This window comes from Bufo gargarizans, chromosome 8 (assembly GCF_014858855.1).
Source record: "Bufo gargarizans isolate SCDJY-AF-19 chromosome 8, ASM1485885v1, whole genome shotgun sequence".
Classification (NCBI taxonomy): domain Eukaryota; kingdom Metazoa; phylum Chordata; class Amphibia; order Anura; family Bufonidae; genus Bufo; species Bufo gargarizans.
The window spans coordinates 67,403,088-67,547,266 of NC_058087.1; the positions used below are offsets into that span (position 1 = coordinate 67,403,088).

A 144,179-nucleotide genomic window follows, 5' to 3' on the forward strand; every position below is an offset into this window, starting at 1 on the left:
AGCACATAATGCTTGCAGAGTAGACGCTAGAGAATCAGAGTGAGGGACTGACAAATTATTTCCCAGTAACAATACAATGTAGAAGTGTCCCCGGAGAGGTAGAACATACACAACCAGCAACCACATAAAATCCAAACCGTAACCGCTCAATGTTTCGCGTTATGCAAAGAACTGGACTGTGTCGGAGTGTTTTTTTAGGCCAGCCCTCTGGGGTGTAGATCTAGATAGAGCTCATCGTCATGACAGCTGGCTACAGAGAGAGATGATGGGCGCTCGGGGAAGTTAGTTCATTTCTATCGCACTGTGAGGCGACAACGACAAGTGTTAAACGTGTTCTTCAGGGAGTCGTTGCCTCCTACAGTATGCCAACAAATTCATTTCAGCAAAATCGGGTCAATGGTGGATGAGCACTTCCCATTTCCACAACATTGCTGACTTCAGAGAGTTTATTTTACCTTCTACGTACAGGGAAATTTCACTGCGAGAACGTGTGCATAGAGGCGAATACATATACCAGTCTTAATTAGAAGTGTGCTGGGGTAAGAGCCTCCAAATTTATTTAGAGTAAGCGTACCTCCAAATAGGGTAAGGGGCCCGGAAACATAACCATTGTACCATTCTTGGGAAAATATAGTCCTCTAATCCAGAAAAATGCTTATGCAAGTAAAGTTTTCGGTGCAGTGTGGGCATGGTCCCTCTGTTTGGTGCACCTGCGTCACTGCTATCAGCTCTGAGATCTAAGGGAATCGTGAATGGAGGTGCTGGGGGTCTTACTGGCAGAGTAATGGTGCACCAAATGGAGCGGCTCTTCCCGTGGTGCATTGAAAAACGTATTTGCATAAGAATAAAAAAAAAAATCTCAGGATTAGAGGACCAGATATACACAAAGGTATGGTTATGCTTCTGGGCACCTTCCCTACATGGCAGTATACTTACGATTTTGGTAGTGATAGATCCCCCCCCAATAGTAATAAAATAGAGCAATTGCTGTAATTAGATGAAATTCTAGATGATTGAACTATTATTAAATCAATATGAAATTCAAAAGAGGAAAGAGATAATGAGGGACTGCAACCTCCACCAAGATGGAACAAAGTCAAACCTGACAGTACGCTCCCGAAATGCGTAGTCTTTGACTAAAGTCTTTTACTTATCCTTGGTGAAGGCCTTTGTTCCATCTTGTTTGCAGTTCCTCATTATCTCTTTTCTCTATTGGATTTAATTTATTTGGGAGGAAGATGCAGTGGGCACTTGGGGAGGATGGGAACACATGAGGATTGGGAAGTGTGGAGAAGCTCAGATAGAGCAATCCAATAAGGTTTTACACTTGGGTCTGTCACTGAGTCCTTCAGCGGACGTGTCTTTCCATTTACTGGAGTAAAACAAATTTTATGTCCCAACTACTGACTACTGTTTGAAGGAGTTTCCATTTAAATTGAAGATCTTAGTGTACAGTCGTGGCCAAAAGTTTTGAGAATTACATAAATATTGGAAATTGGAAAAGTTGCTGCTTAAGTTTTTATAACAGCAATTTGCATATACTCCAGAATGTTATGAAGAGTGATCAGATGAATTGCATAGTCCTTCTTTGCCATGAAAATTAACTTAATCCCCCCAAAAACTTTCCACTGCATTTCATTGCTGTCATTAAAGGACCTGCTGAGATCATTTCAGTAACCGTCTTGTTAACGAGCACAAGGCTGGAGATCATTATGTCAGGCTGATTGGGCTAAAATGGCAGACTTGACCTGTTAAAAGGAGGGTGATGCTTGAAATCATTGTTCTTCCATTGTTAACCATGGTGACCTGCAAATCATAAAATGGCTTCACAGGTAAGGATATTGTGGCTACTAAGATTGCACCTCAATCAACAATTTATAGGATCATCAAGAACTTCAAGGAAAGAGGTTCAATTCTTGTTAAGAAGGCTTCAGGGCGTCCAAGAAAGTCCAGCAAGCGCCAGGATCGTCTCCTAAAGAGGTTTCAGCTGCAGGATCGGAGTGCCACCAGTGCAGAGCTTGCTCAGGAATGGCAGCAGGCAGGTGTGAGCGCATCTGCACGCACAGTAAGGCGAAGACTTTTGGAAGATGGCCTGGTGTCAAGAAGGGCAGCAAAGAAGCCACTTCTCTCCAAAAAAAACATCAGGGACAGATTGATCTTCTGCCGAAAATATGGTGAATGGACTGCTGAGGACTGGGGCAAAGTCATATTCTCCGATAAAGCCTCTTTCTGATTGTTTGGGGCATCAGAAAAAAGGCTTGTCCGGAGAAGAAAAGGTGAGCGCTACCATCAGTCCTGTGTCATGCCAACAGTAAAGCATCCTGAGACCATTCATGTGTGGGGTTGCTTGGCCTGGAAACTCCCCAGATCTTAATCCCATTGAGAACTTGTGGTCAATCCTCAAGAGGCGGGTGGACAAACAAAAACCAACTAATTCTGACAAACTCCAAGAAGTGATTATGAAAGAATGGGTTGCTATCAGTCAGGAATTGGCCCAGAAGTTGATTGAGAGCATGCCCAGTCGAATTGCAGAGGTCCTGAAAAAGAAGGGCCAACACTGCAAATACTGACGCTTTGCATAAATGTCATGTACTTGTCGATAAAAGCCTTTGAAACGTATGAAGTGCGTGTAATTATATTTCACTACATCACAGAAACAAAGATCTAAAAGCAGTTTAGCAGCAAACTTTGTGAAAACTAATATTTGTGTCATTCTCAAAACTTTTGGCCACGACTGTAGGCTTTAGATGGAAAACAGCTTAAGGGGGTATTTCCGTCTGGGTCATCTTAGCGATATGCCATCAATGGCCCACGTGGCCACCCCCTTTGATATGGCTGCTGGTCTCCATATTGAGACTACAATATGGGTTCTGGTATTTCAGTTTTTGAAGGTTTTTAATGTTTTAATTCTTATCCGTGATTTTCCTTTTATTTCTCATGTTATGTTCTTTTTAACGTAGACAAAAATTGGTTTTACTCTCCATCTCAAGGTCTGCTGTGGCTAATATGTAGCTTGCACATATAATTACGAGATGTGTCACCTATATATAGTTTTTTTTATTTATAAAAACAGACCGTAAAACATATTCCTTTTTTCTAATTGGTTTCTATTTTCTGATTGTAGGTTTTTAAAATTATATTCCGTTATTAACATTTAGAGATTATTTACAGCAGCCACATGGCCTATAGGAGATGTTCATTGACTTCTATGAGTCCTCTTGGACATGCTCTGTTACCTATGCAGAGGTCACTGTACAAGGAAGAATTAGTTGAGCTGTGAACACCATCTATTATGAACGGTGGATTCTATGGTATCTACACAATGGTTTTATCTTTCATTGTAATTCTACCTGTTGTGGTGATGAGATGACTGCTGAAAAGTGATCTCTATAGAACACTCAGTGGCCAGTGTGAAAACTGCAGGATTGTGGGATATGTTTAAAAAAAAATAAAGACAGGAGTATAGAAACTGAAAAAGGTCATTACCAAAAATGTATTAAAAAACTACATTTAAAGGGGTTTTCCAACATTTACATATTGATGATCAGCAGGAGTCTGACTGCCTAGATCATGGATGTCAAACTCATGGCCCTCCAGATGTTGCAAAACTACAACTCCCAGCATTCCCTGATAGCTGCAGTATGCCCAGGCATGATGGGAGTTGTAGTTTTGCAACAGCTGGAGGGCCACGAGTTTGACATCCCTGGCCTAGATCCTGCCCATCAGCTTTATGTAGAGGCCACAGCTCTCCGTGAGCATTTAGGACTCTTTCTACCCATGAGACATCCTTTTTATCAGTCACATGGCCTAGGAGAACCTCAGCCCCATGCAAGTGAAAGGAGTTCAGTTGCGATACCAAGCACGGCCGCTATACATTGTTCAGTAGCTGTGCTTGGTAAGCTGTAAGGGGGCAGCAGAGCTCAAGGGGGCACCGCGGCCTCCTCATACAGCTGATTGCCTGGTAGTTTTATTGGAAAAGTTCAGTATAACTTAGAATGTATTCATTAACATTTCTGCTGTATGTGCGGTCTTATCAGTGACTAACAGCTATCTATGTAGACACACTTGCACAGGCAATGCTGCCAATCACTAATAAGACCGCTCACTTGTCTAATGAACTCAAAGAGAGCACAGATTTTAATGAATGAGTAATTTGTCTGCAGGGGTTATCTTTCCAACAAAAATAATGGATACATAATGGGATGGGGCTTTCCATATTTTTACATCACAGTCAATGTATGACTAATAGAAATGGATGATCTTCCACGTCTATCCACCATTCAATTTGTTTCATGGAATAGTTTTTTGTTTCTGTTCCTCTGATGAAACAGAAAAATGGAAAAGTCAACGCAGATGTGAACAAGCTCTTAGGGGCTCATTTATTATACTGAAATACACCTAAATTAGGCGTATTTCAGGAGCAGATGGTGGCGCAGAGGCAATTGTGGGCGTGGTAGGGGCGGGAAGGGGACTCGTTCATTCATTTTCTACACCTGTTTTAGGCATAGAAAATGGTCTAAATGTAAGAAAGCTCGGAAGCGGTCTTACATTTAGAACTGGCACTGGATGCGCTGAAGTTATAGAGAGACCGGTGCCTCTTCATCACATCAGCGGATCCACCGCCAGCTTTGGGGCTTCATTAAGACCGGCGTCTAAAACCCCCTAGTCTTAACAGTAACACCCATAAAGACTTTGAATGATGTGAGAGATTTCATATTTTAATACCATTTGGTATGAAACATAGCTCCACGTTATGAACATTTCAAGCTAGGGAGGGGCTGACTGCTATGTGCTTTAGCAGGATTATTAGACACCTCTTCACTTTGGATAGAAATACTTGACTTCACCAAATAATGTTATGTCAAATAGCAGCAGCTCCTGATTAATTCTGGAAATGTTTACTCTGGTATTCATAAACACTGTTACCATGTACTTTAGGTTTAATGGTCCATTAAATGTGCATTATTATAATTAAACACAGATGTAACAGCTATTTATTTAATATATTGAAAATTACATTATGACATTGAGAATTCGTCTCTTTGCTTTGAAAGTTAAACATGAATATGACCAGGTTCTGATGACGTACGTCTGTCCAAACTCCATCAGCTACCTTGCAGTTGACCATCATAAAGAGGACCTCTCACTTCCTCCAACAACATCAGCTGCCTTTACCTGACTGTAGTCGGCCACAGATTCTGCTGCTGTTTTTGTCTACACCTCAATGTTTCCAATCAATCAATCACCCAAACAATTTATGCCATTAGTTTTAGATATGGTATTGAAGCCGTGGACTGCCCAATGGGCAGTCACCAGTGTTGATACTGAACATGGAGTGAACCACAGCACTCTGATACTGCCCCCCGCCCATAAGTAACCTTCATAGCATATTGGGAACTGTAACTAATTGCGCCGCTGATTGCTAGGAATGAGGGAGACTTAGTGGAATGGTAACTAGAGCCAGGTAAAGATGGCTGCCATTGTTGGAAGATGTGACAGGTCCTCTTTACCCATTTTTAAAGGGAAATATAAAAAAAAAATGCCTATGACTTTGCATGAACAAATAGAATTGCCATTTTCCACTCCTTTTTGATATATCTTTATTGTGGTCACAGCTCCAACTTTCCTGCATATATGATAAAATGTTTGCAGCTTGTGGTCACCAGTAGGGGGAGCTTAGAAGCATATGTCTTACATGTTTATTAGTGAATTTAACGACAGCCTGTCAGTAGTTGTGACCATGAACACTGTTGTCAGCACTAAGGAGAGCAGTTTTTATTATCAGGAGTAATGATAGCTGTAGGGAAATCTTGGTTGGATGATACAGCTATCATACAGAGCAGATGCAAGCACATTTGCAGTGAAGCACCATTATCTGGACACTTGCAGGAGCAGAATCTAGCAGAATAAACGTTTATTTTCACACTACTCCCGATAAAAAAAAAACTCTGCAAAAGGTATGTTTGTCCTGTTCTACCTGGCCCCTACCTGGTGACCAAAACTGCTGTCTCCCTTTAGTATTTACAATATATGTAGTAAGCTCTTAAACAGTGTGGCTACAACATTGTGTAATTGGAACTGTGTATGAGAACAATGTATTACAGACCCCCTATACAGATATAGTAAGAATTTTAGATTACATAACATGGAGAGGACATTTATTTTATAGAGGACCTTTCACCGCTCCTGACATTTCTGTTTTAATAGCTTCATGCATTCCCCATGTAATAACAAGTCTGGAGCATCTATTCTTATGTCTGTATTTTGTGCCATTCCATTATTATTTCTACTAGAAGTTATGAATACATTGCTATTAGCCTTCAGTAAGGGTACAGGGGGAGGTACAATTTGGGGGCGTGTACCTGCAGAGTCACTCTATCCAATCAGTGCTGCCATTTTCAGACTTTGCGGTGTCAGGCCCCCAACTTGTTACCTCCCCTCTGTACCCTTACTGAAGGCTAATAGTAATTCATTCATAACTTCTAGTAGAAATAATAAAGGAATGGCACAACATAGAGCCATAGGAATAGATGTTCCAGAGATGTTACTACATGGGGAATGCATGAAGCTATTAAAACAGGCATGTCAGGAGAGGTCACAGGTCCTCTTTAGGCAAATAAATGGCAAAAATATGATACTATTATTTGCCAGATGTATAGTTAGCCATCATTTAATCATAAATCGTATCATTTGTAATGCTGTATATTGAGTATTCTTGCCCAACCACCACTTACAAGCTTGTCAGCTCCAGTACAAAAAAATCTTCAAGGTTTTTGTCTCAGTAGCTGTGTATAAAATCGTGTCCCGTGATCATTTGTATCTCTGCATCTGAAAATGGGCATTCAAATTTTATGAATGCAAGAAAACAGATCTATTTTATAACATGTCATTAAAATGTTCCTTCTTGAAATACTGGATGGCATAAAAACAACATTTCTTTGTAGGCATCCCGACCACAAAGACTTTTCTCTGAGGGGCAATCCAAACACAAGGTAGAAGAGCATATGCCTATGAAATGTAAAGGCTTCCAGGATACATGAATCTTATTATATATTATTAACCACCTAATCTGCAGCACCGTGACAGATGTGACTTCCAGTGACTTTATTCATGACTAGAGACTTGTAATTACTAATGTGTTGTAATGTATCCGGTCTTAGTCATACCTGTGTTACTTTCTTTTACTTTCTATAGTTTGATAAAAGCCAAGAGTGGCCGAAATGTCATGTGATCTGTACAGCCGCATTTCTGAATAAACACCAAGGGCCAGATTTATTATGACTCTGACGGCTCACTCCACTTTAACATATGGCTAAAGTCAGTTTTAGCAAAGTCAGATTTTTGATCGGCCCTTTAAGACTGTAATAAATGTGGTTTGATGGTAGCAGTTTATTCGTCAGTAAGCAGCTTTACAAAAGTCGCACATCTTTATGAAAAAGTCGCATGTTCTATTAAAAAGTCTCATAAGATAAGCATGGTCCTCACTGGAGTGAAATTGCGACTTTTTTGCGACTTTTTAAAAAATCCCAATAATAAATCTGTCGAGAGATTCATTTACATAAGAAAACACGCCCACTTTCAGAAAACTGGCGAGCAGAAAAAAGTCGCAAATTTGTGCGCAGTTTTAGCGTTTGGGACTTTTTCACTCCATTATTTTGACCTGAGCTAATGATAAATCTGGCCCCAAGAATTTTGCAACTACATTGCTGGAGCATTTTTCTTATATTATTAAGCACTTCAGGAGCGGGACAATTTTGGTCTTGAGAACCAGATATGTGTGTGTGTGTATATATATATATATATATATATATTTATATACACATATTTATACATATATAGCTCACCTGAAATGGCAAATCATACAGTGTTTCGAGCTGGTATAATTACAGCTCCTCCGTCCCATTCACTTGAATGGAAATATTTTCTGGATTTCCTTTTATATATTAAATTCGAGCCAAGACTGATATATCACATGGCCCCCTTGCTATTGGAAAAACCTGAGCTGAATTCAATATGGCAGCCGAAAAAAATTTTCCTCCACCAAATAATGCAGCCTCCCTCTCAATTAATACTTTCACGCATTGGAAGTCAATTTTCTACAAATTGCACCAGTTAAAAGGGTGTGTTCAGACTTTTGTCTCACTCTGTATATGCTGCACCCGTTCGGTCCCTGATTTGGCACCAGTGTTCGCTACAGGTCTGTAGTCCCTACATGGAAACAAGCCCAAGCTATCCACAAGGCAGTGGTGCCCAACACCCCATAGCTATAATTGAATTGTTGCCACATATACAATGCCAACTTTTTATTTTTGCTCATGTAACTGAAGGTTAATTTTTGTCTTCCAATCTCAGCTGTCTCATTTTCTGTTCCTATGACAAGAAGATACTTCCTGCCAGCCATACATCATGGGGCCATTATCTCACACATAATTAACTTTACACCGTAGCTGTAGGTATATAGCTGAAGACTGTCTTGCATAACAATGCTACAATATTTGTATGTAAAACCCACTCTATGAAGCAGCAGGCATGTGGAGCAACAGTGCACTTACAGGGCCCTATGGATCTCTGTGGGTGCCCCATACAAAACAGAGCTGTAATAGAGCCATGTGCAGAATACTGAAAGGAAGTGCTCATTAAAAGTGTTGCCTGGACTCCTGCCACCGATTGCTAGGATAAAAATACATGTGCAAGAAGAATCCATTCCTTGCATTTGTATAGACAAGCACTGTGGCTGGGATTAGGCATATGTCTTTATTCAGTACACAGTATGCACTCTGTGCACTTCAAAGGAAATGTGTCACCAAAAATGTTTTTGCCAGTTAAAACCAGACAGTGATACATATCTTTTTTTCTAATGTTTTTATTTTCTGATTGCAGATTTTTTTTTTATTCTATTTCCTGGAAATGATTAAGGGTGCTGCCATCTTGCCTCAGCTATTCTTAAAGCGAAGCTGAGTTTTCAAAAAAACGTTTGCGTAATAGCTGTGCTTCTTTGTACAATCATAGCTGTGAAAGAACAGTTAAGTTTGGGCTTTCCTAAAGTCTCTTTCAGCCATATTATCCCCTATTTCAGCTGCACAACTAGATGCATTTCTCTCAGAAGCAGGGGGTGTATGCTTTCTATGGAAGGCTGCCAGCACTGTATGCAGTTGCCTAATTTCCCCTACTTCATACAATATTTGTTTTCTTCTAGTGAGCTCAGAAAGCTGATAAGGAGCATAAATCAAACTTACTGAGAAGCAGGTGGCTCCTGTAATGTTCAGATGCAGTGTAGAAGCAGTTGTTTTATCAGGCTCACAATTAGCACTGACACGCCCCTCAGTTGTTCTATCGGGCTTAGCTAGCTCTGACACATCTCCACTTCCTCTCAGCCTCTGTTACCAGGGGTGGATCTTGCCTGATAATTGGCAGTGGACTGCAAGTTAGGTGGAAGTTAGGTGGAAGTGAGATTCAGGTGAATACAGGCATATTTTTATTAAAGGAAGTTATTTAGAAATGTGCTAGTTTCACAAAATGTAATTTAATAAGGAATGGTGTAAGTACAGTGACTCATTAACAGCATTTAGAGAATTGCTTTACATCTGCCACCATGGCCCATAGACACAATGGACAGGAGGGGACCTCATTGACTACTATGAGAGAGTTTTAATATAGATAGTGGCATGGAAAATTAAAAATAACATCACCAATATTCTTTTAAAATATGTTTAACATAAAATCATGATTTTTCATTACACATTCCCTTTAAGTGCCTGACATTATGTAGACCAGATCTTCCTAACTCAATAACGCTTATGCATGTCTGGAAGATGGCATCTGGGGGAAAGGAGAAGATATTTTCCTTCCTGCAGAAACAGTATGTTCTGGTATGTTCTGATCTCTTCATTGCTTGGGATTAATGGTAGGCACAGTACAGACGCTGGTGAATTAAATTCCTTTGTACTCTATAATGTACTCACATTCTCCTATGCTCAATGCAGTATTTCCATTTAGATTAAACTTTGTAGTTGACTAAATTTTAGCTGGTAAACATTTTTTGCCTTTTCTTTGGAAACCCCCTCTCTCGTATTCAGTGAATGAATCTATTTGATTTTAAAAAGTGGGAAAAACTTTACAGAAAAGTGATGACACACTTAAAGTCCTTTGCAAAAGGAAACATTTGCCATATAAAGGGTTAAATCGTCCGCCAGCGACAAAACTTGAATTCAAAGAGCGTCAGCAAACAGAATGAAAATGATTTTTTGTCACAGAAAAATCAGCCTTCTTGCCCAACAGTTTTTTTTCCTGTGGGTCTCAAATGTGCTGCACAGACAGGTAATCCTGAAGAGATTATTTTTCTGTCTGCTTCATGCAGCCCAGGTGCTGAGAGCTGATATGACAGCGTCACTGTTTCTCATATGCCAAGTGCAGAGCTGCACATGGATAGAACAGATAAGAATTAATAGCGTGTCCAAACGCACAACACTTCACAGACTGAGCTTCAAAACCGCAATGTTCTCCCAGAAATGTTTCTGCCGTCACCTGCAAACTTAACCCCAGTGTTCCATATACTTTGCTGCATCTTGTGATTCGATGACGTACATGTATTTATAGATAGATGCAAGGTCGAACATTGACTTCTAGGAAAGCTACCTTACATATGGTGGCACTAGAGGCACAGCTTTCGTTTCTTTTTGGAAAGAGAGCTAATTTGCATACCATTTCCCTAGAAGAGCACTGCGTGGCCTATAAGACTCCTACCAGGCGTTCTCCACCCACCCCATATTTATAGAGACATGGATCACACATTAAATATGTATTGATGATAGCCTTTTCCTGAAGCAGCCATTTTCCCTTTTTTTCCGTTTCCGTTTTTTATTTTTTTATTCTCTGCTTCCAGGAGCCATAGCGTTGATTATTTTTTTTCTCAGCCATATCAGGGCTTGTTTTTTATAAGACAAGTTGTACTTTGTAATGGCATCATTTAATTTTGCATATGATGTAGTGGCAAACTGTAAAAAAAAAATCTAAATAAGGTGGAATTGGAAAAAAAAAAACATGCAATAATGCCATTTTTATGGTTTTTGGGATGCGGCTAAGCAAAAACCTTTTTTTATTTTTGTCTCTAAAATAGTTTTCATTGAGCAAAAGTAGCAAAATGTAAAAAATATATATATATATGTAGTTATCCCTATAATTATACTGACCCAGAAAGTAAAGTATTTATGCTGAAAAATGAATGCCACAAAATGTATAACTTAAAAACTGAACTGCAATATTGCTGTTTCCTGCCCCCCCCCCCAAAGAGCTCATAAAAGTTAATCAGTAAGTTATGTGTACCCCAAAATAGTGCCATTAAAACAACTTGTCCTGCATAAAACAAGCCCTTGTACTGCTACATCAATGAAAAAATAAAAAATTATAGCTCTTGGAAGATGACAATGAAAACATTTTTTGATGATGTTCCCTTTAAATCCCTTTTCTGGAAGTAACAAATGCAGGTATTTTGACCAATATGATCATCCTAGAAGATAATAAAATGGCAAACAGTTAAAGGGATTCTGTCACCCATTTACCCTATAGAGATGCGGACATGCACGGCTAGATTGCCGCTCATGAAATCAGATCGCCGTAATCTCTCTGCGTGAGCTCGCGCATGTGCAGTACCTTCCCTGAGGCTGATACCAGCACAGGGAAGGAACACTATGCCAGCACTGCGCATGCGCGAGCTTGCGCGTCGCGAGATTACGGCGATCTGACTTTGTGAGCAAGGAGGAGATTGCTGGTTACAGGCGGTGCTGGATGGGCTCCAGAACGGTTAGTGCTGCCCCTTGGGCTCCTTACCAGGCTGATTTACAAATATATAAAATAATTTTTTCCCCTAAATAAAACCACACAGAGATATGGGACAGGTATATTGCGGACATGCTATCCGGGATCTAGCCGTGCATGTCCGCATCTCTATAGGGTAAAAAGAGGTGACAGAATCCCTTTAAAGTAGTTTTAATCATATCTTTTCTATGCATGCTGTACATACTAATGTTGTAGTATAGCGCACAATCTGTCAGTAATCTCCTAAATTGGTACAAGAAGTCCTAATGTAGTTGTTCAAGAGGTGGCTAAATTGCTTAGAAAATATAGCAAAATCTGAAACAATACAAAGTAAGAAATAAAAAAAATTAAAATTCATATCGAAAAACAAGAAAATATATATTCATGAAAACAACACTTGATTTGGTAACCATTTTAAAACATATTTGATCAACCATAAATACATTTTCAGAATAAAAAAATGACAAATACATTATTTTGGTGCACAACTAAGATCTAATGTATTGACTTTTGTTACAAGTGCCTCTGATATGATCCTGACCCAGAAGAATAATGCCATGAGCATGGTTTTTAGGGCTCTTTCACATGAGCGAATGCCGTGCGAGTAATCCGATGCGTGAAAGAGAGCCAAGCCCCGGACAGCAGAGACACAGAGCATTAACATGATTGATAATGCTCCGTGCCTCTCTGTGACCTTTTTACTACAACATCACAGTGACAACTTTTATCTCACTGTGATTTTGTAGTAAAAAGATCACAGAGAGGCACAGAGCATTATAAATCATGTTAATGCTCCTTGTCTCTGCTGTCCGGAATGGGGCTTGGCTCTCTTTCATGCAGCGGATTACCCGCACGGGATCCGCTCATGTGAAAGAGCCCTTAGTCTTCTGTCAACATCTAGTGATCTGCCTCAGACTTTGGTACTGTCAGCGATTCTTTGACATCCCTGGTGCTCCAATTAATGCCCATCTCTCAGAGTGAATATTCAATGTCTTCACTTCAGTGCAAAATCTAAAAGCCCTATCAAATTGTCACGGTCCCTCAGGTGACTGATGTCAGGAAATCAAGGAGATTGGCTGAGCGTGGAGGAATCTAACATCCTCCTTGATTTATCTTGATTCAGTGTTGATAGGGTTAATGACCACTTCCCTTTTCTCAGCTGTTGCTCAGTGGTCATCACTTCTACCTTTTATAGTCTCACCCCACCCTTCTGACTATGTGGTTGATAGCTTCATTTGGGTTTGGCTGAGCTAGTGCGAGATCCTCTCTGGTGTTCCTGTTCTTCCATCTCTACAAAAGTTAAGTGTTGCATTTGTTTGTATTTGTTATATTCCCTGTTGTTGTATCTGGGCCTGAGACAGAGACTTCCATTCGTCCATCTGGGAAGGAATGGGCTGTCTCTGGTCCTATACTTATTCCAGAGTCATTATAGGGAAATCAGGGCCTAGGTGTACTGCTTATGAATATTCCTACATTCAAAGTCTATTCATATTAATAGGTAGTCAAGGCCCGGATTAGGGTTGTCTAGGAGGTGACACGTTTCTTCACTAGTTTTTAGGCCCAGTTATTGTTCCCCTTCCCTCCTGTGTTCAGTGTGGAGATTCGAAACCCTATATGCACCGTCTTAGTCTTGTATATAAGGCTTCTCTTGTGCTTCATGACTTTCAGGGCCAGTTAAAATTAGGTAAAATGCCTAATACTAGGTTCACATCTCCATTTTGTAACTCCAATAGCCTGCTCTGGAAGAGGAACAGACTACTGGAGTTACCGCATGTGGCATTGTTAATGGGGCGATCCACCATGAATACCTGCTTTCTGCCATAAATAGCACAGCATGGAACAGTATTTATCTGGCAGAAAGCCTGCATTTATACTGGAAACCCTTTTGAGCAGATTACAGTGAATGGTGATCCAGCGGTGCCGTTATGCCACCTATGGTAACTCCAGTAGTCTGTTCCTCTGCCAGAACAGACTACTAGAATTATAAAAAGGAGATATGACCCTAGCCTAGCAACCCTATGGTGTCAACAAGTAGTTATAATGCCCCCTTATAGTGCTCCAGTATTAGTATTGTCCACATTTAGTACCTTCAGTAGTTATAATGCTCCCTGCAGTGCCGCCTCTAGTTCTAGTGCCCCCATGTAGTGCCTCCTGTATTATAATGTCCCCAGTAGCGTTGACATATACTGTATAAAAAAATAAAAAATACAAATGTGCAAAAAGAGTCAATGTCATTCATCTACAGGTCTGAAGTTTGTTATCTATTCAGTATGCATAAAGAGTTCGAAGAACTAGTATCTGTTTTTATACCAGACTGGCAGTTAAGCCGCTTAGCTATAAAATATCAGCAAATGTCAATACTGAGAGAAGGTCGTCATGAAAACAATGTACGTAACTCTTTCAAGACCTGACAGCGCTAAAGAGTATCTCACATACTGACTGTGGACCAACTATTGGTGACAAGTTACTGTAGCTTTTTATTCGTGGTATACTATATGTTATTATGGAAATCACCTAAACGGCATGAGGAATCTTATAGGCCAAGCACGGCTCCTCTAAAGTTCTGGGAGGATGTTATGCAAATGAGCTCTTAGCAAGCTCTGCCTCTAATGCCACCAGATGGAAGGTAGCTATCCTATAAGTCAATGTTTGACCTTTTAAACGGGCTTTAATTAAGCCAGCATCTCATCTGGAGACAGCTGTTTCTGGGGCATTAGAGGCAGAGCTTGGTAATAGCTCTTTCTCTTAAGGAGATATAGTATCTCCTGAATCTGGACCTAGGCCTCTCATCCAGTTAAGTCAGTAACTGCTGCTCTGCACTGATGAGGGGCAATCACCCTGGAACAGCTCTCTGCAGATGAGATGCTGGCTTAATCATTTTCCAAATCATTTTAAAAGGTCGAACATTGACTTATAGCAGGCACCCTCAAACTGCGGCCCTCCAGCTGTTGCAAAACTACAACTCCCAGCATGCCCGAACACGCTACAGCAGGGCATTGTGGGAGTTGTAGTTTTACAACAGCTGGAGGGCCGCAGTTTGAGGATGCCTGACATAGGATAGCTACCTTACATCTGGTGGCATTAGAGGAACAGCTTGCTAACAGCTCATTTGCATTTCCTTTTTGTAGCTTTTTCTGTATTGCAATTCGGTTGAACTTAAAGAGGACCTTTCATTATTCTAGCTCTAGTCTAATTATTATCCTACCTTATAGGGCTGCCCCCACTGATGGCATGGCACTTTTTTTTTTTTTCTACAGAACCCCCCATTGATCCACTGTTGGCCCCGTATATTTTGGCACCTTATATTATAATGAGGCGACACGGTTATACTAGGCAGAGACTTGCATTTTCCCTGGGAGTGGTTATCTTCTCCCTGGCTATGAGCGCATCCAATCAGAGCGCCCCGCTCTTAGCCAGGGAGAATGAGCTCAAGGATGTCTACACGCTCAAGTTCTCGCGAGAACTTGAGCTCATTCTCCCTGGCTAAGAGCGGGGCGTTCCGATTGGATGCGCTTACAGCCAGGGAGAACATAACCACTCCCAGGGAAAATACAAGTCTCAACCTAGTATAACCGAGTTGCCTTATTATAATATAAGGCGCCAAAATATACAGGGCCAACAGTAGACAAACGAAGGGTTCTGTAGAAAAAATAAAAAAGTGGGGGCCACCCTATAAGGTAGGAAAATAATTAGACTAGAGCTAGCCTGATGAAAGGTTCTCTTTAAGATACTCTTTACTTACCTGCAACTTTTCTGCAATCGAGTTGTGCCTTTACAGCCAAATCACAGCTCTAAAGTTCTCACGCCACAGCAAGTCAAGTTGCACAAATGTTGTTTTTTTTTTGTCGGAAGACTTTTTTTTTGCAATTTGCTATTGTGTGATATGTACAGTATCTCTAGCGCTAATTGTAGTCAGATTGGACAAAAGAGAACATACAATGCACATTGGTCTCTTTAAAGATGTTAGATTGGACAAAGGGCCTGGGAGTTGGATTGTCCAAATATACAATTAGCTGATCAATGCGTGTCTTGAACCGTCTGCCCCCTGCCTGATGTAACCCTGGATTAAATAAAGCTGCATATCTTTTTGACTACACACCGGTGAGTGCCGCTACTTTCTTCCGTTCTATATTACCTTCTACTTGCATCGCATCTGCATAGCTGAGCACCGCCGTCTGTGTGTGTCCTCCTTAGCCACGTACAGCACTGGATTCTAGTGCGCTGAGCCGCTGCGAGTGGTGCCGCCCCCTACCTCACCTTGCCACTATACAATTAGAAGGGTGGGGGAATATTTTTTTTACTAATCTAGGTTCACTATCCCACAATTTCAACCATGTTATAGTGCAGTTTAGTATCTGTCACAGATTATATGTTACCCCCTATATGGTTAAACAAATGTGGGCTAAGAGATACATCTAAGTGCCCTAGCTGTGATACCTTAGGGGCGGATTACCTCCATATGATCTGGACTTGTCCAGAACTTAGAGAATATTGGAATAGCATTAATAACTTTCTTATTTACAAACTAAAAATACGAATCCCCTTTGAGCCACAATTGTTCTTGCTGAATGATCTCTCCACAATTAGCAGCCATAAATACCAAAAGATTCTCCTAGGGAGGATATTGTTGTTAGCTAGAATCTTGATCAGCCGAAGCTGGTTTGCTCGTCATACTCCAGAGCTAAACACCTGGATAAACTTAGTCAATAAGGTAAAAAATTATGAACAGATTCTTTATAGGCAGAGAGATGTAGACGAGAAGTGGATTAAGATATAGGATGGATGGAAGATCTGATCAACTGTAATGTTTTATATTAAATATATATATATTTTTTTTCCCCCTCTCTCTTCTTGTCGTCCTGTCTCCTGCCCCTTTCTTCTCTGTTGAAGGGGGTCGGGAGGGTGGACGCATCACAGGGCTGGGGTGGGGGGAGCGGGGTTGGTTTGGGGGAAAAGGAAAAAAAAAAAAAAGGTATTAACTATATTGAGTGTTTACTCAAATTCTTTTCTTGTGTATTCTTTTTAGATACTAATAAAGATATTTAAATAAAAAAAATTTGTTAGATTAGGTTCAAGTAAACTCTCAGCAGTCTCTCTGTCCTAGCTATTGAATAATACCCCCACAGCATGATGCTGCCGCCACCATGCTTCAATGTAGGGATGGTAATGGGCAGGTAATAAGCAGTGCTCATTTTCCTCCAATATATTTAGAACGGAGATCAAAAAGTAAGTTCAACCTTGGTTTCATCAAACCAGATAATCTTTCTCACAGTTTGAGAGTCCTTGGTGTACTTTTCTTTCTTTTTGTGTGCAAAACTCATCTGGGTTTTCATGTGTCTTTACTGAGGAGAGGCTTCTTTTTGGCCACTCTCCTATAAAGCCCAGATTGATGAAATACTGTTAGTTGACCATCTGGACGTTTTTCCCATATACATGCAGGGCCTTTAGCGCTCAGGGTTCTTGGTCACCTCTCTTATCATGGCCCTTCTCCCCTGATTACTTAGTTTGGTGGGGTGGCCAGCTCTAGGAAAAGTCCTGGTTGTTCCAAACATCTTCCATTTAAGAATTATGGAAGCCACTGTGTTCCTGGGAATTTTCAGCCAGAATTTTTTTTGTGCCCTTCTCCAGATGGTTGCCTTCACATAATCCTGTCTCGGAGCTCTACAAGGCGCCGTTTCCTCCTCATGGCTTGGTTTTTGCTCTGATATGCATTGTCACCTGTGAGACCTTATGTAGACAGGGCTATGTCTTTCCAAATCATGTCCAATGAACTGAATTTACCACAGGTGGACTCCAATTAAGGTGCAGAAATATCTCCAAGATAATTAAGAGAAATAAGATTTGCAAACATTTCTAAAATTCTGTTTTCACTTTCTCATCAAGGGGTATTGACTACAGAATTATAAGGGATACTTTTACTTTAGCACAAGGCTGCAACATAACAAAATGTGAAAAGTGTCAAAGGGATGTAAAGACTTTCTGACTGCACTGTATGCCACCAGCAGTAATGTCAGGCAACTTGCTATTAGAAGATCAGAATTGAATCCTTTAGTAAGTCTAATATTCTCAAAAGTTCTGCTTGGTACAGCAAACACACACAAAGTGGCTTTGAGCAAATTTGGCAAATGTTTTGAGTTATTTGAGGACCACTAATCACTTCTCTACCTCTTACTGATGGTGTCAGAGATAACTCAGTGATTCATGCTCACACTATGACTCCTTTTAATACAGTTAGTTTTCCTACATCAGATTATTGTATAGTGATCTGATCTAAAGACTGCACTTATGAATGGACTATAATACAGCTTATAAGTGAAGAATAGTACAAGATAAGTAAAAGCAATATGGGCCAGATTGATCATAGAATGGCGGCGTACTGGACACTGCACCTAATTTATGATGAGGTATACGCCTCAACATAAATTAGGCATAGCATATGGCAGTCCGTGCGCCTATACCTGTGATGGCTAACCTCCAGCACGCCAACTATGGTAAAACTACGACTCCCAAGATGTACACTTAGGGTCTATTCACACGTCCGTTGTTTCTTTCCTGATCTGTTCCGTTTTTTGCTGAACAGATCTGGACCCATTCATTTTCAATGGGTCCTGAAAAAAAATCTGACATTGTGCTGTCCGTTTTTTTTCAGGACCCATTGAAAATGAATGGGTCCAGATCTGTTCAGCAAAAAACGGAACAGATCAGGAAACAAACAACGGACGTGTGAATAGACCCTTACTTGGCTGTAGCATACTGGGAGTCGTCTTTTAAAAATAGCTGGAGTGCCAGGTTATTCATCACTGGCCTATACTGATATCTAGTCCAGCCCCCGCCTGGCGTAAATTTCTGTCTTCTTTTACTCAAGAAAACTGACGTAAAAGATGATAAATGTGGCGGAGCTCCTGTCCCTGTCCACGTCCCCTCCCTCGACACGCTTTTTTTGAAAAGTAAAGATGCCAGAGGAGAAATGCCTCTTGCGCAAAAAGCGGTGTTTAAAAAGTCACAAACATGCAGTTTGCTCCCTCTTCATGCCACAAAAGTGGGGGTAAATTAAATGATAAGGGGCACTATATGTAGAGTTTCTCAACTGTTTATGTAGATTAAGACATGAATATTGTCCCAGTGTTTTACCAGGGAGGCTTCCCTCTCACCCATTTGCAGTTTAGAAAGGAAGAGACTATGCATGCATTTAACGCTCTCAATGCTCCTCCACATGTTTCAGCAGAATGAGGTTCTCCTGAACTATATATGACATTATAGAAAATAGAGGAGGGGGCTATGCATGCATGTGGTCTCATAGTAGTTTGAGTTCCTATCCCTGTAAACTACAATGAACACATGTTTATATGGCCACCTCATCTACTTCTTTCTAGTGTCACACAGGGGGCAGGAGACTCATTCTTCCAACATATAGAGATTCCTGAAATGGTCACATAGTTACCACTAAAGGGGTTTTCTGAGACTTTTCTATTGATGACCTATCGTCCAGATAGGTCATCAATATCTGATCAGATGGGGTCCGACATCCTGGACCCCCAGCAGGCGGTTCCGGGAAGGAATCAGCAACTTCCAGCACTCCAGCTGTTCTGAAACTACAACTCCCAGAGTCCTTCTTTCACTTCTATGGGAGTTACAAGAACAGCTGAGCAAGTGTGCATGCTGGGAGTTGTAGTTTCACAGCAGCTAGAGTGCTGAAGGTTGCTGATCCCTGCAATAGAGGAACAGCCTGCTAGAGTTCACTGTATCCAGCCTAGCCGGATACTGCCATGCACCACCAGACCCAGAAAGAAAGAACTTTAGCTGAAATAACGACAGACAAGAAGTGGAGCCAGGTTATTTTATACACACACAATCCCTGCTTTATTGCATTAAACCCTCAATGTTTATGCGGTTATGTTCCATAGACAGTGCAATAGATGAGCACACAAACCAGCAAACATCCTAAACTAACAGCATGGACTGACCTGCAAATTCTATTTTCTACACCTGCAGTCACAAAATGAGAGGATTGCATTGTGATGTGCCAAGGTAAAGTAGGAGTGGAGAGGAATCGGACTCTGCCTACGTGGATTGTGCGGTTATATACAGACTTCTATTGCTGAAACACAACCAACAGGGTTGTTAAAGTGATTTATTTTTCTAAATGACTCAAAGTATGGTATGTTGTATGAATCCATGAGCAGTGGAAAACCGGTACTCACAGAGGTTCATCAGTATATGATTTAATGGAGCACAGTGGAGTAGTCACTATTGTTGTAGAACTAACTTATTAAATATGCCCATTGGGTGGCTACAGTATTAGAGATGAGCGCATTTCCGGTTAGGAAATTAGTTTGTGATTAATTTACTGGTTTTTAACAGTTCTCTGTGACTGTATTATTATACTTATTATATGGAATTCAATAAATATTATATTTATTTACATTTTTGTAGTGTGGCTTTTGGGGTGTTTTCTGTTTAGATGGCCACACACATGGTTTAGAATCAATGGTGTTTTGTGGGAGTACTGGTAAAAGGTGAATTGCATTATGGATTCCGTTACCACGGACCATAACGCAATTCTAGGATGGAATGCCTTTAGAGGCATTCCGTCATAATAGAAGTCTATGGGCTGCATAGCAGATCCGTCCCATTTCCGTTATGCAGGAGAGGACTCCCCTTCATAACTGAAACGGGAAGGACCCGTTTTGCAGCCTATACACTTCTATTATGACGAAACAAACAAAATGCCTCTAAACGCATTCCGTTATAGAATTGCGTTATGGTCCGTGGTTACCGGAATCCATAATGCAATTCACCTTTTACCAGTAAACAAAGCGCGAACGAATTTCAAAATATGAAATTCACTTATCTCTAGTGGCTATCATGTACCTGCTGTGCCGTTTAGGGCAAGATAGTTTCATACAATACATTGCTCCTGTACACCAACTGCTCTGTCCAATAACAGGGAACAGAAAGTAGACATTGGTCTGTTCCAGGATGATTGTGGTATCTTTCCCATCTCCCGAAGATGCTGGGTGTATATTTCTGGAGAGGTAGCCTCATAAGGCTTGTTCAGAAGAAAAAAAAAATAGACCACAAACATACCTGCGTGAACAAGTTGTGTGTATACCTAGCCATGCCTGACAACCATCCAGAACCCAGTGAGTATTCTGAATGGGTGCTATGCTGACTCGTGGTTCCCATGTACAATACTCACTGGGTGTCGGACAGTTACCTCCACAACCTGAATGCCCAGCTGCATCTCTTCACACCTGATGGCAGGTGGGATAGTATGCCCGGACAATCCTTTTAAACATAGTCGAGGAAAGAAACGGCATTATCACTTGACTAATCTACCAAGGCCTTGGTTCAGGTCACAAAATACAACAAAAGAAAACAGGTCTTGAATAAGCGATTCCCTTTTGTTATTTAAGAATAGGGGTTATAAAGAGTTCTCACTTTGAAGGACCCACTAAGTTCTTGCATTATACAGACTTCGGGTTGGGCGATATACCGGTGTTCAGTGGCTGCGCTGCTTCCCCCATACTGTAATGTCTTTTTGTGGCTGCGCTGCTGCCCCCATACTGTAATGTTGCCTTGTGGCTGCTGCCCCTGATACTGTAATGTCTCCTTGTGGCTGCTGCCCCGGCGAACACTGCAATACAGTGTGACAATTAATGTCTCCAAGTTGTGGCTGCCAAGCCAATGTCTCCTTGTGGCTCCTATTATCCACATAAAGTATAATGTCTCCTTGTGGCTGCCCTCATATGTCACCTTGTGGCCACCCATACAGTATAACGTCTCCTGCTGGCTGCCCCTATACAGTATAACGTCCCCTTGTGGCTGCTCCCATACAGTAGAACGTCCCCTTGCGGCTGCCCCATACAGTATAACGTCCCCTTGAGTTTTTTTATTTTCTTTTAAAACTGTCATTTATCGCGATAAATTTCTTATTATCGTCTGAATATTTTTGATATCGCCCAACCCTATACAGACTGCCCATTTATTTTACCAGAAGCTGGTTAACACTTTTCACATGGTAAGGATACAAGGTGGTTAAACACTTGCTGCAAAATTCCCTCGCATACTACTGTGGGGATCCTTATAGGACTCACTGCGGATAGCTTATAGGTGTCGTCTTTCTATTTTTTATTTGACAGCTTGTTTTCAGTGTAAACTGCGACAGGTCAATGCAGTGATCACTGTCTCCCAAAGAAAGCACAGAAAATAATTAAAGGGAACCTGGCACCATGAAAATGAAATCTAGCGCAGGAAGAGCGGAGCAGACTGATATATAATTTTATGGGAAAAGATTCATTATAACTTGTATTCTATATAGGGTTGTCACGATACCAAAATTTTGATTCAACACCACATTTTTACAGAACATGTGGCCCATAATAGAATGGTCTTATCTTTCGATCCCTTGTCCTATTCACCCTAATAGAGATCTATTAGAAAGAATTGGATTTTTACACTGTCCCTGTTGCCCTGCTTTGTGCACACAGCAGTAGGGAGCTTACCATGGCAGCCATGGATGGCTTCAGTAGCGTCCTGGCTGTCATGGTAACCGATCAGAGCCCTGCAATTTCACTGCTGGGGCTCCGATCGGATCTTGCCACTGCTACCAGTGAAATTTCTGAGGGAGGGGGGAGACCCTGTGGCCACCGCCACCAATGATTATAATACTGCCCACAGTCGCCGCTTACATTAGTATTAATAGGTTAATTATATTCATTGGTGGTACAGTAGCCACAGTCACTCCCTTCTCCTCAGTATTGGTGGCCAGCGGTAGCCGGGTCACAGAAAGGAGGGAGGGATTCACTCCTTTACTTTGCTGGCTAATAAGAACATGGTGCGCGCCGGGAGCAACGTGCAGCATGTTCTCTAAAAGATACTAGGCTGTGCAGTAGCGCAGCCTAGTATAGAAAAATAGCAAATGCCAGTACTGGATCGATCTGGGTATAAAAGTATCGATTGGGTATCGAAAGTTCGATACCCGCTGCAACCCTAATTCCATACATTTAAATTCCTGCTCTTTCTGGACCTTGAATTCAAGGGCATGGTCCTATCAGTGATCGACAGCATTCCTTCTATGACCGTACATACATACATGGCTGTCAATCACTGATGGACCACCTCCCTGGCTTCAAAGCCTGGATTGGAATGGGCTAGAATTTAATTGTATAAAATACAGGTTCTACTGAACTGTAGCTCAAACACCATGTTCAACGAGACCGGGTCCCTTTAAGCAATTCTCTATATTTCAAATGGTGTTAACCTTGTTTTACCCATTAAGACAGGGTGTAAAAAAAAATTTCATTGAGGATCACATCAGGTTTACAGTTGCCTTCAAAGGGATGGCTTCCAGAACTCAGGCATCAGACTCTGCAGTGCAGTCCTATGTAACACCACAGATAACAGTGATAACAGAGTACATATTTGATGTTAGGTGCAGACCTATGGAGCCAAAACTGTTCATATTATTGGGGGGCAGACTAGTGTACCTGTACTGATCTAGACAACGTCGACAGAATTATACAGGTCAGAGGACGCAAGGATGTCAACTAATCAGACGGAGGGCAGGCAGGCAGCTCCTGCACTTCACTCCCATCTTCCCTCTCAGGCCTCTGCTGACTGATGTTTTAAAAGGACAGCTGTTTGAAGGAGTCACACACTTGTGCAAGTCCTGCTTCCTCTTCAAAGTTTACCATCAGAAACTGGATAAAGAAATGAATAAAGCCAGTTGCGCACATGCCCAACCAGCTAATCTGTTCTTTTCAAGGGGCTCCAAGGGGTACAGGCTCCCCATCGTGTGGCTAGGAGATAACTTCCATAACTGGAATACCCATTTAAGAGGTTCCCTCATAAAGACCATGATTGGCTATATGAAAAATCAAAGAGGGAAGGTTAATTCACTAACCCTGTAGGATACAGAATGGAGAGTTGCTCTAGCAAACCAGGCCATTAATCGTAATGGACAATATGTGATGGCATTTGGTTACAGGAGCCAGCTTTTATTTATTTTTTAAAGAGATTGTCTTCATGAGAAAGGGAATGTGTCATCAGAAAATGATCCATTGTTTAAATCACATTTTTGTTTAACATACTTTTAAATAATTTTTTAATTTTCTACGCCAATATCGATATTTGAACTGAATTCCTGCAGTTTTTGCCCTGCCACTAAGTCTAATAATAGGCACCACTCCTTGGTATGTACAGATCACTTTACTGCAGTTATCTGCTTGTGTGTTATTCTAATCCTGCCTATAATGATATCATCTTTGTGTATAGATAAGACAGGGTCCACCATTCACATGAAAGGTCCAGAAGAGATACAGCTATATATTTAGCATACACTATCAGCCTGTCATTTTTGTATGAAACACCAGCTATTGAATGAAATGCTAGCTATTCTAATTAAAAAAATAAACTGGTCCCTACATGAGACTCCTTTGTTAAAGGATGTTGGTAAATGGTCTTTAATCAAATCTGTTTAGAACTCTAGATTTGTGGGTGGAAAATCCACAGTGAAATATACAACTACAGCAAAGAGGATTAACAAATCTCTGCCACGAGCGCATAAATTGACCTGCATTCATATATCTGCAGCACGTCAATTCTGCACCCTTTTGCGATATATAATGTGAGATCCATGATAAATATGCAGATTAGCATCAGAACTGTGGCGAAATCTGCCATCACCCATCATGCATGGACGTAACTTTGGAATTTGTCTATATGCATAGAAAAGTAATTTAAAACCTCTTATTAAATGCCAAGCAACGTATTTCTGCAAAACAATTGTGTGGTTTTATGTATATACTGTATTTTCAGCAAACAATTTAATTCTTTATAGGTCTCGGTTCACAATTACAGCCTAAAAGCAAGAAAGATACAAATGAGTTTCAATCCAGTTACCAACAGTACAATTCTGAATTCACAACATGGGTAAATGAGACACAAGTACAGAATAAAAGCTGCATAATAAAATCTTAGCCATACATACACAGATACCAATGACACGCATGTGTAGCAGCTGGTACTGAACCCTTTTAGTATAGAAGGGGTGCCGGTTCTTGATTTTTCAATCGGCAATATGTAAGCAAAGACAGGTTAATAAAAAAAAAATATATATATATAAAATTTCCAACATATTGCTGGTCACATTAGTGTCAACAGCAGGCAAAATTTCACAAAACGAAGCTCATGAAATACGCCACCTAAAAATACAGTGTAAAACCATGAACAAGAACATATCTGCAGTGAAATAAGAATCGCTTTCCACGTTCAAGTCAGCTGCCCATTGTATCGCACACTGGTGCTGTTGTAGGTATCTACAATTTACAGAGGTGAGAGATCCATCTACAGAAAATACATTTTACGTAAAATAAAAACTGAGGCAGGCGCTTACAAAAGATTGATTGCCTTTGGTCACTAAGGAATAAATAAAAACACAATTATTTCCAGATCCTATAAAACAATGTGTGGTTTGAGGATGATTGGCACGTCAGAGAATGGAGAAATTATGATGAGGTTTAGTGTCATATGCTCCTGCCTGACAAAGGAAAAACTAAAATCAATTGATTCGTTCAAGACTTTAAGCAGTGAGGGGAAACTGGTCTTGCTCTATAGGTTTTTTAACCCAGGCACCAAGTCCTGCCTTTTGAAAGGCTTTAAAGACGCATTCCTTCGCCGCCTGGTATTCTGTGGCAGATTGCTTTGTATCGTAGTATAGATTGGGCTTCCCAATTTTACATCTCAGGCTGGAGGAGAGCTGTCCAAAGAAAAACAAGCAGGGATTAGTAGGGATTGCACACAGCACTGAGTCTATGGTGACATTACGTCTTGTGATTTTAGACAGTTACAGTTCATTTAGAGCCATTTATATACTATAGGAAATAAATGTACATTATAGGAAATGTACATTATAGGAAATAAATGTACATTAAATACTTTAAAGCATAGTACACGGAGAATGAATAATAAAATCCCAATGGCAGCCACATTAAACTCTGTCAGCATGAAATGAGCCCAACAGCATTCCCTGAAGCAGTAGGATCTGTGCATTCAAGACAACACTGGAACGCCTGGAAACTCACCTTTGCATGAATACGCATCCATCGACTGTAGAGCACATGTTTACAGAGACGTGACGCACGACCCAATTCATCCTTGCCAGTTGTAGCATTGATCACTTCAAGGCTTGCGTCTCCTATTGTCCAGTTGATACTGAAACTAGGAGCCTTGCCCGGTTGGCGAGCTTCTGCATTACTAATTCCTGGCAAAAAGAGGCAAAGATTGGATGGTGCAGTATGGGCTAAGACAGTCACTTCAGACACCCTGTATTCACCAACATGCCTCTTCCAATACATGAAAGTACATCACTCCAAGCAGAGTCTTTCCTCTTGGTTGGAATTTTAGTTTGTTTTGTAGGTAAGGGTACTTTCACACTTGAGTTTTTATTTTCTGGCATGGAGTTCCGTCCTAGGGGCTCAATACTGGAAAATAACTGATCCGTTTTATCCTAATGCATTCTGAATGGAGAGCAATCTGTTCAGTATGCATTAGGTCTTAAAGAGGACCTTTCACTACAATAAAAAAAATCTAAACTAAGCATACATACATGTAGAGCGGCGCCCAGGGATTTCCCTGCACTTACTACTATCCCTGAGCGCCGCTCCGTTTTCCCGGTATAGGCTCCGTTATCTTCATATTTTCGGCTCAACTGGGTGGAGCCTGCCGGCGTCTTCTCCCAGGCTGGAGCGCTGGCCAATCGCAGCGCTCAGCTCATAGCTCATATGAAGAAACCGGAGCCTATACCGGGAGAACGGAGCGGCGCCCAGGGATAATAGTAAGTGCAGGGATCCCTGGGCGCCGCTCTACATGTCTGTATGCTTAGTTTAGATTTTTTATTGTAGTGAAAGGTCCTCTTTAAGTTCAGTCTTTTCGACTTTTCAGGACGGAGATAATACCGCAGCATGCTCTGGTTTTATCTCCGGCCCAAAAAACTGAATACATGCAGGAATGCCGGATCCGGCTTTTTGTTTCCATAGGAATGTATTAGTGCCGGAAAAAAATGTGAAAAAATAAATAAATAAATAAAATGCCGGATCTGTTTTTCCGGAAAAACTGATGCGGCATTTCAGTGCATTTGTAAGACGTATCAGGAGCCTGATCAGTCTTAAAATGCCATCAAGTTGGCATACGTTTTGCCGGGTTCCTCTGCCACAAGTGTGAAAGTACCCCAAGTAAAACCCTCGCAGGCAGGGTTCTCTCTCCTTCACCACGCACTGGCTTCAATAGTTGCCCAGGATCAGAATATTGATGCATAAATATACCCCAGCAGATCAGCTGCTTGAAAAGCGTATGTTCTTAAGGTTCAACCATCAACCATACTAATTATATCTAAACAAAGTAAGGCAGCATAGCAAAAATCATTATGGTGCTGTGTATACAGCTGAGCTGAACATGAGACCAACCACCATGAATAAACCATCATAAATAAAAAGACACTACTACTGAACATTTTGGGTGTGCTGCAGAATGAGATATAGATCTATATATATAATAATGCCGGATATATATATATATATATATATATATATATATATATATATATATATATATATATATAGAGATATATATATATATATATATATATATATATATATATATATATATATATATATACACACACACACTGCATATTATATCATATGCAGAGTATTGCAACCTTATCCTATTCACTTGAATAGGGCAAACCTGCACCGTTGCTACTAAGCAGATGCTATAGAGGTCGACAGATCGGTATAAAGCCACCTGGCCCCCCTCAAACAACTGATAGGTGGGGGTACCAATAGTCATAACTCAATCAGTTATGGCCTATCCAAAGGATAGGCTTATCAATATTCTGTTCCCAGAAGACCCCTTTTACAATGTTGATAATACCATCATATGAAACTAAAGCCTGAAACCTTTCCATTTTGCTAAAGCACACCTAAATATTAGTATCTATTGAATTTGAATGAAGTTCTTATTTTTTTTAAAGTACTTTAAATGTCCATATTCAAGAAGTCATACACAACATATTAAAGAACAGTAGTACATAGGACCTACCACTGAGTAAAGGCTTGTTTAGTGAATACAGTGGGGGAAAATCTTCTATATCAGATATTCTCTGGTACACGGCCCTGGAGAGATGATCGCCATGATAGAGGCTGCCCAAGATAATACTGGAGAAATAGATTGGCTCAACGAAGAGACTGAAGAGCGATCCCTGGATTCCCACAACGTTCCACCTGGATTGGAAGTTTGAAAAAAAGATGTGGTTATCTCACCACCGAACGAGAAATGTCACGCAAATATACAAGCAAAAGCAGTACAATTTAATATAAATATATATATATATATATATATTATTTTGACTGATATTGATCTGAAGATGACAGAAATTTCTGTATGTTGACATCATGGCTTCTGTTCAGAACTGAGCCATAATATCCGTGCTGGATCCATTCAGAAGTGACCCAGATAAATTTCAGAATAAAGGTGTGCAAAATAATTCAGTTAGAAGCTTTTAATCTGCACCCTCATCAACTTACCTGGCAATCTTATCGCTGCAAGACATGGTGAGCAATCTCTCTCCTTGCAAAACCCCATCCCATGTTTGGATAGTACTGCTTGACCGGACAGGAATAGTACCCTCTCCAGACTCTATCTTCGTACGAAGTTGTCCACGCGCCTTTCGGTTAGGATGGCGATCACCCTGATCTGTAAAGATACATACAAGACATGAAAGACAAAGAGGACACAACAGATAAATGGCTTTCCGTGACAGATGCACGTTTTCGTTAAATACCATAAAAGTGATTCAGTTTTATTCAATAATTCCAATAGAAGTCCTACTATACGTCTCAATGCTATAGAAGGCCTACAAAGAACTGGGTCAGCTGCGTAACAGCTGAGAAAAAGGATGAAGTCACTTAACATATTTACATTGTGCAATAGACAGAGCTGTACAATTACCAGTCATAGCAATAAAACTGGGATGAGAAATGCTCCCAAACCGATTATTTATTCAGCATCCCCATATATTAGAAGCCTTTAAAAGGGGTTGTGTCATCTCAGACAATGGGGGCATATCTCTAGGACAGTGGTCAGCAAGCTTCGGCTCTCCAGCTGTTGTGAAACTACAATTCCCAACATGCTCCATTCATTTCTATGGAAGTTATGAGAAGAGCAGAGCAAGTGTGCATGCTTTAAGCTATAGTTTCACAACACAGAGTGGTGAAGGTTGTCTACCCCCTGTGCTAGGATATGCCCCCATTGTGTGATGGGGGTCCAACTACTGGCACCCCTTCCGATCAGCTGTTTGAAGAGACCACGGCACTGTTGTGAGCGCCACAGCCTCCTCACAGCTTACCAAGCACAGTGACATCCTTTGGACAGCCACCGTGCTTGGTATTGCAGCCGAGACTGACCTGCACACTGTGTGCCCGATGAACGTGATGTCACTGCTCCAGGGAGAGGCAGCAGCACAGAGAGTGCCTTCTCAAACAGCTGATCAGTGGGGAAATTCTGTGCCCCCCCCCACAATCAGTTAATGATTGACTTATGTCTTAGAAGGATGTTCATTACAGCTCCGTATCAGCGGTCTAGAAAGACCTTAAGCCAAATGGGGACTATTTTAGTGCACTCTTTGACAACGATCGTAGTACCTTCTTGTCCAGCTTCATGCGGTGAGAAAATACGAGCATCTCCACATGGTGATGTACTGATGTACAGGTGGAACTGAACATTATCCTTCAGTCGAAAACCACCACGCTCACACTTCATAAATATGGATGTTTGCTGATCTTCTTTTGAGCTGAGTGAAGAGGAAGACATGGAAATGATAGCAGAATCTTTACTAGATCAAACACTCCATATACAGTGCTGTGAAATTTTTTCCTGTTAATATTTGCTACACTGAATACATATAGATGGTCACATACCATAGATATCCCTTTCTACACCTCCCCCCCCTCCCATACACAGGCATGCTTAGCCTAGTGTGATAATATTCTCAATAGGAGGTGGGGAATAAGCTGTTGCACATAAGATGGTTGGCCAGTTCTGCAAAATCGATGGGTTATCCTGCCGTTTATCTGATGTGCATGGCCTCCTTTAGGCTCTACTCACATTAAGGCTTCTGGCTTTAGAGAGGACACATCTATATTATGACCAGTTCTGATCAGAAGTAGGGATGAATAAACTTCAAGTTTTGAAGTTCGAGTTCAGGTATGTGCTCAATTGCGCTATGGATTCCGTTACCACGGACCATAACGCAATTCAATGACAGAATGCATAATGGACAGCCCTTAGAGGCATTCCGTCATAATAGGGCCAGCATAACAGATCCGTCCAGAGTCCTCTGCTGCATAACAGAAACGGGACAGATCCATTATGCAGGCCATAGACTTCTATTATGACGGAATGCCTCTAAAAGGCATTCCGTCATTGAATCTCGTTATGGCCTGTGGTAACTGAATCCATATAGCAATTCAGCATATACCCGAACTTCAAAACTTTAAGTTCGCGCATCCCTAATCAGAAGCAGATGCTGATTAATGTAAGAACTACAATGAATGTGCTGAACACTCATGTGAGACTTCAGGGCCAGGCGCGATTATGTTTTCACTGCCTGGCCCGTCTGTAACAGGTGGGGATGTGGCATAGCAGACAGGTAGTGAAGCCTCTGGGTGCAATGGCACCACCCTTGATGCACCTAGGATCTTTTCTACAGATTGCCAGCACATGTAGAAATACCAGAGATACCATCAGATTCAGAAGACAAGCACCGATCTACAGTGGCCGACCATTTCACCTTCTGGTAAGTAATAACAGATGCCCAGTAGGTACCCTGATACTAAAGACTACCTACAGAACTACTTTAGTCAAAAGGTCTACTTGACAACTTGTCACAGCCATCCTGCAATCCTACTAGGATCGGACTGGAAGTGCTAGAGACAAGTACCAATATGAGCTAGCAGCTCATGCAGTGAATGTGGGTGAGAAATTCTGTACTTGCTTTCCCCTTTATAAAAAAAAATAAAAAATACCCCAAAGTTTAGGCCCCAGTAACACATTTTATGTGCATTCAGAGAAACAAAATATGGTGCAAATTGGGTAAACTGCATATGCAGGATACCAGGATTACAATGAGAATGCTGCATTTTTTCTGCTCACCTTAGAAATAATTCAAGCTGTGTGTAGAGAAATCTAAGCAGTGACCTGCGAGCTACAATTTCAGCATGACAGTCATTTAGCGCCAAACCACGATCACTCATATACTCCCCATTGATGCATTTGGTTCCAGTGGAAACGCTGATAACCTGGGCGTCTTTCACATCTATTCCTAAGTATGAAAATTATCAGTATTGAGCAGATTCATTTCAAAAGACCATCAAAACTGGAAAAAACAGATAATATTTAAAAAGTACCTGTCGTCATGACAACTCCGGCTAGCACTTTTCTCCTTGCATGTGGGGAGGTAAAATTATCTGTTAGCTCGCTGAACTTCTCTATGACCAAACGTGCAACAGCATCAGCCAGCACCTGCAAAGATAGAAAGGAAAACGTTCTCACACCTGGCCCTGTCGACCTGAAAATGGCACGGCAGTTGCAGAGACTAAGTGTAACAGTAATGCCTACAGTGGTTGTCAGTCTGCAGGGCTTGTAGAAATCTTACATTCATATTTTCCAGATCCATTTTATTTATTGGCACATCTTTAAAAATATCTAGAGATGTTACTCCCGTTTTTACTGCAGCCCCTTACTGGAAATTATAAAAAATGCTGCGACTTTAAAAAAAAGGTATTTCTTAAATCTGACGTAAACCTACTCATCTAACAAACCAGGTCCACTTTCCCACCCTATTTTTTCAATAGCAGCGAGTGCTGCGTAAAATCACCAACAGCTGTAGATTGTTGTACATTATTTGTACATTTGTCTCCTCTGATTTCTGAAACGGAGACAAAAATCGTGCATTAAGAACTTTTGTCTCCGCTTCAAAAATCTTCCTCTGAGTGGAAACCTAAAGGACCCCACTATAGTCTATGGGGCCAGTGGGCTCTGTTCGGCTCAGCTATGTGCCAAATCCGTCCTTCCCGTTCTCCTGCTCCTATAACTGAGAAGGAGAATGGAAAGGCTGAACGCTGATGTGAACTCAGCCCAAGTAAAAAATGCCAGGATTAGAATATGCAAAATGCTTTACTATAGACTGTATACAAATATACAACGGAGCAGGAGAACAAAGTCTGAACGCCAATGTGAACTCAGCCATACGGAATGTCATCCGTTTTTTTTGCGGAACCGCAAAACACACACGGTCGTGTGCATGTAGCCTTAGGCATTTTTGGTGAAGTAGCAAAACACCTGCTTAAAGTACACAATAAAATAGCTGTGTAAGCAGGGGTCCTCTGGGAATGGTATAATCATGTTCTCAAGCAAGCCGTCCAAGAATGTGGAGATTTCAGGCTGCACAGCCTGACAGCATCTCATGTACAATCGCTCCATTACTAGCTATTGCGGAACAGGAACTCTACTATAGATGGTAATGATACAATCCTCTACATGATATTGTGTCGGGTTGAGCAGTCTGACAAGAACGGGAAGCAGGATAGCATCCTCCCCATTCCGGTCAGGCTCCACTGCCATGAATAAATCACAGCAAAAGGTGCACCACAATGATATGCAACTGACAATACTTTATTTCAGTGATTTTCTTTATATGGAATGTGCCATTGTGCAATGCTGGTGACATTCTAGTGCAGCTGGTATCCTGTGTCACATGGCCTGTTATAGGTGGGGCTCGCAGCCCTATTCCTTCTCCCAATGCATGATTGATCTCACTATGGAGGTATGTGGGAGCTTGGCTGCGAGTTAGATTTATCACCCTTCAGACAGTGTTCACACACCATAGGTGGTCTAGTGGTAGGACCCATGCCACACTGAGATATCCTTGACGGTGGTGCAAAATAGCTCTGTTGTGTTCCTGACAGGAATACATTGGCTAAAGTTTTTAACATCAGCATGAGGGATTAGCCAGTGTAGTCAGTTGCACATCATTGTGGTGCACCTTTTGCAATGATTTATGTATTTGTATATTTGCATCCACACACTACTTCATCTTGTGTAGGATGCCTTTGTGGTGCATGTGGTCCGCTGCCGACATCCTCCATTGTATGCATTTTTTGCTGGGGATTGCCGCTAGCAACGGATCACATGCAGAGGAATTGCTCCCCCGGTTATAAAACACACTACAGTGTTTGGGGGTTTTGAGCATTTCCTCCCTTTTAGGCCACTTTATATTAGTGATTTTTTTCCACTGCCATGAAGGCATATCGCACACAGGATCACATCATTACCATCTACTGTCAAAAGATAGTAGAGGAGTGATCGTACATGAGATCTGCCGCCCGGCTGTGCAGCCTGACAGCAAATCTCTGCCGTGTGAAGTGAATGCAGTGTAGACAGGATCCACACCCCATAAACAGCTGTACCAGTGGAGGCAAGCCGTCCTAGTCACATTCTAGGATGGGATGCTAGAGGCCATGTTTATAACAAAGAGCACAGCCTCTGCTATTAACTTGATGTGTGAAGAAAGCCTCAGGGACACACACAGTTGAAGTCATTATAGATTTGTCACAATTTTCATTACAGTATGACAGGATAGGCCTTAAAATTAAAAAGGTTGTTGAGAGAGAAACTGCCATTTTTTTTGTTCTCAGTATAGGTCTTTTTTATCATACATTTATGTAAATTATTAAACGGGGTCTTTCACCTGGATTTAGCCATACATGAGTAGTACTGCAGATAAGATGTCCAATTTGCTCATTTTTATTCTCATACTGTAAGCTCGACCACCTTCCACCCCATTCCCTTGCACCTTTGGAGCCCATTCACACAGCACAACTTTCTGTCGGAATTGTATCACAGACACGTAGTGTTTGCCTCCCACTGTTTTTAAGATGAGGCAGGGTTGCACTTCTCCGGCTGGTGGTTTAAAGCCAAAATCATGCCAAAAAAAGGTCATGACCCTTCAAGCAACAACGGTGGTCCCCTCATTCCCCTCCCCTCCCCCCCCCCCCCATTCCACAGAGCCAGTCCATAAGAGGCTTCATGGCATCCACTTTATGCGGTGTATTTTAACCGCGTCAAAATCTGCCCTACTGGATTGCATTAACAGGACAAAGAAGCTCGCTCTCCGGAGGTCTCCTCTGTTGAGAGAAGAAATATTAGCAATCTTATGTGCAGTACTACTCATCAAGTACTACAGATAGGGATACTAAATGGGTAAATCCGGCTGACAAGACTCATTTTAGGATAATACCTAGCTAACAAATCACAAAATTTAAAAATGAATAATGTCATCTGCTTGAGCCCCTTACCTGAGGTAAGTGCAACTGTAGGCCCTCACTGGGAACAGGCTGTTGTGAAGGAGTCTGGTCCAGCTGCATGTTAAACAGTGATGCCAAAGCTGCCTGAGCTGCTCGGGCCTTAGCAAGCTTCTTGTTTCTACCAGACCCCTCAAATGTCTGGTTGTCCACGGTGACCGACATGACAAAATTCTTAGCGTGGCTTTCTCCACTCTCTGACACAAAGTCATACTTCAGCCCTGGTCGCAGCTCATTTAAGATCATTACGGGGTTTTTCCCACTTGAAGGTGGAAAAAATGAAGGGGTTGGAAGTGGGGACTGGATTAGATTGCAAGATGCAGCCAATGCCATGCTATAGTCACTCGCCAAATTAAAGGGTTCATTCCCATTGGAGCCTAAGAAAAATGCATGATCGGCCTGCTCAGGTTTTTCAAATCCATTGAAAAGTGTGTCTGGGAAGTCGGCTTGGTCAGAAGTAAAGTCAGTGTTCATAGACTGGGTTCTCCCCATAGCCATGTGAGCTTCTGATGCATTGGGGAACTGCACAAAGGACCGCAATGCTTTTTCAGCTGCGTGAAGCTTGGCCTTCTTCTTTGTTGGCCCTGAGCCTTCAAAAGCTTGCCCATTAACCTCGACGGTCATAATAAAGACTGGTGCATGAACTGGTCCAGACTGGGAAACAAGTTTATATTGCAATCCTGGCTTTATTTCATTCAGCTGCATGAGAGCGTTCTTTGGCAAGACGGGCCCGGGTGTTTTCTTCCTCTTCTTTGGACGAAACTTGGAATGGCCATTATTACCTTCCTCCAATGGTCGTTTCCTGCTGCTCCCCTCACCCCCATTGGATAGCTGAGCCCCCTCCCCGGTACTCTGGCCATTCCCATCCTTTCTTGACACTCCGTCCATGTTACGATTTTCTTTAACGTCAGTGCTGCTTGAACCTGTGGTGCCCAGAAAGAGTAACTTACAACGCCTTCGTTGCAGGATCTTGTAAATGCAAAATTTATAGATTCCTTTATCTATCTTTGTCACTGGTTCAGTGATGTGTGGTCACGGAATATAGGTTTTACGTTGTATTGTAATGGCAAAAGGCTACTTGCCATTTATATGACATCATCGACCTAAATTGTAATACATACTAAATCATAACATAAATCATTGTTTGGTCAATTCATCTCGGCTATGTAAAATTTAATACACTTAATAAATGCAAAGTAAGCATAAAACTTAAAATATAACTGCACCCTCTTAATGAATGCTGGCAATTTCCATAGAAGCATGGGTGCCAGGCGAAAGTAAGAGCCAAAAAGAAATTAAGGTTTATCTAGAAAAAGAATGAAAACGGATTTAAGACTTAAATTTTAATGTCAAAAACCAATCCAAATGTTAAGTGCAAATGTTTTGGTATTTGACGCGATTGTTTATTCTCAATCTTTGAGTCAAGCTAACATTATTTCTATCTAACGTTCTCCTTATGGATTGGAAACATCTCACTTTTGATAACATAGTCCCAGGTGGTACTGAATCTTGGAACGTGAACGCTAAGCAAACACACACCACTTTACCCAGCTAACAAAGGATGGAATGGTTGCTAAATTTTCATTTATAACATCCTCCAGCAAAAGCTCGATAGGTTACTCCTTTCGGCGCTCAACAGACCAAGAGGGAAAGAACAATTTGAAAAGAATAAAAAGTAAGCATTGTTCATAGGATCATATTTTCACAAGTGACCATATTTACTATAATAAAAGATGTTAAAATGTGAGACAGAAGAGAAAGACACGAGTAATATACTACTAAGGCTATGTTCGGAAAGTGGGTTTTGACATTGCCAAAATCCACCTCTGTTTCTGGCACAATTTCGATGCTGCAGACCTGTTGTGGAGCTCAAGTAAGAACAGACACCACCATGGCTTCCAGAGGAGTCTGTCCGGACACAGTGGATTTTGACAGGTCCTTTCTTGTCGTGATCGTGTCTTTAAACTGCCGGCAGCATTAATGGCAGTACTGCCCCCCCCCCCCCCCTCACAAGTGGATATCCACACAGATGTTACTGTCCCTTTAGTGTAGAATCCATACCAAAAGGCACTGTGTGAAAAGGGCCTAAGGCTGGTAATATATATCATATTAAAATCAGTTCAGCTTATCGTTTTAATGTGTATGGAGACCACACAAGTCTCCAACACCAGGTGTCGGGAATGCTGCATTTCAACATTATTATTTTGTTCTCTCCAAAGAGAAGCTGCCACTAGAAGTGTCGGTCAGTTGCTTACTGCCCCATCTCCACTGAAAGCACATGCACGATTTGCCGAGTGTGCATGTGTATGGGATAGGAGGTCGAGAAGAATGGATTTTAGCCAAACGAGCATTTGGTGGAAAGCTATAGGAAGTGCATAGTCAGCTTTAGGCTCCATTCACACGTCCGTGATGTGCAAGCTGCGGACAAGAAAAAACACACTGTGCTGTCCACATCCATTCTGTACCCATAGAGAATGAATGGGTCCGCACCGTTCCGCAAAATTGCGGAACGGATGCGGACCCATGAATGGAGCCTTAGGGTATGTTCATCCTTAGTACCCATTCACACATCCGCAATTTCGCTCCGCATTTTGCGAAATGGAATTGCGGACCCATTCATTTCTATGGGGTCGTACGATGTGCGGCCTGGCTCCGGAAATGCGGACCCGCACTTCCGGGTGAGCATATCTATTCACGAAAAAAATAGAATATGTCCTATTCTTGTCCGCAATTGCGGACAAGAATAAGCATATTCCATTAGGGCCGGCGATGTGCGGTCCACAAAACGCGGAACGGACATTGCCGTGTCCGTGTTTTGCGGCTCCATGGATCCGCAAAACACACTACGGACGTGTGAATGGAACCTTAGAGTGTCCCTAAGATGACAGGCTGAAACCTAAGACTATACTGGTGTAAATGTAAACAGGGGTACATCAAAGAAGGTGGAGGAACTAACAAAATCTCCCTTCATGGAAATTAAATAAGGAGAAGCCTTAAATGCACGCCGTTAGGAGACCATTTAAGGCTTCATTTACCAAAATGAAGCTGTTCTCTAAAACCCATTATCTACTACATCTTACTCATATTTTCTTCTTCATCCACATCCATTGTGAAATACTTTCGTTGCCTCCTGGACTGGTGAAAACCACTTTGCTCTGCAATGGAAATTAAAAAGTAATTGTAAAGTTAATTTTAATATATATATATATTGAAAAAAATGTATATCCAAAACCATATTGCAATACTGTTCACTATAATGTATACATGCTATAAAGCAACCAAAGGTGCTTTTCATAGGAATTTTATACCTTTAAATACTAAACTAATGTCTACTGCAACCAAGTGCTGTACATGTATGCCACGTGGTGCTCTGTTTTAATTTGGAGCGCTGTACGTGTACATCATGTGGTGCTGGGTTTTAATCCAGAGCGCTGTACATCTAACGCCACTTGGTGCTAAGCTTTAATCTGGAAAGACATAACAGGAGCAGGTCTGGTCCCCCACAGTGACAGCTGGGTACCTAGAAGACAAAACTTTTGACAACGCTTCTGCCTTCTCTCTTCTGTACATAATGCTCCATGAAATGAGCGCTATGCAGTAAATAGAAGAAGCGGCTTTGCTGGACCCAGTCATTGCGCGATTGCCATATGCCTCAGGTAGAGTAGTGCTGCAGGGTCTTAACAGACCCTGATCACTTCTGCCTTTGTATAAATCCCCCAAAAGGGAGTGTTGTCCTCTGAAGAACAAAAAGAAAAAATGAAGAAAAAAAAAGGGTCATTGTCCCTCAAAAGGTCTTATGACCTCTTGGGGGTTATATGTGATATATTTTATATATACACACACATACTGATAATACAAAAATTGTGTGTCAGTTTGCATATTTAAAGGGTTTCTACCATCCGATTTTGTGATATGTAGCTGACTGACACTAGTGATGTGCTAGTGTCAGCAGTACATAAGTGGATTTTTTTTTACTTCTGTTCAGCTAAAAAACATACTTTTATCAATATGCTAATGAGCCTCTAGGTGGGTGTCGATTCAGCACCTAGAGGCTCCGTCTACTGACCATTTATGCCGCCCATGTTGACCGTTAACGCACCCCGCTTCTCTTGACTGAAGTCCGATTTCCCTGCATCTCAGTCTAGTGTCAGTCAGCTACATATCACAAAATCTGATGGTAGAAACCCTTTAAAAGGGACACTGACAGGCCCAATAAGCATAATTATCTATATCTATGCATGCACAGGTCTTTTATTGTGTATTAAAAACATATAAGTCTAACCCCTGTCCACCTTATGAACACTGCAAACTGATGTTTTATAACCTGATGTAATTGGTCTTCTTTCTGCCCAAGGGGTGGCGTTTCAGCTTCACTTCTGCCCAGCCAGCCGCACCCCAACTGCCGTATTGAAGCGCCGCCCAGCTGATCAATATTCACTTCGCTGGGCGGCTTCTGTTATCCCCGGCATTCCGAGATCCTGTGCATGCGCCCGGCACCCTCACTCGCCGGGATTACATCACGCCTGTGTCCCCTATTGAGGCCGATGACAGTAACTTCGTTTCGGCATGCGCGGGATCTCCGAATTTCAGGGACAGGAAAATACCGCCCAGCGAAATGAATTCTAAGGAGATGGGCGTGGCTAAGGATCCAGCAGTTGGGGCACAGCTGGGCACAAATGCTGCGCAAAAAGAATGCCCCTTGGGCATAAAGGACAGTTGATTGACAGGCAATTATAAAGATTATTTTTCACCGTTTACAATGCGCACAGGGATAATACTTATATGAATTGGAAACTTATTACAAGACCTAGGAGGGCATATAAAGATCTAAATTATACTCAGAAGGCCTGACAGTGTCCCTTTAAGGGGAACCTGTCATCAACTTTATGCTCACCTCACTGAGGGCAGCATACATTTGTGACAGAAATGCTGATTTCAGCGGTGTGTCACTTATGAGCTAAAAATAAGTGGTTGCTGAGAACCATCATCATAACCAATGCAGAACATGTCTGGAAAAAGAGTCAAATCTACCTGAGAAGAGTCCTGGTTATTCCTAATCTCCTGCTCTCACCCATCTGCTGATGATTGGCAGTTCTCTCCTAGAGAGAAAGGGAGAAAACTAGGTAGAAGACTGTCAGTCATCAGCAGGAGGGCAGGAGAGCAGGAATTTATGAATAACCAGGACTCTTCTCAGGTGGCATGACTTTTCCAGGCCCAGTCTGTAATGATTGTGATGTTGGTTCTCCGCAATCACTTAATTTTAACTTGTGACAGACCGCTGAAATCAACTCGCCTGTCTCTACTTTATTTTGCCGTTAGTATGGGCAGCACAAAGGTTCCCTTTAAAACAAACAGCTAGAGACTGAAAACAAAATGACTGTTTTAAATTGAGCAGTTTTCCGTAAATAAAACAAAAATTATTTAAAGAGCATCTTAATACAAAGCCATAGAAGTCACATAAACATCACTTATTTTTTCAACAGTCCAACAAATAAAGTTAGGTGAACTTGAACAAACGTGCAAATATTTTTTTTATGTTAGTAATTCATCCTAAAAACCTTTTTGAAATCCTTGCCACTAGGGGTCTCCCTTCTAGCTATTTTGCAGTTGACTCACTGAATTGTGCATTCACACATCAGTGTTTAGCATGGAAGCATGCTCTATTTTGTCTGTTTACAGCTCCATCCCTCCCCTTATAATTTATGGGTCTGTGAAAAACACAGATGCCATCAGTGTTTCAAGAGTTGCTCTGAAAATTTACTTTCAGCTGTGCATCGTCCGTGGAACACGGATGACACAGAGCAAAAAAAACGGACACACAGATTCTTCGTGGAAATCTTCACGGGTGAACCACTGTCCATCTTATTACCGGTTTCATCATGGACACAGACATGTAAACAGGAAGCATATCCTTAGCAGCAAGACAGAATGAAGTGTGTGTGTGAGGGGGGGGGGGGGGGCTTTCTTCATAGGCTCGCTCCTGAGCACAGATTCTGCTTATGTGCAGGGCCCCTCCCCCATCAAGAGCTTAGTGCTTGAAAGCTGCCAACCCCTAAGCATCTCAGACTGCTGATTTGCAAGGACTTCCCCATGTGCCCTCTACGAATCAATGAAAGTCCACTTCTTATCCCTGTGATAATGGAATTCTTTCATAAGCTGAGCCTGTTAAATCAGTGGTTTTAGTTTCTTTGAGTGACATTGCTCTTGGCATAGACTTTGTAGGGGCATATTTGTTTAATGATTGCATGGATACTCATTTTGGGCTAAAAATAAATGTTTTCAATTGGTCTTTATTAAAAACTTTTAGCAGTTTTTGTCATAAGGTGTTAACTCTTATGCCTCTTTCACACAGACGCTGCGGGAAAATGTGCGGGTGCGTTGCAGGAACACGCATTGTAATACGTTTTGCACGCGCGTGAGAAAAATCGCGCATGTTTGGTACCCAAACTTCTTCACAGAAGTTCGGGCTTGGGATCGGTGTTCTGTAGATTGTATTATGGTTATTTTCACGCACGGTTGCTAGGAGACGATCAGGATGGAGACCCGATCATTATTTTCCCTTATAACATGGTTATAAGGGAAAATAATAGCATTCTGAATACAGAATGCATAGTACCATAGTGCTGGAGGGGTTAAAAAATAAAATAAAAAATAATTTAACTCACCTTAGTCCACTTGAAGCCGGCATCTCCTGTCTTCATCTTAGCTGTGTGGAGGAACAGGACCTGTGGTGACGTCACTCCGGTCATCACATGATCTTTTACCATGGTGATGGATCATGTGATGACAGGAGTGATGTCACCACAGGTCCTGTTCCTCCACACAGCACAGAAGACAGACAGAAGAGATGCCGGCTGCGCGATCAAGTGGATTAAGGAGAGTTAAATTATTATTATTTTTTAACCCCTCCAGCCCTATTGTACTATGCATTCTGTATTCAGAATGCTATTTTCCCTTATAACCATGTTATAAGGGAAAATAATAATGATCGGGTCTCCATCCCGATCGTCTCCTAGCAACCATGTGTGAAAATCGCACTGCATCCGCACTTGCTTGCAATTTTCACGCAACCCCATTTCTATGGGGCCTGCGTTACGTGAAAAACGCACAAAATAGAGCATGCTGCGATTTTCACGCAACGCAAAAGTGATGCGTGAAAATCGCTGCTCATGTGAACAGCCCCATAGAAATAAATGGGTTGGTATTCGGTGCGGGTGCAATGCGTTCAACTCACGCATCGCATCAGCGCGGAATACTCGCCCGTGTGAAAGGGGCCTTAGAAAATGAGCTTCTCACAGCTAGGCTATCTTCAGGCTATGTATAACCCTCATCTTTGAACTAACCGCTCATGAACACTTAGGGCTCTTTCACACGAGCGGGTGCTGTGCGTGGAATCCGCTGTGTGAATGACAGCCACGCGCCGTTCCGGACAGCAGAGACACTGAGAATTAACATGATTGATAATGCGCTGTGCCTCTGATCTTTTTACTACAAAATCACAGTGACAACTTTGTCTCACTGTGATTTTGTAGTAAAAAGATCACAGAGAGGCATGGAGCATTATAAATCATGTTAATGCTCCGTGTCTCTGCTGTCCGGAACAGGACTTGGCTCTCTTTCACGCAGTGGATTCCACGCACGGGACCCGCTCGTGTGAAAGAGCCATTAGGCTACATTCACATCTCCATTTAGGAGATCCAGACGCACGCAACAGTTTTTGTGTGGCCGAAATCTGGCATTTATGCTGGAAAATCGGCTTGATCACCACCGGGTCCCATTGCACTGGTGGAACAAAGATGTGAACGAGGCCTTATTTAACCCATATAACTTAACAGTAAATAAGAATAGAGGTATCATGAAATCGTATGATCAGAGAGGAGGGGCCCTCAGCTACCTGACGAGAAACTGTATAAGCAGAGCCTGGTACTGGAGAATATCAACACTGTACAGGGGCTGAGGATAGGTCATCAATATTAAAAGCCTGGACAACCCCTTTAAGGCCTAGGCATTACAAGGTTAAAAATGCTAAATTAAACCTCCAAACCAAAATCTCTCATAAACCTTACTCAATCTCAAAATGTGGGTTTGTACATTTACTGTTATTTATCTAACAAACTGGATGATTGAAATCAGTGTGGGCAGTCCTGTGCTTTACAGATAAGGCATTAGTTACCATTTCAATAGTTAACGCCAAATCACAAAAGACATTTCAACTTATTGAGCATAGAAGCTTGCTTAAGAATTCATTTAGCAAGTAACAAGCTTGGATGAAAGACATGAACCGGCTGCCATTATATCCAGTTAGAAGAAATTCCCGCCTTATAAACAAGAAATACAATTTTGCTCTGTATCAGCACCAGGCAAGTATTTTTATGCATCTTTAAATTAGAAAAATAAACTAATTTCAAATTAAAATTACATTTTTGAGAACTGTTGTAAAATACAGTGGTTAATACAGTAACAATATTAAAGGGGCTTTCCGAGATTTTGATTCTGATCTATCCTCAGGATAGGTCATCAGTATCTGATCGGTGGGGGTCTGACACACAGGACCTCCGCTGATCAGCTATTTGAGAGGGCGCCGATGCTCTTGTGAGCGCCACGGCCTTCTCGCAGCTTAACAAGCACAGTGCAGTACATTGTATAGAGGCTGTACTTTGTATCGGGCTCAGCCCCATTGAAGTGAATAGGGCTGAGCGCGACGCCATACAATGAACGGCACTGTGCTTGGTGAGCTGCGAGAAGCCCCCACAATGGTTTCACCATACAATGGTCATCATGCAACCAATTAATACTGTAACTTGAGGGACCAATGTATATTAGAAATCTGTCTTAGGGATCAGAAATCGCTAGCAAAGCTGGTGAATTCTGAACCAAAAAAAATAAGAAATTAATAGAAATCAAGTTCCCTCTTAGGGTACTTTCACACTTGCGGCAGAGGATTCCGGCAGGCAGTCCGGATGCAAACTGATGCATTCAAATGCATTGAAATACCGGATCCGTCTGTCCGGTGTCATCAGGAATTTTTATTTTTTCACAGATTTAAAAGGTCTGCGCATGCGCGGACCGGAAGAACAGATCTGTCAATGCGGCAATTTTAATGCCGTATCTGGCACTAATACATTTCAATGGAAATTAATGCCGGATCCGGCTTTCCGGCAAGTGTTCCGGCCAAAAAAAAACATAAGGACTAAACTGATGCATCCTGAACAGAATGCTCTCCATTCAGAATGCATTAGGACAGGGATGCTCAACCTGCAGCCCTCCAGCTGTTGTAAAACTACAACTCCCACGATTCTCTTCTCTAGGATGATAGCTGTAGGCCGTCAGGGAATGATGGGAGTTGTAGTTTTCCAACAGCTGGAGGGCCGCAGGTTGAGCATGCCTGCATTAGGATAAAACTGATAATTTTTTTTCCGGTATTGAGCCCCTGTGACGAAACAACATCGGAAAAGAAAAACGCTAGCGTGAAAGTACCCTTACCCAAGTGCCCTAATCGCTGGTGTTTTATTTGCAAGGTACAGTCATTTGGTTTGGACATTGCAACATTCTATACAATTAATTCACTGAAGATCCATCATCACTTGAGTAATATTAGAGATAGTGTGCGATATAAAAGAAAACGCAGTCTACGCAGTGCTGACACACAACCAATTTTCGCCACATTCGTATTGTGATTAGGGTTGTTGCGGGTATCGAAATTTCGATACCCAATCGATACTTTTGTCCCGGTATCGATACGATACCGGGATTTCCGTTTTTTCGATACTGGGCTGCGCTTCTGCGCAGCCTAGTATCTCTGAACATGAGCGCGCTGCTATCGGCGCGCTCATGTTCTCTCAGCAGCACGGGGAGAAGGAAGCTGTCCTCCCTCCCCCCTGTGCTGCTGCCACCAATGAGAAGAGAGGGGGGGGGAGGGGCGAGTGCACTGCGCCACCAATGAGGATAGAGGGGCGGAGGAGGGGCGGGCGCTCTGCGCTACCAAATAGGACTATTCCCATTTCCCACAGAGCGGCGCCCAGCGATGCCCCAGCACTCACCATTAGTCCTGGGCGCCGCTCCGTTCGCCCGCAGTGCCCCATTATTGTCTCCTCTCCTGCTCCTCATTACTATCGGAGCGATGGGAGGAGACATCAGCTTCACTAGTGGGCGTTCCTTCTCCCTGCGCTGCGATTGGACAGCGCTACAGCCAGGAAGAAGGAACGCCCACTATTGAAGCTGATGTCTCCTCCCATCGCTCCGATAGTAATCAGCAGCATGTGGAGCAGGAGAGGAGACAGTAATGGAGCACTGCAGGCGAACGGAGCGGCGCCCAGGACTAATGGTGAGTGCTGGGACATCGCTGGGCGCCGCTCTGTATGGCCTGATAGTGAAAGTCAGTCTAACACAGTACAGGAGGCGGGTGCCGGCAGCAGAATCGCATTGCCGGCACCCTGCCCCTGACAGGGAGCTGCGATCAGAGGCAGTTAACCCCTCAGGTGCGGCACCTAAGGGGTTAACTGCTGATCTGCCAGTACCCGCCTCCTGTATAAAGGGGTAATTTATCATTGGTGGTTCAGTGTGCCCCTCAACCCCCCATCCCATTAAAATCATTGGTGGCACAGTGCGCCGGCCCCTCTCAACCCCCCCCAGTATTAAAATCATTGGTGGCAGTGGCCACAGGGACCTCTCCCCTCCCCCTCATTGGTGGTGCAGTGGCAGCTTCTGATCGGAGCCCCAGCTGTGTAAGCCTGGGGCTCCGATCAGTTACCATGGCAGCCAGGACGCTACAGAAGCCCTGGTTGCCATGGTAACATCCCTGATGCTGTGTGCACAAGGCACAGAGCAGCAGGGACAGTGTGAAGTCCTATTCACCCTGATAGAGCTGAATAGGACAAGGGATGAAAGATCCCAGGTTCTAGCCCCTAAGGCTACTTTCACACTTGCGTTCAGAATGGATCCGTCTGAGACGGATCTGCTCATATAATGCAGACGGTGGATCCGTTCAGAACGGATCCGTCTGCATTATATTGTAAAAAAAATTCTAACTGTGAAAGTAGCCTGAACGGATCCGTCCAGACTTTTACATTGAAAGTTAATGGGGGACGGATCCGTTTGAAGATTGAGCCATATTGTGTCATCTTCAAACGGATCCGTCCCCATTGACTTCCATTGTAAACATTGTAAGTCTGGACGGATCAGCTTGCCTCCGCACGGCCAGGCGGACACCCGAAAGCTGCAAAGAGCGTTCAGGTGTCCGCCTGCTGAGCGGAGCGGAGCGTGAACACTGCCAGACTGATACATTCTGAGCGGATCCGCGTCCACTCAGAATGCATTAGGGCTGGACGGATGCGTTCGGGGCCGCTTGTGAGCCCCTTCAAACGGAGCTCACAAGCGGACACCCGAACGCTAGTGTGAAAGTAGCCTAAGGGGGGAAATAGTTATTAAATAAAAAGTGTAAAAAAAAAAAAGTAAAAAAAACCCCCACCAAAATATGAAGTATAAATGACCCCCTTTTCCCAATTTCACATATATAAAATATACAAATAAACATATTACATATCGCCACGTCAGAAAAGTCCAAACTATTAAAATATAAAAAAAAAAATGTAGGTGAACGCCGGAACAGAAAAAAATTAATAAAAACTGCGCGATTCGCCATTTTTAAACATACGGAATGCACGTGGCTTTTTTGGTTTATTTTTTTTCCGCGTGGTATCGAATGGTATCGAGTATCGCAATACTTTTTCATGGTATCGAAACCGAATCAAAAATTTGGTATCGCAACAACTCTAATTGTGATATGAAATTTCTTCGGTTTTATGCTTACCAATTCTCAAGAAAAGATGAGCAAAGTGGGTGGAGTTTCATGTGGGTGGGCGTGGCCTCACAGACCAAACAGATTTACCATAACTTATGCCAGAAATTGAAATAAATTATGGCTCAAGCATCCACTTTGTCGCTATGGTAAAAGATGCTAAGTTTATGGACAGAAAATCAGCATAACCGTCCCATGGTGGAGCAGCAGTGAAGCTGATTTTACAGCAATTTCCAGTTAATTGATAACCTAATCTTGGCCGTGATTAAACCTAGAGGCAGTTTACATGTTACACACAGGGTACAAACACACGTACCATTTAAAAAATAAATAAAACAAATGACATTTGCAGCTTTTTTAGGGTTTTATTTTCTATATCTGCACACAAGGCAATGCCTGGCTCACGCTGCTGACCTCAGATACATAAGGGCAGAGATTATTACAGCCAAAGCATAAAAGACTAAAGTATATATAAAAAAAAAAAGGTTAAAAGCTTCAATGCTACATGGATTAGCATATCATTTCAGTACGCCCATATCCTCGTCCTTGACTACATGAATCTATTGCCACTGGAATTCTGCTTCCATCTGCTCACGACATGAGAAGTACCAGCCGATCAGTATTTCTCACTTTAGTTAATCACTGAACTGTCAGCCATCCAATCTGGAACTTGAAAATAATAGGCGATTTGGACGTGGGTCAGAGGCTTAATGTCGAGCAGAAAATCTCCCACAGCGATCATGATCTGGGCTCCAGAGAGAAGTGATCACGGGTAATACGAAGAGACATTTCGGGTCAAGTTCCCCTGGATTATTTTATTTCACTATATTTCTTAACATTTGACAATATGGAATTTTTTTATAGTTTTTTACTTCATTAAGAAATGTAGTGAAATTGGTGATTAAATACTTAGGGCGGACATAATCTTTACCTGATCTGACATTTCTATCCACTTTGTATTTTTTTTATTATTGACTGAACGTCCTTGTATCAGAGTGTAGATTCAACCTATTTTTTTTATATTAGGGAGTTACATTTACAGAATTTCCCTAATACATATAATCTCGTACCAGGAGTGACAAAGCAGCGCAGAGGTGGTGACATTTAACTCACTGTTGGGCTGGTTCACACCTAACAAAACATGCCTTCTAACTAAATTTAGAAGCATGGTGTGAACCTAGCTCAGGACTTTCAAACACTCAGCCGGCATGTGGCCCCTAAAGCAAATATCTGCAGTCCACGACTAGACTCCCCTTTAAGCTGGTACTGTTGTGGACAGATGGGGAACTCCTGCCAGCAATAACGATTCTTGGCTATATGTCCCAAGCCAGGAATCACTATTTCTTATGGTGGTCCCTTTAACCATCAGTCCGGCCTCTGCGCCGGTGAAGCACATGACGCCACGTCATCACTGATGTGTTATATGTACAGAGCTGCAGGTGTGTGCCGTTCTATAACTTCTACAGCCCCCTGTTTTTTTTTTTCAGACGTTTTCACATCTTCTCTAGAGGCCCCTTTCAGACCAGCGAGTTCCACACTCCTGTCCTGCACTTCTACCACCAACAGGGTTTAATAGCATTATATTGATTTATGATGATATGTAACTAGTGTTGAGCAAACTTATGTTTTAAGTTCGTCGTCTAACGTGCGGGTTATTGAAGAATCGCGATATGGATTCCGCTACCACGGACCATAACGGAATTTAGAATCCATAACGAGATTCTTTGATAACCCGAACTTTAGACGCCGAACTTAAAACACAAGTTCCCTCAACACTATATGTAACCCTTATATGTCTGGATTATGTATTGGATAACACTTACATCATCATGTCAGTGTTATCAACTACATTCCACAACTGTATAGCATCATAAATCAATATAATGCCAATCGATTCCGTCAGTGCTGGGAGGTCAGGACGGGAGCTGCTGCATACTGATGCTGCAAGTTCGGGGTGTGGAACAAAATTGGCAGCGTGTGAAGGCGCCCTTCGAGAAGCTGTGTGGTGGTGAATGTGAACGAGTGCCAGATTCCTATCCCTACTGCTGCTGAGCTCTGGGGAAGCCCTGACCAGGCTCGAGGAAGCCCAGGGCTGCAGGAAACCCTGCCTCACATACCGCAATAAACAATCCTGGCAGTTTATGTATTCACGGATATCGTGCTCCTCCTTGTATGTCTTGGATTTTTCCTCTTCACTGACAAGTAGGACCTGCTTACACTTCCTCTGACATTGTCCTTCCTGACAGGGGATTAAGCTCAGGAATCTAAAATTACGAGCTTAAATCGGTCCTTTGGAGGAATATGATTTAAAGAGCTCTCCCATGTTACATAAAAGCTGAACGATTTCTTCTTTTGGCGATTTGTCTCCATGGTCTGAAGGCTATGTAGGAACATTTTTGGACAGCTGCAGCTCCAAATTTATAGCAACATTTCAGCTTTTTTCTGCATGGTTTTTATCATCTGAAAACCCCAGTTCATTCCTGTAATATCTGCCTGGATTTATTCACCCATTGTTGCCCATAAATGACCTTGCAGATGCTTCTTAACGTCCCACTTTTGACGACAACCTAGTTTAGGCATCGGTTCCGTTTTTAGCAATTGTTTCGTCCAAACCTCATTTACTCCTACAAATAACCAGGCAAGGCCCACAAGGGGTCCTTCCGTACATCATTCCTTCAGGCACGGTTGTAAATGGCTTGTTGCGCCTCCTCATCTTCCGTTCTGACTAGTGAGGCTGAGAAAATGATGCCATGCGTCTTCATAACTGCTGAGGCACGAGTTCCTTTATTCATTATCTCAGCGATTTTTCAACAGGTTGATAGATGCAGACTTTATGCAGCTAGTGCGGTGGCAGAAGAGGATCCTTCATTCGATATTTGGCAAACAGACTGAATGTGTTATTTGCTGGGCAGACAATGCAAATAAGCCCGGCATCTACGCGTGTGGCAAAATGGACTCAAAGCAAGAAAAATACATCTCGATGCATTGCTAGCACTGAGGTACACAGAACAGACTAATTCAGGCATTCACCACCTCAAGGGTACTTTCACACTTGCAGCAGGACGGATCCGGCAGGCTGGTCTCCCTGTTGGATCCGTCCTTCCGCTGTTTCGCCGCTCAGTCCCCATTGACTATAATGGGGATGGGGGCTGAGCTCTGGCACAGCACGGCGAAAGCCGTCGGACTAAAAAAGTCCTGCATGTCCAACTTTTTAGTCCAGCGGCTTTTGCCGTGCACCGCCGTGCTGCGCCGGAGCTTAGCCCCCGTCCCCATTATAGTCAATGGGGACGGAGCGGCGGTCTGGCGAAAGAGCGGAAGGACGGATCCGACAGGGAGACCAGCCTGCCGGATGCGTCCTGCCGCAAGTGTGAAAGTACGCTAACCCTTTCGTTTCAAGCTTTTAGGCACCTCTGGTCACCACAAAAGGGTTACCCTGGAATTAATATTGATAACCTCAATAGGAGATCAGTGGGGATCCAACACCTGAAACCCCCGCCAATCAGCTGTTGGAAAAGGCTAGGCGTTTCATGAGCCCCGCAGTCTTTTCTGAGGCCATATGACATCACCGTACATCAGTCACGTGGCCCAGTTGCAGCTCAGCTCCATTCAGGGCAATGGGGCTGAGCTGCAGTTCCAAGTACAACCACTATATGATGTACAGGGCTGTGCTTGGTGAGCGTCCGCAGCTTCCTGAAACAGCTGATGGGCAGGGCTGCAGGATAGGTCATCAGTATTATTTCCAGGGTACTTTCACACTTGCGTTTTTCTTTTTCGGCATAGAGTTCCGTCACAGGGGCTCTATACCGGAAAAGAACTGATCAGTTTTATCTAGGGGTGCACCGAAATGAAAATTCTGGTCCGAAACCGAAAATTCAGGATGCCCTTGACCGAAACCGAAACTGCCTTTTTGCCCAAATACTTTTAAAATACCTTTTTTAAGTAAAAAAAAAAGGAAAGTGAATTAAAATATAAAGTTAAACAGATACATAGATATTATACACACACAATGCCACCCAAAGTGGTTATTTTAAAAAAAAAAGTCACTCTTCCCCCCCCCCCTCCCTCCCTTGTCACTCTCATTCTACCCCCCCCCCTCCCTTGTCACTCTCATTTTACACCCCCCCCGTCACTCATTTTACACCCCCCCCCGTCACTCATTTTACACCCCCCCCCCTTGTCACTCTCATTTTACACCCCCCCTTGTCACTCTCATTTTACACCCCCCCCCCTTGTCACTCTCATTTTACACCCCCCCCCCCTTGTCACTCTCATTTTACACGCCCCCCCTTGTCACTCTCATTTTACACGCCCCCCCCTTGTCACTCTCATTTTACACCCCCCCCCCTTGTCACTCTCATTTTACACCCCCCCCCCTTGTCACTCTCATTTTACACCCCCCCCCCCTTGTCACTCTCATTTTACACCCCCCCCCTTGTCACTCTCATTTTACACCCCCCCCCCTTGTCACTCTCATTTTACACCCCCCCCCTTGTCACTCTCATTTTACACCCCCCCCCCCCTTGTCACTCTCATTTTACACCCCCCCCCCCTTGTCACTCTCATTTAACACCCCCCCCCCCCTCCCCCTCCCTTGTCACCTCTAGTGTAGCCTGTGTAGCGTGGCCGAGCTCCGTTCGGTCCGCGGTACAGGAGCATTTGTTTCTTGTACCCGGCCGGACAGAAAGGAAGTGCACACTTCCTGTCAGTCCGGCCGGGTACGGGAAACAAAAGCTCATGTACCGCGGAACGAACAGAGCTCGGCCACGCTACACTAACAGCAGCAGTAGCACAGAGCAGACACAGCAGGCTGCGCAGCACTGAGCCGGAGATTCTTTAGAGCGGCAAGCGTTTAGGAGGCACAGCATGAGGGGCGCCGCCGGCCGGCCGCACGTATATAACCAACCATATTTTCTGCCGATATGTACCAATAATCGTCCGAAATGGATTAGGCCCATTTTCGGCCGCCGAAATTTCGGTGCACCCCTAGTTTTATCCCCATGCATTCTGAATGGAGAGTAATCCGTTCAGTTTGCATCAGGATGTCTTCAGTTCAGTCATTTTGACTGATCAGGCAAAAGAGAAAACCGCAGCATGCTACGGTTTTATCTCCGGCGAAAAAAAAAAAAACTGAAGACTTGCCCGAATGCACGATACGTCCTTCCGGTCTGCGCATGCGCAGACTGAAAAAAATAAATAAATGCCGGATCCGTTTTGCCGGATGACACCGGAAAGACTGATCCGGCATTTCAATGCGTCCTGGCAGCCATGGTAACCAACCATTCAGAAAAAGCTAAACGTCGGATCCGGCAATGCGCTAAAACGACGTTTAGCTTAAGGCCGGATCCGGATTAATTCCTTTCAATGGGCATTAATTCCGGATCCGGCCTTGCGGCAAGTGTTCAGGATTTTTGGCCGGAGCAAAAAGCGCAGCATGCTGCGGTATTTTCTCCGGCCAAAAAACGTTCCGGTCCTGAACTGAAGACATCCTGATGCATCCTGAATGGATTTCTCTCCATTCAGAATGCATGGGGATAATCCATGACCAGGATTCTTCCGGCATAGAGCCCCGACGACGGAACGCTATGCCAGAAAAGAACAACGAAAGTGTGAAAGAGCCCTAAGGCCATCAGTTAGCATACATTTCCGGTGACTGAACTGCTTGCCAGATCGCTCTGCCGCAAGTGTGAAAGTACCCTTAGTCACACCCATATCCATAAAATGTATGTAAGAGACCTGGCACATGCTACTTAGCCCTCTATAAACTTTTACCATTGAAGAAATACGCATCAGAGTAAGGCCTCATGCACACGACCATTTTTTTTTTTTGGGCAGTCCGCAAAAACAGGTTCCGTAGTTCCGTGATCCGTGTCGGTTTCTTCTTCTGTGGGCCTTCTTGGATTTTTGGAGGATCCACGGACATGAAGAAAAAAAGTCGCTTTGGTTTCCGCCTGGCCGTGCGGAGCCAAACGGATCCGTCCTGACTTACAATGCAAGTCAATAGGGACGGATCCGTTTGACGTTAACACAATATGGTGCAATTGCAAACTGATCCGTCCCCTATTGACTTTCAATGTAAAGTCAGGAGTCCCTATTATACAATTGGATCAGAGTTTTCTCCAATCCGATGGTATATTTTAACTTGAAGCGTCCCCATCACCATGGGAACGCCTCTATGTTAGAATATACCATTGGATTTGAGTTAGATCGTGGAAACTCAGATCCGACATTATATTCTAACACAGAGGCGTTCCCATAGTGATGGGGACGCTTCAAGTTAGAATATACTAAGAACTGTGTACATGACTGCCCCCTGCTGCCTGGCAGCCCCTGATCTCTTACAGGGGGTTGTGTTCCGCACAATTAACCCCTCAAGTGCCGCACCTGAGGGGTTAATTGTGCGTATCATAGCCCCCTGTAAGAGATCAGGGGATGCCAGGCAGGAGGGGGCAGATCCCCCTCTCTCCCCTGTATTTAACCCATTGGTGCCCCCCCCCTCCATTGTATTAATTTCATTGGTGGCCAGTGCGGCCCCCCTCCCTCTATTGTATTAATTTCATTCGGAACTCTCCGCTGCCACGAAGTGAAAACTCAGCTCTGAAAAATCTTTTATGCAGACGGATCTTCGGATCCGTCTGTATGAAAGTAGCCTGCGGACACGGATCACGGACGACAATCTTGTGTGCATCCGTGTTTTTTCACTAACCCATAGACTTGAATGGGTCCGTGAACCGTTGTCTATCAACTTACACACCTCGAAAAGTGCACCCCTAAACCCTAAGTTTTTCCAGACAGCAGATAACTGTACAATTATAGTGAACAGCCTCAACACTGCTTCTATACCTCTTTGTCCTGGCTTTTAGAGGGGGGGTTGCCTTATAGGGGACCCCCATCTATGATGTCTGTATACTCTAATACAGCACACGGAAATGAGCTGTCTCTATGAGGCAATGGGGGAGATGTATCAAAACTAGTGTAAAGCAAAACTGGCTTAGTTGCCCATAGCAACCAATCAGATTCCTTTTTTCATTTTTCACAGCTCCTTTGGGAAATGAAAGGTGGAATCTGATTGGTTGCTACTGGAAAACTAAGGCTACTTTCACACCTGCGTTAGGTGCGGATCTGTCTTGTATCTGCATAGATATAATGCAAACGCTTGTATCTGTTCAGAACGGATCCGTTTGCATTTCCATGAACAAAATGTAAAATTAGTAGTGTGAAAAAAACGGTAGTGTGAAAGAGGCCTAATGCAAACGGATCAGTTTTCAATTGCACCATATTGTGTCAGTAAAAACGGATCTGTCCCTATTGACTTACATTATAAGTCAGGACGGATCAGTTTGGCTCCGCATCGTCAGACGGACATCAAAACGCTGCAAGCAGCATTTTGGTGTCCGCCTCCAGTGCAGAATGGAAGCTGAACGGAGGCAAACTGATGCATTCTGAACGGATCGTTATCCATTCAGAATGCATTGGGGCTAAACTGATCCGTTTTAGGCCGCTTGTGAGAGCCTTGAAACTGATCTCACAGGCGGACCCAGAAACGCCAGTGAGAAAGTAGCCTAAGGCAGTTTTCCTTTAAATCAGTTATGATAAATCTCCCTCAATGTCTTTGTAACCCAGTGTGAAAAAAAGTTAACTAGAGGTGAGCAGATCAATCTAACAAACAGTAGTCTCATCAGCGGGGTGGGGGGTGGGGTGTCACTGCCCTAACAGATGAGGTACATTGGTACAAATCTGCTGACAGATGCCTTAAAAACTGAAATTAGTGACAAAAAGGGTACTGTGAAATGTTATGTCAATTATATTGCGATGTTACTATTGCAGTCCATTAAAAAGCCAGATATACATACCTTCAGTCATTGCTTTTGTGACGATGCCTAGAGAAAAAAAAATAAAAAAAATCAGTGATCACACATCAGACAATGTACACATCCCACTAATCCTTAGAATAAAGGAGTGAAGCTGTAGCCAAATTCTGTGACCCCCCACTCATGGGATCATAAAGTTACGTATATTCCGTTGGGTCACCGGAATTAACATCTTACACATGCTAACAAAGCCATCTCTGAGTAACATTTTATATATAAATCTGAGTGTGCGCTAGGAGTGTGTGCGCTAAAGGAATCCGCACTGTTGCATTTACAATCACGAAATTTGGCACACAGGTACATCAGGTGTCCGGGAAGGTTTTAGACCAGGTCTCAGCTGTCTACATATTCCGAAAAAAAATGCATTAGCCAATAGAAGCTTGGTCACATGACCATTATTAGCCAATAGAAGCTTGCAGGTCCTCCACATACATACTTATTTACAGACTTAAAACCTCGCCCCCAGGTCCCACTCAGCCACGCAACTTATCTGGTTAGGCCACACCCCCTACCACTCCTGAGCAGATGGGGATTGAAAAAAAATGAAGGAAAAAAAATAAATAAAATCAACTTCTGTCAACGGCAGGGTGTTTTTCTCCCGGCAGCTTACACTCAGATAGCACAGTGCTGCTGTCTTCGAGTGAGCTGTTCAAAAGGACAAGCCCCCCGATCCAGTAAAGACCACTGTTAAGGGGGTGGGCCCCTGTGAAGGTCGCTGTCAAAGGGGGTGGTATGCTGTGGAAGTCACTGTTAAAGGGGAAGGCTGCTGTAAAGGTCAAGGTTAAGGGGGTGCGCTGCTCTGGAGGTCCAATTTTAAGGGACGGGGCACTGTGGGGAGGTCACTGTTTTGGGGGCGGTGTGCTGTAGATGTCGCTGTTATAGTGAATAGTGTTAATATCTTTTAAAGGGAACCTGTCACCAGTTTTATGGTGTCCTAACTAAGGGCGACATAAATAAGTGACTGATTCTCTTAGCAAAATGCTGGGTTGCTTTCTTTAATTGACCCAGTCAATCTACCAACATCTTGTATTGAACAGTTCCAGCTCATAATGACGAGTAGGATTTTTACACTCGCCATTCTGAGCTATGCCCTGTGCAAAGCTCAGTATGGAGAAAGCCATGATAGGCATGGATCGCTTCAGCAGCGGCCATGGCAACCTATTGGAGCACTGCAATTTCACTTACAGGTGCTGCGATCAGCGTTTATTGCGGCACCTGAGTGCGATTGCCGCCCTGTCAGTGCGGCACCGGTACTGTCATTGCAGAGGCCCGCTCCATACATCCCCTGCACCATGGTGACCTACTGGTACGTCACAGTGGCTTATGGGGGGTTAAGGAAGCAAATGACTAATAAACACTACCAAATCTGCATGTGTTACTTGAGGATTTTGTTGTGGATTTAGTATGGTTTTGCCGCAGATCTCACCCTTCTATTGAAAAGAGAAAGCTACTACAAACAATGCACAAAGAATAAAAATGTTGAATTGCAAAAAAAAAAAATATATCAACTTAGGGTACTTTCACACTAGGGCTAGAAGAATCCAGAAGGCAGTCCCGTTGCCAAAACCGGAAACCCGTATGCAAACGGTTATCATTTGTATCCGGATCAGTCTGACAAATGCATTGAAATACTGGATCTCTCTCCAGTGTCATCCGGAATAATAGATCCAGTAAAAAAAAAATTCACATTTTTAAAAGGTCTACGCATGCGCAGACCAGAAAACCGTATCCGTCAATGCAGCAATTTCCTGAATACTTGGTACCGGATCCAGCATTAAAACATTTCAATGGAAAATAATGCCGAATCAGGCAAGTGTTGCAGAATTTAGGCCGGAGGAAAAAAGAAAAAAAAAAAAAAAAACGCAGCATGCTGCAGTATTTTCTCAGGCCAAAAACCGTAAAAAAGGACGGAACGGAAGACATCCTGATGCATACTGAATATATTGGTTTTCATTTAGAATGCATTAGGACAAAACTGATGTTTTTTTTTCCAGTATTGAGCTCCTATGACTGAACTCGATACCAGAAAACTTTAACGCTAGTGTGAAAGTAGCCTTAGCAGGATAAAGTTTTTTCAGCAGATGATTGCTAATGAGCATTTGTAGCAATGTTACTGATCTTGCAGATTAATACTGCCAATGATTGCTTGATCATCAGGCAATCCAAATGTTTTGACCTGTCAAAAAAATTAATTATCGTTTGCACATGTCAGATCGCGCGGTCTAATCATGATCTGCCGCTGGCAAACCACTATACAGCATGGGAAGGAGTGATGGCATAGTGATCGCTCCTCCCCATGCTGAGGAGGAGATTGCTGCATATATGCTGGGCCCCCCTATGATGAATATACTTAACTTGGTCCCCGCACCGCCGCTGTTGCTTCTCCCTATTCCTGGATGAAAACATCCGGTGTTTGAATGGGGGTGGGGGGAGACGACGACAACAACCAATGGCAGGTGGGGACAGGGCCTCCCTAGCATCGCGGGTGACGTCTGCCACATATAGCTTTAACAGGCTGCACTGGAAGGCTATTTTCAGCCTCACAAACTCACACACTCGCAGTCTCAGCGTGGACAGCGCAATATACATCACACAGGGAGTGAGGCGCGGTCCCAGTTATGGCTGCTGTAGAAATGAATGCCACACCACTAGTGTGAAGGGGGTCTTCCTCATCTCTCTGCTTCTGTAAGCCTGCCCACTTAGGGACAACAAAATGGGACCATGCACAGTGAAACTAACCTCTGCCATTAGGACATGCAAGACCAAGGAAGTTAACCAGTATGAAGTCAATATCGGCAAAAATGGATGGTTAATGCAATGTGTAACAAAGGTACGACGGTGCGGTCGCGTGGCACTTAATTATTATGGAATAATTAAGATATACAGGCAGCAGAGGAGAACGGTATGAACACAATGGAGTGGTGACAATCACTTGGGAACAACCTCAAGCATATTCTGTAACGTGACAGGCCTGATTACCAGCCAGTGCCATCGTGTTAAAATGCAGATGAGAATAATAGCAGCGCTCGGTATCACGCCTGGCTAAACTTTGCTGTAATGAATACATTTTTCATGACTTCTATTCCAATGTGGAATAAAAAGGCATCATCTTCAAGGCTACCTTTCCCAGCAAAATGTGAATGATTCATTGTACGAATCTTGAAAGATCTATGGCCAGAACGGTGTTTCAGGGACAGGCTGAACGTTTTATGGGCTCACAGGGTCATGGAAATGTAAAAAGGAGAAAGAAAACTGATTAGTGGGAAAATGCAGACTATCAGCCTCCACAGGTAAAGACGGCAGGCTGCTGTTCATAACACTGTTTTCATTCCAGTAGTGGGTGACAGGCGATAAAATCTTTTTAATTTAGCACAGTGTATCAAAGTTTACCTAGCATTTAAAAAAACTCTACACATACATATACATACACAGTACAGACCAAAAGTTTGGATAGACCTTCTCATTCAAAGAGTTTTCTTTATTTTCACGACTATGAAAATTATAGATTCACACTGAAGGCATCAAAACTATGAATTAACACATGTGGAATTATATACATAACAAAAAAGTGTGAAACAACTGAAAATATGTCATTCTAGGTTCTTCAAAGTAGCCACCTTTTGCTTTGATTACTGCTTTGCACACTCTTGGCATTCTCTTGATGAGCTTCAAGAGGTAGTCACCTGAAATGGTTTTCACTTTTAATAAGTGGGATTTCTTGCCTTTATAAATGGGGTTGGGACCATCAGTTGCATTGTGGAGAAGTCAGGTGGATACACAGCTGATATTCTAACAGTCTATTCAGTAGGACTTTGTATTATGGCATGAAAAAAGCAGCTAAGTAAAGAAAAACGAGTGGCCATCATTACTTTAAGAAATGAAGGTCAGTCAGTCCGAAAAATTGGGAAAACTTTGAAAGTGTCCCCAAGTGCAGTCACAAAAACCATCAAGCGCTACAAAGAAACTGGCTCACATGCGGACCGCCCCAGGAAAGGAAGACCAAGAGTCACCTCTGCTGCGGAGGATAAGTTCATCCGAGTCACCAGCCTCAGAAATCGCAGGTTAACAGCAGCTCAGATTAGAGACCAGGTCAATGCCACACAGAGTTCTAGCAGCAGACACATCTCTAGAACAACTGTTAAGAGGAGACTGTGTGAATCAGGCCTTCATCGTAGAATATCTGCTAGGAAACCACTGCTAAGGACAGGCAACAAGCAGAAGAGACTTGTTTGGGCTAAAGAACACAAGGAATGGACATTAGACCAGTGGAAATCTGTGCTTTGGTCTGAGGAGTTCAAATTTGAGATCTTTGGTTCCAACCACCGTGTCTTTGTGCGACACAGAAAAGGTGAACGGATGGACTCTACATGCCTGGTTCCCACCGTGAAGCATGGAGGAGGAGGTGTGATGGTGCTTTGCTGGTGACACTGTTGGGGATTTATTCAAAATTGAAGGCATACTGAACCAGCATGGCTACCACAGCATCTTGCAGCAGCATGCTATTCCATCCGGTTTGCGTTTAGTTGGACCATCATTTATTTTTCAACAGGACAATGACCCCAAACACACCTCCAGGCTGTGTAAGGGCTATTTGACCATGAAGGAGAGTGATGGGGTGCTGCGCCAGATGACCTGGCCTCCACAGTCACTGGACCTGAACCCAATCGAGATGGTTTGGGGTGAGCTGGACCGCAGAGTGAAGGCAAAAGGGCCAACAAGTGCTAAGCATCTCTGGGAACTCCTTCAAGACTGTTGGAAGACCATTTCAGGTGACTACCTCTTGAAGCTCATCAAGAGAATGCCAAGAGTATGCAAAGCAGTAATCAAAGCAAAGGGTGGCTACTTTGAAGAACCTAAAATATGACATTTTCAGTTGTTTCACACTTTTTTGTTATGTATATGAATTAACACGTGGAATTATAGTTTTGATGCCTTCAGTGTGAATCTACAATTCACTTTCAATCACTTTCACAGGGTCCTACTACTGGGATGCCACCGATCACGAGAACAGGGTACCGAAACCCCATGGAGCTTCCCTGAAATGGATGGAACGGATGGTCAGGATACCCCACCACTCCACTTACTCTGTATGGGAGTGCTGGAGATAGCCAAGTACAACACTCCACCATCTCCAATGCGCTCATAGAAATTAATGGCTCTGCGGGGCATTCCAACCAGCCGTTCATCCATTTCAGGGGCAGCTCCACTGTTTTTGGGGTCCCTGTTCTTGTGATGTGTAGGATACCAACCAATCTTATAGTTATCCCCTATCCTGCGGAACCGGAATACCTCTTTAAACAGAAGTGGAGTAACCCTCAGTAGTGTGCTGAGCCCCTTTGTTTCAGCTCTCCTCACAGAGTGCCTAACGGGTCCATGAAAAGTCTATGGACTTCCTATGAAAATGTACACCTCCTGAAGTGGCACAGCTTCTGATACAGCACTCTGGCATGTCAGAATTTTGAACAACATGATACAGGCCCCCTTTTTCATGAAGGGCTGATCCCTACAGAGTAATGAGCTCTGGTGACTATAGCAAACATCAGGAGCACTGCCGTTTTATGCTGTTGAAGGGCAAACCTTAAGACTGTGCAGGACCCTGCTGGCAAGTTCCCATAGGGAATGAGAAGGGAAAAAGACAGGGGCAGGAAAAAGAGGGAAAAGAGAAGCATAAAACATTACAATAATCTTCTAAGGAAAGGATAGTCCATGTGCGATCTCGAAATCATTGGCGAACATATTCAAGGACATTTAATGTGCGCTCCAGCCTCGTTCTCCACGGCTGCGGTAAATGTTTGTGACAGTTCTAATTTGTGCCATGGTCCCCAAGTGTCTTTCTAACTATGAACCACATTATTTCAATTTCACTCCCTAACTGGGGACAGAAATGGAGCTCGGTTAAAAGGGAAACTATTGCCCAACCTGATCGCTTTTGACAAGACAGCAAATAAGTCCTTTAGCCAATTTTCCTCTGCAGTGAATGTTCACACTTCAGCACAAATACAGGTAAAAGGGGTCAAACTAAAAATGCTACAACAGTGAGGCCAAAAACAAAGTAGATTAAAGGGGTTGGCCACTTTTTTTTTTTTTTTTTTTAAAACCTCCCTGCTAGTCACACTTGCTTGGATCAGCCGTTGTCAACATCCGTTTTGATGCAGCTGTAACCAATCATTAACTGCAGTGGTGACTTGCTGCCCTTGGCTGAAGTGACTTCAAAAGCAGATGTCAATAGCGGGGGGCCCAAGCAAGGGAGTCGAGGACAAGGAGCGAAGATGCTGGGACTCAGCAGAAGGGGGGGGAAATCGGGTAATTAAGTTTTGCAGGTCTGGCCAAGGAGGGTGGCTGCTCCACGGTTGGTGCCCATGCAATTTGTGGTCTGCAGCACAGGCACAGAGCTCTTACGTTCATGGGCATGAGCCCTTACTTTGATTCCTACCAAAAAAAAAAATCCTGAAATCTGTCATAAAAGGAAATATGAATGCAGAACTGCTTGGTTTGTAAGAACTTCAGCTCATGCTTCATCTAGTACATTTTGTGTAGAATGGACAATCAATCATAGAGTGTGGTAACCAGGCATGAGGTACAAGAACTAAACGCACAGCTCAGCATAAATTCTCCCTTTAGATTAGTGATGTGTACAGCTTTCTCCAACATTTAACAAGTCCGCTACATAGTGTTGCTAAAGTACTGATATCTGAGCTTGGAAAATAGGTTTTACTGAGATGCAAGGAACTACAATGTTCACCAAGAAATGGGAAGATAAAAGAAACATTAAATGGGTTCTCCAGGAATGATTTAAAATGGCCACAAGCAACCTGTCCTAGAATGGGAGTAAGACTGGTTGCCTCAACTTGCAGAGCTCCTAGGTGGGTGAGGGGGCCTCACTACACTGCTCTACAACAGACGATAATGCGATCCTGCCTACGATATGCCATCATGGCTGAGCAGCCTGAAAGGAAAACTCACCAACCAATATGTAGTATATTTAAGTATAGAATAGTGTGTAGCAAGCCACCCCAACCACCCAGGGCAGCTCTGCCATACCAGAGACTGTCAATGTTCCCTCCACGAAAAGTAGATGGGAACAAGCAAGGCAGCCAACAGTGCCACACACCATGACACCTGGTGTTGGTCCTGTGCGTCTCTGTACTATGCATAATGGCAGCAGACACAAATTCCAGCAAACTCTGATCGGACATCATTAGTACCAAGACAAGACCAGCTTTCATCACTGAACACTATATGACATCGATGGCAGAGTTGGAAGGAGGACTAAAGAGAGTCTACTGCCAGCATAGTACAGAGACACAAAAGACCGACACCAGGTGTTATGGTGTGGCGCACCGTTAGCTATCATGGCCATTCTCGTCTGGTGTTCGTGGAGGAAACATTGACCAGCCTTTGGTATGTCAAGGACATTGTGGAACCTGTCCAACTGCCTTTTGACTCATTTATGAGAAGTGGTATTCCAATAAAATAATGGACATGCTATACAATGTGCACTTAGGCGTATCAAGCAGCCGGCCAGCTCGATCACCAGATCTCTCTGCCATTGTGGGAATGGCTGGAGCAGTGGACTTACCATCTTCCCATGTACAACAACCAAGGGTTAATTGTGCTGATCACAGCCCCCTGTAAGAGATTGGGTGCTGCCAGGCAGCAGGGGCAGTCATGTACACAGTTCTTAGTATATTCTAACTTGAAGCGTCCCCATCACTATGGGAACGCCTCTGTTAGAATATACTGACGGATCTGAGTTTTGACGATCTAACTCAAATCCGATGGTATATTCTAACATAGAGGTGTTCCCATGGTGACGGGGACGCTTCAAGTTAAAATATACCATTGGATTGGAGAAAACTCTGATTCCATGGTATATTAATAGGGACTCCTGACTTTACATTGAAAGTCAATGGGGGACAGGATCCGTTTGCAATTGCACCATATTGTGTCAACGTCAAACGGATCCGTCCCCATTGACTTGCATTGTAAGTCAGGACGGATCCGTTTGGCTCCGCACGGCCAGGCGGACACCAAAACGACTTTTCTTCATGTCCGTGGATCCTCCAAAAATTAAGGAAGACCCACGGAAGAAAAAACGGACACGGATCACGGAACTACAGAACCCGTTTTTTTGCGAGGCCTAAAACTGGTGACAGATTCCAATATTCCAGACAAGCCCCATTTACTATGAGGGAGAAAAATAAGAGCAAAAAAAAAAAAAAAAAAAAAGCAGTAATCTGGGCATTGTTGAATAGATGCAGTGTCCTGATTGTTAGCCACCCATTCTGCAATGATGAATGGTCCACTTGGCATGCAGTAGCTCTACAAAGAGTGACCTCACCCATAGCAAAGTGGTACGCTAAGGGCTCATACACACGACCGTGACGTTTTTTGTGGTCCGCAAATTGCTGATCCGCAAAAAATGAATGCCGCCCACGTGCCTTCCGCAATTTGCGGAACAGAACAGGAGGCCCATTTTAGAAATGCCCATTCTTGTCCGCAAAATGGACAAAAATAGGACAGAACTCATAATTTTTGCGGGGCCACGGAACGGTGCAACGGATATGGACAGCACACAGTGCTGTCCGCATCTTTTGCGGACCCATTGAAATGATTGGTTCCCTATATGGAATCAAAATACGGTCCGTATACGGAACGCAAAAAACATTTGTGTGCATGAACTCTGACAGTGAGGAAACTTACTCGCCACTCCAGCACCACTCAGATGACTACAGCAGAGTCTTGTGTGTGGAGTTTTATAATTCCTTTGTCCTCCACATAGTAAATCTAACACTATGAACATGGGCATGATTAGGGCATTAACCAGCACTACAGCATCAGGCTAGTGGTTTAATCACTTCTCTTTAATCCTAAAATTTGAACTCTAGGTGTAAGGCCTCCTGCAAACGACAGTTTGCATTTTGCGATCCGCAAAAAAATACGGATGACGTTCATGTGCATTCCGTATTTTGTGGCACTGAACAGCTGGCCCCTAATAGAACAGTACTATCCTTGTCTGTAACGCGGACAATAATAGGACATGTTTATTTCTTTGCGGAACGGAAACGGAATGCACACGGAGTAACTTCAGTTTTTTTTTTGCGGACCCATTGAAATGAATGGTTCCGTATAAGGTCCACAAAAAAAAAAAAAAAACACGGAAAGGGACACAGAAAGAATATACGCTTGTGTGCATGAGCTCTAAATCTGTAGCTCAGACCATCACCCCAACAATGAATTACAGAGACTTCAAAGCAGACTGAAGACAAAATTAGGTCATCTAAGGGCTCATTCACATCAGCACAATTATTTTCCATTCTTCTGCTCAGTTATAGGAGCAGAAAAACGTAAATAACAGAAGTTCTGGAGGGAAAAAAAAATAAAAAATTATATATAATATATATATATATATATATAATAAAGCAGAGCTGGAGTCTCCAATGCAAATGTGAACATATCCCAAGTCTCAAGTACGTTTAATGATTCAGGAAATCAATCATTTGACAGACTCATCTCATCGACTTCCCCATAAATAGAGCAGGAAGGTCATTCTTTGGATGCAAAGTAAAAAATAAAACATAAAAATAAAATAAAAAAAATTGCTGACTAACTTGTCAGATCCTGTTTCCTACCCCACACATGACACACAGACTATAGCCATTATTGTGTGAAGACATGAGTGTGTCACTGGATCCAGTAATAATTACCTGAATTTAAAGTCCAGATCATTTAGGAAGCTCATACATAAATGTGTATGAGATCTACCCGGTGTAACAGTCACTTGACCATTTTAAACACAAAACTAATACATTTGGCATGGAGAGGCAAGAAGGATTCCTATAATATCAAGTTGTCTATAACTTGGATGAAACCAACGTGAAGAATTTTATGAGCAGTCATATCAGATCTGGGATTCTAACAACTTGCAAACTGTGGGCACTTATACCAATGCTGAGAGATATATATATATTTTTTTTTTTCTTAAAACAAGTGCAATAATAATGTGAACCAATGATAGGACTGTGGTGAGAAGAGCGGCCAGTCACCAGACACACTGGATTTCAGACAAGGTGTCAAATGACTGATAAAGAGAAGCCGGGGAAAGTCTATTTTCTGGAGTTCTCTCATCATCCTGCCAATAAATGACACACTTTGGTCTATCACACAGAATCCATCATGGAAATGGAGCTTCCAACACCTTGGATTTTCAAATGAACTTGTTCACAGAGAGTGAAGATTATTCCTAGTTCTTTATTAACCTTAACGTCATTACGGCGACTGAAATGTAATAGAAAATGTGCCTATTATTTAAAAGGCTCTAAGAAAAGGGTATGAAGCCTCGATCCAAAGTCCTCTGGGCAGGATGGATTCACGAGGACAAGGACCGATCACTGACTAATCGGACACCTCATCCCTAGCAGTCAACACGCAAAGTTAGGGCTCATGCCTACGAACGTAAGGGCTCTGTACCCGTGCTATGGAACACAAATTGCGGTCCGCAATACACGGGCACAGACCGCAGGGCAGCCGCATGTGGACCCATTCACTTGAATGGGGTCCGCGATCCGCATCGCAAAAAAGTAGTGCATGCGTGCCTCTGTTCCACATCTCCGTGACGCGGAATGCACACGGCCAGTGCCCGTGTATTGCGGACCTGCTGGACGCAATATGGCCACGGGGGGCACACGGTCGTGTGCTTGAGCCCTTAGATGTAGGACCCTGTGGAGTAGAGAAATATCCGAATATATGGATTGGCTAAGGCAAAGAGAACCATTTCGCTACTACAGGTGAAACTCGAAAAATTTGAATATTGTGCAAAGTTCATTTATTTCAGTAATGCAAATTAAAAGGTGAAACTAATACACGAGATAGACTCGTTACATGCAAAGCGAGATATTCAGGCCTTTATTTGTTATAATTTGGATGATTATGTCTTACAGCTTATGAAACTCGAAAGTCACAGTCTCAGGTCCCCTTTGCTCAGGGGGTATGGATTAATTACTGACTAGAGTGCGACACTTTGAGCCTAGAATATTGAACCTTTTCACAAAATTCAAATTTTAAGTTGCATTACTGAAAAAAAAAATTTTTTTTACTTTTGCATGATATTCTAATTTTTCCAGTTTCACCTGTATATTAATTAACCATGGCGAACCCAGAACAGACTAAACCTTACAGATCCTAAACTGTACAGAAATATACACGTAGATCTCAGGATACCGAACGCTTAGCAAGGAACTCAAAACAGGTCTTCAAGATTTCATTTTGCTAAACAAACATATATAATCCAGCTGTCAACGCCAACATGCTTAGTCAATAATAGAGATTAAAACAAACTATATTGTAGTTTATGTAAATTCAAGCATTGCAGAACGATGCTACTCAAGCAGCTAAAATCAAGACTAAAAAGGAAGCACACTGATTAAAAAAAACAGTATAAACCTGCCCCCGCCGCCTCGCTCTGTAATAGTTGTGAATTGCTGCCTACATGGTCTAACAGGAGACAGACGCGGAGCCCTTACCTTTTCTCTCGGATCTCTTCTTTCGTCTTCTCTTGAAACGACGCCTGACGAGGCTAAAAAGGTTCCCCACGTTACAGGTGCTAACCAAAAGCGATGCCATAGTAAGCGGAAGGTCAGAGCACTAAACCTGACAGCCTGGATAACAGGGTACCAGAGTCTCTTTATAGCAAGTAGCAGAGCGGAGCAAGTGGTTAACCCTCTATTAGCATGCCGAGCCGCATACATGCCCGCCTCTGCATGAGGTCTCACTCTTCCTATCCCAGGCGTGTAGATGCAAGACGTTCATTTCCATCAGCAGCGAGAGGCCCATGTGACTGGTCGCCCTCCTGGGCCATCAGTCAAATCCTAAGCAGCCCCAGAAGGAGGACCTGCCGAGTGCTCAGCATCACATACAGCAAATGCCGGAGAACATGGGAGAGGCTTCACATTTCTTTCCAATCCATTAATCCAGTGTTGTGTGTGTATGTATACATATATGCTTTATATATTTTCTTTAAACACAGGAATAGGTCCCTATCACAACCTGCTATGTCATTATACCTGTGAATTTACAGATATATCCGAATTATATGAAAGTATTCTACTATAATACATATAGAGCAAGATATTGGCCATAAACACCCCAACAAAATACTTTGACATTACACCAATAACTGAAGTCACTGACCTGTGTTAGGCCTCTTGCACATGACCGTACCCGTTTTGAGGTCTGCAAATCACAGATCCGCAAAATATAGATGTGGTCTGTGTGCACCCAGCAACTTTTAAGCCACAGTTCTATAAAAATAAAAAATAAGCTATTTTTGGACAACAATAGATTCTATCATTTCCGGACCAGCCACACGGATGCGGACAGCAATAACATCCATGTGCGGTCTGTTTTTTTTCCTTTGTGGACTGTGGCTAGAATTGAACAGGTCTTTATGTGCGTTCCGCAAAAAATGCAGATCTGATATGGACCAAAAATACGGTCATGTACATGAGGCCTTAGGGAAAGGGGACAAGAAACAAAGCCAGAAAATAATAATAGTGGATGGTATGAATAAACCAAGCAGATGTGGTTGGAAAATCTGGGATGAACCTATACGGATCAGTTTACATCCAGTTGCCCCTTCTAATGAGAATGGATTGTCCTATGTAATAGTCCTCTGGGAGTATAATCAATGACAGTGGTTCTACTCCTTACAGAATAGTACTTGTCCTCTCCCTATAAATCACACAGCACTGGAGACTACAGACATAAGAGGGTTATAAGGACACTTAGAGAACCCGAGATGTGATATGGAATAGGAGGGAAGAAAAATGAGACACTAGCGCCATCTAATGCTGAAGCATCGAAATATCCATTCATCAGTATAACGGCATAAATACAGTAGTTAATATAAGATTATTACAGTAAAAGAACCAAAATTAGTGGTCAAATGCTATCTGCTAAACAGAACACAGTTTAATACCACAATCTACTTCCCTTTTCTCCAAGTTCTATACCTTTCAATGTAGTGAATGGGAGCAGTACAAGTTATGTGCTGAAAGGGCACCTGTCAGCAGATTTGTACCCATGATACTGGCTGACCTGTTACATGTGCACTTGTGCCCAAGTGCCCAAATTGCTGTGAAAAATGATGTTTTAAAATATGCAAATGAGGCTATAGGAGCAACAGGGGCGTTACCATTACACCTAGAGGCTCTGCTCTCTGCAACCGCCACGCCCTTTCCACTTTGAAAGGGCCAGACGTGATGATGATTTCACTGCCTAGCCTTATCAAAGTGCAGCAGTTGCACAGAGGGCAGAGCCTCTAGGTGTAATGGTAACACCCCCGTTGCTCCTAGAGGCTCATTGGCATACATTAAAACGTAATTTTTCTCAGCAATGCAGACACATATGAACATGGGACCAACACAGATGCCTTCAGCTGCCAAGTGCACATGGAATCGGTCAGCCAGTGTCATAGGTACAAATCTGCTGACAGAGTCCGGGATCTATGGAAGCCGTTTGCATAGCTCCAATGATGGGAGTTACAGACACAGTGGAGCACCGGACTCCTCGGCTGTTTCTGTAAACCAGGCCACCTGAGGTTGGTGCTTAGTCCCATTTCCCACAGAAACAGCAAAGATGTTACAACCCCTTTAACAATTACTGCCAAAGACATTTCACCCCTTGTCATACTTCTATGTGACCAATAATGTGAATAAATAAATAGCATTTCCCTTCCAAGAGCCGCTACAGGGGATGTTTCTGACCAGACTTGGCTTCCCATCATCCCAAGCTGTTTGCCAGGGTTATTGGAGCCAAACTTGTAGCCTCCATTTGAAAAAGTTTCTCCTATGTGACAACCCCTCTAAGGAATTCACATCACTGTTTTGTTTTCTGTTCTTTTGAGTCCTCACAAGAACAGAAAAAGGAAAACGGATCCTTTACGTTGAGCATTCATTTGTGTCAGTTCCATCAGAGAGCGGTCATTTTCTGATGAGAGAAAAAAAAAGAAAAAAAAAAAAAAAAAAATTTTGGACTTTTTCTCCCGTAAAAAATAACGGATCTCTGACGGAACTGACAAATAGATGCAAAATGAGCACAATGGACACCAAGTTTTTTTTGAAACACAAAATGGTGATGTGAACACGCCCTAATACTTCTCAGATTGCACACTTTATATTATCCAACATGACCTGTGCAGACTGTTTATAAAGGGTTAATAACTTGTGGCCAGGGATGTGTTCACTGTTGTGGAATCTGAAATGGGCAAGAGTTGTCCAAAACGGACAGATGCTCATTTACTTGCGGTTACCATAAGGGCTCATGCACACAAACTTATTTTTGGTCCGCATCCAATCCGGATGTGCACCTATTTACTTCAGCGGGGCCACAAAAGATGCAGACAGCACACCATCTGCTGTCCGGATCCGTATGAGCGTTCCGCGGCCCCACAAAAAATATAGAATGTGTACTGCTCTTGTCCATTTTACGGACAAGGATAGGACTGTTCTAGTAGGGGCCGGGCCATCCGTTACGCAGAATGCAAATGGCTGGTATCCGTGTTCTGCGGATCCGCAATTTGCAGACCGCAAAACATCCAACGATCCTATGCATCAGTCCTAGGGGTACATACACATGGGACAGAAAACCAATGAGAAAAACCTGCTGTGGATAACGCCACTATCGGTGATGGGATCCAGGTGCACCAATTGCTGATTTCACTCTGCTGACTGAAAGGGGCGAGATCCTGCAGAATAAGGCCTTGTTCACATTTCTGTGTCCGTTTGGCATCCGTGGAAAATCCATCTTTGTTTCATCTGTTAAGAGGTCCATGAAGCAGCCATTTGTCTGTTTTTTTGCCCTCCGTGTGGCATCCATATTCCACGGACAATGCTCAGCTGAAAATTAATTTCCAGGGCATCTACCAGTGGTCAGTGAAAAGCGGACCAAACACGGATGCCAAGCCATGTCAGTGGCATTTCACGGATCCATAGACTTCAATGGATGTGTCTGGTTATGGACCAAAGTAGCACATGCTCCACATGCACATGCACCACTGGAGTGTGAGCAGACAATAAGTGAACGAGGCCTCAACGCTGTGCATTTAGAGGAGCGCTGCAGGTCAACATCCTAGCGAACTAGGCGGAGGAGACAGGACTAATCTAAGGTGCATTTACATATATGACGGGAACATTCATTTTTAGGTTTTTCTCTGAACTAATAGTTCCTTCAGAATTGATTTTAATATTACCATTACGTATTAAATAGAAAATGTATAATGTACTTTATAGAAAAGTGAGAGTGGATAAATAGGCTTAGAAAGTGACAGGTTTCCTTTAAAAGATGAATTACAACAATGTTTTTCTTGCAGCATAAAGTACATTAGGAACCAAAATTTGTAGAATAATCTACTGGTGACAGCTTTAAAAAAAAAAAAAAAAAAAAAAAAAAAAAACAGTATGTATTCATCACAATTATTTTTTTTCCCTAACGTACTGGAGTGTGAAGCTTTCTGTTATGACATTCGGAATAATTTTATTTTTTTATCTTGCCAAAACACTCCATTCACACGTTCGTTATAACACTCCGTTTCCGTTCCGTTTTAAATCGGAACGTTTTTTCGGATCCATTAATTTTAATTGCCTCAGCAAAAATGCGGACACCAATCATAGTGCTTTCCGAATCACTGAATCTGTTCCGCTTTCCTATTTTCAAGTATGCAGATCCTGAAAAAAAAATTTATGAAGCTTGTCCTACTTTCTGTCCGTTTTTCTGGTCCGTTGTCCACTCAAGTCAATGGATCCACATAAAAACTGATGACATGCACAAAACCATCCGAATGTCATCAGTTTAACTGATCAGTTGACAAGAAACAAAAAAAATAAAAAAATTAAGTCCAGCCCTCAGTGCCTGTGGTGAGAGAAGTTCAGGTCATTTTCTGCTCTCCTGCAAAATGGCATATGAAGTGGACCGATTGATCACTATGATCCAGGAACGGCACTCTCTCTATGGGATACCAGACAAGAGGCCTGCCAAAATAGGTCGCTAAAGGACGGTGTTGAGAGGCAAACTTTTGCCATCCTCCTGGGACTTAGCCAAGAGGGAAAAAATAAGTGAGTAAATATAATATGTGTAATTTTACTTTTCCATCTGTCCTAGAGCAGTATACTGTACGTGCTTGTAATTTTTTTGGGCCAATTAGAAAATTGCAGCTTCCAGACATGTGCATTCACTGCATTTATCAGAGATTTAAAACCTGTATTCCTGCAATTGTAATACAGCTACAACTCCCATCAAGCACTTTTTGTTTTTACCACTTTTTTTTGGGTACCCTAGCAACATCTATTCCTATTCCTCTTCCTCTTTTTTCCTTTTGGGAACCCCCCCACCCCCAAAAAAAACTGAATAACGGAAACATGGAATGCATTCGGAAGCACTTTAGTAAAAAAACATAAGGTTGTACTGAAAAGCGGATCTGCAAAAAAAAAAAAAAAAAAGGAACGTTTATCTGGAAAGGTAAAAATACTGATGTGTGAATGGACCCCAACGGAAAGTTTGCTGCATTAAAACATGTCACCAGATGGTGGCACTATTTATTTAGAAATGGCCAGAAACAGAAGTCTGCAGCATATGGAAGGAGACTGCAGAGGAACCCCAAGTCTAACCTCTATTAAGGGTAATTGTTTAAAATTGGGTTACTGACACTAGTGGGGTACCACAGGGGTCAGTACTGGGCCCTATTTTCTTCAATATATTTCTTAGTTATCTTGTAGAAGGCATGCACAGTAAAATATCAATTTTTGCAGATGACACTAAACCGTGTAATGAACACTGAAGAGGATAGTGTACTGCTACAGAGGGATCTGGATAGATTGGAGTCTTGAGCAGAGAAGTGGTAGATAATTAAGGGGTTTTCGCAACAGGCTATTTCATACTTATGGTCCCGGCGCACCGTCCACTTCCTGGTTTCGGCACTCGGCGGGCTCCATCTTCATTGAGGTCTTCTCCCGGCCGGGCGCTGTACTGAAAGCGCACGCCGAGTCCGCGCATGCGCCCTGGTGACTTCTTCCTGGCCAGTATAGTATACTTGCCAGAAAGACATCACCAGGGCGCATGCGCGGACTCGGCGTGCACGTTCAGTACAGCGCGCGGCCGGGAAAAGAAAAGTAGTCTGCGCACGCGCGGCCACCGCGATTCCCTGAGAAGAGCGGTGGCCGTAACCAGGGGAGACGGAAGACAACAGTCAGGTAAGTATAGGTTTATTTTTTTCTAAGAGGTGGGGATTTGTTAATAAAATATATTTAGAAAAATGATCACTGTTAAATCATTAACGGATTTAACAGTGATCATTAAGAAGATAATACCCCTCTAACACTGACAAATGTGAGGGTATGCACATGGGAAGGAATAATGCAAGTCACCCGTACATACTAAATGGTAAAACACAGGGTAACACCGACATGGAAAAGGACTTCTATATTCGTGTGCATGAGGCCTATGTATGTAGCAGTCCACAAAATATGGATAACATCCATGATGCATCCACTTTTTTTTTTTTTTTTTTTCCTTTTTACAGACAACTTCAATGTGTCTGCATTTTGAGGCCAAGAGGAGGACATGTTCCAGCTTTTGCGAAACTGATATATGAATGTGGAATGTACATGGATCATCCGTGTGCTTTCGACATCCGTATGTCCTGTACTACATGCATAACCTTACACTTATCAGTGATAAACGGTACAATCACTCCACAAGGTCATTAATAAATAACCCAAATTCAATACAAATCAGTTGACTAATCTCTACTTGGGTATTGAGCAGAATTTTATAATCACATATTAAATGTGTTTAAACCCACATTACTCATATCTTGCCTTTGGAAGAAGGATTCCAAGTCATTAACCAGCTCAAAGTTTCTTGGATGCGCTACTTGGGAACCCAGTCACATGAAGCTTCTCTTCTGAAAATCCTGCTTCCATTGACATCACATCCTTTACCAGATTGGTGTTCTGGTTGATAGATGGGGGGACATCATGTCCACAACCCAGGATGGGGGAAATGCTGTGTATTCCTCTCCCAAGATCATTTGTACATATGCCAGACAGGGGAATACTACTTGGCCCATCCACAGCATCTGCCACATCCTGGGTTGTGGACATGATGTCCCCGCCCATTGACAAGACCACAAACCTGGCAAATGACAACATAGGAAGAAGCTGGATCCCCATCAGATGAGTGTCACATGACCAGGCTGAGTAGCTGAACTTCAAGACAGCAAGTATATTACAATCATTGTCCCAGAAAAGCCTTCAACAATCTATACATAATTATTCAATAGATTCTTTTGTTTTAAAAATAAAATAAACAGGTGGATGGTTTTCCAGATACAATTTTTTGAAGTCACTACACATTCTACTTTCTGTCCTGGCTCTTTAACTTCCTCCTTGTTTGGACTTTTAGCATGGCAAACAGTCTCGCTTAACTTTCTCAGTCAGACCATCACTATGACCAGACAGCACTCCTCAATTAGAGCATCACTTGACACATGCCGTGCTTTTCTGTGGACATCTTTATCTAGTCCTCATCAATAGAACAATATAGCCGTCACTGTTACCTTAATTCTACACTACTGTAACAATGATGCTTACCATGCAGATTAACATCTTCCCATCAGAGCAGCAGTAAACTGCTACCTATATAGGGGGTCTTTTTTGTGTTGACTGCTACAGAAGGACTTTGTTAAATTTTAAATGGTACTGCCGAAATTAAGGAAAAAACTGCCTAAAACTCAGATGAATGCATGCAGCAGTATTTTGTCTGACAGCTTCATTAGTACAGGAGGACCAGGAAGCAGTGAAGGATCTGTACTCACCGCTTCCTGGTCCTCGGCTCAGGTATCGGCTGTGCAGGGCTGCGCACAGCGTGAGGGCGCACTGTGACCTCACACTGTGCGCCGCGATACACAGCCAACAGCAGTATGAAGAGGATCGCGATGGTGAGAAGCGGTGGCGTTCAGGAGCAGGAGAGGAAAGTGTTTTTTTTTTATTTGCGCTGACGGCTGGCTGACATGGGGGGTTTGATCTGAGGTCGGATTGCATGTCTGACCTGAGGTGTAATGGAAAATATTTTTCTCTTATTGTTCTCCTCTAAAACCTAGGTGCTTCTTATAGGGCGATAAATACGGTACAGTGCAGCAGAGACCCTAGTCAGTTTATAAAGTCATTATAGAGTTATATATTTTAATATGCACCTTGTGTTCTGTTATGGGCGTGAATCAGCCAGCGCTGACTAGCACCCTCTAAGCCCTGCCCCAGAACCACACAGGCACATGCTGACATTTAGATTATAGCTCATCTATAATGTCTCGTTTTCCCGTGTATAGACTCCAGTGGAACTTGGCTAAAGAAAGATAACTGCCTACAGACACTTCAGTGTGCCTTGATTACATCACAAGCAAAAATACATTTATATACCATATTTTTCGCTTTATAAAGACACACTTGTCAGTGCATCTTATAAAAGCCAATACTAGGGAGCGCTTCCATTATAAAAACGCTCACTAGTATACAGGAGGCATGGGTAGTGATGACTGTAGCACTCCCTCTTCTCCAGGCACAGCATACAGTGTCAGGACGCGGAACACTGTCCAGAGCATCTCACAGCTTCTGCCATCTTCCCATAGAGCCTCCCTTTGATCAGATCAGTTATCCTCCTTCCATCGCTCCATGATCCATTTCTGACGCTCATTGTAGACATTTTGGCAGTGGACAGAGGTCGGTCGGTATGGCCACCCTGACCGGTCTGCTGCTAGACGGCAAGCTTTCCATCACTCTGCACAGCGGCTCTCATGTGGGATCTAATCAACTGTCTAACAATACTTGGCCGGGTCTGTGTCAGACATTTATGCTTTCCCATTTTTTATGCTTCCAGTACATCAAGTGTTCACTGGCAGTCCACCATCTCCCACAACATCCCAGGAGAAAATCACCGGCCTGTGGTTTGGACGTTATGGCTGACGGGTGCATCTATTCAGTGCTGTGTCTTTACGAGATGCATGCTCTACAGCCTATACTTTATTCCACCTTACTATTATACCATCTGCCGTCACGGCATAAATGAGAAGATGGCAAAGAGTGAGAACAGAATGGAAGAGAACATTGGGGGTTCGGCACAATCGATTTCTATTTTGGGAAATAGTTCCAGATTTAATTTAACGCAGCTGCTGAAAGCATGTCTCGCTAATACAGGCACCGAAAAAATAAAGGACTACGGCGAGAAATAGACAAACCATGGGCTGCGCTAGAGCTAGACTTCCTATTATAAATCATCACTTTGGTGGGTGACACTATGTGAAGCCACACAGGACAGCTGATCGGTCAACGTTAAAAAAAAGAGTTAATAGCGCTGCCATTTACCAGCTATTGTAAAAGTGTTGCCTTATACACGTTTCTTCTGCCTTTAAAAACCCTGCAAGACTATGTTCACAGTTGTGTTTCTAAGGCTACTTTCACACTAGCGCTTGATCGGATCCATTCTGAACGGATCCGATCATATTAATGCAGACGGAGGCTCCGTTCAGTACTGATCCGTCTGCATTAATAACTTAGAAAATTTTCTAAGTGCGCAAGATGCCTGAGCGGATCCGTTCAGACTTTCAATGTAAAGTCAATGGGGGACGGATCCGCTTGAAGATTGAGCCATATGGTGACCTCTTCAAGCGGATCCGTTCCCATTGACTTACATTGTAAGTCTGAACGGATACGCTCTCCTCCGCACGGCCAGGCGGACAGCTGAACGCTGCAAGCAGCGTTCAGCTGTCCGCCTGGCCGTGCGGAGGCTGAACGCCGCCAGACTGATGCAGTCTGAGCGGATCCGCTCCATTCAGACTGCATCAGGGCTGGACGGAGGCGTTCGGGTCCGCTCGTGAGCTCCTTCAAACGGAGCTCACTAGCGGACCGACGAACGCTAGTGTGAAACTAGCCTAAATCCAGCAGGTTCTTCTGGTAGCCTGTACTGGCCGGACAACAACAACTGCAGCCACATGCAGGTGTGACAGGTGTACATACAGGTCTTCGTAGCGCAGAAATGCACGCAACGATATTTCTCCATCCAAAACCAGCTATTTATGCTGGAAAGCAGCCAGATCAATGCCGGATCCCATTATAGTCAATTTTGAGCATCAGTTATGATCCGTTTGCGTCGGTTCTGTCAGAGGTCAGGAGAAAAAGTCCTATATGCCGGACTTTTTCTCCTGTCAAAAAGTAACTGATGCTCAAAATAATGGTTCCTTATATTTTTTTTTCTCCTGACTAAATGCAGGCGTGAAAGTGCAATTCCAGAGATCTAAATGACTGCCTGGTTCTGGCATGCAATACTGCCGAAATGAACCCCTTCATTCCCTGTGTTGAGTGCTATCAATGTGTGCTCTACTAGATGTTGGAACAGAAGATGGAAGACGTCCAGGAAGACGTAACAGAGTGATACACACGGCCATCTTGCCTGCAGGACCAAGGTCACGGACATTCCGTTACATTAAAGGCTCTGTCACTACGCTGAGCATTTTAGAACATTTGCCCCCATTAAAATAGTACCTCCCTTTTTTCAGGATCTCTACGCGAGACAGACACAAGTACTTTATAAAGTTAGGCAAATTAGCTGTCACAAGTGCCCAGCGGCGGAGTTACGGCCGCAAGTGCCCAGGCCCCTCAGCTATGTGCCCAGATAACTGCACCCTTTAGAGGGAATGCATAGCCTACAATTCTTTCTGAGAGTAAGGCCTCCTGAACACGAACGTGTGCGCCCCGTGGCCGTGCTGTGGGGCCACAATGCACGAACACAGTCCGCGGGGCAGCCGCAGCGGATCGCAGACCCATTTACTTTAATGGGTCCGCAATGTGCCGTTCTGCAAAAAGATAAGACACGTTAGATCTTTTTGCGGAACGGAAGTACGGGACGAAACCCCATGGAAGCACTCTGTAGTGCTTCCGTAGGACATCTCCGGAATTGCGGACCCATGTATTGCAGATCCGCAAAGTCGGTCCGCAAAACAGCAATGGGACACATCCGGTCGTGGAAGCGCTCATTAGTAGCGGAGGAGCAGGAAGCTGTGAAGGCTCTGTACTCACTGCTTCCTGGTCCTCGGCTGTCAGCTGTGAAGGCTGCGCACAGCGTGAGGACGCTCTGTGACCTGAGGGTGAATTATGGCTGGGGGCTGCATCTGAAGTTTTATTGGGGGTCAGCTTTATATTTGGCTCTGATCTGAGGTCGGATTGGGGGGGTCATTCACATTGGGGTCTGATCCGAGAGCTTATTAACATTGGGGATTGTATTGGGGCCGTGAGCTGGGGTCCGATTGCTGATTTGAGATCTAATGAAAATTTTTTTTTTCTTATTGTCCTCCTCTAAATCCTATGTGCGTCTTATGGGCCGGTGCGTCTTATAGGGAGAAAAATACGGTAGGCGTTTATAAAAACTTCATTGAAACAATTGGTCATTTTCAGATGACATTCCTCCTTGTAAGTCTTCCAGTGACATTAGAGAATCGCCAAGAGCTTGTTAATTCTAATTCATGCTTAATTACCAATTATTTATTCCCTTTTACATTAGAAGCAGAAAAGGTCAGAAAGCACCACACTCAAAAAGGAATTATTTATTCTAGTGTTCCAGGTGGCACATTCATTGCAGGATGTCTCATCGGTGTTTTGAAGTCCCCCCCCCCCCCCCAATCTACTTCCTTTAAAAGGTTATTCCAGGATTAATTAATTGACAATACAAAACACTTCTTAATTATGTATATACACAAAGGCTGAAAACAAAAACTAAGGGCTGAAATTTCTCCTGCCAGAATGCAGATAAATGTATATTAGCACAAAAGAAGGTTAATATTTCCCTCTACTATGTGACTGGGAAATTAATATTAAAAAAGGAACTTGCTTGCAGGATTAAAAAGAAGAATTCATCAAAACAGACTGACGTACAATAATATGCTGCTAAATGTGTACAAAAACATCACACGTGAACTATAATACAGATCGTGACAGTCATTCAGATTCATTCACCCCGGTGTACTGGGCAATTTACTATTGCACAAAAAGATCCACAAGAAAATCATTTACTTTTGTTCAAATTGGGGGGAATAAAAAATAAATAAAAATCAGGCACTAGTAACTTTTTTTCAAATCTCCCACATCAGATTTGTGGTCTGTAAATTGCAGATCTGCAAAATACGGATGAGGTCTGTGTTGCATCAGCATTTTTTGCAGACCCATTGACTTCTATGGGTCCGCAGTCTGCATTTCACCAACAGGTTTAGGACATGTTCTATCTTTTTGCAAAAAGTAAAAGAAAAACAAACCCTTATTCACCTTTAGGGCCTGTTCACACAGTGGAATTTGCAAAGCTTGAGTGGTGTCTATCTCCTGTCCTTTTCAATAGGAGGCAGCACTGCAGCAATTCGCAGGTTTAAAGCTGCAACTCCACCAAGAAGGAACATGTGTGGTGTGCAAACAGTGGTGGCGCTGTAGCAGGTGTCTGCCGGTGATTTATCTTCATTTAAAGGGGGTTTCTGGAATTCATACTGATGACCTATCCTAAGGATAGGTCACCAGTAGCTGATTTGTGGGTGTTCGACACCCGGGCCCCCCTACCAATTAGCTATCTGAGAAGGCACCAGTGCACCTGTGAGCACTGCGGCCTTCTTCGTGATTATCAAGCACAATGCCGCACACTGTATAGTGAATGGGGCTGAGCACAATACCAAGCACAGCCACTATACAATGTACGGTGCTGCGTTCACATAAGCGCTGATGTCTTCTCAAACAGCTGATCGGTGAGGGGTCCCGAGAGTCTGACTTCTTCCGATCAGATACTGATGACCTATTCTGAGGATAGGTTAACAGTATCAAAATTCCAGAAAACCCCTTTAATTGAGCTAAGCTGCAAGCGGTTAATCGGCATCCAAAGTGATTAACTGTGGTTTTCAAAATCTGCCAAGTGAATGGTCCTTAAAATCTTCTGCCCTACTGCCCTCCGCTCAGATTTCAGGTGGAAATCACTGAAGTCAGGTCTTTGACCACCACAGCCAATCACTGGCCTCAGTGGTCATGAATCAATCACTTAGGTACGTCAATGCCAAGGCCAGCAATCAGAAGCAACTTTATCTATTCTGCCTAAGATAAAATTGTTTTACCATGTCAGTATTTCACTTTCGAAGAAAGAAAAGGATTTCTGCAGCCTTTAATGCTTCTTCTAAGCCAAGCAATGCAAGCCCTGCATAATGAGACATACCTTCAAAGGATTCAGGTAGATACTGGCTTTTTATGGGCTTCTGAAACTTGGGATGACCGGGAGGATCCTGTTGTATGCAGCCTGGAAAATAATGAAGAAATCTTTTTTTAGAACTTGAGGACAGATGGCTCTAGAAAATCCTCTTCAATACGACAGAAGAGTTGGCTGCGTCTCTGCCGTTTTAGATACGTAATGAATAATCCGATGCCAGCGAGTCAGCCTTGGCCATGCTGAACACCAGTGACTGTACAAACACTGCATGTTGTTTCATGTAAGCGACTATAACAACAGTAAACAATGGGTGAAACGGATTACCAACTACACCAGTCATCCGGAAACTGATCTGCCCACAAACTAAGCAGGGAAAAAGCCATCAGAAGTGAGGGAGTGCTGGCCTACTACAACAAACGGTGGTGCTCAAGTAAAGGGCCCTTTACACGGGCCAAGAATCGAACAGAATCGCTAACAAGTGTTCGCAGGAACGTTCATTAGCAATTATAACATCAGGTCATAGTGCACGTGAATGCACCATGTCCTGACAATGTGTGTGTATGTCAGTATTCAGTGCAGCGCTGTTCGGGCAGGCGGGTGACCACCGAGCGTGAGTAATAGCAAGCTCTTCGCTCCATGGTCACATGGCACAAACAAATCATCGATGCAAAAAATTTCCAAAGGATTTTTTTTGTGTTGAGTTAATTGATTAATTCGAGTAATCATTTTAGCCCTACACGAGGGTATTTTCTTTCCGTGTCCGTTCCTTTCATATGTGGAACAAATCATTTCAAATAGATCCACACAAAAAAATAAACTGATAATGCAAACTTTTGTGCGGTCTTCTAAATCCATGTTTGCCAGCAGCAGATCGTGCTGCCGGGATTCTTTATGGGACGATCAATGGCATTAGTGATCACTCCGCCCCATACTGTGGAGATTGCTGCACATAAATGCAGCAGTGTCCTTCACCGACGAGCAGACTTGTCGGAAAGGAAAGCTTTCTTCCCGACAATCATCTTGCTTAACCACTTCAGCTCCCCTAGCTTAAACCCCCTTAATGACCAGACCACTTTTTACACTTCTGCACTACACTACTTTCACGGTTTATTGCTCGGTCATACAACTTACCACCCAAATTAATTTTACCTAATTTTCTTTTTCATTTGGTGGTATTTCATTGCTGCTGACATTTTGCCTTTTTTATATTAATCAAAATTGACTAATTTTATTTTTTTTGCAAAAATTTCGTTTTTCAATTTCTGTTGTAAAATTTTTCAATTAAAACTACATTTCTATATACATTTTTCTCTAAATTTATTGTTCTACATGTCTTTGATAAAAAAAATTATAATAATGCAATAAGTGCATAGTTATTGGTTTGGGTAAAAGTTATAGCGTTTACAAACTATGGTGCAAAAAAAATTAATTTACGCACTTTGACTTTCTGAGCACCTGTCATGTTTCCTGAGGTTCTACAATGCCCAGACAGTAGAAACACCCCACAAATTACCCCATTTCGGAAAGTAGACACCCTAAGGTTTTCGCTGATGGGCATAGTGAGTTCATGGAAGTTTTTATTTTTTGTCACAAGTTAGCGGAAATTTTTATTTTTTTCTTACAAAGTCTCATATTCCACTAACTTGTGACAAAAAAATAAAATTTTACATGAACTCACCATACCCCTCACGGAAAACTTTGGGGTGTCTTCTTTCTAAAATGGGGTCACTTGTGGGGTATTTATACTGCCCTTGCATTTTAGGGGCCCTAAAGCCTGAGAAGTAGTTTGGAATCCAAATGTGTAAAAATGCCCTGTGAAATCCTAAAAGTACTCATTGGAATTTGGGCCCCTTTGCGCACCTAGGCTGCAAAAAAGTGTCACACATGTGGCATCGCTGTACTCAGAAGAAGTAGGGCAATGTGTTTTGGGGTGTATTTTTACATATACCCATACTGTGTGAGATAAATATCTCCCAGGCTGTGAGCTCTGCGCTGCGATTGGCCAGCGCTAGAGCAGAACAAGGGCAGACTCCGCCTACCATACTTAGTGACCGAAATCTCTGCCTACCTTAACTTAGTGACCAAAGATACCGGAGGGCATAGCGGGAGAACGGAGCGGCGCCCAGGGATAATAGTAAGTGCAGTGAGATCCCCGGGCACTGCTCTCCATGTCTGTATACTTAGTTCACAATGTCAGGATCGGTGAAAGGTCCTCTTTAATCTATCAGTGTAAAGGGACATTTAGGCTATGTCCACACTAGTGCTGACAATTCCAGTATTCTGTCCTGGCGAACGAACATAATACCGGAATAACTGGATCCAGCATATGCCAGACAGAACCGAGCCCATCAAATCCCTTTCACTGTAATGGGAATCTGACGGTTTTTCAGAATGAATGATAATATACTGGAATTGTCAGCACAAGTCTGGATGCAGCCTTAAGGCCCCAGATTATCACCGAGCGTTTGTACGAAAATACTCGTTCATCGGGTAAGGCTACTTTCACACCTGCGTTAAGTGCGGATCCGTCTGGTATCTGCACAGACGGATCCGCACCTATAATGCAAACAATTGTATCCGTTCAGAACGGATCCATTTGCATTATGAAGGACAAAGTCAAAACGGAACTGTCCTGACTTATAGTGAAAGTCAATGGGGGACGGATCCTTTTAAATTGCACCATATTGTGTCAGTGAAAACAGATCCACCCCTATTAACTTACATTGTAAGTCAGGACAGATCCGTTTGGCTCCGCATCGCGAGGCAGACACCAAAAACGGTCCAAGCTGCCTTTTGGTGTCCGCATCCAGAGCGGAATGGAGCCAAACTGATGCATTCTGAACGGATCCTTATCCATTCAGAATGCATTGGGGCTGAACTGATCCGTTTTGAACAGATTGTGAGATCCCTGAAATGGATTTCACAAACGGAATTCAAAACGCCAGTGTGAAAGTAGCCTTATAAGATTGTTTGCGCAGTCACCTAAATAATCATTTGCCGGTAGCAGATGGTGCTGTGATTTTGTATGGGAATGAGATATAGCATTAGCGATCACTCCTCCCTATTCTGTAGAGGGGATCAAGTAAATGCATTGGTCTCCTCCACTGAAGAGTAAGGGCTGTTTCACACGAGCGGATCCCTTGAGTGTCATCCGCAGCGTGAATGACAGTCAAGCCCTGTTCTGGACAGCACAGACACAGAGCATTAACATGGTTGATAACGCTCCGTGCCCCTCTGATCTTTTTACTACAAAATCAGTGAGATAAAGTTGTCACTGTGATTTTGTAGCAAAAAACACACAGAGGCACGGAGCATTATTAATCATGTTAATGCTCCGTGTCTGTGCTGTCCAGAGCATGGCTTGGCCGTCACTCACGCTGCGGCCCTAAGAGATCATCAGGATGAAATGTTTCCTTCCTGACAATCGTCCGTTCCATCAGCATGGCTGCGGGAAATTAGGCTTGATGTGGGCTCAGCCTTGCAGTCCTGGGGTCACTGGAAGGCTTTATGAGAGGTAGCAAGCTGGGTGTGAACAAAGAGTATTTTTGACTGATCTTAAGAGCTTGCTCTAGCTACAACGTTCTAGTATGGGCAGTCGCTTAGTCATGACCGACATGCCCAGCAGTTACATGGTTTAACGTTAGCTGAATAATGAAAGGTTACTGCATTCTTTGATTCAACTCTATGAATTCATGTTGTTTTCAGACAAGTAAAGATTGTTATCCACTGGGAGTAAAAGACATTTCCTATTAAATGACAAACAGATCTTGGGGCTGAGCTGCTTCTAGGCCAGGTGATCAATGAACCTGTCGTCACTCTGCCTAGGAAGAGCTGGAGAAGGCTGTGGTGCTCATAGGCGCGCTCTGCCCTCTTAAATGGCTGATTAGGGCCCCCACTGATCAGAGGATCCCAGGAAACCCCTTTAAATGAAGCTAAACCAAAGGCAAGCACTGCTGTCTGCATAACCAAACAAAAAACAAAGCAAAACAGTAAACCACTTTAATAAGGGTGCCAGCACATGGTGTGAATTATGCAGTTTGTGTGGATTTCATGCAAAAAAAAAACAAAAAAAACGCAGCATAACACGTACCAGCAAAGTGAATGACACTTTGTGCAAATTTGTGAAAATTTTAAAATCTGCAGCATGGCAATTGTTTGTGCGATTCTGCGCCTTCTGTAGAGCGGTTTTCCCAATAAACTTCGATTGGGTTCTTTACATAAACAGAAAATCTGCACCAAACCGCAATAAATATTGCAGACTTAGGCTACTTTCACACTAGCGTTTTGGGTGGATCCGTCATGGTTCTGCAAAAACTGATCAGTTACAATAATACAACCGCAGGCATCTGTCATGAACGGATCCGTTTGTATTATATGTAACAAAGACAAGATTGATGCATCATGAACGTCACTGAAAGTCAATGGGAGACGGATCAGTTTTCTATTGTGCCAGAGAAAACAGATCAGTCCCCATTGACTTACATTGTGCGTCAGGACGGATCCATTTGGCTCAGTTCAGTCAAGCAGAGGTGTCCGCCTCGAGAGTGGAATGGTGACTGATTGGAGGCAAACTGATGCATTCTGAGTGAATCCTTTTCCATTCAGAATGCATTAGGGCAAAACTGATCCGTTTTGGACCGCTTGTGAGAGCCCTGAACAGAAAGCAAAAACGCCAGTGTGAAAGTAGCCTTATGTGCAGGTTTCCTGCACACAAATATGCACTGTGTGCAGGTACCCTAACTGGCCTGAAAGAAAATGACTAAGGCTACTTTCACACTTGCGTTTGATCGGATCCGTTCTGAATGGATCCGATCATATTAATGCAGACGGAGGCTCCGTTCAGTACGGATCCATCTGCATTAATGACTTAGAAAAATTTCTAAGTGCGAAAGTAGCCTGAGCTAGACGGAAGCGTTCTGCTCCGCTTGTGAGCTCCTTCAAACGGAGCTCACGAGCGGACAGCAGAACGCTAGTGTGAAAGTAGCCTAAGTCCATCTGCACACATCATACCCCATCTATATACTCCATCTATACCCCAAAGGAAAATTACCGGAAGAGATTACACCAATTGAGGGATGCCAGAGTCTTAGATTGCACGATAAACAGGACAATGGGAACAAGGAATGATAATTGTCTGGTATAAATGAGCAATGGATCAGCTCGTTTATCAGGATAAAAATACCCGATCAGCAGTACAACTTCCTGCGTAATCAGGCCAGTACTAATGGGCGTCTATGGGTGTGCTATCATCCATCGGCGCTTGCACTGCCAGAATAGTGCAAGGCCCCTTTCACACGGGCGAGATATCCACGTGGGTGCAATGCGTGAGGAACGCATTGCACCCGCACTGAATACGGACCCATTAATTTCTATGGGGCTGTGCACATGAGCAGTGATTTTCACGCATCACTTGTGCGTTGCGTAAAAATTGCAGCATGCTCCTCTTTGTGCGTTTATCACGTAACGCAGGCCCCATAGAAATGAATGGTGTTGCGTGAAAATCGCAAGCATCCGCAAGGAAGTGTGGATGCAGTGCGATTTTCACGCACTGTTGCTAGGTGACGATCGGGATGGGGACCCGATCTTTATTATTTTCCCTTATAACTTGGTTATAAGGGAAAATAGCATTCTGAATACAGAATGCATAGTACAATAGAGCTGGAGGGGTTAAAAAAATATAATTTAACTCGCCTTAATCCACTTGTTCACGCAGCCGGCATCTCTTCTGTCTTCTTTTGTGAGGAATAGGACCTTTGATGAAGTCACTACGTTCATCAAATAGTTCGTCACATGATCATCACCATAGTGATGGATCATGTGACAGACCATGTGAGGAGCGTAGTGACGTGTGGATTAAGGCGAGTTAAGTTATTATTATTTTTTTTTAAACCCCTCCAGCCCTATTGTACTCAGAATGCTATTATTTTCCCTTATAATCATGTTATAAGGGGAAAGAATACAAGCTACACTACAACTAACCCAAACCTGAACTTCTGTGAAGAAGTTCGGGTCTGGGTACCACAGTTAGTTTTTTATCACGCGCAATGCAAAACACATTGCACCCGCGCGATTAAAACTGAACATCGGAACACAATCGCAGTCAAAACTGACTGCAATTGCGTACCTACTTGCGCGGGTTTGCTGCAATGCACCGGGATGCATCCGGACACGTTCGTCTGCAAAGGGCCTAATACCACCCTTAGGGCTGAAATACATATTATATGGTCAGGCAAACTTACCAAAAACAACAAGTTTGGCTGACAGTCTAATGTGTGTGTGTGGAGCGCCCAACTCTCCCCAAAGTGAATATTGTCACTTAATCAACCATCAGGTGTCTTGACGCTTTCCCCACTCTCCTAATTGAATACCATACACATTCGGCTGAACTGAACATGTACGGCGCAGTCAAGGGAGGTAGCCATCAGCTGAACAGCTATTGAATGTGTATGGCCACCTTCAGTGATCCCAAGAATAAGGTTTACATCCCAAACATATGCAGACATTAACCACCTCCCGTCCGCACGTTGACTAAAAACGCCCGGGAGGCGGTTCTGTATCTCTGAATGGACGTTCCAGAACATCCAGAGATCGCAGCTGCAGATCGGGTTGCCCGCTGTCAGTGACAGCAGGGTAACCCTTAGAGAAGGCACGGACAGTTCCCAGGCTTATACAGTGTACAAAGTGCTGGAAGCGCTATGCGCTTCCTGTTCCGGCCCGGCGGTCATGTGACTGCCGGGGCCGGAGAGTGCAGGAGCTGTCGGGTCTTTCACAGATCTCGATCTGCCCTGCACTGAGGCTGTATTTACCCTGTAACTGGGGCTACTATGAGCCCCAGTTACAGGAGAAATCAATAGTTGGGAAAAAAAAATAACGAAGTCAAATGTCGCCCAGAGTTCTTGTATGACCTAATAGGGGGCGAAAAGTGTAAATATATATTTAAAAAAAAAAATAATTAAAAAATTAAAAATAAAAACTATTTTTTTTTAAATAAAATAGACATATTTGGTATTGCCGCGTCCAAGACGGTCGGTTCTATAAATATATCACATGATCCACCCAGTCCGATAAATAATAAAAAAAACTGTGTAAAAAACACAACCATTAAAACATCTTTTTTGCCACGTCCGTAATGATCTGCTCTATAAAAATGTCACATGACCTAACCCCTCAGGTGAACACTAAAAATAAATAACTAAATAAAAACTGTACTAAAACAACCAATGTTTTGGTCACCTTGCCCCATAAAGTGTTATAATTAGCGATATAAAAAAAATAAAAAATAAAATCATATGTACCCAGAAATAGTACCAATAAAACTGCCACCTTATCCCCTAGTTTTCAAAATGCAGTCACTTTTTGGGAGTTTCTACTGTAAGGGTGCATCAGGGGGCTTCAAATGGGACATGGCTCTAAAAACCAGTTCAGCAAAATCTGCCTTCCAAAAACCATGTGGCGCTCCTTTTCTTCTGCGCCCTGCCGTGTGCCCATACAGCAGTTTATGACCACATGTAGGGCGTTTCTGTAAACCGCAGAATCTGTTTAATAAAATATTGAGTTTTGTTTGGCTGTTAACCCTCGATGTGTTAAAGATTTTTTTTTTATTAAAATGGAAAACTGCCAAAAAAGTGAAATTTTAAAATTTGATCTCCATTTTTCCTTTAATTCTAAAGGGTTAACAAAGTTTGTAAAATCAGTTTTAAGTAACTTGAGGGGTGTAGTTTCTACAATGGGGTCATTTATGGGGGTAGCCACTATGTAGGCCCCACAAAGTGACTTCAGACCTGAATTGGTCCTTAAAAAGTGGGTTTTGTCAATTGTCTTTAAAATTTTAAGAATTGCTTCCAAAATTCTAAGCCTTCTAACGTCCTATAAAATAAAACATTTACAAAATGATGCCAACATAAAGTAGACATATGTGGAATGTTAAGTAATAAATATTTGATGAGGTATCACTTTCTGTTTTAAAAGCAGAGAAATTGAAATTTTGAAAATTTTCACATTTTTTGGTAAATTTGGGATTTTTTCATAAAGAAAAAGGTAAAATATATTGACTCTAATTTTTGACCATCATGAAGTACAATGTGTCACGAGAAAACAATCTCTGAATGGCTTGGATAAGTAAAAGTGTTCCACAGTTATTACCACAAAGTAAGGTATGTCAGATGGTGCTATGCAATGAATGGCGCTTTAATAATAAATAATATTTAAAGGCCATGTACCCCTTTGGACATTTTTTTTTTATTATTGCACTGTACTTTTGAGCCCAAAATTTTTTTGGGTCTTTATTATAAATATGGAATCCTATTTTGTGTATAGAGCTGACAAGCTCTATTAGCTGCCTGTGGATCTTTGTCTTTTCCGTCTTCTGGGGAGAAGATGGACTCCTTATCTCTGATCTTATAAACACTCAATATAGCTCAGTTCTTATCTTACTGATAAGAATGTGGCTTAAATAAGTGTTTATGACCTCTTAGTAATTTAGAGATAATTTATTAGATCAGTGATGCCCAACTTACGGCCCGTGCAGTGACCGAAGGCGGAGCTTGTGCACAGTTGCAGAAGAGACGCTGCAGCGACTGACGACCCCATTCTCCCCACACCCACCCATACAGAGCCCCCTCTGGACTAGGGCTGCAGTAAACGATTATTTTAGTAATTAAGTATTATATCGATTATTTGTACCTTCCTAAAATAACGTATTGCTTAATAAAACAATATTTTTTTATTTATTACAGTGGTATAGCAAATAATTGCACACAAGGATTCTTTCACAGCTGCAATATACAGTACATTGTCAGAGAAAGACAGCCAGAATGTACCGTACTGGGTATAGCTGGATACTGCCAGCTGCTGCAGCGATTGACTGTAATGGGGTGCGGCCTTGTTACAGCATTCAAGCTGGGTTTTGGCTGGACCCAAAAAAAAAAAAAAAAAAAAGCTTTGGACGATACCCAGCATGTATGCCGGAACGTGGCCAGATGGCCCTTGACCACAACATAGTCAATGAGAGTATATAGCTGGTTGTATCCGGCTATACCCAATACTGTATACTCCAGCAGGCTGTTCTTCTGCCAGAATGTGTATCTAAGGCTATGTTGTGAACTCTGTCAGTCTGTTCCGGTGAAGGATGCACTGGCTGCATCAGTCATAGCTGGATGCCCATTGACTATAATGGGGATCTGGACAAAAAAAAAAAAAAAAAAAAAAAAAAGCTGCACAGTAACGTATTATGTTATGTCCCTCACTCCCCCACAGTGCCATCAGATATCATCAGCCCCTGGTCTAAGGAGGATGTGACTGGCGAGGTGCGGTAGTGGTGGAAGTGAATGGACCGCAGCCTATTTCTTAATATGTGAATATGTCTGATGCCCGCGTGAGACAACTCATAATATTGCACCACAAGGCATTTCTAGAGTTTCCTGCATTCCACTCATACATTCTTGCTATGCCCAGACGCGCCCCCGTTAAAGGGGCAATGCCCAGATATTTGCCTCTTCACAGTAGCAATGCTCACACTTGTCCCCTCACAGGGTTTGCATTTCTATCTGGCAAAGCTACCTGGTTCTGGCCCACGAAATTTATACCATGTCTAGTGCGGCCCTCAGAAAATGGTTGGGCAACACTGTATTAATGAAACACAGTGAAAGTACCAGTCTCACAGTTAGAAAAAAAACTGTTAACCTTTTGTGACAGAATGGATCAATATTTCTTAATAAAGGCTAATTGAAAATATGATTTTTAGCCAAAAATTTGTAAAATGCAAACAAAAATTGCCTCCAAAGGTGGGACATAGCCTTTAAGTAATACAATCGAAGGGCACTATGTTCTGAGGCAAACACACTGGGAGGGAAGCAGTTAGGCTGCCTTCACTTCAGCCGTGTTTTATGCACTTTTGTATTTTTAGTGATGTTTTTAGCACCTGCACTTTGTGGTGCATTTTCTGAAGTAAAAACACTAGCTCCAGACGTTAGCTGAAAGTTTATGGGAAGTATGAAGCAAAGTGCTTTTTTCTGGATTTTTAAAAAAATGCAGCATGCTGTAGCGCTTGCCTTTTTCCATGTCTCCTTCTCTATAGAGAAAACATGCCATAAGGAAAATGCTAGTGAAATGAAACAGAAAAAATTGGCTGAAAAATTGCAGGTGTTAAAAAAAAAAAAAAAAAAAGTTATTTTGGAGTTTGTTTTTGCTGGCAGAAAATAAATGGCAGTGCAAAATTCATGTCTGTAAGGAAAATCAATCTAGGAGTTATAAAATAAAAAAAAATTAAAAAAAATTGCAATACAATAAAAAAAAAAGTAAAAATACAGTTTAACAAACATGCTAGGCATTTAACTGCAATCCCCTAAACGTCATTCTTTCAATGCTTACCCATATAAGGCTTTATCTAAAATATTCATCAAGACATAAAACCGTACATATCAGAAATGTCTAAATAGTTTCAACATGAGAAATCTGTTGAAAGAGGGTTTTGCATGAAGATATTCTTTTGTTTGAAGGAATGTAGGTTTCAAACAATGCTAAATATTTCACTATGAAACTAAGCACTTTCACCAAACATATGTAAACATGCAGCAATAAAAACACCAGAATGGATCCACAAATAGAATCTGTGGTAGGTATTCACTAAACGTAATATGAATAGTTCAAAGTATGGGGAAATTTACATATTGTGTAGTGTGGGTCATTATAGATGCGGTGATACCCAATGTGGAGATTTTATTTTTGACATTTTTTTTCCCCATTGAAAAGCGTTTAGTGCATTGCATTTTAAAGGGGTTTTCTGAGATTTTGATACTAATGACCTATCCTCAGGATAGGTCATCAGTATTTGATCAGTGAGGGTCCGACACCAGGGTCCTGCCGATCAGCCTTGTTGCAGCTTACCAAGCACAGCGCTGTACATTGTAAGTCGCTCAGCTCCATTCAATGCCTTCTTATACATCTTATCGCGGTAGGGCCCGAGTGTCGGACCCCCGCCGATCAGATGCTGATGATCTAGCCAGAGGAACCCCTTTAACATGAGAACATGAATGCAGCGCTCTAGATAGAAAACCAGCCTGAGCTGCTCGCATGACTAACAGGCGCAGGAACTGGGTTATTACTGAAACGCCCAGTTTTAGGATAAGCTGCAAATAAACTGATGTAAAAATCAAACATGGAGCCTGCGCAAAAGTTGCAACTGACAGCAAAGTTGTGTACTTTATAATAATAATAAAAAAGAAAAAAAGACAGTATGTAGATCAAGTAGCATTGCAAGTACAGACAGCAGTTAGGGTCCATTCACACGTCCGCAAAATGGATGCGGAACGGGTACGGACCCATTTATTTTCAATGGGGCCGGAATGTGCTGTCCGCATCCACATTTGCGGATCCGCACTTCCACATCCGTGCTTCCGTTTCCACAAAAAAAATAGAACATGTCCTATTCTTGTCCGCAATTGCGGACAAGAACAGGCATATTCTATTAGTGCCGGCAATGTGCGGTCCGCAAAATGCGGAACACACATTGCCGCTTTCCGTGTTTTGCGGATCCTTTGCTCCGTGTATCCGCAAAACACATTGCGGACGTGTGAATGGAGCCTTAAAGGGGTTATCCCATCATAGACAATGGGGGCCTATCGCTAGGATATGTCCCTATTGTCTGATAGGTGCGGGTCCCTACAAGCAGAACGGAGCGGAGAAACTTGAGGAGGGCGCACTGCGCATGCGCAGCCGCCCTCCATTCATTTCTATGGAGCCGCCGAAAATAGCCGAGCGCTGTCTGCCATTTACGTCGGCCCCATAGAAATGAATGGGAGCGTTGGGCGCGCATGCGCTGTGCACTCCCATTCACTTCAATGGGAGAGGTGGGGAGCTGCACCTGGTGGTGGACGGACCCCGGGAAACCCGGGGTCCTCCAGCCAAAAAACTCTCCCCGGCTCCGTTCTCCTTGTAGGTGCGGGTCCCAGCGCTGGGACCCGCACCCATCAGACAATGGGGGCATATCCTAGCGATAGGCCCCCATTGTCTATGATGGGATAACCCCTTTAAAGAGGTTCTCTGGGAATAATTTAAAATATCCACAAGCAACCTAGAATGTGAGCGGGACTGGTTGTCCCCACTTGCAGAGCTGCCAGAGGGAGGGCTCACTGCACTCTGGCACTTACATATACTACACAATAGGGCTCATGCACACAAACGCATTTTCTTTCCGTGTCTGTTCCGGTAATAACCCTTTTATAGAGCTTAGATGTTGAAAAAGCAACCCTCTCTCTTCCTATGCCATTTCAGGACCTTTCCTGAATGCCATAAAAAAAATAAAAAAAAGGATAAATATATATATATATATATATATATATTAATTATTAAATAAATCTCCCCCATTGGAACATGGCGTTCCCCATGTCATTTCCACATCTCGATCAATCTCATACTGGTACCCACTAGAGTTGCGCGGGCCCCCCACCCCCCATAAAAGCGGCATCCACAGAACCCCTCCATAACAGCCCCGACACCGCTGCTCACAGCAGACTATTCTGGCAGTAACTTTTACTCAGCACATCTTTATTATCTTACAATGGAAGCTGCAGTAACAGGCAGAGCGGGTGGCGGCGTAACGTCACTCACTCACGTGACGCGCCTGCTACGCCCACTTTATGAATTAAGCAGGCGGAGCAGGCGCGTCACGTGAGTAAGTGACGCAACGCCGCCGCCCGCTCTGCCTGTTACCGGAGCTTCACTGTAAGTTAATAAAGATGGGCTGATTTAATGTTAAAGTAAAAGTTACTGCCAATGAATGACCCTGACTACGAATTCAATTATCGAATATCATCGATAACTTTGATTAATCGTAGCAGCCATAATTCATATAGTGCTCTCTCTGGTTATAAAATGAATACGAGACATAGGCCTCTTCAATTAACCTTCCATAGAATAAAAAAAAATATAAATCCCTGAAATTCACTTTGGATAAGATTCTAACAAAATCGATCGGTATATTTGACTAGGTTACAAATAAAAATTCTACCCAAATCAAAAGTGCTCATTGTCCAAAGTGTCATGTATGACAATCTGGGGTCTCCTAAGACTGCATCCAACCCCTTTCAAGCTCTTTATCGGCAGGACAGTATTAGTGATATGAAAGTGACAGAGACATATATAGCTATGGGTAAATGAATGGCAGCCGGTGGTAAAACTGTTAAAAAGTAATGGTAACAGTGCGGTTTATTTTTAATTTTATAAAAAATCTGTTAAAAAAATTAACCTCTTTTGGTGGCAGATGCCTTCTTCATCTTCTGACTAGTTACGGTAAATGGTGGCCAACGTTTTGAGAGATTTGGCCAAAACGAATCGTAAAAGATTCAGATTCAGCTGGAATCCAAATTTTTGGGAAATTCAACATAAATGTGATTAGTATACAATTGATTCATCTTTAATCTTCTATTATCTTTTCTGCAGTTTCTTCAGTGGAATTATCAGTATTTCTGAAGGTCAGGCGCCCTTAATCTAGGTGGCAAAATTACCTCTACATACACCCAACTACATCAACACAATGTCCCTCCACTTCTTAGAGAGCCCCGATCTCTAGTACGTAAATGGTCCTCCCTTCTGATGTCCACTGCCAAAATCTATTGTTCATGCTCTCCACCTGTGTAAAACACTCCCTATCCTACTGTCCACGTCCCCAGATGTAACGCGATACCATTAACACACTTAACATCTAATCCTATAATAAATGGCAATAGAGATGGACAGAGATGCCTTATGAATGGAATTCCACACTGATATCCCCCACATCTCTACTGCACCCCAAACTTCACTCTACAAATATTCGCCTTCCACTCTCAGCCCATCTTTAAATTGAATGCTTTGCATCGCAAACTTCCCCATCTCACTTTTCCTTCCCCGATACTATGTGAAAGTTCATCGGGCACCCCCATTTGTGCTCAGTTTTGGGGGGTTTTTGGTGTAAAAAATAAATGTATTGTTAAATAGAAATCAATTTTAGGTAGTGTTCGTGTAGATTTTTTGCACGCACATAATATCTGAGTGCATGCGTCCTGCACCTGCTGAGCGCTGATCAGAAACATCCATTTTTCTGACTGGTCCGCTCAGTTTACTGTGTAGATTTTATTTTATTTTTTAAATAAAGGTTTACACATTTCACACGTCACATCCCAATAAAATAAAAATGGCCCATCGGTCCTAACGAGACTCAGTCTGCCAGTGATGAGGGACCCTCTAGAAGGCGCCCCAGAACAGCTGAGGCAGCCCCCCCAGAGTGAGTCCATATGGACCCCACCCCCCCAAAGCCAAACATTAGACAATATTGGAGTTCGGACATTTTCTACAAGGGTCCAATTTATAGTAACACCATGACCCGGTAGTGTTTGGAGTCAATTCAGAGGTTTCGAAGGTTTGATTAATCTCCCCTATGACTAAATTAAATTGGAATTTGCTGTAAAAACATGACCATAATTGGTATCGGGACATCCCTAGTAGACATATGGGGAAAGAAAAGTAATAACTATTTTTGGAGGTATTACTATCTATTTTAAAAGTAGAGAAATAGAAATTTGCTAATTCTTCCCAATTATTTGTAAATTCTGTATTTTTTTTATAAATAAAAATGAAATATTTTTAATCAAATTTACCACTGTCATGAAGTACAATAGGTGATGAGAAAAATCTGGCCTGGATAAGTAAAAGAGTTTTAAAGTTATCACCACATAAGGGTCCATTCACACGTACGCAATTTGTTTCCGGATCCGTTCTGGATTTTTCAGACCCGTTTATGTTCAATAGGGCCGGAACGGATGCTATGTGCTGTCCACATCAGCACTTCCGGATCTGCAATTCCGTTCCCGTCCACAACTGTGGACAAGAAAAGGCATTTTCTATTATAGCGATGTGCGGTCCGCGAAATGTGGAACGCACATTGCCGGTAACTTCGTTTTGCGGATCCGCAATTCGCGTACTGCAAAACACCTCCGGACGTGTAAATGGACCCTTAACCACCTCCGGACCACCTAACGCACATGTGCGTTCCGGAGGTGGCAGGCTGGCGCACAGTCACGCATATACGCGTCATCTCGCGAGACGACGCGAGTATGCGCCCGCGCGTGCGCAGTTCGCGCCGGCATTTCGTTCAGGACCATTTCGTCAGCAACCTGCCAGCCAATGATCGTGGCTGGCAGGTTGCTGATTTTTAAAAAATCCAATCAAAGTGCCAGATAGCAGATCATATTTGTAAATATGATCTGTTATATGGCTGCCTGCTCCTCTGCTGGTTCTTTTCGTCGGTTGGATCCAGCAGAGGAGCAGGCTTCACAGTGAGTACACCAAACACTACACTATAGCCCCTGATCACCCCCCTGAACCCCAATTAACCCTTTGATCACCTCTTTGATCACCCCTGTCAATCACAAGTGAAAAGAAAAAAGTGATCAGTGCAAACTGTCACTTTTTTTTTTTCCACTGGTATTGACCGTTAGGTTTTAGGTATAGTTTAGGTCCCTTGGTTAGGTAGTTAGCGATCAGTTAGCGCCCAGCCCACCGCACCGCAGTCCGTTATTCGCTGATTAGCGTATCGCTAATCAGCATTTGTACTTTTATAGTATCTGGAAGTGATCAAAACTGATCACGGTCAGATCTATAATAGTACTAGTTTCACTTTAGCTCGCCCTCCACCCAAAACGCAGTGTTTGCCCGATCAGGCCTGATCGGTCGCCCACACGTGCGTTCGCCCACACCCGCCCCACCGCAGTGACAAAAAAAAAATTTTTTTTTGATCACTGCACATTCACTTTACACGCACTGCGGCGATAAAAAAATCAGTTTTGATATTTTTTATCAACCGCAGCGGCCTCCGGTACTTCGCTAGCCTCCCCTTTGTAAGACAGGCTTGCTTTTTTTTTCTTGGGTAGTCTCAGGGAATACCCCTAAATTTAGTTGCCCACATGTCAAACAGGGGGTATTCCTCTGAAGAGGCCTACAGGCTTCTGACCCAGTCGGATGAGGAGTGGGAACCCTCATCTGATGAATCCAGCGGGTCAGAATACGAACCTGTAGAAAGCAGTGGCTCTCTGAGCCAAAGTTCGGACGAGGAGGCTGAGGTCCCTGATACCACCAGGCGTACCCGGCCCCGTGTCGCTAGACCGCAGGTTGCGCAGGATCCGCTTCAAGAGCAGCAGAGTGGGGCTGGTGCTGTCGGATTACGTGGTGAGGCATACACCAGCAGCCCAGCCCTCCCTGGACCTAGTACCAGCACTGCCGTACAACCTGGTGAAGTAGCGAGCACCAGAAGGGCAGTTGAAGCTGGTACGGTGGCACGTGCAGTAGTGACCCCGTCGCAGCCACCGCAAAGACGTGCCCGTAGAGCCCCTAGAATCCCAGAGGTGCTGGCAAACCGTGATTGGCAGTCCCCAACTTCAGCCGCACCTGTAGTTTTCCCTTTCACTGCCCAGTCTGGAGTTCGGGTTGAGACGGCTCAGATCGGTTCGGCCCTGGGATTTTTTGAGCTGTTCTTGACTGCGGAGCTTTTAGACATAGTTGTGGCCGAAACAAACAGGTATGCCACACAATTTATCACCGCTAACCCGGGAAGCTTTTATGCCCAGCCTTTCCGGTGGAAACCAGTCCAAGTTTCCGAACTTAAAACTTTTCTGGGCCTCCTCCTCAACATGGGCCTGACAAAAAAACATGAATTGCGGTCATATTGGTCCACGAACCCGATTCATCACATGCCCATGTTCTCTGCTGCCATGTCCAGGGCACGTTTTGAGGCCACCCTGCGGTTCCTGCACTTTAGTGACAACACCGCCTCCCGTCCCAGGGGCCACCCTGCTTTTGACCGGCTCCACAAAATTCGGCCCCTCATAGACCATTTCAACCAGAAATTTGCAGATATTTATACCCCAGAGCAAAACATCTGCATAGACGAGTCCCTGATACATTTTACCGGGCACCTTGGCTTCAAACAATACATCCCAAGCAAGCGCGCCTGGTATGGGGTCAAATTGTATAAGCTCTGTGAAAGGGCCACAGGCTATACCCACAAATTTCGGGTCTATGAGGGAAAAGATCAGACCCTGGAGCCGGTCGGTTGCCCTGACTACCTGGGGAGCAGTGGGAAGACAGTTTGGGACTTGGTGTCACCCTTATTCGGCAAGGGGTACCATCTTTATGTGGACAATTTTTACACAAGTGTGGCCCTCTTTAGGCATTTGTTTCTAGAACGGATTGGCGCCTGTGGTACCGCGCGAACTAGTCGCGCGGGCTTCCCCCAACGGCTCGTTACCACCCGTCTTGCAAGGGGGCAGAGGGCCGCACTGTGTAACGAAGAACTGCTCGCGGTGAAATGGAGAGACAAGCGTGACGTTTACATGCTCTCCTCCATTCACGCAGACACGACAATACAAATTGAGCGAGCAACCCGTGTCATTGAAAAGCCCCTCTCAGTCCACGACTATAACCTCCACATGGGAGGGGTCGACTTCAATGACCAGATGTTGTCTCCGTATTTAGTTTCCCGACGCACCAGACGCTGGTATAAGAAGGTGTCTGTATATTTAATTCAATTGGCTCTGTACAATAGTTTTGTTCTCTACAGTAAGGCTGGGAGAACTGGATCCTCCCTCAAATTTCAGGAAGAGATCATCGAGAACCTCCTGTATCCAGGAGGTTCCGTGGCCCCAACCACCAGTGTAGTTAGCCGTCTACACGAGCGACATTTCCCCAATGTCGTTCCTGGTACCTCAACCCAACCGTCACCCCGAAAAAGATGTCGTGTCTGTAGCAGGAGTGGAATAAGGCGTGACACCCGCTATTTCTGTCCTGACTGTCCGGACCACCCTGCCCTATGCTTTGGAGAGTGTTTCCGGAAGTACCACACACAGGTACACTTAGCATAGGGACCACATCTCACAGGACAGGCACACAGGGCTATTAGGGCCCATTCACTCACTGCTGCTGCAAACGTCTCCTTTCACATGGGACAAAGTGCATAACGCACTTCGCCACATCTTTGGGCGATTTGCGCTTTGCACATTGACCCATGGGGAAGGAGAGGTTTGTTCTATAAAAGGTAAAAAAACAAAAAAAAAAAAACAGGTAAGCAAACAGGTTAATGTTTAGTTCCAAAAGTTAAAGTTACATGTTCTGTTCCAAAGTTAATAAAATTATTGCGTTGTGGCCTGTTTTTTTCTTTTTTTTTTTTTTTTTGTCTTTTTACCTTCCAGGTGGACCAACCGATCTACTAGCTGCAGCACCGATGTGCATTCTGACAGAAGCATTGCGCTGCTGTCAGATTACACGCAAGTCGGTGTATGCGGCGCTGCAAGACGGGATTTTCTCCTCTGCAGTGACAGATACGTTTGCCAAGGCATACGAGCTGAGGAGGAGGCGGCGTTCCTATGCTTTGGCAAGCACTTTGTATATATATATATATATATATATATATATATATATATATATATATATATATATATATATATATATATATATATATATTTTAAAAAAAAATCCCGGCAATGATTTATTCATCCACATCGATTGATGCGAATGGAGAAATCTGGTTTGCCAGGGCATACGAGCTAAGTGGGTATGGATGTAGGGCGGAGCTCCTATGTCCTGGCAGACGCCTTTCCCCTCCATTTTTTTTTTTGGCAGAGATTTTTTCATCCACATTGATCGATGCGAATGAAGAAATCTGTGCCGTTCATTTTTTTCTTTCAGCCCAGAGGCTGAACGGAAAAAAAAAATCTCATTACCTGTATGCTCAATATAAGGAGAATAGCAGAAACTCCTAATGCTGGCCATACATGTAATGATTGCGGAGACCCTCAAATGCCAGGGCAGTACAAACGCCCCACAACTGACCCCATTTTGGAAAGAAGACACCCCAAGGTATTTGCTGAGGGGCATATTGAGTCCATGAAAGATTGAAATTATTGTCCTAAGTTAGCGGAAAGTGAGACTTTGTGAGAAAAAACAAAAAAAAAAATCAATTTCCGCTAACTTATGCGAAAAAAAAAAAAAATCTTTGAACTTGCCAGGCCCCTCATTGGATACCTTGGGGTGTCTTCTTTCCAAAGTGGGGTCACATGTGGGGTATTTATACTGCCCTGGCTTTTTAGGGGCCCTAAAGAGTGAGAAGAAGTCTGGGATCCAAATGTCTAAAAATGCCCTCCTAAAAGGAATAAATATCTTGGTCAAATGCCAACTTTGTATAAAAAAATGGGAAAAGTTGTCTTTTGCCAACATATTTCTCTCACCCAGCATGGGTATATGTAAAATGACACCCCAAAACACATTCCCCAACTTCTCCTGAGTACGACGATACCACATGTGTGACACTTTTTTGCTGCCAAGGTGGGCAAAGGGGCGCATATTCCAAAGTGCACCTTTCGGATTTCACCGGTCATTTCTTACACATTTTGATTGCAAAGTTCTTCTCACACATTTGGGCCCCTAAATTGCCAGGGCAGTATAACTACCCCACAAGTGACCCCATTTTGGAAAGAAGACACCCCAAGGTATTCTGTGAGGGGCATGGTGAGTTCCTAGAATTTTTTGTCGCAAGTTAGTGGAATATGAGACTTTGTAAGAAAAAAATAAAAAATAAAAAATCATCATCATTTTCCGCTAACTTGTGACAAAAAATAAAAAGTTCTATGAACTCACTATGCCCATCAGCGAATACCTTAGGGTGTCTACTTTCCGAAATGGGGTCATTTGTGGGGTAGTTATACTGTTTGGGCATTGTAGAACCTCAGGAAACATGACAGGTGCTCAGAAAATCAGAGCCGTTTCAAAAAGCGGAAATTCACATTTTTGTACCATAGTTTGTAAATGCTATAACTTTTACCCAAACCATTTTTTTTTTTGCCCAAACATTTTTTTTTAATCAAAGACATGTAGAACTATAAATTTAGCGAAAAATTTATATATGGATGTCGTTTTTTTTTGCAAAATTTCACAGCTGAAAGTGAAAAATGTCATTTTTTTGCAAAAAAAATCGTTACATTTTGATTAATAACAAAAAAAGTAAAAATGTCAGCAGCAATAAAATACCACCAAATGAAAGCTCCATTAGTGAGAAGAAAAGGAGGTAAAATTCATTTGGGTGGTAAGTTGCATGACCGAGCGATAAACGGTGAAAGGAGTGTAGTGCCGAAGTGTAAAAAGTGGCCTGGTCATGAAGGGGGTTTCACCTAGCGGGGCTGAAGTGGTTAAGTGACAGGTCAGATTTTCTAAAAATGGCCTGGTCCTTAAGGTAAAAAAAATGACAGGATCATGAAGGGGTTAAGGAGTCACTGTACTTTCCCACAATTTCATTTAATAGAGAATGGTGTAAATAGCAAAATTCTAAGTTACTTTATTTACAAAATCTGCCTGCATTCACCTGAAAAAAAAAGCTGTAAAGTCATGACCACTAGAGGTCTCACTTCCACCTAAGTTGCAGCACACTGCCTGTTGTCAGGGAAGATCTGCCACTAGTAACAGATACAGAAGATATCTGAGAGGAAGTGGAGCGTATCAGAGCTAGCTGAGATATTAAGCCTGATAACACAACTGCTTCTTAAGAGCATACACGAGCCTCCTGCCATTATGTAATTGTGATTTATTCCTCCTTATCTACTCTGTGAGCTCCAGCACTTAAAACAGTGGGAAGTAAGGTAAAGGATGTCACAGCAGTACAGTGCTGGCAGAAGGGAGAAGCTCCCTGCTTCTGAGTGAAATGCATCTAACTGTGCAGCCAAAACAGGGAATAATATAGCTGAAAAAAAAACATTAGGGGAGCCCAAAACACAACAGCTACTTCACAGTTATGATTATACAGAGAAGTACAGCCAAACACTAAAAAATATGGCTCCTATGCCCCACTGTGCACCCCTGTAGTTTTCCAGCTCAGTATGTTAATACTGAGCATCGGTACAGAGAGGAGGAGACACCAGGGTTTCTCAATGGGCACCTCGTTCTCCCTGGTTGTGCCACGCTCCGCTGTGGATTGGCTCACGTCACAGCCAGGGAGAAGGAGATGCCCATTGAGAAACCCTGGTGTCTCCACCTCCTTGTACCGATATTCAGTATTAACATACTGAGCAGGAAAACTACAGGAGTGCACAGTGGGGCATATGAGCCATATTAAAAAAAAAAAAAAAAAAAAAAAAAAAAAGCCAGGATGGCAGCATCAAGTAAAAGATATTTATCTAGAATTAAAAAAAGACCATATATATATATATATATATATATATATATATATATATATATATATATATATATATATATATATATACTACTACTACACACACACACACAAGGACCCCCTTTTGCCTTCAGAACTGCCTTAATTCTAAATGGCATTGATTCAACAAGGTGCTGATAGCATTCTTTAGAAATGTTGGCTCATATTGATAGGATAGCATCTTGCAGTTGATGGAGATTTGAGGGATGCACATCCAGGGCACGAAGCTCCCGTTCCACCACATCCCAAAGATGCTCTATTGGGTTGAGATCTGGTGACTGTGGGGGCCATTTTAGTACAGTGAACTCATTGTCATGTTCAAGAAACCAATTTGAAATGATTCGAGCTTTGTGACATGTTGCATTATCCTGCTGGAAGTAGCCATCAGAGGATGGGTACGTGGTGGTCATGAAGGGATGGACATGGTCAGAAACAATGCTCAGGTAGCCCATGGCATTTAAAAGATGGCCAATTGGCACTAAGGGGCCTAAAGTGTGCCCAGAAAACATCCCGCACACCACCAGCCTGCACTGTGGTAACAAGGCATGATGGATACATGTTCTCATTCTGTTTACGCCAAATTCAGACTCTACCATTTGAATGTCTCAACAGAAATCGAGACTCAGACCAGGCAACATTTTTCCAGTCTTCAACAGTCCAATTTTGGTGAGCTTGTGCAAATTGTAGCCTCTTTTTCCTATTTGTAGTGGAGATGAGTGGTACCCGGTGGGGTCTTCTGCTGTTGTAGCCCATCCGCCTTAAGGTTGTGCGTCTTGTGGCTTCACAAATGCTTTGCTGCATACCTCGGTTGTAACAAGTGGTTATTTCAGTCAACGTTGCTCTTCTATCAGCTTGAATCAGTCGGCCCATTCTCCTCTGACCTCTAGCATCAACAAGGCATTTTCGCCCACAGGACTGCCGCATACTGGATGTTTTTCCCCTTTTTACACCATTCTTTGTAAACCCTAGAAATGGTTGTGCGTGAAAATCCCAGTAACTGAGCAGATTGTGAAATACTCAGACCGGCCCGTCTGGCACCAACAACCATGCCACGCTCAAAATTGCTTAAATCACCTTTCTTTCCCATTCTGACATTCAGTTTGGAGTTCAGGAGATGGTCTTGACCAGCAGGACCACAACCCTACATGCATTGAAGCAACTGCCATGTTATTGGTTTACTAGATAATCGCATTAATGAGAAATAAAACAGGTGTTCCTAATAATTCTTTAGGTGAGTGTGTGTATGTATATATCTCTCTATCTATATCTATCTCGGCAGTTTTTTTAAGCTGATGATCTATCCTCTGGATAGATTAGCATATGATCGGCGGGGGTCTGACACCTGGGACCCGCGTCCATCATCTGTTTACCACAGGCCCAGTGACGTGATGACTAGTATCAATGACCTGGGCGAGTTCTGTTTGAATAGAGCATAGCCCCGCCCAGGTCATTGATACTAGTCTTCACGTCACTGGGCCTGTGGTAAACAGCGAGAAGGCCGCGGCACTACTGCCGGCGCCGCTGCCTTCTCAAACAGCTGATCGACAGGGGTCCCGGGTGTCGGACCCCTACCGATCAGATGCCGATGATCTATCCAGAGGATAGATTATCAGTTTTAAAAAAACTGCAGAACCCCTTTAAGTAATGAAATCCCTTTCTATCTGTCAATGTATTTGGGTCAACTATGCTTGTACATATACACTGTATAAAGAAAATCAATACAAACTGCTAATGATCTGGCATGACACTCTAGAATTGTGTTCTAAACTGAACCCTACCATTCCTTATCTGCATTGGCGTGCATCCCAATTCTACATTTTTCGGGTTATGCCCTACCAGTTCCCCCTTCTAGTGTCAGATACGAGATATCCTTTTTTCAGTATTGCAGAGGGCCTGGTCTCTCCTATTTTTAAGTTTTAATGGTTTCCCCCTCTGAAGTCATGTATCAGGGTGCTCCATCCTTTAAGGCTGTATTTACACCTGCCGATTTTTCGATAGATGATCACTAACAAGAGTTCATATGTACGTTGGTCAGCTAACATCTTGCAGTGTAATACAGTGCAAACATGCTCAATCATTGAGCAATTGTGATTTTTAAGCAGTTAAAAAAAAAATCATTGTTTGCTGGCGGTAGATTGCGCTGTCTAACTACAATCTGACGCCAGCAAATCAGTAGACAGTATGGGGACAAGCAATGGCGGTCACTCCTCCTGATGCTGTGGAGGAGATCACTGCATGTAACAGCAGCAGTCTCCTCTGGTAGTGAGCAGGAGACTGTCAGGAGGGAACACTACCTTGCCCACAGTCGCTTGCTTAATTGGCTTTACTCTCATTGCCCTTCCGTCTACACTGGACTTTCAGAAACATCCTAACGATGTTCATTCCATGGAATATAGAACGACTCAATGACATAGATAAATTATCTGAGATCTAGAAACCCTGGGACAAATATTGGATCCTGAATGAACCCAATAACATTGCTTGATCTCCTATAACTTGTGTATCGAGTTTCCCTCAGCAGCATCTTTTTTTTTCTTCCTTTTTTCTGTATACTTACTTCCCCCCATTTTCCCTCATTAAGGGTACTTTCACACTAGCGTTACTCTTTTCCGGTATTGAAAAACAGGTAAAGGGTCTCAATACCGGAAAAATCGCATCAGTTGTGTCCTAATGCATTCTGAATGGAAAGCAATCCGTCCAGTATTCATCAGAATGTCTTCCGTTCCTTGTACGGTATTTGATCGGAGCATGCTGCGGTATTTTTGGTGGCTCAAATCCCGGAACAAAACCGAATGGGCATTAATTTCCATAGAAATGTATTAATGCTGGATCCGGTACTAAGTGTTCCGGAAATTGTCACATCGACAGATCCGGTCGAAACTGCCTGCCGGATTCTAACAACGCTAGTCTCATTGACTGTATGGTGGTAATATGCTCCAGGGACTTCTTTTGTTACTGTTCTTTATGTTAGTTGTATAATGCACACTAAGGCCCCTTTCACACGGGCAAGTATTCCATGCGGATGCGATGCGCGAGTTGAACACATTGCACCCGCACTGAATCCGGACCCATTCATTTCTGTAGGGCTGCTCACATGAGCGGTGATTTTCACGCATCACTTATGCGTTGAGTGAAAAATCGCAGCATGCTCTATATTGTCCGATTTTTACGCAGGCCCCATAGAAGTGAATTGGAAGCGTGAAAAATCGCATAGCATCCGCAAGCAAGTGCGGATGCGGTGCGATTTTCATGCACGGTTGCTAGGAGACGATCGGGATGGAGACCCGATCATTATTATTTTCCCTTATAACATGGTTATAAGGGTAAATAATAGCATTCTGAATACAGAATGCATAGTAAAACAGCGCTGGAGGGGTTAAAAAATAATTTAACTCACCTTAGTCCACTTGATCGCGAAGCCCGGCATCTCCTTGTGTCTCCTTTGTTGAATAGGACCTCTGGTGAGCATTTAAATACAGGTAAAGGACCTTTGATGACGTCACTCCGGTCATCACATGGTACATCACATGATCATTCACCATGGTAAAAGACCATGTGATGACCGGAGTGACGTCATCAAAGGTCCTTTACCTGTATTTAATGCTCACCACAGGTCCTATTCAACAAAGGAGACAAGGAGATGCCGGGCTTCACGATCAAGTGGACTAAGGTGAGTTACATTTTTTATTTTTTTAATCCCTCCTGCGCTGTTTTACTGTGCATTCTGTATTCATATAACCATGTTATAAGGGAAAATAATACAATCTACAGAACACAGATCCCAAATCCGAACTTCTGTGAAGAAGTTCGGGTACCAAACATGCGCGATTTTTCTCACGCGAGTGCAAAACGCATGACAATGTTTTGCACTCGCGCGGGAAAAAAATATATAAATAAATAAATAAATCGCACATTTTCCTGCAACGCACCCGCCTCTTATCCGGCCCAAAAAAAAGACGCCCGTGTGAAAGAGGCCTAAAAGTTGTACCATGTTCTATATGTTGCTATGATCAGACTGCAGCTATTCCTATAGCTCTCATTTTGTAACCTGACAAAAATTGGCAAAATTTCATAATAAAAAAAAAAAAAAAAAAAGGGGGGGGGGGGGGGGAGAATATCCAGAGACACAGTTAAACCGTTGCTGGATGATTAAACACATGAGAAATGTGTGTGGACATATTGATATGATTACAAGGAGATCCTGTAGAGATCCGTTCAGGATGTCTTCCGTTCTGTCAGCATTCCGTTTTGTGACCGGACTAGGTCTGCAGCTAAGGCCCAGGTACGTCACCGTATATCCAAAAAAAAATGCCTTTGCCCTGTGCAATTTAGCGCAGGGCAAAGGAGAGCATCGGAGCATGAACTGCTCCGATACTGAAGTCAGGGGGGCTGCCGGGGTACAAATGGTGGTATGGCCGGGTTCAGTAACAATATGGGTACATTTACATGTGTAGGGTTTGTTATTGAAAAACCTTACCTGAACCAAGAAATGAAAGGTAAAAGCAGATAAGTTTGCCCCCAGTGTTTGCCAATCTGCAGGCTCCTAGAAACAGTCTTGTAGAAATCCTGCAGATAACAATGGTTAATCAGCAGCTAATATGGTCCATTTTGGGCCTAGGAGTGACCGGGGGGGGGGGGGGGGGGGGGGGCCGAGGTTTGTGGTCTTACAATTAAACAATACAGCAATGGGTATACTGGCTAAAAGTGACAGATTGCTATACCGCAGGAAAATAAAAGGTCACTTCATGACCACAAAGAACAAAGCCCGTAGGCTGGCATTCCTTCCACACACCAGGATATTCTCCTACTAAAAACAGAGGGAAAGCTGAACTTGTGAGAGCCTGCACCATACACATCCATTCTGGCAATAGATTCTATAAGCCGCACCTGAGGGCTTGGACTCCAGTCAAACTGGGTAATGTAGGATGTTAACGAAAAGCAAATACAGTACCAAAATTGGAAAGCAATTCACAGACTGACAAGTGTGCAAAGCGCTCATGCTAGAAAATAATCTACGTGGTATTTAAACAGAAATTATGACGACCAAATAAAGCCCAACGAACCTCCTGAACCGGGCATGAATATTTCAGCAGGTTCCCCGCTTGCAGTGCTGGTCATTGTACCACCTAAATGAATGATGCAATCATAAATATAGAAAGTGCCAGATACAGCAATGCTATTTAGTTCCAATTTCAAATCTTTAAGGGATTGTCCGAGTGTCAGAATAGGCCAACAGTATCCGACGGGTGGGGGTCCAACTACTGGCACCCGTGTGCATCAGCTGTTTGAATAGACGAGTGCTGCGGCCTGGGCACAGCTCAGTCTCATGCAAATTAATAGGACTGAGCTGCAATACCAAGCGCAGCCACTATACAACAGATAACACTCGGCTTAGTTAATTGCAAGGAGGCAGCAGCGATCACCAGAGCACCACAGCTGATCATCGGCGGTGCTGGAAGTCGGGTCCTCACCAATCACATACTAATGACCTATCCTGGGGTCAGATCTTTAATGACTCAGAGAACCTCTTTAAAATACTGCAATCACAGTATCTACATATAGCACAAGGTTTCCCATAAAATCAGTTTCTAGAAAAGGAACTCCTAATGTTGGGATGGCACATTTAGTTTGAGGTGCAGATTTTTGTGTTTTCTTTTGCCCAATAAGCCATAAGTGGATGCACCACTTAGAAGTAGTACAAGGCCTGATTTAAATGACTGTACTCTGTCCTGGAAACAAGGCCCATGTCAGCCGCATCTCTAGTACTGACTGTGTCTGCCCTGACGCATCAGTGTTTTATGATACAGTTCTTATTGTGGTTCTATGGTACTCAAATGTTTATGTGACAGGAGCTGGCTGCATCATAAAACACTATGATGTAGTCACTTCAGGTCAGTAGGACCGGGAGAGGTGGCCGACAAACAAGGACTGTGTTCCCCGAACCTTGTTAGTCGTGTGAATCAGCCCTTAGACTGCTTTCAGATGTATGATTTAAAATTTGTCAGTGTTCTGGCCTCAAAAAACCAACTACACAAGTTTTTCCTTGGGGGGGGGGGGGGGGGGGACACCTGAACAGGCAAGTCTAGAACTTCAAATAGAGCATGCTGCGATTTTCTCGGCACAGACTGATGGATGGATGTATTGCTCCATTGACTACAATGGGTCATTGTCCAGCATACAGTCAGCTCCTGTTAATCCTTGTGTCTTCACACAACCAGAAAGCAATCCTCCTCTTACTGGTCTGACACCTCCCACTGGTGACATCATCAAAAGGTCCTTGAGCTACACTAAGAGCTTTCATCTACATCCCTCCTGCCTGAAGGTCTTCAGCATGGGGAGGGAGGTGTTTCCATGAGCCGACTCTCCTCTTCCAAGAATGAGGCGACTACTTTACTAGTTGCAATTTAGTATGAGGCGACTACTTTACTAGTTGCAATTTAGTATGAGGCGACTACTTTACTAGTTGCAATTTAGTATGAGGCGACTACTTTACTAGTTGCAATTTAGTATGAGGCGACTACTTTACTAGTTGCAATTTAGTATGAGGCGACTACTTTACTAGTTGCAATTTAGTATGAGGCGACTACTTTACTAGTTGCAATTTAGTATGAGGCGACTACTTTACTAGTTGCAATTTAGTATGAGGCGACTACTTTACTAGTTGCAATTTAGTATGAGGCGACTACTTTACTAGTTGCAATTTAGTATGAGGCGACTACTTTACTAGTTGCAATTTGAAAGACGAGCTTCTGATGAAAAATAAGTCAAGGACGCATTTACTCAAGCTTTTGCAGGCGTTTTTCTGTTGGAAGAAAAAAAAAAAAGGCACTGGTGAACTCAAAAAGGCCTGGATGTCCATGGAAGACAACAGTGGTGGATAATCGCAGAATCCTTTCCATGGTGAAGAAAAACCCCTTCACAACATACACCCAAGTGAAGAACACTCTCCAGAAGTAAGTGTATTCGTTTTCTGTTGTGCCAGATTGTGTCATAGAAAACAGATCCATCCCCAGTGTCTTACATTGTGTCAGAACAGATCTGTTTGGCGTAGTTTCGTCAGACGGACACCAAAACTGTCCGCCTCCAAAATGGAATGGAGACTGAACTGATGCAAACTGAGCAGATGCTTTTCTATTCAGAATGTATAAGGGCAAAAACTGATCCGCTTTGGACCGCTTGTGAGATACCTGAACGGATATCACAAACGGAAACCAAAACGCCAGTGTGAAAGTAGCCTAACTCGTTATGGCACCTGTAACTGGGGAGGGGGTAATAACCAGTGACCGTCTTATGAACAGAAGGCAAAGTGAAAGGAAACGTTGCCACTTAAAAACTTTTTTACCAGAAAAACCATTTAACAAGTTCCTGAAGCATGGCCCCTGAAACAGAAGATTCCTACTTTCATGCTCCATGCTGCCCCCGTCTTATGGCCCCTGCACCGTTTACACCTGCCAGTGCATGGACATAGTCACATTCACCGCTCCAGTCAATGACTGGCTTCAGTGGTGACATGCTGCTTGGTTGGCTGGAGAGGTGCATGTGACTATGCCCACAGCCAGGCGGATGTAAACAGCGCCAGGGCCAGAAGATAGAGACAGCGGAGCAGTGGGTAAGCATAATTCTTCTGTCACAGGGGCCATGCTGCAGGAACTTAAAAAAAAAAAAAAAAAAAGTTCACTATATGAGACCCGAGCCAGTTACCGGGACCTCATGACCGGTATAATCAGCCGCTGATCAGCCCATAAACAATCACTCGTTTATCAGCCAATTTGCATAATTTATCAGCATGAGAGCTGTAAGATAATTGTCAGCACATCTCCCTGTGTAATCAGAGATGGGCTACCGATAATGAGGCAACTGTGGGAGGAATGACTGCGCTAGTGATCATTCCTCCCTATTGTCTTTGCATTTGGCTTGTGTGTAATAGGCCGATACAAACTTGGCTTTTTTTTACTGGTAAAAAATGCTAGTGCCAAAATCCCATGTGTAAAGACCCTTAGGCTTGTCATACACCTTACACTTTTGTATGACACGCTCACGTGTGTGGGGGAGCTTCCAACGCTGCCCCGACAGATGATGTTGGCAGAGATGGGGGGGCGGGATGAATCCTTTCGCCCAATCCTTTTGTTCTCCGCCACCAGTGGTTTTCCGAGCCAGGCATATAGGTAAATGGGGAAGACGGGAGGGGTAGCTCTTGAATGTGGACGGCCAGGATACACAAGCAGTTCTTCATCCTCCCACCTAAGGGGACGCGCAAGGCATTACAAACAGCAACACATCAAATCTCCGATAAAGTATTTATCTGCTACAAGGCACAACGAAGGAGGCAACGACTGAGCCTTGTGAGAGGCCCATTTTATTATCTCTGTTGGACACTAGCATTACAATGTGAGGTATGGCCGTCCATGTTAGCATGGTGCCAGGGGATGCTGTGATCAGCTTTCTAATGACAGGATCTATGCGTGGGGGAGGGGCAGGAATGCTGCAGCAGGCTCTCTGTATGCAGAGCAAATCTACATGTCAGGCTAAATCTGGTAATTCATTAATGCCAGATTTACTAAACTTTACATCTTTTGTTACAGAGAGAAACCCTATTTAGTTTCACAATTTCACACAGATGTGCTCTGGACAGATAGAAATCCAGGACCTTCCCGACAGAAGATTTTCAAGGTGCCTTGTAGACTACAGCAATGCTATATACTCGCCATCTGTATAGAAAAAACGTCATCCTCCAAACATCAAGCCCAAAAGCTCAATATCTAAACTCGATGTGAAGTCTAAAAGCACAGGAAACAGAGAATAAGTCCTCGGCTACTGTGCGCACAGCTTCTGTACAAGGTCTGTCCATTTTTAGAAGGCTTTGTGCACCCAAACATATCCATTTTGCGGAACACAAACCGCAGATCTGTAAAATACGGATACCGTGTGCATGCCACAATCTTCTCAATCCCTTCACTAAAAAGGCATATTCTTGTTTGCAAAACAGACAATAGGACAAGTTCTATAATTTGCTGAAGCAGAGCCATAAAAATGAACGGGTCCATGTGCTATCCGCACAAATTCACGGTTGTATGAACAAAGTCATATCCAAATTTACAATGGAGACATCCCCTATACAACCAACTGCTGGTACTTGTCTGTAGATCAGTCAGTGCACCACCTCCATACAGGCAACAAGAAAGAAAAAAATAAGGCAGATGGTCAAGCAGGCCCATAAACCAGGCTCGACCTAATTCAATCCCTGCAAAAAGCACCATGACAGACAATGAGGAGACGGGGTAGAGGAAGAGCACCGCTAGATGCCGACAGTGAGGAGACGGGGTAGAGGAAGAGCACCGCTAGATGCCGACAGTGAGGAGACGGGGTAGAGGAAGAGCACCGCTAGATGCCGACAGTGAGGAGACGGGGTAGAGGAAGAGCACCGCTAGATGCCGACAGTGAGGAGACGGGGTAGAGGAAGAGCACCGCTAGATGCCGACAGTGAGGAGACGGGGTAGAGGAAGAGCACCGCTAGATGCCGACAGTGAGGAGACGGGGTAGAGGAAGAGCACCGCTAGATGCCGACAGTGAGGAGACGGGGTAGAGGAAGAGCGCCGCTAGATGCCGACAGTGAGGAGACGGGTAGAGGAAGAGCGCCGCTAGATGCCGACAGTGAGGAGACGGGGTAGAGGAAGAGCGCCGCTAGATGCCGACAGTGAGGAGACTGGGTAGAGGAAGAGCACCGCTAGATGCCGACAGTGAGGAGACGGGGTAGAGGAAGAGCACCGCTAGATGCCGACAGTGAGGAGACGGGGTAGAGGAAGAGCACCGCTAGATGCCGACAGTGAGGAGACGGGGTAGAGGAAGAGCGCCGCTAGATGCCGACAGTGAGGAGACGGGGTAGAGGAAGAGCGCCGCTAGATGCCGACAGTGAGGAGACGGGGTAGAGGAAGAGCGCCGCTAGATGCCGACAGTGAGGAGACGGGGTAGAGGAAGAGCGCCGCTAGATGCCGACAGTGAGGAGACGGGGTAGAGGAAGAGCGCCGCTAGATGCCGACAGTGAGGAGACGGGGTAGAGGAAGAGCGCCGCTAGATGCCGACAGTGAGGAGACGGGGTAGAGGAAGAGCGCCGCTAGATGCCGACAGTGAGGAGACGGGGTAGAGGAAGAGCGCCGCTAGATGCCGACAGTGAGGAGACGGGGTAGAGGAAGAGCGCCGCTAGATGCCGACAGTGAGGAGACGGGGTAGAGGAAGAGCGCCGCTAGATGCCGACAGTGAGGAGACGGGGTAGAGGAAGAGCGCCGCTAGATGCCGACAGTGAGGAGACGGGGTAGAGGAAGAGCGCCGCTAGATGCCGACAGTGAGGAGACGGGGTAGAGGAAGAGCGCCGCTAGATGCCGACAGTGAGGAGACGGGGTAGAGGAAGAGCACCGCTAGATGCCGACAGTGAGGAGACGGGGTAGAGGAAGAGCACCGCTAGATGCCGACAGTGAGGAGACGGGTAGAGGAAGAGCACCGCTAGATGCCGACAGTGAGGAGACGGGTAGAGGAAGAGCACCGCTAGATGCCGACAATGAGGAGACGGGTAGAGGAAGAGCACCGCTAGATGCCGACAGTGAGGAGACGGGTAGAGGAAGAGCACCGCTAGATGCCGACAGTGAGGAGACGGGTAGAGGAAGAGCACCGCTAGATGCCGACAATGAGGAGACGGGTAGAGGAAGAGTACCGCTAGATGTTGAAAGTATCACAGTTCACATGTGGAAAAAAATAATAATAATCATAAGGCCTCATACACATGACCGTATCCGCAATGCGATCAGCAAAATACGTGCGCAATCTGCACTTTTCTCGTTTCCATCACTAGAAATGGCTATTCGTGTCCGTAATACAGACAAGAATAGGACACGCGCTATAATTTTCAGTACGGACACAGATGAGTTCCACAAGCTGTGCTCTTTTTTGTGGACCCATAGAAACGAATGAGTCCTTGTGGAACCTGCCAAAAACATGGATCGGGCACGGATACAAAATACGGTCTTTTGGCTAAACCTAAAAAGGACATTAAGCAAGGAAAAGGCCTGAAGGAGAAGAATTCTACAGAGTTCAGAGGGGGGTGGCGGTTTTGGATCCGTTCCACAGATCTGAGAACTTACCAGGAATGAAAGGAAACTTCTCGCTGTTGCAGTGTTTAAAGGGTTTACCAAAATTGACCCTCGCCTCTCAAAGCTCTGGCACCAATGGCTCCATGGTCCACCATTTTCTGCTGCCAAGACAACTGATGGCTGAAGCGCTGATCACGCATCTGGATGAAACATCATCATGGCAGGGGCGTAACCGTAGACCAGCAGGGGGCATCAAACAGTTGGTGAAAGATTTGAAAGGGGGTGCATTACTAGTTATTTTAGCCATATATAGTTTTCTTACACTTTTTTTTTTTTAATCTAGAAATCCCCTTTAACAATCATAGGGTCAAAGCAAGTACAAAGAGAAACCTAACCAAGGGGAAGAGGCTCAGGGAAAATAAATAAAAGCGAAACCTATGGAAGCAGTCGCCCATAGAGAGGGGTCAGACCCCCACACGACCTGTACACTTACTTTACGTCTCCCATTGTAGTGATACGTGTCAGTCAATACTAGAACGGTGGCCATAAAGTACAGCCGGTGACAGGGAGACCCTATCCTAATTCCTCCGTCATCGGCCCGCTATCCTGGGTATGAGACACAATGTAATCTGCTGAAGCCTGAGCATCCACCGAGAAATCCTCAACGCGCTCCACTAAACCCAAATATCTGCCAACCTGAGGACCTCCATGGCTAACATCTGCCTGGTATCTGGGGTGCCCCCTGTGAAGGGGATGACTCCTCGCCCCCCCACCACATCTGACTATCCTAAATCCAATCACCTACCCAATGCCCCTGCACATCCTGATCGGACATATCGATAACAGCTCATAGATATGGGCAATAAAACCTGCTCCATCTGTCAGAAGCCCACCACCAGGGCTCTGTACGGACATATTATGATCGGTACAGGATCACAATGACGGATAACAGTCACACCAGGTCGATGATGTCCACAATGGAGGGGACAGGGCAGTGATGGCCGTCAGGAGCCGTCTCTGTGACTGCCCAGCCTGGATCACCTGCCCCCATACAATGAATGGATCTCCATACCAGCAGCACATAGCGGCACATGCAGCAACATTCTCCCTCCCCTGTGACCGTGGAATGGCACTGTCCAGGACTCCCCCCCGGTTCTCACCTTCACGGTCCCTGCTGAGAGAATCACTGAAAAGGCCGGTGGGCTGCAGGGATGCGCTGCGGTGCTAGAATGGTCCTCCCCTGGATGCCAATGGTCTGGGCAACAGTTAACCAGTAGTCTGTAAGGCGGCGCCTGTGTCCCTCACGCTTCGCCGCTAGTGTCAGTCAGGTGCACCTTCCCCGTCAGCCGGAGCTCGGTGGTATGCCCGGTGCTGCGCACTCTCACACAGCGCTCCGCTATTCTCCTCCCGCCAACAACGCGCGCACACCGCAAGCCAATCACAGCGCAGAATACCTCAGGCCTTCGCCACGCCCACCGCGCGTGCCCCTCGGCAATAGTTTACGTGAAGAGAACGTTCACGTGGGATAGTCCCGCCCACCCTCACAGTGCGTCTGCGCAGGCAGGATTTTTGAAGCTCAGAAGGTGTCATGTTAGTTACGGGCTTTGTCATGGGGGGGTGGTGAAGAAGAGCAGCTGTCACCCTCTGGCAAGTTACAGCCTATATTATAGGCATCAGGGGATTTGGCTTTTCCTAACAGAAGAAGATAATGTCTTTTCTTTCTTTGGAGGCTGTAATTAATTCTATTTGTAAGGCTTTTGTCCTTCATTTGGACAAAGAGAAAAGGGTTTATTAGATTATGAGATTCCCAGCGGCTGGGAGCATTGTGCGCGGGGCTGGCGCTTGCACGAGTTCCATTGATTTCCTGTTATATGGCTTTCTGGTGGTCATTAGTAGTAATTCCAGCTCTTAACTGAGCTGGGACACCAAAATGTGGTGCAAGGCAGTGGTAGACCTCCAGGGGGCGCAAGAGCTGGTGCCTGAGCATAGCAGGGCACTGGCCATACACTTGAGCTAAGCCCGCATGATCACAACAATCCCACCAGCAATACGCCAGACCAAACTAGCCGATCAGGGAGTCAAAACTAGTCCTTGAGCATCAAGGGAAATGATCAACCAGAATTGACCGGACGAAGGCTAAAATGTGCCAGCGTGCCCGAATACAGGAGTCTGGCCAACTCGTATCTGGTGTATGGCCAGCTTTAGGCACGTTAGGGTTATGTTCCCTAGTACAGAGTTTGCGGCAATCAGCAGCACTTCAGCTGCTGGAAAACTCCAACTCCCAGTATGCACACTGTTCTTGTAACTCCCACTGAAGTAAAAGGAGGATTTGGGGTCAGAACAGCTGGAGTCCTGGTGGTTGCGGACCCTTGGCTTAACTAAGAAGCTCCATACTATGCCTCTGGTCCAAGGTGCTGAACTAAAATCCCACCTTTTAGCATCAACTGGTTGAAAACATGTCAAGACAATGCCCTCACTAATATAAGGTACAGTGCAATGGTGGATCACAGCTGTGTAACACAGCAGGCCCCTGGCAGCTATAGCCATCTTTAAACACCCACCATCTCCAAGAGCCGACATGCGCTGTACATGTATAGCGCATTTTGGGAAGTTTTTTTTTAGGTTTGCATCAACATCCTTTAAAATACTAATTTATTATGGCAGCCTTATTTTTAATATATTTATTTTACCTTTATTGCTCCTATTTTTTGTTCTGGGATGTGGTCACGTGACCATGTCCATGCAGCTCCTTTGCGTTAGGGAGCACAGTGTCACAATATTGGGGGTGGCAGGATGAGGTGTTCAGAAGGTGGGAGGATGATGGAAAAGTAGGAAACTAGGATTTGTGTCTGTCAAACTCTGCAGAGATGAGAAATGGCTGAAAGAAATCATCATGGCGGTCTGGTCTGAAAGGAGAAGATGAGGATAAAGACAGTCTACATCAGAGGAGACGTCACTGGATGTAAGAGGTATGTGGGGCTGTATTATCCTGTATGTTTTGGGGAGAATTCGGTGCATGTGGGGAGGAGGGGTGCTGTTTCGATTTTCGCCTCAGGCAGCAGAAAGGCTAGGTGCAGCCCTGAACTACATGAGTATAGCTGTTAAACCATAGTAATCCTGGAAAACCCCTTTCATTTTTGTTATTTTGTTTGAACTCATTCTATATTCATCAGACACTAACTTTGAAATACATTAACCACTTCCAGACCAGGCCATTTACCCCCTTCCTGACAGAGCCTAATTTTGCTAATCTGACATGTGTCACTTTATGTGGTAATAACTTTGGAACGCTTTTACTTATCCAAGCCATTCTGAGATTGTTTTCTCGTGACATATTGTACTTAAAGGGAACCTGTCATCACCTTTGTGCTGCCCATACTAACGGCAGAATAAAGTAGAGACAGGTGAGTTGATTTTAGCGGTCGGTCATTTATAAGTTAAAAGTAAGTGGTTGCCGAGAACCAACATCACAATCATTGCAGACTGGGCCTGGAAAAGAGTCATGGCCACCTGAGAAGAGTCCTGGTTATTCATGAATTCCTGCTCTCCTGCCGATGACTGACAGTCTTTAACCTAGTTTTCTCCCTTTCTCTCTAGGAGACACTGCTAATCATCAGCAGATGGGTGAGAGAGCAGGAGATTAGGAATAACCAGGACTCTTATCAGGTAGATTTGACTCTTGCAATGATTATGATGCTGGTTCTCGGCAACCACTTACTTTTAGCTGCATGAGTGACACACCGCTGAGATCGGCATTTCTGTCACTACTTTATGCTGCCCTCAGTGAGGTCAGCATAAAGTTGATGACAGATTCCCTTTAATGTTAGGCTACTTTCACACTAGCGTTCAGGTGTCCGCTTGTGAGCTCCGTTTGAAGGGGCTCACAAGTGGCCCCGAACGCTTCCGTCCAGCCCTAATGCATTCTGAGTGGACGCGGATCCGCTCAGAATGCATCAGTCTGGCAGCGTTCAGCCTCCGCTCCGCTCAGCAGGCGGACACCTGAATGCTGCTTGCAGCGTTCGGGTGTCCGCCTGGCCGTGCGGAGGCAAGCGGATCCGTCCAGACTTACAATGTAAGGCTACTTTCACACTAGCGTTCGGGCAGATCCGTTCTGAACGGATCCGCTCATAATAATGCAGACGGAGGCTCCGTTCAGAACGGATCCGTCTGCATTAAAATGGCAAAAAAAAAGTTAAGTGTGAAAATAGCCTCGGACGGATCCGTCCAGACTTTCAATGTAAAGTCAATGGGGGACGGATCCGCTTGAAGATTGAGCCACATTGTGGCATCTTCAAACGGATCCGTCCCCATTGACTTACATTGTAAGTCTGGACGGATCCGGATCCGCACGCCTCCGCACGGCCAGGCGGACACCCGAACGCTGCAAGCAGCGTTCAGCTGTCCGCCTGTCCGTGCGGAGGCGAGCGGAGCGGAGGCTGAACGCCGCCAGACTGATGCAGTCTGAGCGGATCCGCTCCATTCAGACTGCATCAGGGCTGGACGGCTGCGTTCGGGTCCGCTCGTGAGCCCCTTCAAACGGAGCTCACGAGCGGACACCCGAACGCTAGTGTGAAAGTAGCCTTAGTCAATGGGGACGGATCCGCTTGAAGATGACACACTATGGCTCAATTTTCAAACGGATCCGTCCCCCATTGACTTTCAATGTAAAGTCTGGACGGATCCGTCTGAGGCTACTTTCACACTTAGAAATTTTTTAACAATATAATGCAGACGGATCCGCTCTGAACGGAGCCACCGTCTGCATTATATGAGCGGATCCATCTCAGACGGATCCGCTCTGAACGCAAGTGTGAAAGTAGCCTAAATGGTAAATTTAAGTCAATATGTTTTACCTTTATTTATAAAAAAAATCCAAAAGTTAACGAAAATGTGAAATAATTCACTGTTTTCTAAATTTGAATCTCTCTACTTTTAAGACAGATAGTGATGCCTCATAATCATTAACATTCCCCATATGTCTACTTTATGTTGGCATCATTTTAGTAATGTAATTTTATTTTTTTAGGACGTTAAAAGGTTTAGAATTTTAGAAGCAATTTTTGAAATTATTAAGAAAATTTCCAGTCAACTTTTTTAACAGTTCAGTTCTGAAGTCACTTTGTGGGGCTTACATAATAGATCCAACCCATAAATTACCCCATTTTAGAAATGACACCCCTCAAACTATTCAAAACTGGTTTTAGAAATGTTGTTAACCCTTTAGGTATTCCACAGGAATTTAACCAAAAATAAAGGTGAAATTTCAAAATGTCACTTTTTTTTGCAGATTTTTTATTTTGATCAATTTTTTCCTGGAACACATCAAGGGTAACAACAAAACAAACCTCAATATTTATGACCTTGATTCTGAAGTTTGCAGAAACACCCCATATGTGGCCGTATACCGCTGTTTGGCCACACGACAGGGCACAGAAGGCCAATTTTGCTGGAATTTTGCTGGAATGGTCTTTGAGCACCATGTTGCATTTGAAGAGGCCCTGAAGTAACCCCACAGTGAAAACTCCCAAAAAGTGAATTTTTAAGGGGTGTAGAGAGCACTTCGCTCGACAGCTGTTTCATAGAATTTTTAATAATTTGGTGTGAAAATGAAAAATTAAATTTTTTTATTTACAAGAAACTGGTGTTTTAGGCCCAAAAGTTATTTTTCATAAAAGATAGGAGAATATCCCCCCCCCCCCCTCAATTTGCTACCCACTTTCTCCTGAATACAGTAACACCCCAATTGTGGTCGTAAACTGTTATTTTGAAAAACGCCAGGGCTCAGAAGATAAGGATCGGCATCTGGATTTTTATCTCATTTTTGGCAGGTGAAATCACAAAAAAAGCTGTTTGTATTTTATTTTTTTACACCATTCACTTGATGGGGTAGATAATGTGATATTTATATAGAGTCTGTCATTATGGATGCAACGATACCAAATATCTGTAGTTTTTTACGTTTTACACAATAAAAACATTTTTAGAAAAAAATCATGTTTCATTTTTCTGGCTATAGTCTTGTGTGAGGGCTTGTTTTTTGCGGGACGAGGTGATGTTTTTATTGCTACCACTGGGGTACATACAACTTTTTGATTGATTGATATTATGTTTTTTGTGAGGTGACAAAAAAAAACTGTTTGGCATAATTTTTATTAGTTTTTTTTTACACCGTTCACTTGATGGTGTAGATCATGTGATATTTTTGTAGAGCCAATTGTTACGGACGCTGCAATACCATATTTTTTTTTTTACATTTTAAATTTTTTACATTTTACACAATATGAGCATTTTTAGAAAGAAAAATCATGTTTTTGCGTTGCAATTTTCATAGAGCCATATTTTTTTTTTCTGGTTATGGTCTTGTGTGGGGGCTCATTTTTTGTGGGATAAGGTGACATTTTTATTGCTACCATTTTGGGGTACATACGACTTTTTGATTGATTAACACTATGGGACAGATTTATCATTAGCTCAAGTCAGAATAATGGAGTGAAAAAGTCGCAAATTTTTGCGCAATCGCTAGAACTGCGCAAAAATTTTAGACTTTTTTTCTGCTCTGCACTTTGCTCGCCAGTTTTCTAAAAGTGGGCGTGTTTTCTTATGTAAATTAATCTCTAGACAGATTTACTATTGCGACTATTTCAAAAGTCGCAAAAAAATGCGCAATTTCACTCCAGTGAGGACCATGCTTATCTTATGAGACTTTTTAATAGAACATGCAACTTTTTCGTAAAAACGTGCGACTTTTGTAAAGCTGCTTACTGACGGATAAACTGCTACCGTCAAACCACATTTTTTTACAGTCTTAAAGGGCCGATCATAAATCTGACTTGGCTAAAACTGACTTTAGCCATATGTGAAAGTGGAGTGAGCTGTCAGAGTCATGATAAATCTGGCCCTATGTTTTTTGGGAGGTGAGTCACAAAAAAATTTGTTTGGGCTCAATGTTTATTATTTTTTTTTTTTTTACGGCATTCACCTGATGGGGTAGATTATATGATATTATTATAGAGCCGGTTGTTGCGGACGCGGTCATACCAAATATGTCTATTTTATTTTTTTCTTCTAATTTTTAACATTTTTTAAATAACGGATTTGGGGGGAATTTGTTTTTTAATGTGAAACTTTTTTTTATTTTTTTTTATTTTACAACACAAGACCTCTGGGGGACATTTTTTTTACCATTGATTTCTCCTGTAACTGGGGCTGACATAGTAGCCCTAGTTACAGGTGAAATACTCCCCCCAGAGAGGCTGTACAGCACTATACAGCACTGTACAGTGCAGGGCTGATTGAGGTCAGTGGAAGACCCGACAGCTCCTGCGTAGCGCTTCCTGATCTGTGTATACAGCGATCTAGAAGCCAGGGACACCCAGGAATGGTCCCTGCCTTCTCTCTGGGGTGTCCTGCTGTCACTGACAGTGGGCCCCCCGCTCGGCAGCTGCACGATTAGCGTTCAGCTGCAATCTCTACATGGATGTTCCAGAACGTCCATTCAGAGATAAATCGACCACCCATAGGATGTTTATAGTCAATGGGTGGTTGGGAAGTGGTTAAAAAAACAAGGCTAGTGAGTCCCTTATGTTTTTTTTATAGGCATCAGATAGCTATCAAATTTTTGCCCAGGTTTTACCGATATCTGTTGGTCAAGTGATGGCCATCTAATAGTCTAGTCTGTTAGTAACTGTAGATATTATGTATTTGACTCTCAATAAAATCCCTGATACATCACTTACCACAGTATATTTAGAGCATCTAGCCAAGTTTCTGAGATTTGCAATGTGTTAAACCAAACCTCCCCTTATAGAGACAAAACTGTTATGACACGTCCTCGGTTGTCTCGAGCTCTATCACATCCTCTTACCTAGGGCTGTTTATGTCTGCTGTGTGAGATGGCACGGCTTGCATTTACATAGTTTACATGTTTTTCATTTCATTCATGATGATTCCTGAAATACATGAGTCGTTAGCACAAAGTCTGGGAATTTGGACATTAAACTACCATTAGAAGTTGGAGACATATTGAATTGATCATGAAGTGCCTAGAAATACACCAGCTGTAAGGCTACATCAGGAGATGTCGGCTGTGTAAATGGGCCTCTGTTTATGAAAACAATCTCTACTTCAGGAAGTTTCTACTTGTCGCAGTAGATGACATTTGAAAGTACTCGCCTGCTCAAAATCTCTGTAGCTTACCTCTAATATTACGTCTCTGTTCACATTGGAGATCAACCACAGAGCCATGATCTCAATATCATTGAGTCTGACTCAGAGAGAGAAGGATTTGAGCAAACCTACGTCTAAAGAAGATTTGTGGTTTGTTCTCCATGCTGTTTGGAAAAACCTCCCTTTCAAGTTCCTTCATTTCTATGGATTTTGTAAATATTTTTCCAAGATTTTTAGTCTTTTTTTTGCAGGTTTATCAGAAAAGTGTGCTACACCCAAAGTGAGTGTGCATTCAACTACACTGATAAGTGATCTTCAAGTTATTAGATTTTCTATTTTTTGTAATGTACTTCCTTCACCCTAAACTTGACATGACACATTATAGGGCTTTTTTTCTGACCTGTAATACACTTATCAATATATATTGCTTTAATGATTAAGTTACAACTATTTAGTAGGATGACAGAATTCATAATATAGTCAGTTTTGCATGACTAGTTCTGTATTGTTCTTGTGTTTAATCCTTGCTGCGTGGACACAGTGAAAGGCAAATTGGTATGCACCTGTGGACCTATTACATTTAAAGGGATTGTCTCACTTCAGCAAATGGCATTTATCATGTAGAGAAAATTAATACAAGGCACTTACTAATGTATTGTGATTGTCCCTATTGCTTTCTTTGCTTGTTTAATTCATTTTCCCATCACATTATACACTTCTCGTTTCTATGGTTATGACCACCCTGTAGTCCATCAGCGGTGGCCGTGGTTGCACACTATAGGAAAAAGTGCCAACCAGAGAGGCCAGTACCTTTTCCTGTAGTGGGCAAGCACGGCCACCACTGATGGATTACAGGGTGGTCGTAACTCCTGGAAATGAGCACTGTATAATGTAATGGAAAAATGAATCAAGCCAGCAAAGGAGGCAATATGGACAATCACAATACATTAGTAAGTATTAACTTTGTCAGCATGATAACGGCTAGGGATCGACTGATTATCAGAAGTACCGATATTATCGGCCGATATTCAGGATTTTGTACATTATCGGTATCGGCATCTAACTGTCACATCTGTGACAGGTCTTAGAAGGTCTGAAAGATTATCTGCACATTAGTGATCTGACAGCCTCTTTTGGTTTCACTTTGTCTGTGTGTTGCTGGTATGTCCACACCTCCTGTTCAGGTGTGGATAATGTGACTTTTACCTCCCCCTATTTAGTCTGACTTTACCCATCACTCCTTGCTCTGAATAGCTTCATTTGGTTTTGGAAGAGCTGAAGTGTGGTTCTTGGTGAAGTCTTGTTCATCCATCATCCTCAGAAGTTAAGTATTCCGCTTGTTGTGTTTTGTATTTCTCCTCCCCTGGTTGTTTACTAGGCCTCAGCGAGACACTGGTTTCTTCACCAGGGAAGGAACGGGTTGTCTCTGCCCTGTCATTACCTTTAGGGCATCCGAGGGTCACAAGGGTTTTCTAGGTTCCTGTGTATGGGTATCTCTAGCATCGAGAGGTGCCCATACGGATAGGAGTTAGGGCCAGGGTTTTATAGGTGGTGACCCTTTTCCTTCCCAAGCAGTGAGGCCTAGTGTCTTTCCCCTTCCTTCTTGTTGTCTTTTGGTGTTCTCCCCTACTACGATATACCAATAATGCGTATAAAGCGAATACTAGTAAGCGTATGCATCGGGTGCCGGAAGCGGGAAAGAAGCGCAGTAAGCCTTTCCGATACTCACTCTCCCTAGTCTTCTTTGATGGGGGCCCGCCCTGCACTGTCCTGACCCCGTACAGCATCAGGACGTAGTGCGCGCACTATTACCTGACTGCACGCTGTCAGGTGACCATGCAGCGCGGGCTGTAGAACACAGGAGAGGGAGACTCCGGACCTGGAGATGAAGAGAAGCCGCGGCGCAGGAGAGGTGAGGAGTTTTTTATTTTATTATTCTCAGGTCTGATAGGGGTTAATAAAGGTCTAATCTGAGGTCTGATATGGGTTAATAAAGGTCTGATCTGAGGTCTGATAGGGGTTAATAAAGTCAGTGAGGAGGGGGGATGGTGTGGAAATTGGCATTTGGCACTAGTATATTATAAATGTAAATTATAAATTGACTACCAACTAAGGGCTTTATTAATTTATCATTTACATTTATAATATACTAGTGCCAAATGCAAATTTCCACCACCTCAGTGACTACCAACTAATATAACATATATTATGAGATATAAAATATTGGTATAAATCAGCTATCGGCCTGAAAGATTCACAGATTATCGGTATCTGCTCTAAAAAATCAGTATCGGTCGATCCCTCATAGAAACATAGAAAAATAGGCCACTTGCTGAAATGAGACAACCCCTTTAAGAGTATTTGGGCCAAAAAAATAAAAGACTTTCTTTAAAGGGGTTTTTCGTTAATACTGATTTTTCCCTGACTGCACAACTCAAGGCAAGGAGAAGTCTGATTGGAGTGGTAGACAAGCAAGCCCGCTGCCAATCATGTTTATGGCACTGTCAGAAAAAGCAGAGCTGCTCCTTCCCATATTTGTGCTGGTTGGTGGGGAATAAAGTCCCCTGAACTGGCAATCAGGGTGAGTCCCAGTGGTAGGACTCCCACCATTGTAACATGACATGTTACCAACTGACTAGTGGTATCTCAGTGGAATGCTTTTCAAATAGTAATCTGATGCTGGTGGGAGAGCAGATGGGTGGGAGAGCAGGAGATTAGGAATAACCAGGACTCTTCTCAGGCAGATTTGACTCTTTTCCAGGCCTGGGCTGCAATGATTATGATGCTCGTTCTCAGCAACCACTTACTTTTAGCTCATGAGTGACACACCGCTGACATCAGCATTTCTGTTACTGTTGTATGCTGCCCTCAATGCGGTCAGCATAAAGTTGATGACAGGTTCCCTTTAAGTGCACCAAAGGTTAACCCAAGCCATTCTGTGCACCCTTGTTCCTCCTACTTCCTCTGCCAACCATTCCTCCTTCTACTTGATTGACATGGCCAGGTTCCTGCATAGTTGTCTCACCTGAAACTGTCACATAAGAAGTAGAAGGAGGGACTTGCAGAGGAGGAAGGAGGAGCAAGGGTGTCTGAGCCCACCCTCAGTGCACTTAAAGGGGTTGCCTGACTTTTGTAAATGGTGTTTATTTATGTAAACAAAGTTAATACAAATCACTTAGTAAGATATTGTGATTGTCCATATTGCCTCCTTTACTGGCTAGATTCATTTTTCCATCTCATTAAACAATGCTTGTATGCAGGGTTGACGACCACCGTGCAATCGAGCAGCTGTGGTCATGCTTGCGCAGTATAAGAAAAAGTGCTGGCCACTCAAGTGGCTGGGGCCGTGGGAGTGCGCACAGTCCAACACTTTTTCCTATAGTGTGCAAGCACGGCCACTGCTGTTGGATTACAGGGTGGTCGTAACCATGGAAACAAGCAGTGTATAATATATTGGAAAAATGAATCCAGCCAGCAAAGGAGGCAACATGGACAATCACAATACATTAGTTTTTACTTGTATTCACTTTACCTACATAATAAATGCCACTTGCTGAAGTCAGACAATCCCTTTAACTGTTCATTTCCATATGAATTCTAAGTAATCGATCGCTAAGTGAAAGATGTCATTACATTCAGATGAGCTGGCCCTACAAGTCACTGACTGGATTGAGATATAATTTCCTAGTGGCAGGTTCCCTTTAAAAAAGGGCCTATGAAGAATTCCCTAATAAATAGTTACAATAGTAAGTTCTGAAATATAATATTACTGGTACATCAGCAATTTCAGGTTTTCAGAACCGTCGTTTAATCCATTGATTCCACAAGACCAATGTACAGTTATTGCCACCAGCAGCAATTAAACGCATCAGTCTGTTCCGATCATTAGCACAAAAGCCCGCAGCGTCTGACTATACCCTTCAGGGGTAGCATTGAATGTGTCACCGAATGTTAATGCAAATATCTTGAGAACCACTTAGATTCTTTAGATTCTGCCGCAGCGCTTCGCAAACGTAACAAAGGTCTCTCTGTGAAATGACCATTATTTATATGGCATTATTGAAGTGAGGCAAATGCGGAGTCCTTGAGAGAAGCTATATAGTCCATTCCTCATTATGTATAGTGCAGCAAGCAACGCTGGAAGTGGCATTTCAATGAGCCCGTTCCAGTGTATAATGATCTGCCATGTTCTGGACCTTTTGTTCACTTGAGCTTCCCTTTTCTGAGCTAGGTCATATGTTGATTGGCCGATTGTAAACTACACTTTTAAAAGTTCTAGCCAAAGTCTCTTCTCATAATGAGAAGAGATTATAGAAGCCGTACTTGTATTTCACAGGGAAAGTCTGCAGTGAAGAGATCCGTTTTATTTTTTTTTCTGCCTGGAGAAATCTGGGGCTAACCTTGCACCTAGTAATCAGACAATGGACAGCTTTGTGTTAATTGCTTTGTTTTCTAGCACTAAAAATATTCAGTGACCCAGATTTTTTAGGCTTAGTATCATAAACCTGAACGGGAAGAGTTCAGATGTCAAACCAGAAATGTGAAAACCATAAATTAGGACAAGTGTCTTTACATAAGAACATGCTTTATATATTGTAATACAAGGGATTAACATCCAGTACTGGTTAAACCTGATGTTATATAAACATTCAACCAGAGATCATTGGAGGCTATACGCTCTCAGACCGACGTCCTGCCGGATCTATCTGGGTCACGCTGAAAATGTTATTAAATGATAATGGAATTTAAAATAATTGCATTTAAAGGGTCACTAACTTTAAAAAAAAACCTTTTTCAGAAGTTCTGAATGCTGAGACCCCCACCGATCCGGTGGAAAGCAGTGGTGAAGCAGTGCTCTGAGGGGCTAGGTCTGCTCCTTGCTGCTCCGGACTCGTAATCGTTATGGAGAATAAAATCGATTTCTTTGAAATTGGGCCACAGCTTTGAACTCCTAAGGGAACATTTAACTCAGAAAGATCAACCCTAACTGGCGGTATGTCTGGTTTAATAGGGTTGGTCATGCTGACAGATGCTCTTTAAAGTTTCATAAACTTTTTAAAAAACTTTTAATATGTCATAGAGACACATCAAAAGTTTAGAGCGGTGAGGGTCTGAATATTGAGACCCCAACGATCACTAGAATGAGGTGAGAGAAGCTCACGCTTAGCTTTTTCCAAGTTTTTTTTTTTTTAGTATTAAAACACAATAAAAACTATATAAATGTGATATTGCTGTAATTGCACTGACCTAGAGATTGAAGGGAACAGATCAGTTTTACCGCATAAAATCCATGAAACTTCCCATTACATTGTATACAACATTAAATGGTATCTTAGAAAGTACAACTTGTCCCACAAAAAAACAAGCCCTCATATGGCTATTGTGAACAGAAAAATAAATAAGATTATGGCTCTGGTAATGCAAGAAGTAAAAAAAAAAAAAAGAGAAATGGAAAATGGCCTGGTCCTGAAATTAGTTAATATTTACATGAAAATTATGTGCAAATCATTCCCTTTGTTAGATTACCCATAATGCATTCTTGGCAGTGTGCTAGGACCCTGTAGGCAAAGTTGAATTAAATTGGCTTGGATAATTCATGCTAGAATATCTGCATGTCCCAAGCGTTCAGCGTGGACCGGAATTCAGTTTCTCTATGCAGTCCTATGAGACTCATCAAAATGCACAGAGAAACAGATTCTGGTCCACACCAGAGTGTCAGAGTGCAAGTCACAAGGTACAACCGATGAACGGTACAGAGGTTGATAAATCAGGAATAAAATGAGCTGTACTACTATTTACCTGATATACATTACAGTTGAACCAAAAGATAAAAAACAAACAAAAAAAAAACCCACTTCTCTGACGCGGATTGACTACATGTTGGGGAATGGAACGGCGTTGTTAAATCTTCGCTCTATATCTTACCTAGCTCGGGGGATATCAGACCACTCACGGATAGCAGGCACCATAATACGTAACGCGCCATCAATTATGTACAAAATAAATATACACCCATTCTGGCTGAACCTCTTGGGTTCCACAGATGGGGTCCCACACCAATTTTGAGTTCCTGGCAACACACGATGGAGAATCTAACCTTGTGTGGGACACCTTAAAGAGGACCTTTCATGGGTCCAGATTTTATAAACTAAGTATCAGGGTATGTAGAGGATACAGCGGGGATCTAATAGCGCTTACTATTTTTTCTGGGCGCCGCTCCGTTCGCCTGCTGTGGCCCCCGTTAAATTCTCCTGCTCTCTATGCTAATTTTTACATCAGAACAGGGAGGAGGAGACTGCCCTGGGCGTCTCTTTCTCCCTGGCTGTGAGCTGTCCAATCACAGTGGAGAGCGTCACAGCCAGGGAGAAGGGGAGGTTTTTGTTTTTTTTCTACCTGGCTGTGACGCTGTCCGCTGTGATTGGACAGCTCACAGCTAGGGAGAAGAAGATGCCCTTTGAGAAATGTTTTTTACATTCCAGCATCTCTTAAATCAAAAAAGACACTAGCAGCTCGGAGATAGAACTAGAGAAACAGTGCACTGCCCTAGAACAACAGTACATTGAGCACCCGACTGATGCTAATTTTTAATATTTAACAATTCTCAAAGACAAGGCAGATAGCAAACTGTTCTTTATGAAAAAACTGCATTTGAGTTGGGTAATCAGTCAGCACAGCTAATCTGACACTCCCTGCCCCCCATTGCGATTCTCGCAGTCAAGACACCTACTGGTCAGGAACTTCACACTCAAGCAGAAATCATTCAAACTTTCACACACTTTTATACTAATCTATATACAGTAGATTCAGCATAACAGCATCCTAGGTGGATATAACCACATATTTAGAAGGTGTCTTTATCTAAACTTAGCAGCACAATGCACCCAACTAGAACAACCAATCACCCTGGAGGAGGTCCTACAGGCCATCTCAGACCTAAATAACGGAAAGTCCCCGGATCCAGATAGAGATCCTAAGGATATCTATGCCAGATACTCAGAAATATTAGCCCCTCAGCTGTTGTCTACTCTCCATTCAGCTTCTAGAGACAGGGCAACTGCCTACCTCATTTATGGAAGCTACTATTGTACTCTTAAACCCGACAAAGATCCCCTGGAATGCAGATCTTATAGGCCCATAGCATTGCTAAATGTGGTATAAGGGATCATCTCTTTTCAGGGGGCCACACTCACAGATATCTCACCAGACAACGAATTTTCATGTCCAAACTGTGCATTTATTTTGACAGTCTTCTCATAAAGGATAGTCCAGTTATAGATCACTGGGTGGTGTGAGGTTCCCGCACTGCCAACATTTAAAACACAAATAAACTCCTGCCCGTCTAGGCGCTACCTAAATAAAATACGTCCCTACCTCACTTGTAGAGCACAGTTCACACATGGACATTATATGTGACTTTCCTCAGCCAACATCAATACAGCAGCCTCCAGGCTGTGGCAACTCCAGTACCTTTTGGGGGAGTGTGGCCCTGTAGTCCTCCAGACGCTGGCCGTGCAACCCTCGTTCTCTAGGCGTCGCTAGGTCCCTCAAACTTCAGCCTCGTGGCCCCTCAGCCTTGCCTTGCTGAGACCATGCTGACAGAACCTCACCAGGCCTCTGTCTGCACTCTCTCCAGAGTGAGACACACCCAATTGCAGAAACCAGATTAAATGGAATCCCTGGACATGAGCATGCCCTAAGTCCCGGACTGGAGCATGGGGAACAGGCACCCACCCAACACATTGCCTGTTCCCAGTAAAAGCCCGCCCTTAAATAGATGAACCAGCTACACTATCTATATGGTGTCCCCCAACTAATTTAGTGGACACCTGAACTAGGGCTTTTACTCTCTGACACGCTCCTGGTGCAAACAACACCTCAATGTTCACATTGCCACAGTGGATTACAAAATTCTACCAAGAATATTAGTGACCCGCCTCAATCAGGTAATTTTGTCATTGGTCCACCCAGATAAAACAGGCTTTATGCACGGGAAATCCACCACCAAAAACATTAGACAGGTTCAGGTTGTCACCTAGGTGGGCTACTCCCTGGATGCAGACTGGACCCTGGCATCATTAGATGCTGCCAAGGCATTTGACTCCATAGAATGGCCTTATTTGCTAGGTTGCAAGGTTTTCGGGTTTGGTCCTCTGATGGATCACACTCTTATACTCCAGCTTGGTAAGCAGGCTTCTTATAAATGAAGAATTATCCGAAAGTTTTACTCTACACAGAGGAACATGACAGGGCTGCCCCTTGTCACCACTCTTTTTTGCCTTGGCGGTCGAGGTGCTGGCTATTAGGGTGCGAAGTAGTGATAATGAAACTGGCATAAGATTGTGAGAAAGAGAAGTGCGCATTGGCCTTTACGCTGATGATATGATTATATCCCTGTCTTCCCCAGACTCATCCCTTCGCAATACTGTGGCTTTGATAGACAAATTCAGGGAGTATTCTGGACTATAAATCAATTGGGAGAAATCCGTATATATGCCCCTATGCAGAGCAGAATGGACCTGCCCTTTCCATGTGGCAGGATTAAAGGTGGTAGACACATTTAAATATCTAGGCGTCAGCATTACTAAACGACATTCCTGGGCGCTGTCACTCAATATTCACCCTTTAATTGCACATATACGGACAGACTTAAAAAGCTGGAAATCACTGCCTTTCTCTGTGGCAGGGCGTATTAACCTAGTAAAAATGATTATACTTCTCAAGGCTCTTTACGCCATTCAACATTCCGAAGTACATATACCAAAATCAGAATGCTTGGACTGGGAAAAAATGTCTGTATGTGGGTAATTAACTGGCTCAGTGATAGAAAACAGAGGGTGGTTATTAACAGTACACACTGAGACTGGGTCACTGTCACTAGTGGGGTACCTCAGGGGTCAGTATTGGGCCCTATTATCTTCAATATATGTATTAATGATCTTGTAGATGGCTTGTACAGTAAAATATCAATTTTTGCTGATGTCACTAAACTGTGTAAAGAAATTAACACGGAAGAAGACAGTATACTGCTACAGAGGGATCTGGATAGATTGGAGGCTTGGGCAGATGAGGTTTAACACTGACAAATGTAAGGCTATGCACATGGGAAGGAATAATGCAAGTCACCCGTACATATTAAATGGTAAAACACTGGATAACACTGACATGGAAAAGGACCTAGGAATTTTAGTGAACAGCAAACTAAGCTGTAGAAACAAGTGTCAGGCAGCTGCCGCCAAGGCCAATAAGATAACGGGCTGCATCAAAAGGGGCATCTGAGAACATAGTCCTGCCACTTTACAAATCACTAGTCAGACCACACATGGAGTACTGTGTACCGTTCTGGGCTCCTGTGAACAAGGCAGACATAGCAGAGCTGGAGAGGGTTCAGAGGAGGGCAACTAAAATAATGAATGGGGGGACTACAGTACCCTGAAAGATTATCACAATTTGGGTTATTCACTTTAGAAAAAAGATGACTGAGGGGAGAGCTAATAACTATGTATAAATATATCAGGGGTCAGTACAGAGATCTATCCCATCATCTATTTATCCTCAGGACTGTGACAGTGACGAGGGGACATCCTCTGCGTCTGGAGGAAAGAAGGTTTGTACACAAACATAGAAGAGGATTCTTTACGGTAAGAGCAGTGAGACTATGGAACTCTCTGCCTGAGGAGGTGGTGATGGTGAGTACAATAAAGGAATTCAAGAGGGGCCTGGATGTATTTCTGGAGCGTAATAATATTACAGGTTATAGCTACTAGAGAGGGGTCGTTGATCCAGGGAGTTATTCTGATTGCCTGATTGGAGCTGGGAAGGATTTTTTTTCTCCTTAAGTGGGAAAAATTGGCTTCTACCTCACAATTTTTTTTTTCCTTCCTCTGGATCAACTTGCAGGATAACAGGCTGAACTGGATGGACAGATGTCTTTTTTCAGCCTTTTAAACTATGTTACTAGTATTCAAAGAAATGGACTCTCTGACTAGGGTCTTCATTTGGGGCAGATCTCGCTCCAAACTCAGTCTAACTACACTGAGGCCCTCCAAATCTGAGGGAGGGATGGCGCTGGATTATTTCATATACTGTACTACCTAGCAGGCCAGCTGCGGCTAATTGAAACTTGGTACACATCGGAGGAACTACCCACCTCAGAGTATTTCTTGAAACATTACCTGAATTGCTACACATTATGGTCGGTCTTGGATATATCCCCGAAATTCCAGACACCATTGCTTCCTCTACATAGGTTAGCTTAAATAGTTTGGCGGGAGGCATTTACAGGCGGTAATGAAGACGGAGAGATGGAAATCAGCTGGGGTTAAAAACATTTGGCGACATTTATCAGGGAGTGCTAAAGGCATTTTTGGATTTGACACAAAAGTATGGCCTTTTCCTATCTGCAACTCAGATCTGCCATACAAAGTAAGCACCCGAGCCCTAGTACCACGTTCTCTAAGTACCCACTCATAGGGGTTGTCAAAACCCAAGGGCCCAGAGGCTTAGTCTCAGCAATATACTCACATTTGATACATGCGAGGGCTAGTGCCACTCCTCTGAAAGTAATGGATAAGTGGAAAAGACAAATACACACAGATTAATTAATAGCGGATTTATTGGAACCACATTTACAGGTATTACCAGCTATCAATAATAAACTAATCCAGCTCTATATCATAGACCAGTCATATCTCACACCAGTCAGGTTATACAAAATGGGCAGATCACCATCCACGGCAGGTCCACGCTATGGGGAAATGGAAGCAGACTTCTGGCATATGATGTGGAGTTGCAATCCGATTGCCGCCTTCTTGAAAAGGGTGGAGAAATTTCTTTCCAATCCGTTACCAGTCCCGGTAGCATGTGCTCCTGAAGTATATTTCCTAGGGTCATTATTTTTGGCCCGCAAATGTATTGCTCTGAGATGGTACAGCCCCAACACACCGACTCTAAGCATGTGGAAATCGCAGATAAACCAGATTCTAAGATATGTAGCCTTAGTATTTAGGCACCGTAATAAACCACAAAAGTTTGACAAGGTTTAGGGTCTGTGGTGTAGTTCACCCCATACGCTGTACTCTGATAATGTAATATGTTATATGCAACAGCGCACCAGTTGGAGAATATGTATGTGCATCTATCTTTCTGACTCTATCCTGAATTGTAAAATGGAATACAAATTGTAAGTGCTTATTTTATTCTGTTAATAAAAAAGAGTTTAAAGGGAACCTGTCACCGGGATTTTGTGTATAGAGCTGAGGACATGGGTTGCTAGATGGTCGCTAGCACATCCACAATACCCAGTCCCCATAGCTCTGTGTGCTTTTATTGTGTAAAAAAAAAAGATTTGATACATATGCAAATTAACCCGAGATGAGTCCTGTCTGACTCATCTCACGTACAGGACTCATCTCAGGTTTATTTGCATATGTATCAAATAGTTTTTTTTACACAATAAAAGCACACACAGCTATGGGGACTGGGTATTGCGGATGTGCTAGCGGCCATCTAGCAACCCATGTCCTCAGCTCTATACACAAAATCCCGGTGACAGGTTCCCTTTAAAATAAAAAAATTCTATTTTTTTAAATCTTGGTGTCAGATTAATTATACTATTCATATCACACATGGTTAAAGGGTCTGTCCTATAAAAAAAATGCTTATCTCCTATCCACAGGAGAGTCTGATTAGCAACGGGATGACCGCTAGTAACGATAAATGGAGCAGTGTTTACACAAGCACGCTGCCCCTTCATTCAGCTCTATGGGCCTGACGGAGATAACCGAGCACGTGTACTCGGCTATCTCTGGCAGTCCTATCAAGTTGAATGGAGGAGTGGATATGCATGATTGTCTGATACTCCATTCAATAAGGGAGCATGGGCCCCATTCTCTTGATCGGCAGGGGCCCCAGCAGTCCTGAACTAATTGGGCATTTATGCCCTGTCCGGTGGATAGGGGATAAGTTGTCTCCATGGGACAACCCTTTAAAAAAACATTTCATTGATGGATGCATTCACCATTATACTGCAGGATAACTGGACTGGATAGATAAGGCTACTTTCACACTGGCGTTTCTGGGTCCGCCTGTGAGATCCGTTTCAGGGCTCTTGCAAGCGGTCCAAAACGGATCAGTTTAGCCCCAATGCATTCTAAATGGATAAGGATCCATTCAAAATGCATCAGTTTGCCTCCGTTCAGCCTCCATTCCGCTCTGGAGGCGGACACCAAAATGCTGCTTGCAGCGTTTTGATGTCCGCCTGATGATGCGGAGCCAAACGGATCGTCCTGACTTACAGTGTAAGTCAATGGGGACGGATCCGTTTTCACTGACACAATATGGTGCAATTGAAAACAGATCCGCCTCCCCTTGACTTTCAATGTAAGTCAAAACGGATCAGTTTGCATTATCATGAACAAAAAAAACAAAAATGGTAATGCAAACGGATCCGTTCTGTGCACATACCAAGCGTTTGCATTACAGGTGCGGATCCGTTTTGTGCAGATACCAAGCGTTTGCATTATAGGTGCGGATCCGTCTGTGCAGATACCAGACGGATCCGCACCTAACGTATGTGTGAAAGTAGCCTAAAAGGTCAAACATTGACTTATAGGATAGCTGCCTTACATCTGGCGGCATTAGAGGCAGAGCTTGCTAACAGCTCATTGCGTACCCTCTTCCAAGAATTACAGAGGAATATCGCCATTAGGAGACCTCCATAAGGAGCAATAGTATATCCTGAATCCTGATCTAGGCCTCTCACCCAGTTAAGTCAGAACTCTCTGCTCTGGACTGATGAGGAGCAATCAACCCAAAACAGCTGTCTGCAGATGAGGTGCTGTCTTATTTAACTAACGGCAGAATAAAGCAGAGACAGGTGAGTTGATTTCAGCAGTCTGTCATTTAGAAGTTAAAAGTAAGTGGTTGCCATGAACCAACATCACAATCATGGCAGACTGGGCCTGGGAAAGAGTCACGGCGACCTGAGAAGAGTCCTGGTTATTTATAAATTGCTGCTCTCCCTGTCCACCTGCTGATGACTGACAGTCTTCTACCTAGTTCACTCTCTAGGAGAGAACTGCCAATCATCAGCAGATGGGCGGAGAGAGCAGGAGATTATGAGTAATCATGACTCTTCTCAGGTAGATTTGACTCTTTTCAAGGCCTGGGCAGCAATGATTATGATGCTGGTTCTTGGCAACCACTTACTTTTAGATTATGGGTGACACACTGCTGAAATCAGCATTTCTGTCACTAATTTATGCTGCCCTCAGTGAGGTCAGCAAAAAGTTTAAGACAGGTTCCCTTTAATATCCGAGTCATGTCTCAAGGCCTGTTTAAAAGGTCGAACATTGACTTATAGGATAGCTACCCGTACATCTGGTGGCATTAGAGGCAGAGTTTAAGAACTCCTTTGCATAACCACTTTCCCGAATTCCAGAGGAATGTCCCCATTTAGGCACCCTAAGGAGATATAATATCTACCGAAACCCTACCGAATCCGGACATAGGCCTCTCACCCAGTTAAGCCAACACTCTCTGCTTTGCACTAATGAGGGGCAATCACCCCGAAACAGCTGTCTGCAGATGAGGTTCTGGCCTTTTTAATATCCGAGTCAGGTCTCAAGGCCTGTTTAAAGGGTCAAACATTGACTTATAGGATAGCTGCCTTACATCTGGTGGCATTAGGGGCAGAGCTTGTTAAGAGCTCATTTGCATCCATTTCTTCCCAGAATTCCAGAGGAGCACGTATGGCCTATAAGTCTCCTCACGCCGCTTAGGTGTTCTCAATAAGGAGCTATATTATCCCCTATAGATTAGACAGTATGATTAAGAGTTTCAGTAGATGAGTGTCACGAGGGTGTCAAGAGCCACGTCTGACTCCGTTATACCCGGAGTCAGGAAGTCGCAGCGGGTGGCTGCGCGCTCGATGTCTAAAGATAGTGCTGTTTCTCTTTTGGCTCACTCAGGGATCCGTAGCTTCTTCTCCTCAGCTGTTTCTAGTCCAGCACTCCCAAGCTCCTTATATTCCCCTCTCCCACTTCTCTGGTTGCCAGATATAGAGCTTCCTGCCTGGACTTCTATACTGACCCACTGGAGCTGTGTAGCTGTGATTCCTGGTTGTTGTTCCAGAGCGTTACCCTCCGGATCCCTTTTGGGCTTTTGTTGTCCGTTGTTGTCGCCCACCTGGGATTATATGTTTTGTCTGTATTGTCTGTCCTCTCCTTGGTGTTTTCCTTTAGTGTTAGTAGTGCGGACTAGTGTTCCCACCGCCCTATTCACTACGTAGGGCTCATCTTAGGGAAAGCCAGGGTTTAGGCACGTGATCGGCATACGGGTGAGGAACCCATCTAGGGACGTCAGGGCAGTCAGGTGCCAGCCTCAAGGTGAGTTAGGGGTCACCACCTTTCCCTCTCCCTTGGACAGGGCCTTCCCATTTCCCTCCCTTTGCGTCACGTATGTGATGACCAGCATGACGCCGGTCATGATAATGAGTTTTTAGACACCACTATGAGCAACATCAGATTATTCTGAATTAGGGAATAAGATCAATCAACTTGAGGCTATAATGGCATCTGAGAATATAGATGAAGTGGCTGTTACTGAGACGTGGTTCAAGAGAAGTAATGACTGGGATATATCAATACCAGGGTTTTCTCTATACAGGAAAGACAGAGAAGGCAAGAAGGGGGAGGGGTGGCCCTGTATGTGAAAGACAGCATAAAACCTAATTTGATACAAGTTAGCGAGAACAATTTAGAGTCAGTTTGGGTTACCTTGCAGCTTGATAATCATAAGGTAACTCGTGTAGGTGTGATATATAGACCACCTAGCCAAGTCAAATAATTAGATGATCTACTAGTTGAGGAAATAGCTAAAATGACATTGAAGGGGGAAGTTATCATTATGGGAGACTTCAATTTTCCTGATGTAAACTGGAAAACCAAAATAGCTAGTTCTGCCAGGAGTACAGATATTCTAAATTCCCTACTGGGATTATCTCTACAACAAGTAGTTGAGGAGCCAACCTGGAAGAAGGCCATTTTAGATTTAGTATTCACAAATGGGAATTTGGTATATGATATTACTGTAGGGGAAAGCTTGGGATCTAGTGATCACCAGTCAGTGTGGTTTACTATAAGTACAGTGACTGAGTCACACTACACAAAAATAAAAGTTCTAGATTTTAGAAAAACTGACTTTTCTAAAATTAGATTAGTGGTATACGAGTCCCTATCAGATTGGAACAGTTTCATTGGAGTCCAGGAGAAATGGGACTACTTAAAAGAGGCACTATTGAAGGCAACAGAAAATTGCATTAGGCTTGTCAGTAAAAGCAAAAAAAAGGAAAAGACCACTGTGGTACTCAGCAGAAGTGGCCAAAATCATTAAAAACAAAAAGATAGCATTTAGGAATTATAAAAAATAAAAAAAAAACGAGGATGACAGGCTAATTTACAAGATTAGGCAGATAGGGGCCAAACAAGTTATAGGAGCTTCTAAAGCACAGGCAGAAGAGAAATTAGCTCAGTCAGGGAAAAAAGGCGATAAGGCATTCTTCAGATACATAAATGAAAGAAGGAAACTAAAACAAGGAATTACAAAATTAAAAACAAAAGAAGGAAGGTATATGGAAGAAGATAAAGAACTAGCTGACTGCCTCAATGAATACTTCTGTTCAGTCTTTACGAAGGAAAATGAAGGAAAAGGACCTCAGTTAGGAAAGAAGACTAATGAATCTTTTGATGCATGTGTCTTTACAGAGGAAGAGGTTCTAAGTCAGCTGTCTAAAATCAATACAAATAAGTCACAGGGGCCTGATGGGATATACCCAAAGCTATTAAAAGAGCTCAGCGGTGAAGTAGCAAAACCATTAACAGATTTATTTAACCAATCACTGGCAACAGGAGTCGTCCCAGAAGATTGGAAATTAGCAAATGTTGTGCCGATTCACAAGAAAGGTAGTAGGGAGGAATCGGGCAACTATAGGCCAGTAAGCCTGACATCAATAGTGGGGAAATTAATGGAAACCATACTTAAGGAGAGGATTGTGGAACATCTAAAATCCCATGGATTAAAAGATGAAAAACAGCATGGGTTTACTTCAGGGAGATCATGTCAAACTAATCTTATTGATTCTTTTGATTGGGTGACTAAAACAATAGATGGCAGAGGTGCAGTAGACATCGCTTATCTAGACTTCAGTAAGGCTTTTGATACTGTCCCACACAGAAGGCTTATCAATAAATTGCAGTCTTTGGGCTTGGACTCCCATATTGTTGAATGGATTAGGCAGTGGCTGAGGGACAGGCAACAGAGGGTTGTAGTCAATGGAGTATATTCAGACCAAGGTCTTGTTACCAGTGGGGTACCTCAGGGATCTGTTCTGGGACCCATATTGTTTAATATCTTTATCAGCGAAATTGCAGAAGGCCTCGATGATAAGGTGTGTCTTTTTGCTGATGACACAAAGATTTGTAACAGGGTTGATGTTCCTGGAGGGATACACCAAATGGAAAAGGATTTAGGAAAACTAGAGGAATGGTCAAAAATCTGGCAACTAAAATTTTATGTGGATAAGTGCAAAATAATGCACCTGGGGCGTAAAAACCCAAGAGCAGAATATAAAATCAGTGATACAGTCCTAACCTCAGTATCTGAGGAAAGGGATTTAGGGGTCATTATTTCAGAAGACTTAAAGGTAGGCAGACAATGTCATAGAGCAGCAGGAAATGCTAGCAGAATGCTTGGGTGTATAGGGAGAGGCATTACTAGTAGAAAGAGGGAGGTGCTCATGCCGCTCTACAGAGCACTAGTGAGATCTCATTTGGAGTATTGTGCTCAGTACTGGAGACCATATCTCCAGAAGGATATTGATACTTTGGAGAGAGTTCAGAGAAGAGCTACTAAACTGGTACATGGATTGCAGGATAAAACTTACCAGGAAAGATTAACCTTAACATGTATAGCTTGGAAGAAAGACGAGACAGAGGGGATATGATAGAAACTTTTAAATACATAAAGGGAATCAACAAGGTAAAAGAGGAGAGAATATTTAAAAGAAGAAAAACTGCTACAAGAGGACATCGTTTTAAATTAGAGGGGCAAAGGTTTAAAAGTAATATCAGGAAGTATTACTTTACTGAGAGAGTAGTGGATGCATGGAATAGCCTTCCTGCAGAAGTGGTAGCTGCAAATACAGTGAAGGAGTTTAAGCATGCATGGGATAGGCATAAGGCCATCCATCATATAAGATAGGGCCAGGGGCTATCCATAGTACTTAGTATATTGGGCAGACTAGATGGGCCAAATGGTTCTTATCTGCCGACACACACATTCTATGTTTACTTTCACACTTGCGTTTTTCTTTTCCGGCATAGAGTTCTGTCCTAGGGACTCTATACCGGAAAAGAACTGATCAGTTTTATCCCCATGCATTCTGAATGGAGAGAATTCTGTTCAGGACGCATCAGGATGTTTTGAGTTCAGTCTTTTTGACTGATCAGGCAAAAGATAAAACCGCAGCATGCTACGGTTTTATCTCCGGCGAAAAAAACTGAAGACTTGCCTGAATGCGGGATTCAGCATTTTTTTCCATAGGAATGTATTAGTGCCGGATCCGGCATTCAAAATGCTGGATCCGTTCTTCCGGTCTGCGCAGTGATACGGCGACGGAACTGCATTCCAGATCACTCTGCCGCAAGTGTGAAAGTAGCCATAGTAATGTAAAGATGCTATGCATGAAATATATACCATACATAAGCTATGATCCAGATATGTTGTGTCTTATTTACTGCAGGATCTCTCCATGGTGCTGACTGCAGACATATGGTTCACTCATTGCCATTAACCCCTTACTGTCCTTGACTTCACAATGAATCCTGCCTTCTGGCAGTTATTAAAGCTAAAGAACAACATCAGTTTTATTTAACTTTGCTATTTCTGTCTGCTTGCTGTTTTGTAGGGCACTGGAACACATTGTGCCAAAGCTGTGAAGGAAAGCAGACTTATATTTGATTCTGCATTAACCTTGTCTCTGCTGGCTGGAGTGCTGGAATTCTCACTCTAGGAGATGGAATAAGAGGGATAATAGAAGGTCCTGGGGATTTATAAAATGACAGTAAACGCATCTTGTTTTCTCTGTAGATGTTTTTTCCATATGATATGTGGATATGTGGAAATTTAAAGGGAACCTGTCAAAGTGAAAATGCAATGTAACCTTTCAGCACCATGTTATAGAGCAGGAGTGTCACAAACCAGCGGGTGGGAACCCACTCTGCCACGTGTCCTACCGCCTCTAAATACGTTGTCTAAATGAACCCCTCTTTCTTCACAGTACCCCTGATGGTGGGAATAGACTTTCCCGAGGGGAGAAGAAGGAGGATTGGCACACAAAGCAGCTGGTCCAGATGGGCCAAGAGATACCTGAGCAACAGTGCAGGACAGAAGGATGAGGCAGAGGCGAAGTCAAAACAAGCAATAGGTCAGGGTAGGTGGCACAGGTACAGGACAGGCAATCCGGGTCGGCAACATGAGAGTCAAGGCAAGTAGGCAGGGATCAAACAGGTAACGGTGTCCAGGAACACAAGCACGGGTCAAGTACAAAGGAACACAAGTAGAGAAATCAGCAACCTTTCCAGGACACAAGGACCTTGACACTCAGGCATCTGGGAAGGGGGCTGAGACACCTATATATGTGCAGGAGGGCTAGGATCGGTAAGCGAGGTCACATGATCTAACCCATAAAGCACAGGAAGTTATACACGCCGGCCCTTAAGGAAGTGCTGCAGTGAACAAGCAGCAAGCATGTTGTGGCCAGGGCTGAAAGGAACCTGTGGAGCGGATCCCAGAACAAATAGTACCTACAAGGACAGAGCTCAGTACTGCAGCAGTAAAAGGGGAAGCACTAGAAGCAGATCACCACTGAACACGGTGCCCGGGACCGCGGTGGTAAGCAGGAGGGGGAGCTTAGCAGATTGATATATAGTTTTGTGGGACAAGATTCAGTAAAACTTGCATTTTATTTATTTAAATTCCTGCTCATTCTGGGCTTTGAAGTCCAGGAGGCGGTCCTATCAGTGATTGACAGCTATCTCTGTATACACAGTCATGGAATGCTGTCAATCACTCGTAGGACCGCCTCCTGGACTTCAAAGCCCAGAATGAGCAGGAATTTAAATTAATAAATTACAAGGTTTACTGAATCTTTTCTCATAAAACTATACATATATATATATATATATATATATATATATATATCACTCAGAGCTCCTCCTGCTTTACAACATGCTGCTGGAAGGTTGCATTTTCACGATGACATGTTCCCTTTAAATATGGAACACTGCTCATTCAGGGGCACAACCATCTTCTAATGTAAAACTAATGCTGTTTATGAGAATTGTCAGGACTAACCTTAGGCTACCCCAAGCCTATCATTGGAATCAGTTTTGACACTTAAAGATAACCTGTTATGTCTGTTATGCTGACCTCTTTGAGAACAGCATAAAGTAGCGACAGACATGCTCATTTATGTGTTAGCAGCAGTGCAGCAGATTTTCTTACATCCTTGCAGCCCGTAGACAGTGAGGAGTCAAATGATATTCATTATCTGCACAGTAATAGGGAAAAATCTGTCAATCAGCTGCTGGAGTTCAAGGAGTTGTGCCAAGTATGAAAGTTGACCCATATCCACAGGATAGGGAAAAACTGATCGGTGGTGTCTGACCGCTGGGACACTACCAATTCCGAGAACAGTGGTCACATGTTCCCATTCTGATGGAGCCGCAGGTCAAGCATGTGTCCTTCTGGTCCATTCATTCTCTATGGGACTCTCAGAGATAGCTAAGTACGGGTTCCTTTTAATACGCTTAAATGTGGCTATGCACCAGAGCAGAATTTTTTGTAAAGTCCTTCGAAAAGTGTACAAATTGATCCTCACCCCCACCAATCCCCCACCACTCACAGGAAATAGCAGAAGATGATCATGGGCTGAGGCAATTCACCACTGTGGCCAGTGATTGGCTGAGTGAGTAAACACCGTTACCGCAACACAGCATCTGCAGGTGGTGAGTCCCAGCATCCTTTACTTGCATATTGAGCCCAGACCAAGAAGTGAAGACCAGCAGGTACCTGATAACCAACTGTAACACCAAGTTTTGCTTAGGGCAGGGCATTATCTAATTGGTTTTCACCTTTTCACCCCTATACAGGGATACCTCTTAGAGTAATCTTCATTCAGTGATAGCTGAATCAGGCAATTGAAGAAACAACGGTATGTGTCACCAAAGGGGACAGATAAAATCATAATGGACAAAGACAGGGCAGGCAGAGTTTGTTCAGTCCAGAAAACAGGTCAAAGGTAAACAAGCATATTTTGTGCTCACAGAAGCAGAAAAAGATAATATGCCTTTAAGATTCATTTTTTTATGTAAGGTAAGCTCGGTGACACAGCACAAACAACAGAAAGCATAGTGTTAAACTGTTGTTGCTGGGCAGAAGTCTAGACCAATCACAGCCAGCTTCTCACACAGCAAGAGTTTTCACCAATCACAGCCAGCCTAATACACAACCTGTCTGGGAATCCCACCAGCTCCTGCTGCTAGAATCATTATTCACCAGAGACAGGAGCTGAAGAGACATCCACTCCACTGAGAGCTGAGTTTTATGGGAACAAGAGGCCAAAAATAGTTCCACCAATTGCAATCATACCAGATCATACTCAACCAATCTGCAAATAGTCACTGCTAACTGCAAGTATAACTATTAGTTACACCTCAGATATACCTCTCAGAGAGATCATAAAGTGCTTGAATAACTTAAAGTGACAGTACAGATACTCAAGAGAGAAATACTGTATATCCACCATTTTATGTTGAATTACAAGTTTGAACAGTGGAACCACCATCTTATGCATACCGCCGTTTTGTGATATCTTTTCAACACATGTTTTGTACATGGACCATCTGCTGCGGAGGCGGCAGTGGTATATATGAAGAAAAGTTGGAAGTTATTAAAGAAGTTATTTGAAGCATTTGGTGTGCTCTTTAAACCTACTGTTTCCATAGAATGGCACTAGAGGAATTACAGAGTAATAGACAGTCTGGTTAGACTAAAAGTCAGAGATATCAAAAATCTTCTAATGCTACAGCGCAGAAGGCACTTAATAGTGCTGCGCCTGCCAGAGTGGAACTATAGCCCTCAGAGGGCTAAGCAATAGCGCTCCTCAACTTGCACAGTAAAGAGTGCATTAGAGAAGCGGAGCGCCAGCATATACCGCCCCACAGCAACTGTTCCCTGAGTGAGCAAGCAAAGACACCTCGGCGGAGCTACCCTAAAGGCCATAAAACGTGCGCATTAGTCAAACTGCAGCTGACTCTTAAAGTGGCAAAGGCAAGATAGTCCAAAAAAGAGTGCCAACCCTCCTGCGATCCCTACAGAGAGAAAGAGCCGCATGGTGGGAGGCCAAAGTCCAGAGATAGAGTTCCTGCACCGCTATCATAACAGAGCATCGCAAGTCTGCACAGAGCATCGCAAGTCAACGGAGAGCATCACATCAAAAAAAGACAAGTCTCCTTTAAGACAGACATTTGTTCCAGCAACCTTCAGATCACAGTATCCTGATCTTCAGAATATGGTCAGAGCTTTCCTTTATGACTTATCATTGCATATAGGCTTTGGCATAAACAGACCTTTTTGTGTTCAGATAAAGACGTTAAAGTCAAATAAAGGACAATTTGTATTACACAGACTTTATTGCATTTAAAGTGAAAGTCATTTATTGCCTGCATTTATCGCTGTTACATTTAAAGTGAAAGTCATTTATTTCTGCATTTGTCGATATTGCATTTAAAGTGAAAGGACTCTTAATATTTGTATTGATTGTTATAGCATTTAAAGTAAAATGTCTGAGCCTAGTATTACCATGCCACTGTTAGAGGGTACAAAGATAGATAGAGTAGAAGTTGAAGAGCAAGGTAACCTGTAGGTAAAAGATTCTTTTGCAGCATTAGTCTTGCCTCAAACAAATATAGCCCAAGCAGATGAACTAAGACGTTCATCACGTGCCAGAAAACCGACCCCAAAGATGCTGGAAAATTTGGAGCAAGAAGCAGCATTAAAAGGAAAAAAGTTTGCCAGAATGTATGAGAAGTAGAAATCATACATTAAAGACATTCGTAGAAAGCGAAAGCAAGAAAGTATAAAAAGGAACTTGAGTGATATGGTAGAGACGGTAGAAGAATCTGAATCAGAGCTTATGGCAGCATATGTCAACTTGCGGTAGCTTACGACACCTTTTCAGGACATTGTAAGGAACATGTACACATGTACTGCAGTCACTAAAGATTCAGTAAAGCTCATGAGAGAACTTTCATCTGCAACTAATTATGATGAAGTTAAAGCATGAAGTAGAATGAATTAGCTTTTTATGAGAGACTATGCTAGGTGCTTAGGGGGAACCACAATTTCAAGTGTGACTTCCTTCGCTAGCAGAAGTGCCACCCAAATATCAGAGTCCTCAAATACTTTAGCCAAAAGTAAGGAATTAGCTGAACAACTTGCTGTCAAGAGAGCAGAAATTGAAATGGAAGCTGCCATCGAGGCGCAGCGCCAACTGATCGCTGAAAAGGATGCACAATGCCATCAGATAAAAGCTGAAATGGAAGCACAACGCCAACAAATGGAAGCTGAAATAAATGCACAGCGCCAACAGATGAAAGGTCTAGAAAGGCAAAAAGAAGTTAAGATCATAGAAGCCAGACACAGAGTACACGAAGAGGATATGAATCAGAGTAGTCATAGGTTCAAATCTGTTCTAAGTGTTAGCCCAGCGGCCCATGCCGGTGCCGCTGCCCCTATCTGCAGGCACGGGCGCCGGGCTCCCTCTTTTCCCTCCTGCCGCCCAGCTAACAAACACGGGCAGCAACTAACTTAACACTGCTACATGTGATCCATATATGGGAGAAAAAAATGTAGAGGGTTAATCACAAGACTTACTTGGAACCCAATCCAAGAAGTCTATATAATTACTTCCAGGGCGCCAAAGGAGGAAAGAATGGAAGTGAATAGGGCAGAGAATACGGTAAGGTAATCGGTAGGCAGCCGAATGTGGTCGGCAGTGTGAAGTGGTTCAACACATACATGGAGTGAAAGAGAGGAAAAATAAAGTGAGTGACCACAGTGTGAGGCGCCAGTCGAGGAAGGAAAAAATAACAATGACAGTAGCTGAAAAATATGTATTTTTTGACCCTAGAGATCAATGATAATGATACCAGAGGTATCGAGATTTTAGACTAATTATTGGTCAATGGATAACAGTAAAAGCAATCTGGAGGATGCAACACAGGATTAGACCCTGAGCATTCAAATCCTGAATAGGCTGAGTAGACAAAATCTGGAAACAATAAAAATCACACTGGTGATACTAGGTTTTAGACCCATGCAGGGTCAATCCAAATGCATAAAAATGTATATAAATACATATATATATATATATATATATATATATATAAACAGAAAAATCCGGAATGCACTCCAAGATAATTGTGAAACAAGTGATTTATTCACCCATAAAAGGCGCAACTCGCGACGTTTTGGCTCGCAGAGCCTTTCTCAAGCATAGACACAGTGAAAGTGTGGGTATTATAAAAGACATTTCATTAGTGTGAAACCAATCAAATAGAAGTTGCAATTAACATCCAATTACATACATCTGTTACAGACATCTAAAGTGCACGTGCATCAAATGACATGTGTCATGTGATCTATATTCTCAGAATAAGAATCTTTTATACAAAATATAATGCCAGTGAAGACCATAATAAAACAGTGATATGAGGAGGGATGCGGATCAAAGAAATAATGCAGGAAGGAGCAATAGCGTCCACATAGACCGTAATGCTGATTTAGCGTCTCCACCTCTTCAATGCGCAAGTCCAGCAAAGCGTCATCTTGTGAGTCAAGCTGCTGACGCATGCATTCTGTAGTATCACACAAAAATCGCCATCTTGATTAAGGGCAAATTGCCCTACATATTACCAATGTGAGCTGTACCTGATATCATCAGAATTAGGTAAGTAACTGTAGTAGGGATCTCCTACCTATTTTTAATGTCAGTGGATGGACGGAGATCCCACCCTGCAGAGAGGGACACCGAACCAGAAGGCCAAAGGTATCGACAGGAGACACTTCCATGGACCATATCGACATCAACGGCCAAACCACTGACAAAAAGACCAGCTACAGGGAAATCATCCCTAAATAAGGGACAGCATCACAATCGGACAATAATAAAGATACCACATATAATGATAGAAATTATAACTCTGGATTAGAGCATATAGAAGAGACACTAGACGTGCGTTCTGATATCCATTGTCTCCAACGAGCATAATTCATAGATCCGCATCCAACATCAGGTGCATTAAAATGTTCTAAAAGGCAAAGAGAAAAATGACATGTTGTTATTCATATAAACTATATTGGAATTATATATTAACCTTTCACAGTTCTCTTGCACATTTACACATTCCAGAGAGGGACAAATTGCACACGGGGAGGACGGGGGGCGAACCATGGATCCCAAGACTCTCACCTGAACTCTACATTGAGACCTCTAGGGTGTAAGCTATCTAGATCATAGATCCACCGCAATTCTCTTGTTTTAAGTATTGTTGAGCGATCACCTCCTCTCCTAGGGAGCGCGATCTGGTCAACTATCCAGCATCTCAGATCACGCTCACTATGCTGGAGGGATCCAAAATGTCTGGCTACAGGTAAATCAGTGCGTTTTTTTCTGATGGAATTTCTATGATTGTTAAGTCTCAGTTTTAATTCTGTTGTTGTTTCCCCTACATAAATTAAATTACATGGACAAGACAGTATATAAATGACATATGATGATGAACACGTTAGATGAAATTTAATAGGGAATTCTTGGTGTGTAACAGGATGTATGAAGGATCTAGATTTACAAATGTAACGGCAGTTTACACAGTTGAGGCAAGGAAAACATCCAAGACCCAAAGGTGCCAATGTCCGCTGTATGCTGACCTTCTTGGGGCCCACATCTGCCCTCACTAAATGGTCTTTGATGTTTTTATTTTTACGATAGGACATGAGTGGGGGGACTCCAAACTCAGGTATATCCTGTATGGATCTGCTCAAAATGCTCCAATTGTCCCTCAAAATACGTCCTATCACCACACTGTGATCGCAAAATGTGGACATGAAAGGTATCCTACGTATTTTAGGAGTGGCAGTGGGAGCAACCTCAGTATCGGTATGTAGAATTTTATTTTTATGTTTATTCAACAGTCGGCGAGGATAGCCACGTTCCTTGAATTTATCTGCCATTTTCTCCAAAGTGGCAGCAAATTCAATCGGGTCCGATACAATACGCTTTGTGCGTAAAAATTGTGAGTAAGGTAAATGCTCAACTAAACTACGCGGATGATTGCTTTCAAACCGTAAAAGGGTATTTCTATTGGTCATCTTGACATGCAGGCCCGTATGGATAGAACCATCAATCAATCGCAC

General features: G+C 43.2%; 1 protein-coding gene across 4 annotated transcripts; it reads right to left on the bottom strand.

Moving 5' to 3' along the window:
* Window positions 1–21,663: 21,663 nt before the first annotated feature.
* Window positions 21,664–111,899, bottom strand: ADARB1 (adenosine deaminase RNA specific B1). 4 transcript variants are annotated; one of them, XM_044302704.1, is made up of 13 exons: window positions 111,641–111,899; window positions 103,877–103,965; window positions 78,183–78,263; window positions 53,883–53,909; window positions 37,316–37,390; window positions 34,230–35,158; window positions 31,281–31,395; window positions 31,027–31,195; window positions 29,517–29,665; window positions 28,401–28,569; window positions 27,916–28,097; window positions 25,899–26,077; window positions 21,664–25,573 (listed from the first exon to the last, which is right to left on the bottom strand). In XM_044302704.1, exons 4-13 carry the CDS (start codon window positions 53,890–53,892, stop codon window positions 25,397–25,399), a joined length of 2,154 nt encoding a protein of 717 aa, XP_044158639.1. In that variant the 5' UTR covers window positions 53,893–53,909; window positions 78,183–78,263; window positions 103,877–103,965; window positions 111,641–111,899; the 3' UTR covers window positions 21,664–25,396. The 4 variants fall into 4 exon arrangements, with proteins under 4 accessions (XP_044158639.1, XP_044158640.1, XP_044158638.1 ...); XM_044302705.1 differs by lacking the exons at window positions 78,183–78,263; window positions 103,877–103,965; XM_044302703.1 differs by lacking the exons at window positions 78,183–78,263; window positions 103,877–103,965; window positions 111,641–111,899 and adding an exon at window positions 65,423–65,648.
* Between the last annotated feature and the right edge of the window lie 32,280 nt (window positions 111,900–144,179).

What these genes read in the sequence shown, in the direction of transcription:
- ADARB1 (XM_044302703.1), bottom strand. Translation starts at nt 65,522, where the DNA reads ATGGCATCGCTTTTGGTTAGCACCTGTAACGTGGGGAACCTTTTTAGC. An exon ending in CACAAAAGCAATGACTGAAG is followed by an intron (nt 37,391 to 53,882) that starts GTATGTATATCT and finishes TTTCCATTGCAG; the next exon opens with AGCAAAGTGGTTTTCACCAG. An exon ending in TACAGTTGCACTTACCTCAG is followed by an intron (nt 31,396 to 34,229) that starts GTAAGGGGCTCA and finishes CTATCTTTGCAG; the next exon opens with GTGCTGGCTGATGCTGTTGC.